The following is a 144,179-nucleotide window of genomic DNA, read 5'->3' on the forward strand; positions in this document are numbered from 1 at the left end:
TTATCTAAGAGGAGAAGAATGAGCCAGGTTTTAAGGCTGTATTAAACATCCATTATATTTTCATTTTTTACAATATTTTTGGTATCTACAAGAGTAAAGTTGGACTTACTCGTACAAACAATTGGCCTTACGAACAAGCCTCAGGAACGTAATTCATTTGTAAGTAGAGGAGCACCTGTACATACACTAAGTGATCAACAAATTTAAAACATTTTATTGATTGTTTCCTCAGACCAGTTAACAATTCAATTGTGTTCGTGATCAGAACTTTCTGACACATGATATCAATAAAGAGAGAATTCTAATATATCAAGGACTTTAAAAGATGAACTACAGTAGAATCCCAAATTTACATACAGTGGACCCACACTCATCCAGACCGCCCAGGGTTCACCATAGTACAGTACCGTTTTGTTGACAATGCTAGTTTAACGGAATGAAAGTGACTTGCTGGAAAAATTTAATTTTGCACCGTGGTTCCAAAATTGCCGCTATGCACAAAATTCAATTAAGCCTATTATTGTAAAGTAAACATATGGACAATTTTACAGTAAACATGATTTTGCTAGGATATTTTTCATTATTGTAGCTAAAAATTTACTGGTAGCAGTGATTAGTGTGAACACAAAAGTTTGTGGATGATAGGATAAGACACCCAAAGACAGAGTTTGCTGCCTGTGATGTCATATTAAGTCCTGTGAATCAACAGTCAACCATCAGTGTGACTACACCTAACTTTAAGCAGTGTAATAGCAAATGTTTGTGCAATGAAGTACTGTACAAGAAAGTTATAATGTTTTATGTACTGTATCGGTACAAAAATTTATCACTCTTATTAAAAAACATACTTCACATTACTTACCTTCAAGTACATTCCTGTAATACCAGATACTTTTGTGCAATGATGTACAGTACAATGTACAGAAATTTTCCATAGTTTCTATGTACTATACATATAAGTTATTGTAATCAAACAATTGTATACGTACATATTTGTGAATTTCACTAAAGTACGTACAGTATATTTCTAAGGGCACACAACCTAATACAGTCATCCCCAGATTTTCTGAAATTCGTCTTATGGAAATTCACTATACAGTACTGTAATGGAAATCACTAATTTATGGAAAAAATTTGATAAATGGAAAGCAATACTCGCTGTAATGGAAATTTTGATAAAAAACTTGACATCACATCATGGGAGGCAGTGGGACTGGGTTGGTGATACAGTTACTGTACAGTCTGCCTCCACACATACACACCCATGCTCTTCATTTTCTGTATTTTATAGTTTTATATTATATATTCTTTATTTTTAAGTTACAAGTATTGAAATGACATTTCCACAACTTTTAAAGTTTCATTACATACAAAAATAACAAAGTGCATAGTCATCTCACAGCTGACTGGTGACATGTCTTACATGAATTTCTACAGTATTATTACTCACGCACACACTCCTCTTTCTTCCATTGTCTTAATTGCTGCATTATTATGTGTTTATGTTGTGGATAGTATAAATAAAGTTTGCTGCTGTGTTATTACGTATAATTGTTACATTGTAGAGTCAAGATTTTGTTGTGAAGGAACTTATCTTCACTTATATAATGGGAGTCTACGGGAAAGTCGGGTTCAATATACGGAATTCCAATTGATGACAAGATTTTATGGAGCCTAACCCTTTCGTATATCAGGGAATAGCTTTAAGGAAAATCCTATTTTACACGATGAATTCACCCATAAACCACTTCTTAAAAATGGAATTTTACTGTAATAAAATTTATACTTGTTTTACATTTTAAGAAGTTTGGAGATTTTATGAAGACATACTGTACAACCAAACTGTTACATAATATACACAAATATTTTTCAAGTTGCTAAAAACAGAAATAATCTGTGAAAGCCAAGCAGAAAAGAAGCCTATCATGAAGATAATTTCTGTACAGTAATAAGATTGTAGAAACTTAAACATTTTCATAATATTACAATAAAATCCAGATTGTCAAATATGTGAACAATACATCCTTACCTAACTGTTCAATTTAAAACACTGTTCTTAATGATGAGTACGGTATGACTACAATGAGATGGTAACAATTATTACAAAAACACACTAGAAATCAAACAAATCCCCAATCATATCAGAGGAATATGCAAACACATGTAAGAACTTTAAAAAATGTCCCAAGAGAGTACATTACAAAAATATATTATTGTTTCATTGAAGTTCTGTGCATAAAAGTATCAAACATCCATGAGGTGATCTACACAGAAAGAAAAGAGGGAATATCAGTCCGAGTTGTTCTAAAAAAGCAACCAGTCCCGTGTCAATATAAACTTGACTTCCAAAACAGTATTTCAATCAAACACTGGGTGGTAAAAAATTTCTCATATATTCTTCTATTATATTTTAAATTCTAGATAGACCGAGTGTGCTATATATACAGTATATCATGTTTGACTTCATCCTCTTAGTAGCATTTATGGACAAAATTCCCTTGGCATTTAGTAATATTTGGCATCTGCTTCTGGCTCATATATGATACTGGTTTACAAATGGTCAATGTTATTTTTAAATAAACTTGGTCGGAAAAATAAGAGTACATAACTGTTAAAATCCCAATCTTTCTTACCTACATGAAACCTCAAGTACAGGTATCCCTCGCATCTTTCATTCCGCCATTCCCAACCCTTTGTGGTGAGCCCTGACTGCCCTCTCTGTTTGAATTTACAGCTGGGGGTGTGCTTATTTAAGTGTTGCACTTAACATCGCTGGTCGCATTGTTGCCAAGTTAGACTTGTCACTGTAATTACATCCCCTAGCCCTCTCACTACCAGGCTAAGCTGTAAACTAAGTGATGTTAATTTTCTGCTCGCATATTGTTTTTACTCAGTTACATGCACACACAATCCTACAAACAAAATCCCCCCCCCCCAAAAAAAAAAAAAAAAAAAATAATAATTTAAGGTAAAAAACATAAAGGTTATAAACATTTCTTCAAGCACCATCTAGAGTTAGCAGGCTGAGCAGGAGAGCTATACTATAAGTTACTTTTCAACTTGCAATACAGGGTAGATAAACTTAACTTTCTTCACTTTTTTTCGCTATATGCACACACAAGTCTGCAAAAAATAAAAAATAAAATAACTATCATAAGGTGAACACATAAAGGGAATAAACATTTCTTTTTATGCAAGAGTTAACATGCTGTGCTGAGCAGGGGAGGAGGGGGAACAGTGTGTGCATCCCATTGCTAAAGCTTGACAGAGGCTGGGTTGCATTGCTATGGTATGCGTTGAGGCCAAGCAGCCAGTGTCTTATGCAAATGTTGAGTGTCTTAAACTTTCATTTAGCTTTTACTTAATGGTTTTAGCTGCATATTTTCGTCTAGATAGTATTTTATTAATGTTTTTAATGAGTTAGATACTATGTTACAGTATTTGGACACTATTTTTCATTAGGTAGATTTTTGTTGTTGTTCATGAACTGATTTCACTTGGGGTATAAATATTAGGGTCTTCTTGTCATTGGGGAACCAAACCCCATTTTTCCTATTTGTTATATTATTCGATACAAAAATTCACCGAAAAGAAATAGTTTTCCTAGAACCTAAAACCCATTCATTATGCGAGGAATACCTGTAAATGATGCTCGATATTCCCAAGTGTCCATGAATTATGCTTGCAATTGTACAATGAAAATCTCAACACCGACATGATTATTTACCCCTTTGAGCTCTTTTATTTATAACAATTCTATCATTAATGCCATAAAACAGAGACTTGATTACATGATTGCAATCTAAATTTTGTATCCTACATTGTAAAAGGTCTTCAAATCTGGCATTTGAAATAAGAAAATATGTTACATAAGAAGATAAGAACATAAGAATGGAGGAAACTGCAGCGGGCCTATTGGCCCATACTGGGCAGTCCCATCAATGTATTCTCACCCCTAACACCTGTTCTCCTTGTCTAATAAGAACCCTCCCAGAACAACAACTGTTATAATTATAACATGGTATCTATAAAACCTGTACTGTACATATTATACAACTGATCTGAAGAAACACATAACACACTCAACTGATTGAAAAGAGAATTCCTTTTTTTTTTTACAGAACTTAATAAGTTATAACAATTACAGCTCCTCCCCGACTTACGACCTACTCGACTTACGACCTACTCGACTTACGACCACCCGCACTTAAGACCTGCCTCAGTCGTACCAAAATTTTGTCAAATTACGTATTTTCGAGTCCTAACGTCAGTACACAGACAAAATTTTCGTTTGCAATTCACTTAAAATGGCTGGCAAGCTTAAAAGTGAGAGTTTTGCGGTGCTGAGAAGAAAAAGAGACACCCACTTCAGATTTTCTATGTATTAAGTATTTTCGACTTACGACCTGGATTTGGGTCCCTAACCCCGTCGTAAGTCGAGGAGCAGCTGTATGCTTATTTAATTTTCCAACACATCCTTGTAGTCGGGAGGCATAACCTCACTATTTTAACCAATTGTGCATTTTGTGATAAAAGCACCAAATTTGGCACACATGTTGATTATTATATAGTGAACAGATCTGGATATGGTGCCACTGCAGATTTAGCTGCTGACAGTCGTTGCAACCATTATCCAAAATGGCCACTAACAATTACTGAATTGCCCCGCTGGGTGTGACTGTGTATGTTGACAGTGGAGTTTAATTCACTGCAAAAGAACTAAAACTACTAAGTGACTTACAGGGTATTTTATTATAATTGTATAGAAATAATAATAGTAATTAAACTAATTAGTCTAATTAAACAGTATGTTAACCGTCTGATTGCTACAATTTATGCACTGGAGTTGTTGTTGTCTGTAGTGGTGGGGGTGATCATTACTAAAATGAATACCATCATGACCAGATTCCCAGTGTGCAAACTTCATTCATCAAAGATGTCCACTCAGATGTCAGTGTGATAGATGAGCTTGGTAACCCTTTTGAGGAGGAAAGCCTGGATCTGGTGGCCCTTCACACCAAGGAGATTGCCAGTTCTTCTGTAGCTGAGACTGTCAGAAATGCAAAGAGCATTGGCCAAGACCAGTTCCAGACCTTCACCAGAGAACGTCTGATGGAAGGAACCAAGTCTGTCGATACTATTCTTCATCGAAACAGGCTGAAGGTGTTCAGTGCTTCTATCTCAAGTGAGGGAAGCAAAGGAAAGGAGCAGCTGGCCTCTCTCAAGCATGACGTGAGCCTTTTCTCGCAACTGTATATTGGCTGTCAGACAAGGGATGGAAACCTTGAAGAATTCTTTCGCCACAAAAATCAAGCATGTCCTCCTGCACTCTCTGCTGGAGGTAGCGTCCGTCTATGTACGAAGAGTGACCTCCTTGTATGCTTAGGGGATCTCTCTGTTGCCCAAACAGAAGCTCCTCCTGCCACCAGTGTAGTTCTCCAGATGCTCAAACCAGCAGCAGCCAAGGACTTTGAGGAATATGCCCAGGAGGTCTCCATCCCATGTATGTCAACAAAGCTTCAAACTGCATCACGGCTTGACCTGGTGTTTGACAGGTATGTTGCTCATTCACTGTAATGTACAACGAGAGCAAAATGTGGACAAGGAGTCCGCAAACGTGTGGTGGGTTCAGTTACCATACCAGAAAACTGGCAGAACTTCCTCAGGGTGGACAGCAACAAGACAGAGCTGTTCAAGTTCCTGTCAGACCCCCTCCTCACGTGGTTTGACAAGGAAGACAAGCAGCTTGTCATCACCGATGGACAGGCAGTCCTTAGCAAGCTAGTGCTCCCTGATCTGGCATCGATCGCCCCATGCAATCACGAAGAAGCAGACAGTCGCATGTTGCTGCAGCCCAGCATGGCCACCATAAGATGCTGATCCGGACTGTGGACACAGTTGTCATGGTTTTGGCTGTCTCAGTGGTCCAAGGGATTCACAAAGAAGATGAACTGTGAGTGGCATTTGGCACTGGCAAGAGTTTCCGCTATCTTGCAGCCCACAAAATGGCAGCATGTCTGAGACCAGAGAAGACGCGAGCACTGCCTATGTTCCATGCCCTGACAGGGTGCGACACTGTGTCCAGTTTTTCTGGTCATGGTAAAAAGACTGCCTGGGCAATATGGGCTGTCTACCCAGATCTGACAGAGGCACTGCTGAAGCTTTCTGCTGCATCAAAAGTCATACCAGAGGATATCATGCACCTCATCAGGAGCTTCGTTATCCTCCTGCATGACAGAACCAGCTCATGCATGGACATGAACAAGGCATGAAGGAACCTATTCGCCCAAAAGAAAAATGTGCAGGTTATCCCACCAATAAAGGCAGCCTTAGAGGAGCATGTCAAAAGGGCAGCCTACCAGGGGGTTCATGTCTGGGGCCAAACCCTGGTACCATCACCACAGCTGCCTCCACCAACCAGCTGGGACTGGATGAAGAATGCAGAAGGCTTGTACATGCCGTTTTGGATGACACTACCTGAAGCTGCCCACACCTGTTGTGAGCTAGTCTCGTGCAGATGCAAGAAGGGATGTGTGAAGGGCTGCAAGTGCAAAAAGGCTGCACTTGAATGCACAGTACTGTGTGTGTGTGTGTGTCTGTGTGTGTGTGAAGAACTGTGCTCCCATCATTGACTTCCCAGATTGGTGAATACTGCTCCACAACTCACTCTACTTGCAAATTCACATACTGTATTCACCAATGACGTAATAAAACCATGTTTAATTTTTATTTATCTTCTTTGTCCTTGTCTTTTAGCACCTGATTATTTCAACTGCGACTATTTTAGTCCAGCAATAAGTCTTGAAGTGACTTTTCTGGATGCCACCATAGTTTTCTGACCACCATTTTGGAAAATGCCTGCCACGGTTGTCGGGGGCAAAATATGCAGTGGCACCATATCCAGATTTCTTCATTATCTAAGTCAATAAGTGTGCCAATTTTGGTACCTTTATCACAAAATGCACAATAGATTTGCTATGTCGCTCCACTATTACACATCTTCTTGTGTAACTTCTCACATTTAAAATAAAGTGGACTGAAGAGAAATTTTCTCTATACACTTTAGTCAGCACACATCTCCACAGATAATTTATTCTAAGACACTAAATTGATATGTAACAGTCAAAAAACAAATCAATTACTCCAAACAAATTCAGGGAAAAGTTTTCCACCACAGAGAATATACCAGTCTCCTAACACATTCCTTCATAATAAAAAGACAGACAACTTTATCATTGCACAAGAACCAACACCAAGATTTTAAGTGCCAGGGAGAAGACAAATATTATATCTACAGATCTTTCCTTATCACATTGTCATCAAAGTTTTACAGCCATTTTCCACCCTCCAGACATCAAAATCTCTCAACAGTCACTTTCCACTATTTCTAACTGGGTTGCCATTCATAAAATGAAGATTCCTTCCAGACAAGTTTAATTCACTGGCTTCAATAAACAATTAAAAATAATAAAAATAAAACTGATATATAACGTAATCAGTGACTCTCATAAATGACAAATCTGAGGTTACACAGGGTTTCAAGTATTAAATATTCAATTTTCAAATATATACAGTATACATCAGATTCATTCCATAAAAAAAAAAATGAATTTTCCCATACAGTAGTATGAAAAAATAAAACAATGAGGAACAGCTTTTCACACAATACATCACTAACATTTCCAAGCTATTCCTGTAAAACCCTAGAATTCTTACTACAAAAAATGCCTTCTTGAAAGCCATGCTGAAAGAATTTAAAACAGAATATTTGACAGATAGCATCTTAAGTGTAACAATCTTGGTATGTACTGTATATTGTAGCCTTAATAAATAAGAAATATATTAAATCGCAACAAATCTTATACAGTATCTCTATATAATCATAATACTTTGAGTCATTTGGAGAAAAAAAAATTATGTGAAATGCTCCAGCAGATATTAAGTAAATTCATAATAAAGTAATACTCATGAGAATAGACATTGAAGATGTGTGCTGACTGTGCTCTTTATGTTAGACTTGAAAAGGACATAGCACATGGCAAACAATTTTCCCATTTCCTACATCCTTTCCCATCACAGTTGAGAAAAGTGGGAATTCCTTAGGCATGGGCACTGTAGCATTACAGCCCAAGATGTCCCATGACCAGCCCTACAAATATAGAGGAGACAATTTGAATTCATCTTTCATTACTTTCTTTGTTAACATACACACATATATTTCCACTCGTAATATTGTAAAAAACGAAAGTGGGTCATATAGATCTGATTCTTCATGCTGTAAAGTTTCAATAATTTTATCATTTAAAATATATACTACACAAATAACAATATACTGAAGACATTTGATTTGTATTGCTATAATAAATCTTGATAGAGTTTGATATTTCTTTGTAAAGAAAAAAGTTTAAACTAAAATACTGATGCACAAGGTCCTCAAATTAATCATGATGAGTAAATATTAAAATATTCAGAGAGCACAACTGTACCTGCATGTAGAACCTAAAATCAAATGTTATTCTACGTTGCCTTTCCAATTTCAATTTTACGTTGGAGCGCACGATGGGAATGATAGATGATGGAATCAATAATCCCCGCCACAGTGAACACACCACCGATGATTGAACAAACTCCAGTCAAGAAATGTCCAAGAGATCTGCCGAAGAGGAAACACAGTCACACTCAGAACCTCATACAGAAATATAAGTACAGTATAAGTTACATGTAAGTGATGCAGGTCTCGGTCGCAAACTTAGTGGTCTCAACTAATAATCTTGAATACATAACTTTGGTAGCCATTTGGTATTCATCATCCAAGTAAGGAACTCTTAAAAATAGCATGCAATAGGGAGAGACTAAAACAAAACATGATAACCAAACACAAGTAAAGGTTTATTCTGAGGGCATTAAAGAGATTGCCAGTCCACTCAACTTATTGTATTATGCTGGATCTTTCAATCTTCTGGCAACATCAGAATAAGACACACAAATTAGATAAAAAACTTCGAGACATAATTCATAATGTGGTTAAAAAGTTATAAGTAAAACTGCTGGGAAGAAAAAAAATATAAAATAACAACTCATTAAAGATAAGACAGAGGTGATTAAAAGGGCCCAGTTACTACCCCTGATTCAGGCAGTGAAAGTCAAGCAGTCATACTAGTGATTAAGTTTCACTTACTTGTGTTTCTCAGTATATTTGACCATCATAGGTGACAATTCATAAGTGAAGAACACTCCTGGAAGTCCTGTTTCACCCATCCCCATCTGAATGTTCTAAAGGAAAAAAAAAGTCATTCACAATTCATCATCATCATTTTATGGCAATTCTCTGCACCTGCATAGGTTAGCCACAATTACCTTATCATACCTCTCTGCTGCATGGTCTCTTGAAGCCTCTCTCATAAGGTTCTTAGCTCTAATAGCATTTCTTACAACCTCTCCCCATGCAATTCTTGGCCTACTCCCTCCACATTTAGATTCATGTCTCTCTCAATTGGTTCTCCTCTATTCTCTCCACATGCCAACACCATCTCAGCTTATCTCTGTAAAAAAACCTTGCCAATATTCTCAATATATAGCTGCCCTCTTAGATCTGTACAGGGTTTCCTATCTACTGATGTTATAGTTCACATCCATCTCATTAAACAGCAAAAAAAAAAATTAGGAAGAAGAGCTTTCAAGTAATCTTACCTTCTGATGCTGGGTCACTGAAAATTGGTTCGTAGAAAGTGTTGACCCATCAACTTTTTCATATGTGGTGGGGACTATCTTAATGTAGTAGTTAATTGTTTTTGGTCCTTTCTCTGTTTTAAGTTCTGTGCCATCAATGGGGTTTGTTTTCCCAGGTATGTTCACACCAAAACTTAGGTGCCGGATACGATGGGAGAGGTCAAAGTCTGCTGTTCTGTACTGTTGTACATCGTGAACTGAAAACAAAAAGTACCTCATTTCTGACACACCTATTCATATACTTTTTCATACCTAGCCGGTGTGGGAGGTTTTCAACATCATTTACACACAGTTTAATTAATAATTGCCTCTAAAACCTAATCCAGCAATAAATATGATTATCTGTATTAAGGTTAATTTCTATCATAGCTGCTGTGGTGTTCATCACCAAAATCATCAACGCTTTACAACCATTTTCCACTCTGGTGTGAGTTAGCTGTGATTACATTATGGCAACTGTTGGGTAAAACCAGATCAGGGTGCCCCCTTCCCCCTCCTATGCCTAAACCCAGGACATCAGCCCAGAAAGTACAGCATAGGCCAGGAGGTGGCCACAACTCTAGTGACCCAGTCAGCTTTTCAACAAAAATAAAACTGGGAAAATACAATGTTTGAGACTGTTATGAGATAAAAGTTGATGAGCTAAACAAAACATCTTGTATGAATTTTAAGACAAGTGCAAAATACTGGGTTTAAATTAGTAACCTTAATAATAATGATCATTATCAATAACCATCTTATAACTTCTCCTTTAAACTGAGTCATTTTTGTTCTACTGCATGATTTCCTTCACTTACATTGTATAAGTGATCAACTATTGTAATTTACCCTGTAATTCAGAAAATAAAAGTTCATAACACATCCGCATTTCCTGGTTTTCCTTTCTTCAAAAATTGCATTAAAACTCACTGCTTTCTATATCATAAATAAAGTGACAGTGATGGTCATACAGTACATTCAGGTAAGTTTGAGGGATTCTCCAAAACCTGAGAAGTTAGTGGTATTACAAAATCAAGTCCTTCTGAAATTAATCTAGCACATAAGAATAAAGTAGTAGTGTGGAGTATATTGAATAAAAAGCCCATTAAAATGTATTGTATATTACCTGAATATTTCTGTGACTTGCAAGATCAAACTTACTGTGTAGATGATTATGTTGGAATGACTTGCCAGGAGCAAGGTGAAAGTTTCCACCTACCTGAAAATAAAGACTGAAATAAGTACTGTACACTCTTCCTTTATCAATAATACAGTGAGACATAAGCAGTGACAAAGTTTCCACCCACCCGAAAACAAAGACTAAATTAAATACAGTGCTTCTTTTACTTAATACAAAGAAGCAGTTGTGGTGACAAAGCACAGCAATGCATGAACCACAGCTTCACATTCACTTTGAAAATTATCACCTGAAAGTAGTGTTGGAGGAGATCGCTGTATCTGCATTGTCTACTAAACAATAAAAAGTCTGGAATGTGTTGAAGAGTGTACAATATAACACAGGAGTATATTTACTTTGGTTTGTGAAGAACTTCTACACTGTAAATAAAAAAGAAGATTACAGTAATTCAATCACAGCTTAAAACAACTCCCTTAAGTCTTAAATTGGATGTGAAAATGTTTTCCCATTTTCAGTGATGATCAGATCCCCTTGTTGTATACGGCTGGTATTCACAGCTTTCTTAAGCAACACTGTAATCTAATATACTATAGGAATAGCCGTGTATCGTTTTTCATCAAACTTGGTGGAAAAATCGCCAAAAAATTTGAAGAGTGGAACAAACCTGGTCCCATGTCAATGGTTTCTTTAGGAAGGCATTAATTAACCATTTTATTTACGCTGGAAAACGATGCAAGTCTATTGACTTGGCGCACCCTCATTCGCTGTACGCTAGCCAAGCATGAGCATTCAAACTTTCATCGGGCACGAAGGGCCCACGATCACTTGTTTTGTCTCTGTAGGAGTGCTATTGCTGATGTGGTGAATGTCCAGCCATTCAGAGAGGAGCTGCAACAAGTCATCCGTGAAAATGACAATCAGATGTATGAAATTTATAATGCAGATGAGACAGGCCCTTATTGGAAGGCCCTACCAATCAACAAATCAACACTGTTGCATCACAGAGGGAGAGTAGCACCCCTGGACTCAAGGCCAGCAAGCAGTGTGTGTTAGTGCGGTTGTGTACCAATGCTGCACACATGCTGGTGGGAAATACCCAGAGGCCTAGAATGCTGCACAATTCCATGGATCATCTTCCTGTGTCCTGGTGCAATAACAAAGAAGCCAGATTCACCCGGGAAACATTTGAAGGTTGGTTCCACTATGTTTTTGTCCAGGCAGTCAGACAATTCTAAATGACAGTCCATGACATTGCCATGCAAGAGGTCTTGCATGGCCTTGCTCATCCTTGACAATACACCTGCCCACCATCAAGGGCTAATGGAGGCATCAAAATGAAATTTTTGCTGCCCTACACCACCTCACTCATACAGTCCATGGACCAAGACATCATCCTGGTCTGCAAACATCACTTGAGACGCCTCCTTTTAAATAATTTTTTGGTGGTGGAACCAATGCCAGAGGGGAAGGAAGACACTCAGGGGACCAGGACAATGAAGAACAACAAGGACAACATCTGGGATGCAGTGTTCAACCTCAAGACAGCCTGGAACAAGATTACAGAGATGGCACTGAGGAATGAGTGGAAGAAGCTCTTGAATGGGGGGGTGGTGGTGCTGCAGAAGCTCTGTTACTGCATGATGATGTGGACTTCGAGGACTTTAAAGTGGAAGAGGCCCACACTCTTTTCCATGACGGTGATGACACTGCTGTTACCGAGGAGGATATGGGCGAGTGGTTGCAGGTGGATGCCGACAATCCTGGCTATGGTGCCCTCACCCAGGAAGAAATAGCAGCTGGTGTCATCAAGTCCTATAAAGGACAGGAGGAGGAAGAGGATGACAGAAAAGAAGTGGAGGAAGTTCCAACCACCAGTTTCAGAGAGGCATGTTCACACCTGGATGTTTTGCTGAATTTTATGGCCACCACTGATATCCTCTGCTTTCTCCCCTTTTACTAGAACCTTCGAGAGAGGACCAAGATGAAAAAGCATAAGATTGGGGACCACTTCCCCAAGGTCCTCGCTCCAGTCCCCAGGTGCCCTCGTGCTGTCTCCTATGGCAGCTTGCCTAGTATCACTGGTGACAGTGTTTCTGGTGCCAACACACAGCCCTCACCGTCAAAGATTGCACACCTACCACCTTTACCATCACCACCACCACATGCCTCATCATCCTGTCCATCATCACAAACCAGCACTTCATCAGTGGTGGAAATCCTTCATGTTACTCATGAGTTGCCTCTCTCCTTCATGGAGGGAGTGGAGAGTTACAGTACAAACTGTCACAGCAGATGACATAGGACAAAGCAGACCATTCTGTATCATCATATCACCAGTTGGCCTGCTTGCATCACAAGCCCAAGCCGACAGCATTTGCTGGTGAGTACAGTAGAGTATATACAGTAGTATATTCTGTTTATTTACAATATATTGTACAGGTATATGTACAGTGGTGTTTGAATAAATAAATACAGCTCTGTGTCTGTCCGACTGCAGTTAAACCGTTCCATGCGCGATGAGTGGTTTAGACTCTTAGAAAACTTTCACCAGTACCTGGAAATATTCCGAGGATGTAAGATTTTTCAGGGGATGAGAAAATTCATCTCAGTACCTGGAAATGTCTCAAACCTGGAACCACTCTGCATAAATTATTTTGGCTAACAGGGAGATTACTGTATTTTCTTATTTCTTATTTCTGATTATAATAAATTGTATTGTGTATGTATGTTGTTTGCTGTCTCGCTCTTCCTTATATACTTATAAATGAACATATGAGGGACAAAAACTCTATATGCTGGAACAAAAAGACTAATATTATTATTACAATAGCGCTAAAAGTAAAAGTCAATACCAGAGGCTTGATGGCCCAGTAAGGACAGTGTGGATACAACACACTATATTCTATGCCTTCACTACACAAGGAGGCAGCATGACTGGCATTGCACTTGACTGTCCTCACTTCCCAAACTATAAATTTAGAAACACTCGCTCCAAAAGGTACAAAAATGAACAACGTAACTCCTGTTATCTCAGTAGGCTTATCAAAATCCTTCATTTGTTGTGTCATATTTTCTCACACAAAATCATAAGGAGCGACTTTTGGAGCGAGTGTACCCACCACCAGTCGGGTGGATTGGAAGTGCCCAAGGACACAAGCACTGTACAGTATCCACTAACCAGCCACACCCCTCTACAAAAAAAAAAAAAAAAAAAAAAGTTTTCCTAATACAAGTTCACCAACTGAAGGTAATAAAATAAAAGTTACAATGGTGTACTTTTTAAAAATACAAAAATATCACAAATTCTTAATTTATTGAACTTACGGTGACTATGTACTAATAAAATACATACTATACAAGAATCTTTTACAATTATAGCATGAAATTTTTTTTTGTTTTCTTACCCTGTTCACTTCCAAGTAGCCATATATCTGACACCCTTCATCAGGCAGTTCAGATGACTCTACTAATTTGCCTTCTTTCACACACTGGTTTATGTTTTTCAGAGGTGGCAAAGCCCACCCTTTAGTGCGATATGCATCCTTAACATCTTCACAAGTGTTACAGCATCTGCAAGTGTGAGTAAGCAACATCAGAAATGCATACAACTTTCTCACTGCAAACATATCAGTATTAATAACTGGAAAAATAATTAGAAAATTATATATAAATAAAATCAGGTAAAATAAGTCAATTTTTTTTTTATCTAAGAATGACAAAAGATAAAAATTTAACTATCATAAGATTTAATAATTTTTACCAAAGAAGCAGCATGCTAAAATTTCAGTCAAGTGCTGAAATATAAAGAAGACCTATGCTTAGCTCTTGGAGTGCACTCTCCAACCAGCTGCCCCTCCCACCCTACCCTAGCTATGACACGGGTTGCTCTATTACAACAACAGCAAATATTAGCTGCACCATTACAATAATATGAACATCTCACTTACTGGTCTTTTTCAGACTCTGCCCCATAACAACTTCCACACTTTGGGGCTGCTGTTGTTTGTACGACATTGTTTTCTTGAGTACCGTTCACATCTTCCTTTACTGCATGACCAATTCCTAAAACACATGCAAGAAATCAATAAACACAAAAGTAAATAATTATATAAATCTAAAACCTAAGGAACACAAGACATATAGAAACCACCAAGAAATGTTATACTGTACAATGCACTGGCCTTTTGTAAAATTAGAGGGAAATTATAAGCAAGAGGGCAGGTTTATGAAGGAAAGACTGAAGACACTGGCAAAATAAATAGTGATATACAAAATAAAGAAGGATACATATACCCTATTACCCTGTATGGGCAAATATGACTGAATTAGTGACAGTGGTTCTCATAAGCCTAATGATTTATTCGGGGCAATATGGATACTTTACACTAAACACCAAGCTTTCAGTACACATGAAGTCAGTGTGGCTAGAACTGCTCTCCACCACTTTCACTTCCCCAACAATAAAGCCGAGTACGTACCTATGTACACCTGGATAAAATAATCACTGACCAGCGACCCTTTGGACACGAGGTGAGCATTGTATCCACTCAGCTGCTACAACCCTGCCTTGCCAGCTGTTCATTTATGCTAATGTATATCTTTAAGACTCATATTTTAGCTCCACAGCGAGAAAAATATTTACTTATGTTTCAATGTAAAAAGGGAGGGCTGGTAACCATCTAAGGGTTAAGTATGGCCTTCTGTCTTCAGTGCCATTTTATTGTGTCGAGGGGGAAGATTTATATATTATTTTTTTGTAGGAATGTATTTTCTATTACAGTGGGGTATGCTATAACGAATCTAATTGGTTCTAGAACCTTGTTCGTTATAGCATTCGTTCGTTATAGGATTAATCCGTTCCAGGCCCCCAAATACAACCACTTAACACTGAAAAATATAATATAAAATTGTAAAAATTGTAAAAAAGTGCATAAATATGCATCTAAACCCCTGAAATAAAGAATATCATTAATACTTGTAATAAAAAAACAATAAATTAGTAAAAAAAAATAAAATAAAATAAAATAAATAAATAAATAATGTTCGTTGTAGGAGTTTCGTTCGTTATAGCATTCTCAATTTTATTGGTAAAACCGTTTGTTATACAGTAGGAATATTCGTAGTAGGATCCGTTCGTTATAGCATACCCCACTGTACCTATATAATGGAATTTACACAGGTTACTTCAAGATTTCCAAGCTATGTAGATATATTTTTTCCCAAATCTAAAAAATTCTGTATTGACAAAATATAAAATTAGTGTACATCCTTCTCAGTACTCCAGTCCAGAACCTCAAGTCATATTCTCTGACTAACTACACAGCTCCACCCACACACCATTAACACACTCGTGTCACGGAATTTCAAGTTATGAATCATATTTCGGGTGTTCATTTTACATATTCAGTTTTGTATTAATGTTTCTTATCAAATAATAGAGTGCTTCAATTTACAAAAAATTAACTAATGCAAATTTTACTTTGTTCCAGTGCTTCGGCATACGAATGAAAACCGTACTTTTATGAAAAAAAAAATAGTATTTTTTCATACCATTGGAAGATGTTGAGTTGCTGACACAGGCATCTGAGAGGTGAGAGCATCCCATGCTGAACATGGGACCATAATTCCCAAGCAGTATTATTTAGGTTTATTTTATGCCGAGTAAAATAATCAATTTCCCCGTGAAAAAATACCACACTTAACCCTAGATTGAGTTATTGCATCATATTAAATTCCCAGCAGCTTTGTTTACATATCTGCAGTGCAAACAGCTGATTGCCCACACCATCCCTCACCATGTCATCATACTTACCACAACATCTGTCTTCAGCACTTATTAAATACAATATTGTAGAGTATTTATCAGCAATTAATAAATAATATTGTAGTGTTTTATTTACCTGCATATACCAAGGTTTATTTATTAATCGGCTGTCTTATTGTATGAGAAGCCAAATCGAACCATCTTGTATCACTCAAAAGGTACCAAATAACGTTGTTAGGAATATACAGTACAGGTTGTACCTTTCTAGTCCGGCATTCTGTGGTCCGGAAACTCCCGTGGTCCGGAACGATTTTAGTTTGCCCATGGAGAAAATTAATTTGAGTCTGGTACTTTTGAAGTTTGGCTAAATTTTGCCTTATTTAACCTATTTTTTTGACGAATTACTGCCTCGAGTAAAGCAACATCCTAATAAACCAACAAAAATAACACAGATAAAGTTAAATAAAAACTAAAAACAACACAGAAAAGTTCTTATGTTCTACAGTTTTAGCTAGAGTTGAACCCGATGGCTTGGCAACTTCGTCATCCGAGTAAAAACACACACAACAACATTGGCTGTCTTTATGTTTTCAACTTTACCACCACTGGTGGGTAGAATTTTTGTTTTAAATTCAGAAACATTAATTGAAATATATATGTGAATAGTAAATAAGTGTTGCTTTCATATTCTTATGTAGAGTAATGATGATATGTTTTCACATGAGCTCACTTACATACACGATCTCACTTTTTTTTTACCAATAATGGTTTGCTACTTCCATTGTTCCATTTATTAACATTAAATAACATTACTGTACTTAAAACAACCATATTAATTTATTACATTAATTTTACTACAGCTACAACCAGGGTCTTATTTTCTTGTTTTATATGAAGAACCACTCAGTCACTGGTTTTGTAAACAACGAAATCAATTCTGTCTCGTCTCCTCAACTTACGGCGGGGTTAGGGACCCAAATCCAGGTCGTAAGTCGAAAATGCGAAGATAATACATAGAAAATCTAATATGGTGTCTCTTTTTCTTCTCAGCACCAGAAAACTCTCACTTTAAAGCATGCCAGCCATTTTAAAGGAAATTACAAACGAAAATTTGGTCAGTACACAGCGCAATCACTAACGTCGGGACTCAAAAATTTGAAAAAATTTTGGTACGACTGGGGCAGCCGTATGTCCGGATGGCTGTATGTCGAGTACGGTAGATCGTAAGTCGAGGAGTGGCTGTATTCATAAAAAAAAAAAAAAAGTAAAAGTTTTGTTTCCAAATTCAGTGCCAGCTTAGCATACTGTATGTTCACTTGACATACCATACAGGTTTTCTGGAACAAATCACATACATTAAGCAGATGTTGACTGTATTGGTTTATTTAACCCTTCCACAAGCAGTTTAGACAGCAAAGAAAGGAAAATATTACAGGGCAATTCAACTTACGTTCTTGTCTCTCTGGATCTTGAATAGGTCGGCCATCTAAGTCAAGTTTGCGCTTATATATGTTGTGGTGAATGTTAACATGTTGCTCCCCACTCAAATCCATGGCATCTAGACTCAACACTGAAAATAATAAAGTAAATTATTAAATAAATACTGTGATATTAACAAAAATCAAATAGCAACTTGCAATTAGCAGCTGAAAATTTATGTGATTCAAGTACTGAGAGGTTAAAACAAAATATAACTAATTTACTACCTGTACAGGTATCTGTACAGTATCAATAATTCATATATAAAAGGGGTGCTCTCTATCATATATTCTCCAAAGTGTATAAATTTACTTTAATAATTTATCATTTACATCAATATAAAATATAGTCTTTATTTTATACCCTCAAGTGCCTGTAATATTGTACAGACAGTGATAGGAAGCTATAAATATTTACAGATGTTGGGAGTTTTACTCAATAAGCATTTTAGAGCAATAATACACACTGTTGCAGGGAATATTGGGAAAAATGACATCTAAGTTGATCCTTAGTTTGCTTCCTCTTGTAGTGTCAACAAACAGGTCTTCTGCTAGTTTTGGTGTGAGGTAGTCGTAAAGCTCCGAAAGGAAGAGCAATGCCATGATTATGCCCGCCACAATGGCCACTGTAAAATAAAAGTAAAGTACATAAAGTGTGTTAGCTATTCATTTCTATGATGATTTGAAAGATACCCAGTAGGGAAAGATATATTGTATATTCAATAAAATCATCAAAGAATTCTACACCTGATTATGCATGTACAGTATCTAGAAAATGCAGATAATGTCCTTTATACAATTCAGTATGCAGGTATACAATATACATAGACCTTACATGCAGATTAGATTATATTTAAATGGGTAAATATATAAAAAATCTGGCTTTTCTTCCATCTTGTTTGTATTAATATTCTACTCTAAACATAACATCAAAAAGGTGTCAAAATTGGTCTGTTCATTAATACTCTCAAGAAACTATGACTGAGAATTCAGAATGTCTTGGTTCCAAGAATATCACATAAGGAAAAGTTTAATGTAGTTATATATACACCACTATTTCATAAGCTATCTGTTATTACCTATAATTTAAAAAAAAAGAACTGACCAGCAGCTCCTGAGAGGGTCTTAATTTGAAAATCTTCCTGAGTCTTGGGGTAGGCATCCAGCTGTCGAAGCTTGTCAGCGACTGACTTGACTGTTGACCCCATTTTCCTGGCTGCTTACTGCTTATCTGAGTACCAAAACAAATAATGATATGCAATAAAAATACAGTATATAGGTAATTTAGGATTAAAGTACAGTCAACAGCAGAAGTTTGTCCCAAGCCAACCTACATGATATGACGCAGGTGATTTGGTACAGGGAAGAATTGACAGATATGCTTTAAATGTCTATTTATTTAAGATTTATGATTGGAGATTGCCTAAAAATACATTTCTTGTTATATTGTAATTAGTAGCAATAGGGAAAATAATGTTATTGAGAAATATATGACATTGCTGAAGCATGATTCATAACTGGGGATCCAGACCTACAGGTGTACCCCAATAATCAATGAACAAAGGGACCGGGAAAAGTTGTTGGTTGGTGAATTAACGGCTATTGAAGCAATTAATCCTATAAGAACATGACAAATTCAGGGGTTTAGGGACCAGCCACCCTCCAAAAACTCCCATCTACCCTTGATATATCTCTGTACTGCACACTGTCAAACAAGAAACTAAAGCAGACTTATAAAGTACACATAATAGCCTTAAATAATCATAAATTGAAACTTATTTACTGTACCTGTGTTGAGGATCGTAGAGACAGTCTAAGGAGACAAATTCAAGTCTCTACTACTCTTTGCTGGCCCATCACTACTCACCACTACTGTTATTTCACTTTATTATGCATCATCACATCACATCAAGTTGCCATAACATAACCTTAAATTAAGCTAACCTAACCCCCCCCCCAAAAAAACAAAAATCATAATATTAGAACTTACTGAGGCAAATATTTAGAAGGTGCCAACACCTGCAGTGCTTATATATAAAGTCTTATACTGCATTGGGAGAAAGAGAAAAAAAACATTGAAAATAATTTATTCTATAGCGGTTCCATCAGAAATTTTTATTTTTTTAGTACAGTATTTTAACCAATAAAATCACCAACAACATTACCCGGTATGTGTTTAAAGTGGGCCAGGCTTGAAGTAGAGGGAAAATGAGTGGTATAATACTTGAAAAAAAAAAAAACACTAAACAAACTTTTTTAAAACCTGACCTAACATTTCCTAACATTTAAAAATTGTAAAATCATATAAAGTTTACCTTATTCATGTTTTTGGTGTATAAAAGGTGATGGCGTTGTTTTCGGGTTTAGTAAGTGATGGTGTTGTTCTTGGTGCTCAGATGAGGAGGGATCCATAAACTCAAAAGTGATTCTTAGCATTTTTACAAGTTAAGAAACGTTAGGCAAGGTTTTCAAAGGTTTGTTTCGTGTTCTTTCTAAGTATTTTAGGATAATATATAGTAAGAATATAAAGATGAAAACAAATAACGCGTCGGCAGCGCAATCATCATTATTCGCCAACAATTAACTAAATCAAACAACTTCTAGTGATAGCGGTGTTCTCATACATTACCAAATTGTCACTCTCTAAACTACTGTACTTACAATCACCAAACAACAAGTAAGCAAAAATACAAAGGAAATCCATAAACGTTTTCTCATGGTAGCGGTTTCCTCATAAATTACCAACTACTGTACCTGTATTTTCAGCGACAAATTTGAAGTTACAAGAAAGCATTTGCAGACTATGTCACTTATACACAAAAGAAAAAGCCACTGGATATTTTGTCTTGGTGGGCTAAATTCCTACTAACACTATTTTACAGTGAAAAACGTAAGAATGATATGTAAACGTGACTCTGGTGGCATTTGACATTTATTTCACCGCGAGTCGATTGTTGTGTAGCTGTAAACATATCGAACCAGGAGCTGTTCGATTTTGGTAATTTTGGTTAATACAGTATTGACGAATGACCCGGGGATGAGTTATTTGTTTCAGTTATTTTCTTACTGTATTTTCATCAGTGAGTTCTGATATGATAATCATTTCTTGTGCAAATACTTCATTTGGGAGATTAGGCACCTAGATGCGCACTACTGTGTCTTCTCGGTGGTAATGCGGCGGTGACGTCTCATCCCAGGATGTAAACAGCCAATCATATCGACATATTTCAAAACACTCTGCCGCCAGGGCTTATGAACCGTTTGGTGCCTGCTCTCACATCCACAAAAAAAAGTAAAATTACACCATATCATAGTACTGGAAGTTCTTTCTGTTTAATATACCAGGGGGGGGGGGTTCCTGGGGTTGAAGCCCCCAGCTAGGAAGTTAGGTAAAGTTATGTAGGTTTGTTTGGTGGGGTGTTCTAACAACACTTTTACTGCTTGTTTTTCATATCAACTTAGGTTAGGTTTGGTTTAATTTAGAAATCACCATTTTTAACACATTTTCCCAAACTACGACAGTGTCCACTATAAAACACTGAAAATACGGCATTTTTATAATCGTTTTCTATGAATAATTGGCTGCGGGACAGTCATCAATAATTAGCATCATTTTTTTTCACAGATGTTCTTATCATTATAAAAGAGGCGACACTCAATTTATTGTAGTGCACTGTTCTTTCTTTGGGCATTAGAAATACAGTCTCTCCTCGACTTAAGACATATTCGACTTACGACGGCCATGGTCGTATAAAATATTTTTCACATTTCGTATTTTCAATTCCAGACGTTGGTGATCGCGTTGTGTACTGACAAAATTTTCATTTGTAATTCCCTTTAAAATGGCTGGCAAGCGTATTTCTCATGGTGCTGAGAAGAAAAAGAGACACCCAATTTAGAATTTCTATGTATAATTTTCGCCTTTTCGACTTACGACCTGGTCGTCTGGGTGGAAACCCGTTGTAAGTCGAGGAGAGATTGTATGTGTAAAAAAACAGAAAATTACCCAAAACTAATCAAACCTAACCTAATCAGGAGGAGAGGGGTGCAGGGGGGCAGAGCCCACCGATTAGGTTATGTTCAATAGAATGGTGCACTAATATAAAAAGACCAAGGCAACGTTTATAGGGTCCGACTAATTACCCAAATGTAGCCGCAATGAAGTTAAATAATGGTCCTACATGAATAAATCGGACTGCCAATCACTTCTCGACTGGTATTTGGTGTCACAAAGTCACAAAAAATTGGTAAACTTAATTTAATCTGAGTTAATAGATCGAGTGCATGTACTGTACCTAACCTAACCTAACCTCGACTAGTATTTGGTGTCACGAAGTCACAAAAATTGGTAAACTTAATTTAATCTGAGTTAATAGATTGAGTGCATGTACCTAACCTAACCTAACCTAACACAACTCAGATTAAATTAAGTTCACCAATTTTTTGTGAATTTATGACACCAAATAATAATCGAGAAGTGATTCACAGCCCGATTTACGCTTGTAGGACCATCATTTGACTTCATTGCGACTACATTTGGGTACAAATGGGTAATTACTCGCTCCCTCGGTACATGCACGCGATCTATTAACTCAGATTAAAGTAAGTTTTCCAATTTTTGGTGACTTTGTGACACCAAATACTAGTCGAGAAGTGATTGGCAGTCCGATTTATTCATGTAGGACCATTATTTGACTTCATTGCAGCTACATTTGGGTACATTTGGGTAATTAGTCGGACCGACGTTTATTAGAACCTAATAGAACTTGACCTAACCAACCAAACAGACCTACTTAACCTCACCTAACTTCCTAGCAGGCAGACCCCCAGAGAGTACTTGGCCAATCAGAGTGTGCTCACAGTAAAATAGCGTTAGTGGGAATTTAGCCGGACAAGGCAAAATATCCACTTCGTTTTGGTTATGACGTTTAAATAGCGTTAGCAGGAACTAAGCCAGTCACGGCAAAATATCCGGGTGCTGGACAACTCATACCCAATTACGAGACAGTTCATACCAATATATATAAATATACCATATAGGAAGAACGGGAATATCAGTTGACACATAATCAAGTCGTTACGTTACTCATACTGGTCTTGTTTTCGTGTGGTAGTGACATTTTAAACAAATCTATCCAGAGTATCATTAACATACAATAACATAACTAATTGCATATGCGTTGGCCAATATTCTCACTCTTCGTTCTTTTATATCCTTGTTACTACTGTATTTCATTCTTGACGTTGACATATCAGAAGAAGAAATTCCTGACGATGTTACGATGTCAGCCACTCCAAATTATATACTGTATACTGTACTAACTGATTTGTTTGCAAAAAGCTGGAGCTGGAAAATCAATCTTTTTTTATGCATGTCTATATTTTGTTGACTTATGACCATTTTCAACGTTTACATCGCCCAGTTTATAAATTGAAACTGCCAAATCTATTAGCCTGAAATCTGTAAATTGCAATGAAGTTATTTTAAACCACAGTGTGAAATATGTACTTGTAGTGCAATGTTTGTGTGACGGAATAGCATACTTATGTAATGAGATGCAACCATTTTAAAGGGCTGCATTACATTTCCCTATTTCACTGCACTTTCCTACAAAATTTACATATTTTTTTTGTAATCATAGATATAGCTAAAATGCATGGTATATATACGAATAGGTATGTATTATCTCTTGAATTGGGTGTAAGTAATTTTGGGTGCGAATTATCTCGTGAGTTGGGTACGAGTTATCTTGGGTACGAGTTGACCCTAACCCAAAATATCCAGTACGTTTTGGTTATGACGTTTATCTCTTTTAACCCCAATTCCTTCCTTCCTATCCTACCTCTAAACTGTGTTATACATACACTTGTGTCCATATCCTAACTTAAACATTCCCACACTGAAACCTTAACTACTCCTCACCTGTTATCCCCACACATAAACAAAACTTGTAAACAAACTCCATTGAAACAAATGCAAATCTTACCGCGTTATTACAACAGTTATCTTATATATTACACTAATCTCTAAGTCTATGTTTACAATAAAGTGAAGTAATTTAAACTCGATGTTCTGATTCGCTATGGTTATTTGGTCTTTCTATTACAGGAAGTAAGTTGTAATTAGTCGGACGTTATACGTGGCAATTGATCACTGGATAAGTAAAGAAACTTGCAATACTGATGATTTTATTCACATTCTTTGGGTTAAAATGCATAAAATACATGCATACATTTATACACATTTACTGGGTATAATACATTAGGTATTAGTATACTTATTACCCATTTTGTTTCCTCGTATAAATCATGGATTAATGTCCTCGCTTTTATGCATGACCATTTAAATTAATTTCAGAAATAAGATTTTAAACTTGGTTGAATCGACTGTTTGTCATTTGCATGTTATACTCTATGTATAGTACAGGTAAACCGATATGAACTTGTATGATAATTTCAATTAATATACAGTATACAGTATCTATCTATTTACAGGTCAACAAAAGCCGTTACTGATATATATCCAAAAATTTGGGTACTGGAAAGAGAGAACACGTGTGAAAATGATGATAAATAGAGATGGGTGGATATGTTGTGGGGTAGAGATGTTTGGTTCACACTCAGGATGGGATGGAGAAAGGAAACTCACAATGTGCTCTCTGTATACATGTTGTATTAGATGTACAGTGCAGCTTGGTGCTGGGAAGGCAGCATGGTTACAAGCGTGATGTAGAGAGAGCTGGTTGGTGAGGATGCTCAGAGGAGGACAAGCTTGCGGGTCGCCATGCTCGCCGGCGGGAGCGAGGGCCGCCAGGTAGCGGCGGAGGAGGAGGTGTTGCTTACTGGTGGCTGAGTAGAAAGAGGTAGGTCACCACGAGGTGAGATCTTATATAGCGGAGGTAGGCGTGGATTAATAGTTGACCTCCGTCATGTAAGGCTGCGCTGGTTGACCTAGACCACGAGGTGCGGCTGGATTCGTGGGTCGGCTCGTCAGCTACAAACAGCGTTTGTAGGGGAGGAATCCACTACAGTGTAGATATTTATTTTTACAAATTAAAGGGATATGATTTATTTATTGTCGGATGTCTCTACAGATCCCCAAACTGTAGCTTACCAAACCAAAGGAACTTCAGAGCAGCCTAGAAAACGAAGCGATGATCAACCCTAGGAACCTCCTTTTTTTTTTTACTTTTATCCTCTTCGCCAGTGATCGGCTCGTTAGCCTCTGGGGCGATCGGTCACGTCTCTGATTACTTTTCCTTTATTATGGGGGACTTTAACAATGGCGACATCGAGTGGAGAAATGAGTTCACGCCAAATGACTTAAATAACCCAGCTACTCGTTTTGTAGAAACTCTTGAGAGATAATTTCTGTTCCAACATGTTAAAGGACCGACGCATTACAGAGGGGAGCAAACACCCAAGCCACTGGACCTCCATAACAAACAAGAAGGGTACGGTGGCCAAACTGGAACATCTAGCCCCAGTTGGCACCAGCCACCATGTAATATTGTCATTCAGATTTAACTGTTACTTAGTTTACGACAAAACCAGGCAAAGGTGCAAACATTACAAGGGAAATTAAGACAGGATGAGGGGTATTAACTGGCTTGACTCACTAAGGCATAAGAACACAAACACTACGCTGAATATCATATCTAGTAAAGTGAACCATACACATGAACCATGCAGCGGTCGACAAAGTTAAGAAGAAAACCCAGAAATTCAAGGCTTGGGTTAGGTCAAACGATGAGCAGGGCAGGAGGATGTATGCAAGACCCAGGAACCAAGCAAAGTCAGAATGTAGAAGGGTTGAAAAGGGGTTCCAGAGACTGGTTGCAAGCGAGTTCAAGTTGTAGCGTACAGTATGTGGCCAGTTGTCAATTCTCTTTAGTTGTCTATTGTCTCTTTGTATGGGCACACAAACGTACGTACATGTAGATATCTCCACTCAGGAATGAGGTAGAATAGAAACTCACAATGCATTTTCTGTATATATATTATTGTACAGTGCAGTGCTAAGGAGTTACTAGGTGAGGAGTAGCTTGCTCAGAGGTCCTGTAGGGCGAGGAGCTGTAGTGGATTCCTCTCCTAGAAACGCCGTTTGTTGCTGAGTAGCCGACCCTTTTCGAATTCCCCAGCTTACGCCTCCAGCGCCGCCTAATGGAGCGAGGGTCAACTATCAACCCACGCCTACCCCCGCCTTATAAGACCTCACCCCGTTGTGACCACCCTCTTTCTACCTACGGCCACCAGCTAGCAACACCTCCTCCTCAGCTCCAACCTGGTTGCTCCCGCTCCCGCCGGCGACCTTGGCGTCCCTCAAGCTGCGTGCCCTCCTCTGGGTACCCTCACCAACCAGCTCTCTCTACTCAATGCTTGTAACCATGCTGCCTACCCAGCACCAAGCTGCATTGTACATCCAATACAATATGTATACAGTGAGCACATTGTGAGTTTCCTTTCTCCATCCCATCCTGAGTGTGAACCAATATCTCATAACCCCACATATTCTTAAGATAAATGACGAGGTTTCCTTGAGGGCGCAAGTATACATTGCTGTTCCACTATCACTCATTTTTTCTTTAACATCAATGGTTACTTTTACTGTACATTAGATAACATTAATTAAAACATACCGGGTACATATTTTTTTACATTATTTTTACTTTAGCAACAACCAGTGTCTTATTTTCTTATTTCAGATGGATAACTGACATTATGGATGTAAACACTGACAACAACAATAGCGTCCCATCTCCTCTTGTGTGATCTTATTATTATTGATTTATATTGTATAAGGTGCATTCACAAACATTAATTGAAGAATATAGTTTGCACTTTTCATTAATTGCATTGTTTTGGGGGGAAGGAGGGTAAAAGCCACACATATCTTTTGTGTGGCTTTTTACCCTCCCTTCCCCCAAAAACAATACAATTAATGAAAAGTGCAAACTATATTCCTTAAATAATGTTTATGAATGCACCTTATACAATATAAATATGATAATGTCACACTTGGGAATGCATCTCTTTATCATTGCTTTATTTTAATGGTAATAATGATTCATGATACGACAATTCACCTTACACTGCAATATTGGAGGACACATTACTGTCGTTATTCGAGGCTTTACTGAATATATATATATATATATATATATATATATATATATATATATATATATATATATATATATATATATATATATATATATATATATATATATATATATATATATATATATATATATATATATAACTATGCTGATAGAAATTCCTGATGATTAATTTTTATTAGAAATTGGTTTCCCTTTTCCTGACCATCTCTAAATTACACTTCACTTGTACTAAAAATATATAGACAGGATTCAATAGTTTCCCATTAGATAACTGCTGTCATTTATTCTCTCACAAATTAATTTCAACAGCTATTACATCCAATATTTGTGCTTAGTTTTCTTGATCTTATATGTTGCTGCTCTCATCTTCTCATCCCTTATTATTTTTTCCTCTTTTATTACAATACTATTCAGTCCATTATGACCTACACAGGATAATTATGCCTCTTTCTCATTTGTCATATTTAGTAGATGTTTAAAAGGAGTACATACATGTATACTGTATAGGGCAAATTATAAGGTAAAATATTAAAAGTGGTTTCCATGTATTTTTTAACATCAAAATTTTATTGTATAGTACAATTGTTAGTAGAACACCTGGAGAAAGTGTCTGTGAGCAACACAATCACTTTATGGCAAATTACAAAAAAGCATTTTCTTAATATGGTGGGGACTGACATTAATTTGGTTTTCAAGAGCATAAAAGAGTTTCTTGTCCCTTGGTCACGCTGAACTGCGGCGTCGGACGAGATATTTACCATGAGCCAGTTGAGCAAGGGTGATCTTTAGACGTATGTTATCAGGTACTTTTCTTACCATAATCTGCAAAATATCCTTGTATGAATGCATAATCATATACATAAACTATAAAAGTGTAAAATGTGTACAAATAATGAACTGTACGTAACTACTTCCATTGGGACATCTTACTTCTAAGTGGTAAACAACAAATTTGATACATAAAAGAAGCTGATATATGGAGAACCAACAATTTGAAGAGAGCACAAGTTATGAAATTAAGTGTTCATATTCAAACAAAAATTTTTGGCAAGCAGTCTTCTACTTTAACAAAGGTGCCTGAAACACACAATTTTCACCCTTTTTCTGTCATTTGTTCGTGTTTCTGATGCATTCGTCTTAGTTAACTGAATTGTAAAGGGAAATGGAAATTATTTAGCAAAAAATATGATTCTTACTCACTCTCTTTTGCATTTAAAGTACTGTAGTTATGTGTGAAGAATCTTACTTATATATTGTACTGGTAAATTCAGGTCATTAACCATATATACACCTTGAGGTATGTAAGAGCAAAAATAAATGTCCAAAATGTAAGATAATGCATATAATTAATGAAGGAGTTATTCAATATAATAAATATAACTTTTTTGTTATTATTTTTCAAGACATGTACAGTCCCCTTTACGAGTGCATTTACAGGGGCTCATCAAATAAACATCCCACAAATCATAAATATTGTTTTACTTTGATTCCATAGTATGTTTGCTATTGTGAGTTTCCTTCTGTCTAATGTAAGCAAACACAGCGCTGTCACACTGCACAAAACCTGACGAGCCACTGTAAACACACTAGTGAAGGGACTGTACAACTTGAAGAACATACAACACATCTATTGTATTGGAAAAACCTTAAATGTGCCTCCATCAATTTAGTTTGAGAAATAGATTTCTGGCTGGAAAATATGAACTGATGAATCTGTTCAAAGTATATAAATTCAGAAGAGTGCTAAGTGTGTACTGTAGATCTAAATTAATGAGTGAACTTAGAATGTGTTTAGAGAAAAATGACTTTCCCAACAAAATAAGTTTCAAGACTCTAGGAATATTATACAAAGCACTAGGAAAATTACCTCGACTGCTGTAAACAGTACAGCCAGACAGATACAGTGATATCCCCATTAGCCGGAACAATTGGTACAAAATTCTTCCGGGGATGAGAGATTTCTGGGTAAAAAGATGGCTCTCTCAAACCCGGAAAATTCCCACATTCCTGAATTTTTCCGGGTATTGGGAGATGGTGTCTGCACGACTAAACTACACATCTTGCATAGACAAACATCAACCCACATCCCCAGAATGTTTCTGGGTGCTGGGGAAAATTTTCTGACAGTCTGAGAGATTCTAAACTGCGCATCTCACCTCGACTCTAAACTACGCTCATCATGTTACCGTATCTCTCATGGATAGAAACTCTCCCTTTACAGTACATTTTTGCAGGCACAAGCAAAAATATTTACCGGTACAGCTAGCCAAAAAGTGTATAAGCTTTTATTCACAGCGTGTTTTAATCGTGCTCCTGAATAAATTCTCTACAAGACTGTCAAAAAAAAAAAATCATTATGGTAAAAGAAAAACAACAACAATAAATGTTAATATCAGAGTCCATAAAATCAGTATCTAATTAAGTTAGAAACACCATTTTTACCCAACTAATCCTGAATAGTTTATTAAAAATAAAAATTCTATTTGAAATGGGCTGTCAAATGAAGGTAATTTTGATGACACCTCTTTTATAAAATAAAGAAACAGAAGAAATGTTAACATGGGAGTCAATAAAATCAGTTCTAAGTTAGAAACATCATTTTCTAATTATGTTTAAGAAAGACCTCAGTGTCTCCATAGGAATCACAGTACTCCTACCCAGTCCCCAAAACTCACACCTCATAACCTTTCCTTATGGCTGAGCAAAACGCCAATTAAAATCCAAGAGTCTAGAGCCTCCAACGCTAACAAACTGAGATCAGTCTAACCTGCACCAAGTACTGTACATGATTCACCTGCAATGAAGCACTTAAAATAGAGAAGTACTTGTAAGTCTTATCTTACATTAATCAATAGCAAGTGTGATAAATCACATATACAATACATCGTCCATATTTAAAATTCTTAATACAGAAGCAATTTTTTCTCTAAAATTCTAACTTGAAAACATCCAATACCTGAAAAATCATTGACTAACTTTTCATAAATTATAATCTAATAATTCATCCATCATCCAAAACTGCTGCTCTAATTTTGGAAGCATTTACCCCAAACAACAGCACTGCTGTCAATAGTAGCTCATGTTTGGCCTTGTTTACATACCACTTGTTCACTAAACAGGTTTGTGTGGTCCCACATATCAATACTGTACACTAGCTCATCTCAAACTGTATTGTTACACACTTGTAAACAGGAATACCACTGCTGGCTCTGCACAACTAGTTGAAGACAGTTTATCATCACACAAAGTGAATGTCACGGAGTGCATGGCTAGTAAGAAAGCAAGACCCTTCACCACTTAGTCTTAAATGGCAGTAGATGCCTCTATGACCCCTTTCTTTAAAGAGCTATGGTTGTTACGTAAGAAGTTTTGAACTAATTACCTTGTGCAGTACCGGTACTCCATTAGTACTAACCACCAAGGTAAAGGGGCATGGTTTTTCAATCCATAAACTTCAGCAAGTAATATAAGATTTGCATGAGCCTGGCATTTTTTAAACTGTAAAATTCTAGAATTAAATGTAGCACAATTGACAAACAATACATTGTTTGAGACACTGGATTTATTCTCTGAAATATGAACACTACTAAAAGCAGCATATCACACTGCATGGTACTAAGAAATCTATACTGTATGTCAAACCTGAGGCAAACCCACTCAAGTGTTGTCAGTATATTTTCTTATTATGAAGATCCCTAATGAAAGACTTTTTCCAAAACAGATATCAGCAAACTAACTTATACCGACCCCCTGACGGAGACACGATGATCCTCCCCATACTGGCCAGATATTTTGTAAATAATATTGATTATGTGTTAAAGGAATATCCTTCCTTCCTTAGGCTTTAGTAAGCCCCATTATAATATTTATACTGTATATACTTGTCACACTTGCCAGATGCTTCTGGTGTCATTGTACAGGGGTACCTAGTGACAGCACTAGGATCCCGCTTCCTCGATCAAGGAATAAACAATTGAAATTGAATTGAATTGAACTAACTTATCCCAAAACACTGAGTTAGTTGCATCACAACAGTACATTTGCATTTTAAGTTGGGGAGAGAGGGAGGAAAGGTAATATGAAGAAGTAAACATGATGGTATAGAGCCCAAAATAATGCAAATGCTAGCTTACCACGTCAGCTCCTGCGACAGTGAGGACAGCATTAAACCGTGTACCATCCTTACATTCAATCATTACTGCCTGCCCTTTATGAAACCTGTAATAGAAATAAAATAAATTATGCTTCACTTTAAAATGACTGGCAAGCTTAAAAGTGAGAGTTTTGTGGTGCTGAGAAGAAAAAGAGACACCCATTTTAGATTTTCTATGTATTATTCAAGCATTTTCGACTTACGACCTGGATTTGGGTCCCTAACCCCGTCCTAAGCTGGGGAGCAGCTGTATATATATCAATCCTGGTTAAGCGATGAGGTAATTTAATGCTAAAATTAGAGCCTCGTTACAGCATGCCATATTTAATTTTTAATTAGGCAAAAAAAATTGTCTGCCAACTCATTGGTGCCTCGAGCCTCTATGCACAAGACTCCTGCATGGCCAGTGTGTATAAATAAAGTTATTTTACATGTAATTTGACTAAAATTTAATTTAATGTACAATACAGGTATAATATTGCTTAGTAAAGTCATCTCCATTTGTAGGTTTTCTGTATACAAGTACTGTACTGTAGTACAGTCCTGAAAATTTAGCAGCCTGGCCTTCTCTCATGCTCAATGCATTTAGAGAATGTATTTTTCCATGCTCTTTCTCCCCTACCATAAATTGTTCCTGTTCATTCACATAATGTCACACAAAAGGGTTTCCATAGTAAAGGTACTGTGCTGTAGAGACAAGCCAACACAGTGGTGAGTCTGTAGCGTACTGTATGTGGCCAGTTGTCAAATTCTCTTTGCTTGTCTATTATCTCTTTGTATGGGCTCACATACGTACGTACATGTAAGATATCTCACACTCAGGATGGAAGTAGAATAGAAACTCACAATGCATTTTCTGTATATATATTGTATGTACAGTGCAGTGCTACGGAGTTGCTGTGTGGTAAGAAGCATGCTCAGAGGTCCTGTTGGGTGAGGAGCTTGCTGAGGGAGCTAGTTGGTGAGGCGCTTGCTGAGGGAGCTGGTTGGTGAGGAGCTTGTTGAGGGAGCTGGTTGGTGAGGCGCTTGTTGAGAGGTCTTGCTGGTTCAGGAGAGTAGAGTAGAATGAACTCCGTAGCCAGGCCTACGCGTATTTATACAGCTGCTTAGGATCAGAGACGCGAGGTGTGAACTGTGCGGGGCCAATCACTGTGCAGTACCCGTGAGACTGCTGGTGTGCTGATCCTGGGCGTAAGGTGGAAGGTCCAAGCTAGGTCGACGATCGTACCCCTACGTCCGTACCTGAGACTTAGTCTGTCGACGTCGCTGGCTGTAAGCTGATTGGCTGGTAAGCGAACGGCAGGTGATCAGTCGGCAGTTGTAGGGGAGAGTATCCACTACAAGCCCATGGAACCAGACCTCTGCTGTCTGTATTCTTCATCGTCAAATCACCGAACTTTACACATAATGAATCCAATTACATGTAGTTTCTATTAAATTTATATAAATCGTTATCCTCATGATTTTCTATTGCTTGCCTGACCCACATCAAGGCGGGGAATATAATATAAAATAATAATAATACTGTAATAATTACGATGATGATAATGGTAATAATAATAATAATAATAATAATAATAATAATAATAATAATAATATTAATAATAAAAATAAAATTAATATAAATATATTAAATAAATAACAATTATAATTAAAGAAAATAATAATAATAAGAATAAGAATAATAAAATTAATAACAATACATGTACAGGTATTTAAAAATAAATAACAATTATAATAAAAGAAAATACTAATAATAAAAAAAAATATAAAAAATATAAATAATAATAATAATACCCCGTAATGATAAAGAGCCGTGAATAAAAGAAAAAGAAAAATACAAATATCAATACCCCCTGTAATGAGAAATGATATACTGTATGTATGTTGTGTTGTCAAAGTAAGAGAAACAATGAGACCCTGCAATTGTGTGTAAATGAGGCAGAAAGTCAGATCAGCAACCTGGGACTTGGTCACAATTTTTGTGATGCCATATGGCAGCAGGGTCTACCATTAGACAACACATTATGCTTCTAATATCTTCCCAGGCGGTAGTACCTCCCAGTTTGATAGCTGCCTTTCTATTAAATCACAAGGGTTCTTTAAAGGAGCACTGCTCACTGACCTAAGTGTGACCAAGAGGGGTTTGGCTAGTCTGTGTGGTGCTCTACTTATCTCAGTTGTTATGGACCTCATCAGCATCCTAAGTTTATGAACCTTGAGGGTTCTGATCCTTAGTGGGTAGGGGGGGGGTGTCTTCCTCTAATTACTGGTACTAAACCAGGGTTTCCAGTTTTAACTATCTGCTGTTTCAAGAAAATTTTAGGCAAGTGCAGTGAGAATGTTTGTGGGAATAGATTTATCATGTGGTTCATCTTATTTACTTCTTTATCTACATATTTCAAATGATAATTTATCATCAACTCCCACACCCAGGTCCTCTTTCTTCATAGCTCAATTTGATTACTTTTAGCCTTCATATTAAACACTAAATGGCTTTCTACTGTCCTGGCAACGGTTATCACTGAATTAATATTCTGAGGGTTGGAGTGGCAGCTACACCCCTTGTGGTCCAAGTATACCTAGCCACCCTGCTCACCAAGTCATTATCACTCAAAAGTGTTTATATATTTAGTGATAAAATATGCTCTAAATAATATGGACCACTATTTTTTTTAAAATTTAAGGAAATTAATTCAATTACAAGGACTTTTATTTTTTGATCAAATAAACATTTCTTTGAATAACTTGGATGAATAACATACAGTACCTTATGCTTTGAAGATTTAAATTTTCTCTACAGCTTTAAAATTGTAATCAAAATATATGCATAAATAGAAGAACGATAATAAATTAGCAGAGAGAAAAAGTGTTCTCTTATGCACATTACCTCATGTACAAGATGCTCCATCATATGAGGCACTCCTCATTAGAAGGGGGTGAAGCGCCAAATTAAAAAAAGCTGAGAAAAATGCATTTAAAGTTTTTTGAAGTTCAAACAACCATAACTTTTTAAATTTTTAAGCCAGAGGGTTATTTTTCTTTAGCATGCAGCTCAATCCCTCTCTTAGTGAACTGTGAAAACATGAAGTTAGTACTGTGAATAGTTATTATTTTATAATGAGTTGAATGAGAATAACTACCCGTCATGTATTGGTGTTTGATCTTCAAACCAACAATAATTGCGTTTTTCTGCAAAATTTTCTTATTATTGTGGGCTAAAACTGTAAAACAAGTTAATGATCACCAAACACAGCACTCGTCTTACACCCCGTCCCCCCACCCCAAAATAATAATAAAAAAATAAAATAAATAATAAAAAACTCATTTGCCTATCAGTATTTATCTTTCCTTCCATATTATTAGCCAAAGATTTATAATATTGTTAAGTATAATAGTGTGTAATAATAAGGAAACACCACTACACTCATCCCCAAAGTAATTAACATACGAATACAAAGGCGGAGAAAGTTTGCATAATCTTTGGTATTACAATCTTACTTTGTTTGGTTCCTTCATTTTATTATACCTAAAGGTCGTAGTAACTTGAAGGTACGTTAATCCTGAGGAGTGCGCATAACTTTAATGGCCTCGTCATAATCAATCACGTACTGATCAAAGTCTTTCTCTGCACTCTCTAACAATCGCCACAGATTCTTCATCAACTAAATCATTGATTATTATTGATGCCGGCAACAGTTCAGTTTCATTAAAAGACTGAGTTATGGGCTCACTTTCACTAGCATTCGTTGGGTCAGTCTCACTTTCATCACTATTAAGGTCAATGCATGTCTCATCACTGTCCACTTCTACCTCCTCACAGTCTGTATGTTCTTCTTGTGATACATTAGTGTCACTGTTTGTGTTACAATTAGACTCACTTTCATCGTTGCCGTTAGTGCATGTCACATAACTCTGTACTGGAACACAGTCTGCAAAAAGGTCTTGTGATGCACAGCAGTCACTTTTTGTATTATGAGTCGACCAAACTCATCATCACTATCACCAATCATTCCTGGGGTGCCCACGTGAGCACTGTCGTCACTGAATAAACGTTCGGTAATAATAGGCTCCTGAGCCCACACCAGAAGGCCTGGCCTCACTCGAGTCTTGCTCTAATATTGGGTAGATATTGCACAGCACTTCTCACACCCGTGGAACACGAATAACGTCAATGTTATGCTGAAAAGCTATAAAAAATAGCAGTAGAAAGTACACTGAACCTCCTTATGCTATACAACGTGCCAAAACTACCAAGGAGACAGCATCAGGGAGCGCGGATTGACCGAGGAGCTGTGACGTACCAAAGGGAAATTCATTGTGATTGGCTGCTCAGGGAGTATGGTCCGAGGGAGGCGTGCTGTCATTGGCCCGCGCTCCTCTCGCTCTGAACGGGATGTTGCCATATTCTTTGACTGAGCGCACAGCCAGATACATAGCTCCAGGCCTGAGGCAAAATCACGCCTTATTTTTGAAGGATTTTCTACTATATTTCTATTCTAGCTAGAGGGTTACATACAACGCCAACATGCAGATGAAGGGTGAAAATAGCGATATCCATCAAAAAACGCATTTTGGCCGGGGTGTCGCTTCACCCCCTTCTAATGCTGAGCACCTAATATTACATGGAAATAATTGGGGAAAACTTTTAAATAATTTCTATTATTTTGTACTGTACAGTAAATCCTCTCAATAAAGGATGTCTTTTTGCCAGCCTCTCCATTTTTCATGCTTACCACAACATGTCATCAACACTTAGTAAATAATATTGCAGTGTATTATACATTGGCATACAGGAGGTCCCAGACTTACGAACGCCTGCTGATATGAACGGGGTTAAACTTGAAATTGACAGGACAGTATTTTATTTACCTGATGACTTATTTTTTACTTTAATTTACTGTATTTTGTCATTCTATTTTTCTTTTGTCTTAAATTAAGTGATTTTAGATGTATGTAAGGACTTAGGCTATGATATAGTGGGATTTTAAACATTGTTTTGCAATGTGTTCCAACTTACGAATGTCCTCAGGACGGAACACGTTTGTAACCCGGGGACCACCTGTACTGTATTCCCTGGTTTATTTACTAATCAAATGTCTAAGAGTACAAGTATTCAAATTGAGACATCATATATCACTCAAAGGCTTGAAATAATGTTGTTAGGAAAGTATCTCCATATCAAATAATATACTGTTCAGTAGTATGTATGTCATAATGACCTCATTGCAAGCTATATGTTGAAAGCATTCTCCAGGAACGCATCCTGAATGAATAACTTCCGATGCATGTTTTCCTTTTATTTTCAAGTCAAGTTACAAATTATATACTGTACTGTGTTTTTTTCTATTATTGAAGATGTTATATTAATTATGATGATTCATATACCATAAGAAGTTGAACATATGAGAATATAAATACTGAATCAATAAATAAACCTGGCAAATGCGGCAATGCCATGTCCCACCCTCAGCCAGTTTAAATACAGTGTCTTAGCTCTCATACTTAGTAGCTCTCTTTAGGCCTACAGCAAATCTGATTAGACCACTGTAGAGTATTAATTTCATAAGAATGCTTTTTTAATTTTGCCCATTTCTTAAAATAGGCATTCTACATAATTTTGCCTATTAGTTAAAAATATGCACTTTACATAAATTTGCCCATTTCTTAGAACACTCAAGTATCCCTAATGAAGAAAATACGTATTCAACATAAAAAGTTCACGTAAATGAATGTAGGTGGTGAGGTGTTGGGCACTCATGCGATATATATGAATGCGGGACTCAGATTGAGACCCGTGCAGCACAACACCCCCCCACACAGACATTCAACCACATATGAGGCACTCCGCATTAGAAGGGGGTGAAGCGCCAAATTCAAAAGGCTGTGAAAAACGTGTTTAAAGTTTTTTGAAGTTCAAACAACCATAATTTTTTTTTAAGCTAGAGGGTTAATTTTTTTTTTATCGTGGGGCTCAATCCCTCTCCCAGCGAACAGTGAAACCTGGAAGTTAGTACTGTGAATAGTTATTATTTTATCATGAGTTAAATGAGAATAACTTCTGCACCTTACAGAGTACGATAAAAGTAAATTCTGGTGTATAGAAGTTCTACTGTACCCCGGAATAATTTCAAGTTGAAGCATCTAGAAGCACCGAGACAATTGCTGTGAGAAATGTTTGCGTATGTAGCCAATTATTTCTTTAGAAATTGCCTAAATCGTGTTACAGTATGAATAAAAAAAGACCTGCCAGTGCTTCACTGTCATTTTTAAAAGTGAAATTAGACATTAATAAACAACATGTGGGTGTGGTGAAGGAACAACTTGCCGATTGGCCGAGGGAGTGGGAGAATATGACATACACACTTCTCAATAAATCCCTCATTACTACAACTTATATTATTCTTTTATGCATTTTTACATATCTTATATTTCCTGATCTAATGTCACAAGAATGACAAAAATGGGTGGTGGTGGTGGCTAGCTGGTCCTTGGAGGTGGGTGGCACAGCCAGCCTAATGGCCATATGACAGAGATTATGCATATAATTTTCAATTGTATTTTGTATTTAATTTCATATACAGTACTTGTGCAGTACTGTACTGTACTTGTATGCATTTTATGGTAATTTAACCAAAATTAGTGTCTGTATGGATTTTGGGGGGGGGGGGAGGCATGGAAGCAATAATAACACAATTGTTTAAGGATAACTAAGAATGTGCATCAGCTTAGGGTGCACAGTACAGTATTATTTTGTATGTACATGAGGGAAAAAGGAAGGCCTCCCATGAACAAAAAGGACTGGCATGAATTAATCCAGTACAGTACTATTGTATTGGCAGGGTTTACTGTACACACTACTGGGTACTCCTATTATATTAAGTGAATATTTTTGCTTTCAAGTTTGTTAAAAAAAATACATTACTGTACATAAGACTCCACTATACAGTATGTATAAGAAATGTGACTCTCTTTATGTATCTATTAATTTATACTAATACAGTACTGTAATGCACTAATAATACAGGCAGACCTCTTATAACAGACAAGATTGTTCTTGAGGAGTGTCCATAAAGTGGTTATTCTGTTCAAAGAGGTACGGTAATTATAACATGGTTCCTATATAGATGTTCCTAACAGTTTCACATCTTACTTTATAAATGACAGCTTTCTTGGGTAACAGTAATGGCTCTGTAATGTTCTTATGGTTTTTAATAGGTAAGATGAAGACGTTATTAACATAAATAACAAATGAAACCAAATTTTATAAACAATCAACTGTTAATTTTGTCTGAGTACAGTATTGTTTCAATGGTAGAGGATGTCATGCCAAGAGACTGACCAACATCTACTTGACAATCGCCTGCCTTAGCCTTCCATATCACTTTTATTTTAAATACCCATATTAATGACTTCCTGGTTACCTTGGCTGCTTGACCAACAAACTCACTTGTAGGCAATTTTCCTGACTAGATGGGCCAGAAATTTTCTCTTAACTCTTTGAGTGCGACAGTCAACTCTGGTCGACAACTATTTACAGAATTTACCCTCGAGTACGACAATCGCCTTAAGTTTATTGTCATTAAAAAGAAAAGTTTCCCCTTCTTCCAGCCAGCTTCAATTTTATTTTATTTTTTAACATTATAATTTTAAATTCAATCAAATTAAATACACTGTACTGTACTTGAATGCTACCAGCTGTGGCCTTCATCCCAAAAGATGAAGTGGTCGACGCATTTGAGACACTACACAAGAATATGCCACCTGAAGCCGATCCTGTTATAGACTACTTCGAAGATACATAAAGTGGCAGACAACGTCGACATAACAGGTGAGCTCCATGTTTCCCTGTCAGCATGTGGAATACATATGATCGTGTAGCCGAAGATTTTACCTCGCACCAACAACTCCATAGAAGGATGGCATATCATGTGCAAATAAACATTTCTTCATCCATCCAAATATCTGGAAGTTTCTTGAAATGTTGAAGAGGGAAAAGGCACTGATCAACATCACCAACAATCAGATGATTGCAGGAAAGCCAACACCACCTACATGGAAACATTATCAAGATTCAACAGCCAGAATAACAATCCACGTATAAGGCTTTGAGAACGACCATGTGTTGAACTTTTTGAAGGAAATAGCCCACAACTTGCAATTTTAGTGTGATATATGTCAGTGAATTCTTAAATATTGATGATGACTGATCCATATATATATTTTTTTAAATTTATCCAAAAAAATTTTATCAGTCTTTAACTAATTTTAATTTTCTAGCAGGTTTGTAGTGTTGAATTTTTTATATATACATTTTTTTGTGATTTGTGCATTTTGTGTATATAATTACTACTCCTTATTATGCAAAGAAAATAAAAAATTAATTCTTAGGTGTTATATTTTCCATGTTCTATGCCAGTCATTGATTTACTCCTTCTTTTCCCTATGATAAACAGTAAAAGTCAGTACAGATTTGCTGGCAGAGGGCAATTGTCCTATGAGGTCAGTTGTTGGGGTCCACTTGTCCAGGGAACAGTTGTCCTAGAATCATGCTGCTACCTCCGGGTGCCCACCATACACTAAAGTGGATACATACATTCCACATCAGCTGGTACGCACATGATGATATAAATAAAGAACACCAAGATTTCTGACTTTCTCTCTCCATTTTCACCATAAATTACAGACAATTTATCATTATTATAGTCTCTGTGGATGTATAGTGTATATGTATAATACTGCTACATATAACCAGATACAGTACAGTAATCTCTCCGTTAGCTGGAATCTCCAGTCCTCAGAATTATCCAATAACTGGAATGAATTTTGAGCCTTCCAGGAAATCTCTCTCCTTTCTGTGAATGGGAACGAGTTTCTTTAGATGAAATCATGCGCATTTTCCGGAAAACTTCTTAAAAATGTATCTCGGTTCCTGGTGCGTGAGTGGGCTAGCTGCTCGGGTAACTTAGGTCATAGGCTCGTGCACTTAGTTGATATTCTGCTGTCATTGTACAAGGGTGCTCCCTCGCTCACTGCTGTTTTTATGTGGTGCAGTACTGTACATAATTATACCAGGACACAATCAATCAAGAATACAGTGTTAAGACATAAAAAGTTATTACAGTTATGTATATGGTACTGTACATTCAGTAAGTGTGAAAGTAATATGTACAGTATAGTACTGTACATAGTAGAGTAGACATAATAGCCTACTGTAGGCTAGTGTGCCGAGGTGCATGTACACTATAGCATATAGCGCATGACGTTAGTAACACCTTCTACAGTAGATGGTAAAGGAAAAAAGCAGCCCATCCTGTATTATCATATCATTTGACCTGCCTGCATCACAAGCCCAAGATGACAGCATCTGCTGATGAGTAGAGTATAGTGTATACAGCAATACAATTTGTTTATTTGTGTAAATAAATACAGCTCTGTATGTCAGTGTGAAATGTGCAATTTAAACTCTCGGAAAACTTTCTCCAGCACTTGGAAAAAATCCGGGGATGTGTGTCGTCAGTGTCTATCCATGCGAGATGCATAGTTTAGAATCTCGGAAATCTTCAGTACAGTAAGTCCTCGCTTAACGTTGTTTCGGTACTACGTCGCTAAACTTTAAGAGACCAAAAATTCGTTTAACGTCCCGATGATCCGATACTACATCGTTTTGTGTCGTCAGGGACTACTTTCTACGGCGCATCACCCGCTCTTGGCTGGCTGCGCTATTCTCTCTTGGCTATCGCAGAGTCTCAGTGACTCACCACTACCCTCCTCTGCTCCCACCCTCCCGCCAACCACCTCCTCAGCTTTACTATCCACCACACGCTCGCTCTACCACCTCCACCCATAAGTGAGTACCAATACAAACTAGTATAGCCACTCCTTGACTTATGACGGGGTTAGGGACCCAAATCCAGGTTGTAAGTCGAAAATGCGTGTCTCTCTTTCTTCACAGCACCACAAAACTCACTTTTAAGCATGCCAGCCATTTTAAAGGGGATTACAAACGAAAATTTTGTCAGTACACAGCGCAATCACTAACGTCGGGACTCGAAAATACGTATTTTGACAAATTTTTGGTACTTCAGTACTGGGGTGGTCGTAAGTCGAGGAGTAGCTGTACTATAGTTGTATATGTATGCACTATTTTCTATAGAAATTGCAATGATTTTCTGTATATGTAATGTATTCCATGAGGCAAAGAGAGGCTCAGGAACCTAACACTTGTATTTTACCTATTTCTTAGGGGGAAAATTGATCCACTTAATATTGTTTCGTATAACGTCGCATTTTTAGGAAGGTAACCCCGATGTTAAGCGAGGACTTACTGTACCCGTAAAAATTCTGGGTATGTGAGAAATTTGTCTCAATACCTGGAAATCTCTCATTATTGGAAGACCTCTACATCAATTATTCTGGCTAACCGAGACACCACTTGTACAGTGACAATTAGAAGGGTTTTCGATGACAAATACTGGGGGTACTTTAATTTTTTCATGACAAAACTACATCACTAGAGCATGATCATGAAATTACCATGTGCACCCAAAGGACTAACACTCACAAGAGATTGAAAAAGAAAGAGCGTACCAAAATGGAACTAACGTGAGTGTTGGTGGGTTACACATGTTGATTAGAAGACTGCTGAGGATGTAAACAAAGATGGTTTCAGACATATTCGTTGGATCTTTAACGTTTGATACAGTTCTTTTCTTTTTCTTTTTTAATGGTACAGTACCACTATACATTAATATCTCCGAAAATCGTTCCCAAAGCCAGTATTTTTCGGAAAATTACGGCTTTGGGGGTTAATTTTCTGGAAAATTCCAAGAAAATTTGCCCGGTACCTGGAAAATTCCATGGATGGAGGATATTTTACCAGATTTGAGGGATGATGTAAGGGACAATTTCTGGAACTAACAAGAAAAGTTTTTCGTGAACCGGAAAATCCGAGGATGAGGGATTTTTTTCCAGCTTTGTTAGTCGTTTTGTTACCGGGAAACCTCTCATCCCGGAAGTGCTCTGCATCAATTGTTCCGGCTAATGGAGGTATCACTGTATTAGTTTAGGCAAACATCTTATAATTGAGCCTCATCTAATGTTTTTTCTCCTTAACGGTCATGAAAAATCTTCAGATAATAAATACAGTACAATGTGATATTTCCGTTAGCCGGAACAATTGATGCAGAGCACTTCCGGGATGAGAGGTTTCCCGGTAACAAAACGACTCACAAAGCTGGAAAAAAATCCCTCATCCTCGGATTTTCCGGAACGAAAAACTTTCCTCGTTAGTTCCATAAATTGTCCATTACATCATCTCTCAAATCCGGAAAAATATTCTCCATCCACACAATTTTAGGGCTACTGGAAAATTTTCTCGGAATTTCCAGAAAATGCGCCTGATTTTCATCACTCAAATCCAAAAAAAAAAAAAAATCCCCTATCCCTGGAGTTTTCTGGGTATCGTTAAAATTTTCTCGGATTTATCCTGAAAATCTTTCCGAAAGTTGGAATTTTCCGGAAAATTCTAGCTTTGGGAACGGTTTTCCAAGAAAATTTCAATTCCGGCTATTGGAGAGTTCCGGGTTTGAGGGATTCTGGCTCACAGAGATATTACAGTACTACTAGAAGCATTCCTTACTGTTCTATGAACCTAAAAAATTCAGATAGACTTACCACTTTTTGTCAAAATACAATTTTCCATTTTCAATTTTTGGTTCATTGCCAATGGGATCTGCTGGTGTTACCGAAGTTGTATCTGTAACATATACATAAAATGAAAAAAAATGTAAATGTTGTCTTGTCAATGACATTACTTTGGTGAATGCCATACTGTACTGCTAAGATGTAAAAAAGTAACATATACATGTACCTATCAGTAACCCACAACAGTAGTTATATTCATAAGCTCACAAAGTATAAGTTTTTAATATTCAGTACAGGTACAAGGGTATGTCCATTATAAAAAACAATAACTCTTTCTACACCTATAAATCTTTGCTATAAAAATCCATTGCCAAGTTCTAGCTTATAACTTCTACTCTTTCTTTCATATTCCTTCACCCAAACTTCCTTAAACATTTCATCCATTAAAGCCTCTAATCTCTCTTTATGATCTAAACTTTAACAAAGTCCTCCCAATCCTTCTGAAAACCAGAGCTTAGGTATGTCCATGTCAAGGCAGTTACAACTGGGATTTTTCTCCATGGACTGAGTATACATCAATGAGACAGCTGTGAGCATTCAAAGAAAAAAAAGATTCTAATGCTTTATGATGTAATATGTGATACTGTACCTTTTTTTTAAGTAAAAAACCATGTCTTCCTTTCTCGAAACATTTATACAGCATTACCGTAGGTTATGAACAGCTCACCTACTGGACATAAAAAAAAAGAAGAAAAAAAAAAAAGAGGGAAAATTCCTCCTTATACCCTTTAATTTTTTCATTTCTATCTGACTGAAGAATGCAAGTACAGTAGTTCTTGATGATATATAAAAAAAAATACTGTACATATTATAACAAATCAAGAGTTCCTCACTAACACCAACTCTTTAATTGTCAAACATTAATGATTTTCTTTCAGTGACAAGTCTATTTACTCTTACGTAGATGAGTCAACACTTCTTGAATGACTGGCCCAGTCTCAAGAGGTGAAATTGTTTGCTGGTGTCCCAGGCAATTCAGGATCTGTAACAGAAGACCTCAGAGCATAGTAGAATTGGGTTTACCCATGACATCATCATCTCACAGCTGGGATTTTAGGTATAACCATTAGCTACTTTTATCTTTAGTCTTACTTTGAAAATTTTGTCAGAAATTTAGCCAAAACCACTTCAGTTAAGCTTGAACTCATCTTCAGAGCCAGGCTCTACTTCATTGATGAAAATTTATTGACCAATTTAGGTAAGTTATGTGTGCTAACTTGACATTTGGCAGGTAAAACTGACCCAACTTATCAATTTTCCCATGGTCAAACAACCAACATATTTTCATACCTGTGGATATCATTTTGAGGTCCTAAGTCAGCCTGGAAAATCCATGGCCAAGTGAGACGGGGACTCTGTCCACATTAGATCCCAAATCCCTGAGACCCAACCATCCACCTGAAGGGGTCAACCTTGTCAATAAATCCCTAAACCATTTTGACTGTACACACTAACAGTTGACAGAAGACAAGAGGAGAACTCTGACAGAGCTTTCTGAATTATCAAGACAGCTGAAGCAACCGGTTCAGTAATGCACCCACCAACCAAACTACAGACTGGGACATACCTACAAAGGCCAGACTACTATGGCAGTTTAGTGAAAGCCAACTGGTCTTATACTCAGGTGGCACCACAAACACCTGCATAAAAGGTCTCCCTCCCAAAATGAGAAACAGAGGTTCCTAGCCATATCATACAACAGAAAGTATTCCAGCCAAGATGGCAAGTTAAATACAGTATATGATGGAACATAAACAAGCCATCCCTTTAAAGTCCAACTTGCATATATAAAGTCCATTTAACTATTCCCTTAACATACAGACATTACTTAAAACAAAAATTAAAAAGGGAGTTTTAGAATGAAATGCTGACTCTCATAAACTAGCAAATATGAAGCAACATAAAAGTTGCTTTCCACATTCCAATACTGTACTATGAACGACTTTTTTCCACAGCCTTGTACTGTGTACCAAAATCTTGCCGTGAATGATACCATTGCAGTTCACTTGTCACAGTGTAACTCTACAGTAAGGGATTGTTTAAAAAAAAATATATTTACTAAACCTAATGAGAGAATACAGTATATCCTTAGTCTCATTGAGGAGTGAGTGAGGGGAAGGAGCATATAATGAAGAGATTCAGAGTTAATAGGTGGTTTCCTTCACCCAAATGTAAAGGTAAGAAAGAAGAACTTCCCAAGGTGGGAGGCTGAAATATGAATGGGGAAGAGAGAGGAGTAAAAATAATCGATAACAGAAACACCACAACTTTAAAAAGAATTCCTAAAATGATCAATGAAACACCAGTCACATGTCATACAAAATGGATGTTAGTAGTCTGCGAGATGGCAGAAAAACCACATTGCCTTTGACCTAATTTATGAAGAAGAATCTTGTTAACCTATTCTTTCCAAGGCATAAGAATCTCGGCTGTACTAATTCACTAGGAACAAATTCCCTTAGTGTTAACTGGAACTAGATACATGTATCTGAACTCCCATGTCCACCAAATGGATAACCAGCCACATCCACATACAGTATACAAATACACCATGTCCACTGTCCCCCACAGATTCTACTCCAAGACAATTTTTTTTAGTTTTGCTCTGGCCTTTGTTCATTATTTCAGCCAATCAGAGGACACACAAGACACAATCCATTACATTACATCTTGAGATGAGGGGCAGTTCATGCATCTTCCTTGTTCTCTGTGTGTTTCAAACCACTTGACAAGAAAACTAATGGTTGATTGTTTGGCATAGAATATATTGCTATTGTTCCAGGCAGCCATTCGCATAACACTGCCAAGTAACACCCTAGTCAGAATGCCTGGCTGCTCACAGTAGTCTGGACATATGGTGGACAGTAGATGAGTGGTGAGTGAGTGGTAGAACAACTTAAGAGATAAGAGTCCCACAAATCTCATCCTGATATTACATCCAACTGAAGCAATATTCACTACAGTCAGATACCAGACAATAGGGATATTCCTAACACAGGTCATGTTGCAAAAAGAAGCACAAATAAATCAATGTGATGCACAGAGAACAATCATATGAATGGAATTGTGTCCCTGTAAATCCTTCATCGTGTGTTACCTTGAGGCTACCCAACATTATAAATAATACAGTAAAACCTCCATATTTGTAATTCCATTAATCAAAATTTGTCATAATTTGGCTATTTTAAAAAATTCATAACCTCAAAATTTGCATAAGCAGAAATCCAATAAAATTAACCACGACTGTATTTACTATTTATGTGAAAAATAGGGATGCATTCTTTAACTTATACTATACTGCCCCAGGCCCATTTCAACAAATGTTTCATGACATTCAAACCATAACAACATAATAAAACAAAATACTAATAAAAAAAAAATGTAAAACAAGATTTCAAACATTACACTAAGTTCAGTCAAGGCTCATCTGAAAGTTGTCCCAACTCAAATCTACAAATCACTTATTATTTTTTATATTTCTCTCCTAACAAAATGATTATACACTATACCCTCATTAATTCAACAAGACAGAGGCTCTGGGTCACTCAAATTACAGAAAAACCTGAATTAACCAAGTTCGGAATATTTTGATATGTGACAAATTCTGAATTTTTGTGTTCAATTATTCGTTCGTTTTCTGTTCAGTTTTTGTGCCTTGCCTTGGCTACCACATAAAAGAATCTATTTATAATTACTGTGCAAACAAATATTTTTTAAAATGTACATACTGTAATAATAAAGTAAATAATACAGTAACAAATAAAAGTAACACTGCAAGGTGAGGGGTGAGGCGATGAGGCAAGAGGTGAGGCGATGAGGCAGGAGGAGAGGGGATGTGACAAGGCACTTACACAGCACACACATTAATAGCACTACTAAACCAGTTTGATAACATTTTAATTTCTAATATAAAATTAAATGATACATGATGGCTCGATCAGGCTACCTTTGCACTTAAAAAAAACTAATCAGTGAATAAACCCAGGCACATGGAGACGTATATATGCTATAATACTATTTACTAAGTGTTCAAGACATCATGTGGTAAGCACCAACTCCCTTGAGCAGCACCAACAAATGCTTGAGAGATGGTGAGTGCTGGCAACATTGTTAGGGAGAGCAGGAATGATCAGCAGTTACTGAACTCTGTAAACAAGTGACTGTGAATATACTATGGCACAATAGCTCATCTGGGATTGAGTGTGGGATTTTTTGGGGGAAAATTAATTATCTTTCGATAATGTTTTATTTACCGGGCACCAAATGAACCAAATAATATGGCAATTATTGTGAAATTGCATACTGTCATTATAAAGGGATTGCAGGCTGACAAGCGTGGGAGGTGAGTTGTCCTCTTCTCCCCGGCTATGCACCCAAATGTAGTTTTGTACAGTGTCTTAACACTCTTGGGACTATATATGCATAAGGTGCATTTTAATTTATTGTAAATAAAACTTAAGGCTAGGTGGCAATCCATCTCTGTGCGGTGGACCATGCCGTAACAGACAACATATAACAGTAATGCTTCTGCCTCAGTAAGCAGCGAGTGTCTCGGTTCCAGGCACAATTTAAAAATGGCCACTATGGTGTTTGCGCCGCTATCTCAATATATATTTTTATGAAGTGATGCGTATTGAAATATTTCTAGTGAAATAGTGAAATATTTTTTAACTTACGAGACGGTGAAATGGCTACTCACAATACAGTCACATATACCACACAAAAGCATGTTGTAATATATAGGCCTAGTTTGGAGGGAAAAAAGTGATAAGTAAACTGCAGTGCAGTAAAGGCATGCATGTGGGGAATTACAATGAATATATTGTGCTTATTTGATACATATTCCTAATGCCAATCGCCATTGTCGTGCATATGCCAAAGCCTACCTCGTCTGAGTGATAAGTGGAAATACAGGTATTAATTGCCCAAATTTCAGTTTTTGTCACAGAAACTTCTAACTGGTCTATTTCTCTTCCTTAGTAGGTGTACAGTAATAATCTAAAAAGGAAAACAAATGAGTGTAAAAATTTCGGCGACTGTGCACCTAACCACCACTTATTTTTACCTTTTATTACACCATCGCCTTCCTCATGATTTACTCTTTCTTGCCATGAGCATTTTTACTGACTGATGCAATAATGTGGGTACAGCACAAAGCGGAATCATCAGTAAACTCTCACTTTTCATTCATACTCGCCAGCATACAAGCTCTTTGGGTAATTGGTCTCTTATTTTTTATAACCTTTGCTGTCGAATTTTAAAGCAGGAGGAAACTGAAGAAAACCTCCCATGTTTAGTAGGGTCACACTGGATAAACGCCCTTCTCATATCCAATTTGGTGACTGAACCCATGACACAGTAGTGAGAGACAAGTACATTATTGTTATACTCCTTCCAGGACATCTTTTTAAAAAATTATTAACAACAGTATTTTCTAAATTACTATTTCAAATACAAACCAAGTAGATGGCTAGATATATATAAAATTTTTGCACTATTGGTAACTAGAATACTTTTTGTCTATGAAATTTAGTGTACAGCCACAATGAAGATTATGTAAGGAGAACATACACTAATATTCCCCCAAGTACATTTTATTAAAAAATAATAAATACATTTTTCAAATTACTACAGTATTTTCAATACAAACCCACTAAATAATTATATATCTAAATATAAATCAATCTAAATCAGTGCACAGTACAGACAAATTACCTGTGAATGATCAGAATCACAAAAGATATCATCTCGACATTTAAGTGTATCCTGTAGAACGATTTTCAAGTATCTATACAGTGTACTGTACCGTACTAGTATGTACTGTACTTTTTGTTCGCCTTTGGCTCCTTTGATAATTGTATTATAACTCAGTAATTTGTCTTAAAATGTTTAGATTCCTGGTTAACAGTTACAAGGGATTAAAAAATTGCAAAGAAAACATCATAAGAATTAAATTAGGTGGCACCTCTGCCAACAGGCAAAGCCAGACTCACCTGGTAGTCATAATGAAACAGTTGAGTGAGATGCATGCCCTTGCTCCTGTACACAGTACAGTATTACAGCAAGGCTGTCATGCAACTAACTCTAACTTAAATAACAAATATTTAATTTACTTTGTTATTTAATATGAAATAAGAGATTAAAAAATAGTTATATCTCCAATAGTAGGAATATTTGATTCCTGGAACTTTCCAATACCTGGAAAATAAAAAATCAAATTCCGAGACATTCCCAAAACATCTCTCCCTTCTGGGTATTCATATGAATTTCCAAACAAATGAATCATATGCCAAGTGCATGGGTGGGCTAGCTGCAAAGAGAACTTAAGTGGTAGGCTCTGAGTGCTTGTCAGCTATAACTGGCTACTTCTGTTATGTGACTGAATGGGATGCCTAAGATTGGTTGATTATATCTAGCAGCCTATCTCCCCAAACTCTAGCATCATGATGTGCTCTTATTTCATTGTTTGTTGCCATTGTACAAGCGCTTGCTCGCTCGCTGCTATTTTCACATACAATCTGCATTGTGCAGTACTGTACAAAGATACAACCAGCCAAGAATACTGTTCAAGCAGTGTTAAGACATGAAAGGCGATTACAGTAAGTGTGAAAGTACCACATGTACAGTACATAGCAGAATGAACAGTGTATGCTTACTGTATGCTAGTGTGTAGAGGAGGTATGTACAATATACAGCACGTGTGCAATCCCTCCTTCATGGAGGGAGAAGAAAGTGACAATTTGCAGCACCTCCAGTACTGTGGATGGTACAGAACAAAGGCTAGCCATCCTGTATCATCATATCACCATTTAGCCTGTCTACATCACAAGTTCAAGATGACAACATCTGCTGGTGAGTACAGTACAGTACTGTATGGTGCATACTATAGTATATTTTGTTTATATACAACTGTATACCAGGGCTGGAGTAAATACAAGAGTTCAGTATTTGAATGCAAATACAAATACTACTGTACTTCTAATATATAAGAATATGACTATACTGTACAAAGTAACAGTGACACTCTGGATACGAATACTTTATGAAAGTATTAATGAATGCATTCATGAATACTATTGTTTAAAATAATGACTTTTTATCTCTAAAGTATAGTAATAAGTGGTAGATGATTTGATGATTGGTGTTCAATATGTCAAAACTGTCCTGTGTAGATATATTTATTCATACTATCATAGTAATTATAATAAAAACAACATATCATAAGTTATTATACTAAACCTATTCCACACTTCTAGACAGGCTGCAGGCAGGCATTGTTGCCACCATTTAGCAATTAAAAAATCATTAAGAAGTGTACATACATAATACAGTACTGTACATGTTTGGCACACAATATAATTGTTTTGTTTTTTCAATTGCTTATAATAATGAATATATATATATATATATATATATATATATATATATATATATATATATATATATATATATATATATATATATATATATATATATATATATATATATATATATATAAATCCATATGGATATATCTTGATAAAGCTATATTGTTTCCATTTTCGTGTGATATCAAGATATATATATATATATATATATATATATATATATATATATATATATATATATATATATATATATATATATATATATATATATATATATATATATATATATATATATATATATATATATATACACCGGTACAGTAATCCAATTTCAAATAGGAATCAAATATGATTGTTCAAACAATAATTTTAAGCTAAAATTTGGCATCATATGGGCATACATCTCACACGAAACTAACGGGTCACCAGTAGCCTACTCACCACAGAGGCTGATGAGGGTTGCATGCTATTTACTAACAGTCAGTTTAAATATTTAATTTCATTGCATGATATATAGCTTCTCGGGTGACTTGGGTCACAGATTCAATAAGCCGATTGTACATCCAAAAAACTTCCCCTCTCTCTGTATGGTTATTTCTATCAATAAAACAATTATTATTCGTCAGATTATCCTTCGAATATGAATATTTTGCCCAAGGATTCAAACAGGTGTGCAAATACCTGTACAGTATTTGGATTTCTATTAGTAATGTATTTGAATACGAATATCCTGAAATGCTATATTCGAATGAATTCGAATACAAACACAGTATTCCATCACTGCTGTATACTACACCTGTACAGTGGTGTTTGCACAAATGCATACAGCTTCGTGGCTGTCCGACTGCAGTTAAGCCTCTAGGCTAGTAGAAGATGCATAGCTGCTTATCCTTAACAATGTTACTCCTTGTCAGGTGCATAATTTAGACTTGGAAACTTAAACCAATGCTTGGGAAAATTCAAATGTGCAATTTTTTCTCGGGATGAGGCTTCGTCTCAATACCCAGAAATATCTTGAGCATCAAAACATTCTCCACCAATTGTTCCGGCTATCAGGGATATTACTGTACTTGATCATAGCTGCATCTATGATAGCTTATTGTGATCAGTTAATTTGTTAATAAACACTTGCCAGTCCACTAAGCACCTGTATATGGAGCATTGATGTTTTGTGTTATATTGGTAAGAGTAATACAGTAGTTACTGGTATTTCCCATTACTGGTACATGTACTAAAAAATCATATATTGAGGTATTTCTCACATAAATTGCAAAACAGTGTTAATTGGTGAGGTGGCAGTGTCAGCTGCCATGTCACAGACTTGTCTGCTTAGCATATTTATGATAAGGGAGAAGATAAAAAAAAATATCACAATGCCAATATAATATTCTAAAAGACTACCCTGTACATTATACAACATAAGCACCAGGTTGTTAAAAAAAAAAAAAAAAAAAAAAAAAAACGCGATGCTTAACGGAAGTTCCTTTACTTCATTTGAAAATCATGGCAACTGTATTTTGAAATATTCATTTGTCACTCTACAATCCTCTCAAAATACTGAGATACCAAATAATGTAGCTTTTTTGTATTTCAGAAAACATTAAAGACTGTGATTGAGAATTACAAGGAAGGGAAATTATTACCTCACCTAACCTGCACTAATTGCTGAACTACATTACATTAATGTTGTTAAAACACTAATACTGTATACTGTACAAAACAATGAATAAAAAAATGGAAACCTCATCTAATTTACTTTATTGGATGAACTAAATTACAACTGTTAAACACTAACACTATACAATAACAATTGAAAAAATATAACTATATACAATAAATCGTCTATTGACTTCGTTGGTGGCGCCATACATAATTGATCATAACTTGTAAATTGCCTTATCTTGGACAGGGTAGAGCCTCTATTACTGTATTCCAAATTATGGAGGTTTTACTGTATACATTTTGATAGTGGGGTAGCTCAGACTTATCAGGAGGGATTGAAACAGCAAAGTTGCCACCATTAATCAACCAGTTTCTAGATAACCCCGAGAAACAGACGACTACATACAGATCCAACTTACCTTATGCTGGACCCTGCATCTGGTAAAACAAAGCTGAGTTACATACTATGGAGTGATGACACAGCACCTGGTGGTACTGTGTGCAAATCACCAGCCCACCAGCTAACTACCAACCAGGCCATTAAGCAAATCTACATATTCTTGCAACATAATAAATATTGTATTGTATACACAATATAAATTCTAAACCCTAGAACTGCATGTCAACCATTTTATCTCAATTCAAGTTTTCCAAAATTTAGTACAGGAAGCATCTAACAACGTGTGTTCGGGGTCCCCTCCGTGCTGAATAAAATCGTCTGGTGTTCACCAAATAAAATATTAAGAGTGGCGTTCCTGTAGTGAAAGAGTTAGGGGAGATAGTCTACTAACCACTTGTAAACGGGGTCCCTTCCCTGCTGAATAAAATCATCTGACATTAGCTGAGTGTATACAATTTAACTTCCAATAAAAACTGGAAGACAAAGTGAACTGGAAATAGAACATAAGACCACAGCTGTGGGGATAAAGGTCAAACCCATGCACAGTACTAACAATCATCAGAAAATCACGAAGATACAAAGAATAACTTCCTCTCCAAACTTACTAAACAGGCATGGCAACCTAGTAGGTAGTAGGCAGCTATTAAACAGGCACCACAAAAATTGTGACCAAGTCCCAGGTTGCTGATCTGACTTTCTGCTTCATTTACACACAATTGCAGGGTTTCAATTGTTTTTCTTACCTTGACAACACAACATACATACAGTATATCATTTCTCACTAGGTATTAATCTTTTTTAATTTTGTTTTTTTATGGGCCTTTTTTATTCTTATTCTTCTTACTACTGTATTATATTATATTTTTATTTAATATATTTTTTTTTTATTTATAAATTTTTATTATTATTATAATTTCGCCCCCAGGCCCTGTTGTGGGTCATTGACTTGTGCCCTCGTGGGTTAATCCTCAAAAAAAAACTCACGACAATATAGTACTTTGAATTTTGAGGTTCATGTGATGGATTTGAGGTTAAAGTGATGCACACTATATGACCTACTGTAATACCGTACAATAAAACAATTAGTATTAATATCTCTTATTCTTCAGTAATAATTCAAGTGTATCCAGGAGTCATAGATGAAGAAGTAAGTGTGTACAGCTTAAAGAATGGCAGGTTACAATGGAAGCACGGATATGAATTCCAATGAAGGGTTAGATACATGTGAGCAGATGAATCCAAGTCACAGTAGTTACCTTGGTAAATCTGAATTCACCAATGGACATTAAGTCAACCTATGGTTCAAATAGGAACTAACAAACCACCCTGAATCAACTGCAGGAGTGGAAGAAACTACTTCCCATATCATAACATTATCTACACACTTTGTCACTAGGACAGTGTATCTACCACTAAAATATGGACCACTCTCTTAAGGCACAGCGGTGTTGTTTAGTGGTTGAGTTCTCTTGCATGTCACTTCCCATAATCCTCTGATAACAAAACAAAATAAAGCAAGCTCAAATAAGAGAATTTATAATAAATTCTTACTGACCATATGCTTCATCTTTGATTAAAGTGTGTTCTTTGAGCTGTTCACAAGTGAGAGGACTACATCTCAATTGAGATTGCTATACTGTATTTACACTGTATATAAATAACTTTTATTCATTACATGCAGTTTCCTGTCACATCCAAGACCTCAACAACTAAGTTATCAAGTGATTCCATTTTAAATACAGGGGGCCCCGCTATACATTATTGACTGATTGAGGAATATAACTTAAAAATTCCCCGTGCTAACGTAATTTTTGATTCGGTTGACTTAGTATAAACAACTTCGGAAATTGAATCTCAGCCCCATTGTTTTCTATTGTGCTGTGAGTAGTGGCTGAGCTTCACATGCAGTATCAACTGTATCTGGATTTATCCTTGCAAAAATTTAATAATAAGTGACAAGCAGAGTGCAAGTGGTGAGGGGAAAAGGTGTATGAGTAGTATTACACTGAATATCAGGTTGAATGTTGTAAAGCATAGTAAACAAGGTGAACTCATCCACTCCTCAATAAATAAATTTGAAGGTTAAAGGTTATAGGCTAAGATTATTTTGAAAATATTTACAGTTATGAGCTTGTTTTTACATTAAAACTACTTGTATTTACAACAGAAATGATCTATTTAAGTCATTACTTAATAATATAACAAATACTTTTTCTCTTCTCTTAGTAGAAAATGACTAAAGAACCCAACCCCTATTCATACGTTATTACATTACAGTAATTCTTTTGGGAGAAATTGTTCCGCTTTGTTTTGCATCGGCAACGAAAATACCTTTACAGTCTCTATCCCCCTTTACTGTATTTATATGTACAGTATTCGCATGGAGAAAATTCTCCACTTAACATAGCTTTGCTTTAAGTAGTGGGACTTTGGTACCTAACCCCAACGTATTTCAGGGCCCCCCTGTACTCCTACTTTGCATTGTATTATTGTAAATCAACTTGCCATCTATTATTCACCATATACACCACATACTCAAAACTTTTAAAATTATATACAGTACAGTACTTTTATCTACTTACTTTTTTTCATATTCATCAGCTTGCTCTTGTTGATGAGTTTTAAATCATCATCCATCTCCCTTTCATCAAGCAAGAGCTGCAGAGTTGTTGACACTGGCTTGCGGCGTTTCTCTATAATTGGTGCAGGTTCATTTCCTCGTCGACGTAACTTTCGAGTTGAGACTGGTTTATACTGTTATGGAGAGTAATAAAACAATCTATGGAAGATTTACCACTATACCAAATATCTTGGTCCCACTGTTTTACCTCTCCATTATTTTCACTCCTTGGCTACTTTTGCATAAGGAGGATCATGAGGTACAAAAACATGGCAAGTGGAAGTGGTGCATTACATGTGTAAAGTAAACAGAAAAGACTTAGACTAGCAAAAATACCCACACCAATACAAATTTCTTAAGTCAATGTTTAATTATTAATTCAACTTATTATTCTGTTGTATATATGTTTATAAATATTTAATAGCTACCTTCTTCATAACAGCTGTGCTTCTTCTATCTCATTCTTATGGTGAATTGAGTATTTTTATTTATAATGAATAAGTTGTTCTATAGCAATATAACAAGAACACTAAATCTCATAAAATTCTTAAAATTCAATAAATTAATAGTCTACATCGGTAGACTCTTACCATAGTACTGCAGATCCTTATGTTACTGATCAAGCTTGTATAGTATTGCAGTCAAAATTCATTTACATCCAACAAACAAATCCTTAATTATCAAAACCAACCTCCATTGAATCCCCGGTAAGCTCAAGTGTGTATCTTTCCTGCTCTATGATCTTCTTTTTCTCTTCAAGTTCTATCAACAAATTTTCTTTAAGTTCTCTCTTCTTTTCTTCGAATTCTCGAGCGGCCAATCTCTTCTCAGCCAAATAGTCACGTTCCACCCATTCCGTCTCGATTTCACGCCATAAATCATTGAGTCTTAGTCTATTAAAAGACAAAAATTTTCAGTGAACACACAGTAACAACTTGCATCATCCTTATTAATTTAACATGGTTTGGCACATGTAGCACCTTCGCCAAATACCATACTTCAATTACCAGTGTTTAAGATGCAACAAACCAGAATTTACCTAAGGATGTACAGGGGGAAGAGAACCATACGATCTAATTTCAAGGACCAGGCTGCCCCCATAATTTTTTTTCTCGTCCCCTACCATAAATAAACCAAATTCTTTTATGAATTTGAAACTACTGTACTACTGTACAGTCAATTAAATAAAAATAGAGGCACACTATAAAATCCTATGTTCTCTATTTGAGGTGCATTCAAGTTAATACCCCACACTTTTCTTTCTCCTGGAATGTTTTACCAGCTTCTTTCTAATGTTCAAGAGAACCACCTGGCACGACAATTACAGGTGAATGGTTTTCATAACACACAGTGGAACAAATGACATAAAACATTCTCTAAGTTTAGTTCTAGTTAACAAACTGTAAAATTAGTGCTACCATGTAGAGAGCTGTTTCATTATAGCGCTCTTGTTTGCATCTTGGAGCTCTAGGGGAAAAAAATAATAATAATAAAAATCCATAATTGCCAAAAGTCATGAGTCTGAACACTCGGCCAATCAGTGCTGAGTGCTTTCTGTTTACAGTACAGTACAAATTTTGTCAAGCTTACACTGTAGACACATTCTTGTTGACTCGCCGAATTTTTTGTATTATTGTGACTTTTTTATTAGCCATGTCTCCCACCACTGTTGTGATGTGTTGCTGGTTTAGTGCTTTGTTGCTAAGTACCCACAACTACAGTGGATTGTATGGCATAAATTTGTGTGTGGTTAACTGAAGCACAAGTGTTTAGTGGAGGGATGAACGTCAGTTGTTGAGGAGCACTTGGCAACACACCCAGTGTGTGTTACCACTCCCTTCCACTCCACCTCTCTTATCACTCAAACCTTTCTGCTTTCTCACTCCATATTTTAAAATGTTATGTAAAGTAATGTTGAAGGGATACAACATGGCTCATTTATACTTACACTAAATTTTTGGGGTAAATATCAGCTGTTCAATAGTGTCACGCAGTACTGAGGGTGCAATGTTACTAAAGAAATCGACAGATGCATCACCTCATCACTACTTACCAAATCTCTCTCACCACCACTACCTATATTGTCACCACCTAAATCATAATTTTAGTGATGCAGAGATGGATTAGCTTCAGCCAGAGCAGAGTTGCACGATATCCACTGTCTCACACCTTCCTTCCTCCCTCCCTCCCTCCCACCCACTGCATCTTACTGACACACTACCCATCTCTCTCATTCTACTACAACCGTCACTATTCACCAAGTGACTGTCACTTATGATATAATATTGCTTATTTGTTATTCATTAATTATTAATGATAGGTTACTGTAATAATCCGTGTTTATTAATACCTGTACTCTTTACATTCCTGTACAATACTGTATGTATATATCCCATCGGTAAAAAATAACGTCATCTGCAATGCATCTCCATATATTCAATGGCATAATGAGCCCTTACAGTGCTATTTCAGATAGTGCTCCATTTTCCAGGAATGTATCCTGAGCACTAACCGGGTTATTACTGTAGGTAGTAGTAATGTACTACATATCTGGCTGTTAAGTAGTACAGTTGTACCCCGCTTTACGCGGTTTCACTTAACGCGATTTCTCACATACGCGGTGCCTCGCCAGAACCGAACTTTCACTTAACGCGGTTCATCTACCCATGTACGCGCAGAGTGTCCGGCTCGAGACGCTATTTTTAGATTCGCCCCACCCGCCACCCTCCCTCCCCCCTCCGCTTGGGCAAGCCGCGCTGTAAGGTTGTGCAGTGTGTCTCTTTGTTGCGTTATCACTGACGTCATATGACATATCAGACTGTGATTGGCCATGCATCCCTACCCCCCTCTGCTGCTAACTGTAATTGGTTTAAAGTAATATGACGTGTCCACCCAGGGAGGGAGAGAGGGAGGAAAGAGGACGCTGCCGCGCTAGTTTCATCCCTCCAGGTCACCCCGTGTATACGTGCATCCACTGTTCTGTGAAATGGCTTCCGCCGGACCACCACCGCCACCAGAGAAACCTTTCCTTACCTGGACCCAGCCGCCCTAAGCCCAAGAAGACACGCCGTGCCCTAAGCTACGAAGTGAAATACCAGATCATTCAAGATTTGGAGAAAGGAACACGTCAAGCTGATCTCGCGCGCCAGCATGGCGTCAACGAATCTACGATTCGTACTATTAAGAAGGATGCAGCCAAGATTAAAGAACACATGAAAATCACAAAGTCTGCAGGTGCTTCAATGATCAAGTGTTGCCAGAACAGGGTGCTGGTAAAGGTGGAAAATTTGCTGGTGAGTTACTTGATTCGTCAGGCAAGACGGAACATGGCGGTCGACACGAGCTCAGTGCAGGAGTACGCACGTGAACTTTACACAGCAGTGTCACGCAAGCTGGGAATTGCAGAGCTCAAACCCTTCAATGCTTCCTCTGGTTGGCTGCATAGGTTTAAGAAGAGGAACAAGATCACCAACATCAACATTGGTGGTGAGGAAGCGAGTGCTGACCGTGTGGCGGCTAGAGATTTTCCTCCGTTCTTACGTGAGGTTATGGATGAAGGACAGTACACTGACGACCAGGTGTTTAACATGGACGAATCTGGTCTTTTCTGGAAAAAGCTACCTTCCAAGACCTTCGTTGTCCAGTCTGCCAGCAAGGTAAGGGGTCGGAATTTGCAGAAGGAACGCATCACCGTCCTCTTTACCACCAATGCCTCCGGTACCTGTAAACCAAAGTTATCGGTGATTCACACAGCCCGCAAGCTGCACGCCTACAAGAATATGGACATGAACAAGCTTAATGTCCACTGGCTAACCGCACGTAAGGCGTGGATGTTCTCTTCTCTGTCCCTCTTCTGGTTTGACGACTGTTTTGTTCCCGACGTGAAGAAATTCTGCGAGCAACAGAATGTTCCATTCAACATTTTGTTGCTCATTGACAACACACCTGGACACTCGCCCCTACTTATGGATCGTCACCCTAACGTAAAAGTGGTCTTCCTTCCTCCCAACACTACGTCATTAATCCAGCCCATGGACCAGGAGTTGATCTGCAATGTGAAAGCTGCATACTCTGCAAAGAAGTTCAAGCTCCTGAACGACTCTACCAACACCAAGGATGAGTTGCGTAAGCTGGGTGACACCGACAGCGAGAGTAAAAGCGACGAGGACAAGGAACAAGAGGTGGCGACTCAAGAAGTTCTCGTCAAACAGTTTTGGAAGAAGTTTAACGTCAAACAAGCTGTAGACTTCTTGGTGGAGGCATGGGATCAGCTGTCTATTGCTACGATTCGTCACGCATGGAGACGTGTGTTGCATGGCATACCAGCTGAGAGGAGGAGTCAACCTGTGACTGGTAAGGTTCAGACTGTTGCAGTAGCAGTGGACCTTGCCAGAGAAGCTGCGCACAATATTACAGCTGAAGGCTTCTCCGAGACCACCAACGAAGACATCCTGGATGTGATCAGAGATCCTGAAGTGACTGCCGACGAGATGTTGGAAGATGATCACGTCAGTGAAGAGGAAGAAGGTGCGTCATTCTCCGAAGAACACTAGTTAAGTCAGTGATAATAAGGGTGCCATGGAGTGTGCAGAAAAAATGAAGTCCTTCCTTTCCCGCGACAATGACGATGACCGCTATGAAGTCTTCCATACCCGGCTGGTGCAGGCTATGGAGCCGTACATCAAGGTGTATCAAGACAACATTAACACTAGCCGTCAAAAAAGCATTACCGAGTTCTTCGCCCGCAACCCACCACTGCCAGCCAGAACCAGTGATAGTGACAGTGAAGGTGACTTTGAGGGATTTGTCAGGGAAGCCCTGACAACTGTAACTGATAGTGATGGTGATGCACCTAGTAATGGTGATTCACTTGAGGGCCAGTAATCTGCCCTCTGCCTCGGAACCAGCCTCCATCCCCGTATGCCGACCCATCTCTTCTACTAACGTAAGTGTTACACCTAACTTTTAGTTTTCCTAACCTAACCTTTATTTTCCCCAACTTAACCTTTATTTTTCCTAACCTAACCTCTTCTATATTACTTGCTTGTTCATACCATCATAAAGTTAAGATAAAATTTTTACTACAACATAGTTGTGTGTCGTCAAAAAGTGGAGTTTGGGGGTCGGGCCAGTCTCTATTGGAATTAATCCCATATGTTCTGTTGTTCACTTAACGCGGTTTTCACTTAACGCGGTACCCTGTGGGTTCAATTGACCACGTAAAGCGGGGTACAACTGTATATCAAATTAACACACTCTTACACGTCCATATCATGAGGCCAGAATGGGATTTCCCTGTCCATACATTCAAAAACATGGTAATATAATACCAACAGTACAAACACATGTTAGCCCAATGGTGAGGATGTACACTTTCATTATGTGTTTAGGACAACCATAATCAGATTTCAAAACACTGTATAGCTTTATATCTATCTTAATATCTTTTCTAGTAGGTTTATATAGAACAAAAATATTAATTTGCAGTAATCTCCCCATTAGCTGGAATCCCCAGAACTCTCCATTAACTGTAATTGAAATCGGCTCGGAATTTTTCCAGAAACTTTTCTCAATTCTGGGTCTGCGAACGAGTTTCCGAGGTTGAAAATCAGTCACATTTTCCGGAAAGATTCCAAGAAAATTCTGGAAAACCTCTCCAAATATTTTTTCTGGGTCTGGGAACAAATTCCAAGGATGCAACATGGCACAATTTCTGAAATTTTTTTGAGATAATCTCTCCAAACCTTTCTGCTTCGGGCCTGGGGATAAAGGTTCCAGGAGTGACACAAGATTGCATTATGCTCAGCAGCATTCTCACATGTTGGGTGTGTGGATGGGAAGACCATTTGGGTAACTTGGGCCTAGGCTCATGCACTGCGAATGGCTAATGCTGTCATGTGACTGCATGGGATACTTGTGATAGGATGATGCATCTCCTAGCTTATCCCCTCGAAGCCTTCAGTATCACTATCATGTTAAGTTCATGATAATAAAATAATGGGGCTTTCGTAGAAAATACGTACAGTAGTAGTAAACAATAATTAATGGAAAATGTGCCCTTTTCCTACATTTAACCAAATGCCAAAATATTTTGACATGAAAATGAATTGCCATATAGTTGTAAGTAACAAACATACCTTTCTTTGTAAGCTGCATCAATCTTCTTTAGTTTCTTGTTGTATTCTGGATGACTGCTGTCACGCAACTGCTGCAGTTGTTTTTTTAGTTGAGCGAGCTTGTCCTGGTACATCCTGAATAATCATAAAAAATTACAGAGGTTGTTTTACAGTAAACAATAGATGAAGGTACAGTATTCATAATTTAAATCTCAAGAACTTCAGCCTATATACAGTAAAGTATAGAGTAGGCAGGTAAGTCAGTTATATTACCCCTTATACTGTACAGTACAGGGTATATCCTTTTTTTAGCTCAAATTCACATTATACAGTAATTCCTTCCTTCCTTCCTTCCTTTAATCGATCATGCACAATATTCTCAAACACAGTGCTTTCTTTATAATAATTCCTTTCTTGCCTTAATCAATCACTAACACAGTATTTTCATTGTATCATTTCTTTCCTGCTCTAATATTTTCTAAATGTTGGATTAACAAGAAAAGGAGATACCAAAGCCACAGTGAGGTTCACGTAATGAATGTTAAGAGGCAATCCAAGACATGTAGTTTCATACATCACAGGCAAATTCAACCTAGATATATGTTGTATACAGTACAGTACTGTATTATCCCCTATTGGTCAGTCTGGATATTTCTGGACAAGCTGTATTTTTAAAACAAGCCAATGGGAATATGGTATACAGGTACAGTATGTAGTTATGTTTTAGCTCATACCAGATACTGTGCTATATAAGCCAAACACAGCCTCCTTTGTAGAAAGTCTAACCAGGTTATAGATCACCAGCTGAATATGATAACTAGTTCACACTATACAGTACAGTACTGTACTAACATTCCCAATATAATTTTCCCTTCTTAAAATATATATGCCAAATTAAATTTGTAAGCTACTGTACTTGTTAAAATAATATTTTAGTGCCATGAATTATTTAAAAAGATGAAAATGAAATGAACTTTAACCCTTAGGCCCAGGGTGACATTCCAGAACGCGCGACTATTCCCGCCACTGTTTAAATGCCCAGTGCGGGTTATCAGGTTCCAGTGTGACTATTTGCCTCTCACACCACATGCTCAGCCACAGGGAAGCTTCCTGAACATAATTACCTCCTTTTGTTTGTTTCATTTTCATTGTTTGTCTATTTTATTATGTTGTATCAAAGTAATATTGCTAAAAGGAGTGTAGTTGTATCGTAGGGTAGTATTACTGTAAAACAATGCTATGATTATGTTATAAATGTATTTATTTGTGGAATTATTATTATTTTATGAATTACTTGCTCTACCAAACACAAAGACAGCCAGGTAGACTGGCAACTGACTGGTGAGTATTGCGAAGCTCTTTTTTATGAAAAATTATGCAAATAAAATATTTTAAATTAATTATTTATAGAAATTAAGTATTAAGATCAGCAAATATTTTCATTATTGGCCACCTCGGACACAAAGGTGAGCTAAAAATAGCTGCTAAGTGCGGAGGAACCACGAGCATCAGCTGTCAAACCAACACTGTCTCCTTATCTCCCCTCCCTCCTCCCTCCGCACAGCCAGGGAAGTCTCTAGAGGGTCAATATATAGTTTTTCTTTCTTGTTTTATCATTTTAAAAGGTTAAAAATTATTTTTGGAAAGTAGATTTTTCTCGATTTACCCCTGGGTGAAGGGCATTGCCACCAGCACCCTAACCCGGGGATTGAGGGTTAATTGGTTTTCTAAATGTTGTAAAGTGAGTGGTGAATGATTATTACTATAAAATAAACTTCCTGAAGGAAGAAAGCAGAATTAGCTCTTATTCTTTGTGTCCCATATCTTAAGAAACTACAGTGTAATGTATTACACTTCCTGATATCTAAATTACAATATAGAGCACAGCAAGGTGTAAAATACTTACTGTTCCTTAATACCAGCATATTCTTCTTTCCCTCTTGTTTCTCCTTCACTTCCCAAGTCAGTATCTGTAATGAATATAAGTCACAGTACTGTACCTTAGCTACAATTTACTTTTAATGACCTGGTTAAATCTGTTTCAATCTTCAATATGATTCTAACAAATCTAGTATGGACAGTGCCCACCTCAGGTAAATCATACATTCCTGAAAACCTGTAAGTTAACTGTATGTATAGTCTCGTTCAAGATTCTTTGAACACTGCTGGAGACAGCTGGCAACTCAAGACTGTTTGTTTACGATAGTACGTAGTATAATATAATACGAAAAAACAAAGTCCAACCAGTAAATTAAGCAACGGGGAACTAAGTAACCAATCACCGATCACTTTTACATTTATTCATAATTTTTACGACGTACTATAGTAAACAAACGGTCTTGAGTTGCCAGCTGTCTCCAGCAGTGTTCGAAGAATCTTGAACGAGACTGTACATTATCCCTTTAACTGCTATCATCATCTTCAGATGATTTAGTGTAAAATCACTATTGTCATCTTAAGATGATTAGCATATGGAGCCACGAATTTAAAGCTGTGCCAAAAATCATACTAAGAATAGAAAGTCGATGACTGATACACTCTAGAGTGAGACACAAGGATGGTAGAGCCTCAGAATCAGCTTGCTATCATCATCTTGGAATGATTTGTTATTTTTTATTCCTCATCACCATCCTTCTACCCTCAGTGGGCCCCTCACCCACACCACCACAGCCTGGCTCACCACCTACACAAGCAGCACTCGGCAGTTGTCCATTACACTCTGCCTCACTTCACTGACTTATAACTTGCCACCCATGATGTGTCCACATTTTTTTTTGTTTTTTTAAGGCTTCTCAATTGTACACTCTCCAATTTCATTTTTTTTAAACCTTCATGTATCAAGTTTTCACAACATATACCGCAGATTTCACAAATACTGTACTGCAATTATTGTGTTATGCGACATTAATTTTTTACCCAAAATTACCTCTAATAATGACAAAATAGTGAAATATAACCAGATAAACTTAGAACAGTTACAATAACACTTACAGTATACAGAACTGTACCTATATAATAGAAATACCATCCTGTACAAAAGTATTTTACAGACGAGGAAAGAAATTTATTCTTGGAGATAAAAGGGCCACTCACAAGGGATTTAGAAAGGCATTATTTTAATTGTCAATGTTCGGTAGTGCCCAGGTATGGAAGTATATATTGAGTTATAGGGAGATAAAGCAGAAAATAAACCAAAAATATAATACTGTATATACTTTACTCTATAGCATTTTAGTTGGAAATTTATATATACAATTATACAGGGTACAGTATATATATATATATATATATATATATATATATATATATATATATATATATATATATATATATATATATATATATATATATATATATATATATATATATATATATATATATATATATTTATTTATTTATTTATTTTTTTTTTTTCTTACTTCAATTTCAGGTTTGGTTCTCTAGGATCCTTATTTTTTTATTTATCTTATTGAGTTTGGTTAAATTTACACACCAGGGAGTGTCAGGTTTGGTTAGGTTAGGTTAGGCATGTATTGTATACAGTACCAATATGTGAGTCATTACGTTTAGTTGTTGTTGATCTTTTTGTTGTCAAAAATTTATTTCTTCCACCATTTTTGGGACGTTCTTGATAAACTGAAGAATATTTTTTTACTGAAAAGTTTGCTATCTCGGCTCCTTAACACAGTGACCTATTCTTAGATATTATATACAGTACTACACTTTTTTAAGTTTTCTGTAATACAGTACAGGTATGGCATCATTTATCCAGCATGCTTGGGACCTGGGAATTGACTGATTGCTTTTTTCTCCGGAATTTGGAGCGCCAGGCCTAAAACGTACAATAAACCTTCTGTAACTAGCTGTGAAGCCTTTACTCATATCACTAGATTCAGCCCTTAAATGGTAGGCATATAAAAAACAATAATGAAAGTATAGAAATACAGTAAAATAATAATGAAAGCATAAAATAAGCAAAGATGATAACAAGTTAACGTACACGCCATATTGCAGTCGCCCCTGATCTCGCCTTAGCAACAGTGCTCTACCACAGACCCTCTGACTTCCACACACTCCCAATACGGCTTGACGGTGGAAACCCGTAGAGACGTAAACCTTTATACCTTATTATAATTACTTATTTTTGCACTTTCTGTATGTAGAATTGTGTGTGTGTGTGTATGTAACTGAGTAAAGAAAAACAAGAAAATTACATATATCTACCCAAAATTATGAATTGAAAAATAAGCATAGTATAACATACAGCTCGCAGGTGGGGAACGGTTGGAAATATCCCTGCTTGGCCCGGGAATATGTTCCAGAATATAGCTGGTTTTTGGACCGTTCCGGATACCGAGATGCCGGATAAACGGTCCCATACCTGCAATTAGGTTAGGTTAGGATTCGTTAAGTTTGTTTTCATCAGTGTATCTGCATGTTTCTAACCCACAATATCCCTCTACTTCAAAGCCCTGCACACTTTGTATGATCAAAATTGAAATTTTTAAGTGAAATCGAAAAGTAAAAGATTAAAAAAAATATAGATATACTGTATACAGTATTAATTTCCAATGAAAATGCTATACTAGTTATTTCTGTGTTTGCTCTATCGTTCTTAAAATAAATCACTATAAAGTTCCTCGCTTGGTCACTACTGAATACAGGGTATTTACCATTATAATTTTCTCATCAAGAGTAATATCAAGCCTATTCTTCTTAATATCAGATGCAACAGCACCCAGCTTTCCCTTCTCTTTAAGTTCTTAGTACTATACAATATTGTAAGGATTTCAGATATTTGATCACAATACAAAATACAGCAAGCTGTGACCATGGCTCCAGCATGGGTGCAATGTACAGTTGCCTCCCTTTAAAACAGGTACAGCGGCTGGCGTGTTTTGTGTGATGTGGCATCACTGTTTGTTTACATTGCAGTAAAACTAGTAGAATGTGCAGAACTAGCCTCTACATGCTACGACGACTCAGGTCACTTGGGGCACCCACGCCAGAGCTGAGGACTATCTACAACGCCTTTATTCTCCCCAAATTAACGTATGCGTCACCAGCCTGGTCGTCTTCTCTCAACTCTACCCAACAACGTCAGCTAGAGAAGGTACAGAAAAGGGCCTGCAGAATCATGCTCGGTGCAGACTACTCCGGTTACAACAATGCTCTCTCCACCCTGGAAATACCATCCCTCAGTGACCTCCACCACCAAGCACTAGCAAGGTTTGACAGTGGACTACTGCACCATCCTCATCATCGCCACCTCCTGCCACCGGCAGTCCCCCGTCCACCTTGCGCAGTCCGCCACTACAAAAAAATTCAGCCCATAAGAGCCCGCACTGATAGATAAAAGAATAGCACCATCCCATCTATTGTTAAATAAACAACTGATTTATGTACTGTACAGCCCTGTAAATTTATTGAATGCATATCATTATTTCTAAGTCACATGTAAGTTTGTATATTTTCAGCCACCGGCTGCAACTCTATTAATAAACCGTTTACTTATTATTATTATTATAGTAACCAGATCAAGGATACTAAATAAGCAGTCCCCTTCTATCTGTGAATGTGCCCATTTCCTGTATGGTTTACTCTATCCTCTTCCCCACTGATCAGTTTGTTAGCTGCTTGGGTTATCTATCTGTTGTCTGGTGGCCATACGATTGTACATATGGTATCCTTAAAAAGAATACTGGGTAAATATCTGCAAGCATACATATACACATCAAAGTTAGGCAGATGCTGACTGTAATGAATGCATGGTGCTTTCTGTCATTTCCACAATTATCAAACCATAATTTTCATCAGTTTCTCAGTTATAATTCCAATTAACCTCAATCCAGTGCTTGTGAAGTCTTGAGAACTTCATATTTTTATGTTAAAATTTTACAGAAATCAATTGTCATCATATCATCCTTGCCGTGGAAATGCAACAACAATTTCTTATTGTACCAGTTTAATTTTTCTTAAATGATATCCTGGTCCATCAGATGGCAAAATGAAGAGACATTAGATTTTTTTTTTTACTTTATCATTTTGCAACTCATCAGTTTGCTCTTCATTTAGCCAGTTGGTCAGTATTTTTGTAATGACCATTACTGTCCAGTGTTAGCACAGGAGGAAACCTGAATGCCCAAAGAAATTCTGCAATGTTTGGTACTTACTGGTACAGATAAGTGAGACTAGTGTGCACCTATTGGTGCTTTGTTGCTCACCCCAAAAACTTCTCATTCAAAGTTATAGTTTTAATGTTGGATTCTGCGAATTCACCACTTGAATAGCAAAATACAATGTGGGTATGAACAACAATTACAGGAATAACAAAAAGAAAAAAAAATATTTTCACTTTTGAAAAAACAAAACAAAAACAACAGGAATCTTAGGTATTTTATCTTTGCGATCAACAGTTTAAACATTTCTAAAATACCTTTCTTCTATGACGTTTTCCTTGCAAATGACCTAACCTAACCTCCTTACTGGGGGCCTGTGTCCCATCTGGACCCCCTCTGGCATATACTGTATAGGTCATTTGTGAGAGAAACATCATAGAAGAAATGTCTTAGAATTGTCTAAACTATTGATTGCAAAGATAAAATTCCTAAGATTCCCGTGTTGTGTGAAACTTGCAGAAGAAAAACTATAAAAAAAAAATTAGGTAAAGGTGGAGACCATTGGCAACAAAAGGACTTTATGGAATTGCACCAAGTTTTCAGATGATGTGTGGATGACACGGAGTAATAAAATTGAGGCAACAACATTGTAATATCTATTTTGGTCAATATTTAGAAAATGACACCAGGCAACTCAATATTGAGTCATACATGGGGAGATAGAGAAAAAATAAATACAAATAATTTATTATATAACGTTTGTCGGAAATTTATAATTTTTGAGTAAAAGTAAAGTATAATATTTGGCCAATCAGTGTGAGTGTTAATGTGACGTTATAGTCATGCGCACCAATCAGCATGAGTGCTGTGACATAATACTCGTGCACTAATCAGTGTTGGCGGCCAGTTGGAAGAAGGCGCCAGTGTAAGATGGATGTACCTTGGCTGGCTGCCGTATTATTCAGTACATTTTGAACAATGAAGCAGCAACCGTTGTCATTTTTAGGCTTCACAGTGTTTTTATTTCATCTGTAAGGTGTCCGAGATGTAATTCCGAGTGTCAATACTGTGTAGATCACATGCATGGTACTGTGATAAGAGACAGACACTGACGACCACTTACTCATTGATAGTCGCATCACCCTATCCTCCTATATTTCTTGCTTAAGGTAAATTTCTTATGCACTAGGGGTTAGGTTAGGTTAGGTTTTAATTTTTTTTTTTTAGGTTTTTACATTGTTGAACTTCCACTTTTTTTTTCCAATATTTCAACTACTGCTCATTTTTTTACATCAATGAAGGTCATATTTGTATTTAACACGATGATTTACACTAGAAAAACCTATTTTTAATATTCATTTGCCTGGTGTCATTTTCACAATATTGACCTTTATTTTCTTTTTAGCACATCTTTCAGAAATAAATTACTTGTTAGTAGGCAGGGCATGAAAGAAAAGGGGAATAATGCTTATCATCTGGCAGTAATTTCACATCTCTGTCTTTTCTAGATGAATAAATAATTTTTTTTTTTTGTAAATATGGCGCCATGTTTTGGTTCACATCATCTGCTATGTGAGATCATCCACGGTGTTTGCTTACATGTAAAAAAAAAAACCAATGACAATCTCATCAGGCGCATTTCTTACGATTTGTATTGGACTGAAATCGTTAATTTTTCAAGAGACGTTGTTTGGATGATAGTAAGAAAATCGAAACTATAACACACAGGTTAATCAGTTAGTTGAGGTTAGGTATGGTAAGTGAGGTTAGGTACAGTTAGGTCAGGTTTTAATAGGTTTTGTGCACTCACTTCCATTTTCGTGTTCAGTATCATACAAAAAGGATCTCCAGAAACTTTGCTTCAATTCCATAAGTTATTTCTGATGCTAACGGTGTCCTCCACCTTTACCAATACATATCCATTCTTATATAAATTTTTCATTAGGTAGCTGTTTAACCCCACAATCTCTCCTAGACTACCAAATACGCATCCAATATATATATATTAGTTTAAGTCTCAATGTCAAATCATTCACCTCTTCACTACAGAGAAGTCACTGTCAACAATTTATTTGGCTAATGCCATGCGATTTTATTCAGCACACAGGGGATCACGTACACAAGTGGTTAACTAATAATAAAAGTAGTTTGTGGACAAGAAAGCTCACCGTCGTCACTCTCTCTGTCGTCATAATCTCGGGAGTCTTCAAAATCTGCATCGTTGTCGTCATCGTAGTCAAATTCGTCATGGGGAAAGTCGCCAGATCCAGGCGACCTTGGGGACGCCAAATCTGACATCTTGAGTATTTATTTGCCAGTCTTCGTATATCCGTCACCCTCAGACCAGTCAGCCGTGTTCACTGGCCACAACACAACAAGGTTCAACTTCAAATGATTGAGTCGGCTCGGCTGTCGCGTGCTGGCCGACGTCATGTACACCTCATAAATCCGGATTAACACAACAAAACATTGTAAAATTGCGGCGTTTGTAAATTTTTTAAATTGTTTTCTTTGAGAAATCAGCGGCGGGTCAGTCATCAATAATTACCAATACCAAGTAGATGCAATTATAAAAGCAACGAAGATTTGGCGACGAGGACCAATCAAATGACCATCAACTCACTTCTAGATGTCTTCCTCTAGGCCCTAGACTCTAGACCAGTGGTTCTTAACCTTGTTGCCCCATGCACCCCTTTCACCATATGTCAATGTCATTCCCCCTCCTTTCCAAGATTGTCTGCCTCAAAAAGTGCATTCCAAATAATATGCATATAATACTGAAAATCCTTTATTTTTTCCATATTAGTACATATACATTTACAATTTTACATGGATTATTTTTATAGTGGAGTTTTACAAATTAAATGCCAATTGAAAATGTTGATGGATTTATAAAACTTGAATAAAAGTAAAATAGTTTTTTTATATTTATAATGAATTACTTAACAGACCAAACTGAAGCATAATGCAATAAACAAAAAGTTCAATAGAATACCAGGATATTGTAAATTTGTAATTAATTTTATTCAGATGAAGATTACAGTCAATGAGAAACCTGTGATTGTTTTTTCTTCGCCAATTCTGGGATACGCGGAGGAGTGCTTAAAGGGCACAACGCAGGTCATTTTCTACCTCTAATCTACTACGTTGCTTCGTTTAAATTTGCAACAGAGTTGAAAAGCCTGACTCACAAAGATATGTCGACACAAACGGAAGCAATGCACTGATAGCTCTTTCTGCCACTTTTGGGTAGGAATCGCACATCAAGGGCCAAAATTCTGTGATTGATTTCTCATCGAACATATCTCTTGCTCCCGAATCAGTTACCCCCCCCCCTTGAAAACCTGAATTCCCCCCCTGGGGGGAATTCCCCCCTGGTTGAGAACCCCTGCTCTAGAGTCTAGGCCCTACCCTAGGGTAGGGTAGGGACTCTTGGATAGGGCAGGAGTCTAGCAATATAAAACTAAACCATATGTATTCAGATAAAAAAAAGGAACAACAATTTAAATAACCAAATGGGTGGTAATAAATATACAGAAAATTATGTTTCACATTCAACAACTTAAAGGGAATAGATAATATTGACTCATAAAATTTGAAACTGAATTTAGGCCGATCCTCCGTAATTTTTTTTTAAATCTTGTTCAAATTTAGTAAAAGATGCTTCAACAAATTTCAGTTTGTGAGTATTAGTGAGAATTGTGCAGAACAATAATAATTGGTCTTATACTAAAATGTGCTGGCAACAGTAGGTTGCTCCAAACATTGAAAACACTATGAAATCTACTTGTTTCAGTGTTATTTGTTGCACTGTTTTTTCTTCAAAATTTCATCAATGACTGTGGTTTTGTGAGTGTGTTTTCGGATATTAATCTGCAGCAGGTCTGTGGGGTTATGAGATATTGGTTCACACTCAGGATGGGATGGAGAAAGGAAACTCACAATGTGCTCACTGTATACATATTGTATTGGATGTACAATGCAGCTTGTTGCTGGGTAGGTAGAATGGTAATAAGAGTTGAGTAGAGAGAGCTGGGTGGTGAGGGTGCCCAGAGTGAGGGCAAGCAGCTTGAGGGACACCAAGGTCGCTGGCGGGAGCGGCAGCCACAAGGCTGGCGCGGAGGAGGTGTTGCTTGCTGGTGGCACTGTGTAGAAAGAGACTGGTCACAGCGGTGTCAGGCCTTATAAGGCGGAGGTAGACGTGGGTAGATAGTTGACCACCTCTCCGTGGGCGGCGCTGGAGGCGTAGGCTGGGGAATTCGAGAAGGTTCGGTGCTTGTAGGGGAGGAATCCACTACAGTACAATGCAGCTTGTTGCTGGGTAGGCAGCATGGTAACAAGCGTTGAGTAGGAGAGAGCTGGTTGGTGAGGGTGCCCAGAGGAGCACGCGGCTTGAGGGATGCCAAGGTGGCGAGGGTGCGGGAGCCGCCAGGCTGGCGCGGAGGAGGAGGTATTGTTTGCTGGTGGCACTGGGTAGAAAGAGGCTGGTCACAGCGGTGTCAGGTCTTATAAGGTGGGGGTAGGCGTGGGTAGATAGTTGATCCCTGCTCCGTGGGCGGCGCTGGAGGCGTAGGTTGGGGAATTCGAGAAGGTTCGGTGCTTGTAGGGGAGGAATCCACTTCAATGCTCCCCTTCCCCTCCGGGCGAGTCGGGAGGCTGGAGGTTGGCAGTGTTGCGTGCCACATGTGAGGCAGACGGGCGGTGCATGCCACATGTGAGACAAAACGGCGAGGGCGTGGATGAGCCGACCGCTAGGGGGGGGGGGCAACTCTGTCTAGATACACGAGATCTGTGGGAGAAAAGAGGGAGGAGGGTTGTGGAGGCGATGAATGTTGTGCTTCACTCGTGACAGGTAAAGAGTCCTCAGATGCGCCTGCTGGGGTGTGTGGGCCTGGGTCAGGAGCAGGGTCTGCATCAGCAGGAAGAGGGTCCATGACAGCAGCAGGGTGCATGACAACAGCAGGGTCCACGACAGCAGCAGGGTGCAGGACAGTAGCAGGAGGTACCTGAGGGAGAAAAGAGGGGTGTGTGGGTCCGCGTCAGGAGCAGGGGCCGCGTCAGTAGGAGCGGCAGGGGGTACTGCTGGGCCAGAGGCGGCGTCTGAGGCAGGACAGGTGTGTTGGGGTCGGTAGGACGTGTTGCTTGGGGCAGGAAGAGGAGCGGCTGTCTGCTTAGAGTAGCAGAACTGCTCTAGGGTGTCTAACCTGCGGTGTAGAGACAGTAGTTGTAGAGCCAATGAGAGTTACCTCTGTGTGGGTAAGCCAGTCTTCCTTGTTGCTTGAAGACTGGGAGAGTGATTAGTTTCTCCTCCATCCTGTGTGAGTGCGAATCTCCGGGGGGTCACCATTTGTGGTGTTATGAGATATTGGTTCACAATCAGGATGGGATGGAGAAAGGAAACTCACAATGTGCTCACTGTATACATATTGTATTGGATGTACAATGCAGCTTGTTGCTGGGTAGACAGCATGGTAACAAACGTTGAGTAGGAGAGAGCTGGTTGGTGAGGGTGCCCAGAGGAGCACGCGGCTTGAGGGATGCCAAGGTGGCGAGGGTGCGGGAGCCGCCAGGCTGGCGCGGAGGAGGAGGTATTGTTTGCTGGTGGCACAGGGTAGAAAGAGGCTGGTCACAGCCAAGGTAGGTAGATACCTACCTTGGGTCACAGCGGTGTCAGGTCTTATAAGGGAGGGGTAGGCGTGGGTAGATAGTTGACCCCTGCTCCGTGGGCGGCGCTGGAGGCGTAGGCTGGGGAATTCGAGAAGGTTCGTTGCTTGTAGGGGAGGAATCCACTACAGGTCCAGGAGCTACAGCTGTGCATCAACAAGATTTTTTCACTTCAACATATGGCTGACAATGACTAACCGCGTCTGTTTAAAAAGAAAACGATCTGAAACAAATGAGATTTTTCTTAATCTGAATCTCAGAAAAACTATCTGTAAATTCCGAATGTAATCGTTGTAACCATTTTATGTCCCTGTGTTTGTGTGTGTATGTCCGGGGCGGATCCAGGAATATCAAAAGGGGGTATGCAAGAAGTTGTGAGTGGAGGTACAGGGCGAGCATAGTGAGCCCATCCAGCTTGTGGAGGGGGGTGGGGGGGAGATATAAGCTCCCCCTAGAATTTTTTGGGAAATCTGGTCAATATCATAGGCATTTTGAGGTCATTTTGAAACCATACCCAGTTGATATTCTGAGATATTCTGAGGTCAATAGTAATTACTTTTTACTATACAAAAACACATGAGTACAATACAGTACTGCATTAAAGGAAAAGTATTGAAATTTTCTGATGAAAAAGAGAGGATCCGGACCCCCCCCCCCACACTGGATGTGTGTGTGTGTGTGTGTGTGTGCTGTCAACTGTCAGGTATAATGTTTCCCAGTCTTACAGAGATTATCAGATTTGGTGTTTGCAGCATCAAGTGTTCTTTTTCTTTTCTTTCTTTTATCCTCTTCACCACTGATCGGCTCGTTAGCCGCTTGGGCGATCGGTCACGTCCCTGTTACGCACTGTTGGCACGTACTGGGAAATGCCTTAACTTACTTTATCAAATTAGTAGTCGGTCACTTAACATATTTTGGATGCCGATATGCTGGCCGCAAGTATAAATTTTGTTGTCACATGCGGCCGGAAATATACGAGTTGTGGACCCCTGCCCTAGGGTCACCTAAAATCTGATATTTTCATTGATGGGCGCTGGTGATAGAAGCGGTACCGTTCTTGCCTCGCAAGCCAATTGTCACGGGTTCGATTCCCGGGCCGGTGGAAGTTGTTTGGACTTGCTTCCTAGCCCCCATTAATCCCTGTTCACCGAGCAGTAAAGTAGGTACCTGTCGAAAGTTGCTAATTCGTATTCAGGGAGATGTTGGAGCTTCCAGGAACTTGATGACATACACCATTGACTCTCCAGGCTTCTACTCCCTTGAGACTTCATGCTTCTACGCCCTTAAGTCATGAAGCATGAACTTAGCATGCTTCCCTGTTGGGCGCTGTAAACGCTTCTGCGCTTCACCTTACACAAGGATGTAGGGGAGTGACCAATAAATACCAAAATAAATAAAAATCATCCAAGTTAAGGAAGAAATCGATATATATATATAAGGTTTGGAGACCTCAGTGGCCATTCGGTATTTCCTCATTGCATAATCTTTGTTGAATTGTGATGATGCGCTCACCTAAAAAAAATAAAAAATAAAAAAACCCCCAAAAAATAATAATAATTATTTTGGTGCTCTCTTTATGATACACCCTGTATATATCATTAACTGGGGATAATTGCCAACTAATCCTTCAAACGCAACTGCCGTTTTGGCAAACTAGGATATCAATTTGTTTTTATTGCAATAATTTAACATAAATTAGTTCATATATATTACAATAATATGTTTTATGTTAGATGTTATTCTTGTATACATTCAACTAGCTACACCTTAGAGATCTTGTGTAGTAGAAAATGTATCGATATTTTTCGGGTTATTCAAACACAATTGCATTTCGTATACATTTACTAATTACACATTAGTATACTGAGAGTGCAATCCAAAACATGTTTCTCATCGTTATAATATATATATATATATATATATATATATATATATATATATATATATATATATATATATATATATATATATATATATATATATATGCTGTGTGCACGATCTTGAGACTATTGCATCCAACCGAAGTCTACGGCGCTCCACTTTTACCCAAGGCAATCAAACATCTCGAGATTGCTCTCACCCAACCCGGAGCTATCCTGCTGCCCAATGTGCGATAGAGTCTGCAGGTCAAGGATCGGACTCCACAGCCGACAAAATCCCTAGTTCACCACTCATCATCATCGATTTCATAGTGAAGCAGAGTCGTCGTCGGCTATGACGGACAGCCCTAAGCAAGTAAAAGCACATAAACCTAGTTATCGCCATTGGTGTTGGTAATCAGTTGGACTTCTTCCCGTAAAATCATTAGTTGCGGTGGTAAACATAAGGAGGAAGCTTTTATATCCTTATCATTAGTGGTGAAGATCAGAAGGAAAGCTTCCTAATGCCTCGTCAGTGTGCCGATGGTCATTAGGAAAACTTGCCATAGAATCGTCTGTGATGTTAATCAGCACGAAAACTTCCCTGTCAGATATTGCACAACCCCATTAGGGGTGATGAGTAATGAGCTGGGACAGAAATGCAGTGTATCGATCGTGTTGCTAAGATATCGCAATTGTGCCGTGTGATGAGGTGTGACGGTGTGTATACAGGTAGGTTTACAAGGCTCCGTCACCACCAAGTTTGTCGATGTAAATTTCCAGACATAAGGTGACCAGAGCCAGCAGAAGTCCTGCGCCCAGCACCACCAACATCCCCTAAATATAAACTGTGTTAAGTCATATGAAAATAGACATGATAGCATGTAGAGTTCTAATAATGTTATAATCCTACCTGTCAATGGGTTCATAATATTGTGCAATTTAATTTGCATGTTCTGTTGATTATTTCACTATTAGTGAAGGCTATATCCTACATTTATGCGACAGACATAATATATCGTATCTCATTTTTGAAGCAGGAAATACAGTACAGTATAACACTTTCTTATAATACTGTAATTGGGAAGTCACTAGTCATTGATAATTTTTCAAATCTAGGGACAATGTATTTACAGTAATATGAAGTGCTTTCAGAGTGAAGACGCCGTTTCAGGCCTCAGGGGTTTTAGAAATAACTTGTAAGTTTAGTAAAAGGCATTTACCCAGATGTTGCTCAATGCAAGTGGTTTCCTGACGGTAATTTTGGAGGGCGTGAGGTGACAGTAAGAAAGGAAAGGCATCCCGCGAAGCACCCAATGCTCATACAGGCCGGACTCCACGAGGCCCCGCAACCTGCAACACCAAGAATCGCCTGTATATTATAACAGACTTAAAGCAAAAAAACATGTCACACCAAAATTGTAAACTATGGTTGATACAACGAAAACCTGCATTAATTTGATGTCATTATGCAATGTGACAGATTTTTTTTTACAATATCTGAAACTATATTGTGACCAAGTCCCAAGTTGCCGATCTGATTTTCTGCCTCATTAACACACAATTGCAGGGTCTTGTAGTGGACTTCTCCCCTACAACTGCGTAGCCGCAGCCACCAGCTGCTACCATCTTCCCTAGCAACCAAACTAGCGGCAAGCGAGCGGCGTCACCAGATGCCACCGTATCTTAGCAACGGAACCAAAGACCGGCGACTTTCTCGGGTTTTCCCAACATGACTCATAGATGACTCACGGCTGCTGGGTATATAAGCTCTGTCTCTCCATTGAGATTCATTCTGGCCCATCTTCCTGAACACGCAACACCTCCTCCAGCAAGCTCCACGCTGTCCAGCTTTCATTCAACCAGGAGGCCAGCAACAGGCAACATCTCTAACGAAGCTCCTGCACATCTACCTCCTTCAACACGCTACTCACCGAATGTCTCTACTGAGCAGCTCCTCACCTCACGGCACCTCCAGCACCAGACTGTCTATCATATAACTTATATTATACAAGAAAACCACCTTAGAGTTTCCATCCATCCTGAGTGCTAGACAACATTATACCACGAATACCCTACAGTCTCAATTTTCTCTCTTACTATTGACAACACAATATACAGTACATACTGTACATAGTTTCTCACTCTTGACTTATTTTATAATTTTTGTATTTATTTATTTATTATTACTGTATTAATATTATTATTATTTTTATTATTATTATTATTATTATTATTATTATTATTATTATTATTATTATTATTGTTATTATTATTATTTTTATTCATTTTTATTAATTATTGCTATTATTATTATTATTATTATTATCATTGTTATTATTATTATTATTATTATTATTATTAATATTATTTTCGCCCCCAGGCCCTGATGGCCAGGTGGGCTAATCCCCATAAAAAAAAATGATAATATATATATATATGTTTCATTAGCCCAATAGCACGCGGATTTCTACATACAATCAACACCTCAACCCGCCAGGATTCGAACACACGGCCCACTAGCCCATGACTGACCGGGGAAAGCTAACCGCTGGACCACCAGGATACTAAAAACCATCCTAAACTTCGTTACATTTCACACAAAGCCTGTTCGAAGAGCTTATGGCGCCATAAGTTCGTCGAACAGGCTTTGTGTGAAATATAACAACGTCTAAAACTGCTTTTAATATCCTGGTGGTACAGCGGCTAGAGTTCCCCGGTCACAGTCATGGGTTAGTGGGCCGTGGGTTCGAATCCTGGCGGGTTGAGGTGTTGATTACGTGGAAAGCGTAGTTTCATAACTAAAGAGGAGAACCAGGGAAAACACAAACATCTTGACTAAGTTGGGTTTCTTTAATCACTAATAACGTTTCGGAAAAATAATTTTCCATCATCAGAGCCTAGAAACCCAACTTAGTCAAGATGTTTGTGTTTTTCCTGGTTCTCCTCTTCGTTATATATATATATATATATATATATATATATATATATATATATATATATATATATATATATATATATATATATAAGCAACAATTGTGAAACTGCCACCTGTCTTACTTGGAGCTGATGACAGGGATGAGTGGGCTGCCCTTCTGGCCAATCATACAGTGGGTCAGACTAAACAAGGCCTCACCAACCTTGTAGAAGTCGCATCTCCCTGTCACCCAACATACGAGAAATTAACACTATTAGTATTAGGATATTGAACATGTCATTTGTTTATCCACATCAGAACGAATAGCATATAAAGAAATTATCACAATCAGAAATTGACCGTATCAAAAGTTATTAACAACTTTTTGTGTATCTGACAAGGTTACAATATTTCCTCATGTAACTGAATGGAGGCCAAACGCAAAATTTCTCGAAGTATGAATAATTACCATTTTTTTTATGAAGGGTGTTTATAAAGCTGTCTAAAGTTAGTCTAGTGCTGATGATGACATGATCTCCGCGACGCACCAGGGTATCCATGGTCCTCTCGAAGGTGCGGGACTGGTACTTAACACGACCCACGTGCCTCAGTTGGTCCAGGGCTTTTAGGGGTCCAGATTTAGATTTCTGGTGATACCGAAGATGAAATGCGAGGACATTCAGATCTTATGAACAAGAGGGATTACTACACTGAAGGAGGATAAATAAATTATATGTTATCACACACACACACACATATATATATATATATATATATATATATATATATATATATATATATATATATATATATATATATATATATATATATATATATATATATATATATATATATATAGGGAGAGAGAGAGAGAGAGTTTTATAAAGTTAAAACTGATTTTATTGACATCGTTGCAAAATCGGATACTTTATGCAATATTGTAATATTATCAGAGTTGCATTTATTAATGCAAGTATAGCATTTAATTCTACATGACCACCGTCAGTATCTTTGCAGATCTCAAATTTGTTAGCTGTATTGCCAAACACATTTTGAAGCATCTGAGGAGTGGTTTTTGTAACTGTTTCTCTATACGTTCTAATAAATTCTGTAGATACTATAACTCTTGTGTGATACACGTACAAAAGAATCCAAAAAAGTTAAATCAGGAGATCGAGCTGCCTAGGATCGGTTGCCGCCGCGTCTAATCCAGAGTTTTGAGATTACAGAGATGCTGACAGTGGTCATGTGAAATTAAATGCTTAAGTTGTTTATAGTATATGAGAAGTTTATCTCATAATTTTAATTTGTGGCTGCCGAAAGATGTGGTGCTCACGGGAGGAATTACATCATTCTAAACACAGAGAGGCACCGTGAGGAGATACAAAGCCTTATGGGCATCCCAATGACCTAGTATCTCTTTCATTATTTTCAAGTACAGTTTACGTTAGACCTTAGAGGACAACAGGGATTGCGTTGGCGCCAAAGGATGACCCGAACAGGACGCTGTCGTCAAGATGTTCTTTACTCATCTAGCAGTGCGGTAATCATCTGAGATATTTTCATATGTACAGTATTAGTGCTGAGGGTGAGGCACAGTGCCTCCCCGAGTCAACACTTTTCTGATGTTCTCTGAAACCAAATCCGCCGAACCCGCCAGTGCCGGTATCCAAGAACCAAAAGTTGAATTCACTGGACAGACTGTCTATGAGCTCCTTTATCGTCAGGCAAAAAGCAGTGAGGAGAGCGGCTCCAAGTGCAAGAAGTGTTAAAAGGTCGGAAATGATGTAATAAGAGCAAAACATAGTGTGAAGAGGATGCATAGAATACGGTTAACGGAAATGAGATGCGAAAGTGAATCAGATAAAGGGTATATCAAGGTTAACTTGGGTAGTAGCGCATATTTCGAGAGGAAACGAAGTGTTGGGGAAATGAACAATTAATCCAGAAGTGAAAGGTAGGAGGGAGAGGGAAAGACCAAGACGAAGGTGGATAAACGGGATAATGAATATACTGGATAGGAATGGAGGGGTATCCAGGAAACAGTGGAATTCTTGATGAATCCCGGCTACCGCGCACCATACAGGAAAAGGCTTTCAAGGGTGAAAATAATATTGACATTAACATCATGATTACTAACGGCAAGAACAGCGGTGACTAGGGTCCGTGGAGGCATGATGACCTTGATATTCGAGGCATTGGTGACATGGCGTATAGTATGAAGGGGCTGAGGGATGTGTCGCACTGCCAGTAAGGAGACCAGGTTACCACCGTAGCTCCACATCACCATCATCGTCACCACCATCCATCCCATCACCAACACCATCTCACTACTACGGTATAACACCATCATGTCTGTGGAACCAAGAAAAGGTGAATGCAGTATAGTGAATAAAAATAAACTGATGTACAGTTGCCCACGGGTAGCCTTTAGTATTCCACCCCTCGGCGGCCTTTCCGAACATGTGGCATCGTCGAAATTATAGTCGAACCTTCTTTACAGATATTACACCTATCATATCTTTTCTTATTGGTTTATCTGGTTTAAACTCAGTCATAAACAGTATAAGCTCACCTTGGCGTAAAAGAATTCGTAGATGTTGAAAGAATGTATCAGAAGCCCATTTGAGGAATCCGGAACTTTTATTGTTGTTGTTGCCAAGCAGCACCATTGCTAACCAAGCCACCACGAGAGCTGCTATCAGTACCGCCCAAACAACGGGCTCCAGGGGGAACAGAAAGCCCCATGGGTCAACTTCTGGCTGTCCTTTTCCAGCCAAAATACAGACATCGCTAGTGAAGAAGGATCGAGTGAACTCGAAAGCTTTCATCCTATTCGAATCGAATCCAAATGGTCCTAACGTAATGTCCGCCTTCTGCAGAGATAGAAAATATAGTACAAATAGACGATAAATAAATAAGATTACAAGATGTGCTCACTTTTACTCATTATATGTCACCTATGACCTCAGCTACATGTTACTAAAAATAGATTCAAGACGACATGGCAAGAGGTACAACGCAGCGACGTGGGAACAGAGGACAAACTTCTCACGAGAAATACATAGTTCATAGGTTGACAGCTGTTATATTTTAGTGTATTTTGTTCTACGTCTTTTAACATGCAAGATAATAATTGTAGCAGTAGTTATTTGAATTTATTGCCGAGGGTAACAGGTAAACAGCACTTTGCCCTCTGCACCTCTACCACGTGGTCGCCCAGAAGCTCCGCCCACAACTGTGGCATCAATGACGAACAGTGCTTATACAGTGTACTACGAGGCCACACATGGAAAAATTTGAGAGTTTTAGTAAGATTAATTTATATAATGTCCTCTTGTACCAATACATAAACAGATAATACGTAAATTCCAAGTTTCTCCTCCCTAGCCCGACGTTTAAAGACCTTAGTTGTTGAAGCTCAGTAATAACATTATAACGCCAAGCGTCTGGCCCTAATAACCCTAGTAGTCGAAGGACAGATACTGCAAATACAAATTTAGGGGGTTATACGGCACCTAACAACAATGAATTTCCAGATTCCTACTTTAGATTTGTCTCGTGTATGGAGAACCGAGAACGTACAGAGCCGTGATAAGTTAAGGAATAACGAAAGACGACAAAATAAGGTCGAAACTACACGAGGTTCCTCTAATTTATTGTATTCTCTTAATTCCTGCTAGGGGAAAACAGTTAACGCCTGAACTATTAAGTGAATTTTGTACTAAAGGCCAAATTGTTTGATCTGTTTGACAAACTCAAAAATTCTCAAACGAAATGACTGTACCTAGCAAACGTGTTCATTGCCACATAGCATGTTATATTGTTATACTTCCAACAGCAAAATCTACATACTGGCAAATTTAAAACAAATTGATGTACTGTCTTGACTTATTAAATGTTTGCTGTATATGATATACAAAAATATTTTTTAGCATATTATGACTGAATTATATTAACAAGAAATTCTAATTACGGCGTGAATAAACCAAAGTACTACAACAAAGCTTTCAATTTGTTTTCGTCGATGGCAGCATTTCACTGAATCGTCCTTAGTAAGGCCCACAAATTTATAGCCAAGAAATTTTGATTGAAAATACATTGAAATATGAGATTTGATTCATGAAGTTTATATAAAATAATGGTATTACAGTATTGTCTTTTCGCACCCCACATTCCTACCCCTAATATTCGAATAAGACGTCTAATTATAAGATAATTTTCTTCTATTACATTACCGGCGCAAATGTATAATAACGGAGAAAGCGTATCCAAAATTTTCTCTATTTTCTTCCAATAACCTTCCGCTATTATCGCCTACCTCACCTCCCACACTGCGTTTCTCCTTCATAAATCATCACGTGCATGTGTTCCCGTACACGTCACCCGACCAATCAAAAGCGTTTTTTTTTTGGCAATCAATTAAAATGAATTGTGCTTTAATTCGCTGTATTTTTGGCCCAATCAAATTCGATTTTTATTTTGGGTTTCTCATATTTCCAAATTCAAATTCATTTCCGACCATGGAAGTCTGCGATGGGTGTCACTTCAATTATATAGAGCTGATTGCGAGTTTTTGGGAAAAAACGAAGAAACTAAATCATTTTTTCGATCTCATGGTGTTCTCCCGACCTCAGTAAAGTGTCCTAAGTGAAAGAACGAATGTAAATATCATCAAGACCAACATATGTGGCATTGTGGTAACTCGTCCCTTATCCCAAAGACAAAGAAGAGATGGCCAATAAGGTAAGAATTGTGACTCCATCATATGGTGAGAGTCAGTTAGGTTAGGTTAGGTCTGGTTTATGTTTTTCTAGTGTTTTTTTTTTATTTTGTATTCTCTTAGCCATTATTTTTTTTTGAAAACGCCCCACAGGGAAAAAAAATCGAAAAAAAACCCGGCCAATTTCCGACGGAAATGAAGGTCATAATCGGTCTAAACACACATAAATACATTAAAAATATATATATTTTCTACTTTCTAGCAGAGTTGGGTGCGCTTATACAAATTTATCAAAATAATCGTTTCTTCTCAACGACTGACATAACTTTATGTTAGGTATATAATTTGTTGTACTGTACGTACTGTTCACCATGTTTATTTAATGCAAACGCATGGTGGTCGCAACATGTCCTGTGTGGCCACCTATGGAAGATAAAAGGAATTATTGTAAAATATGAACTTGAATAACATTTATGGTGCATTGATTAACTATCTCCTTACAATGAAATGAGTATTTAGATATCACGCTAGTTAAATAATATGTTGGTATATCCGACGTAATTTGTGGGCTACATACGGCTTTTTCTCAACACTTGTTTCGTTACTTCCATGTAGATACATCCTGAGGGATTACTGTATACAAGAGACACTGGGGTGACATTTGCGACTACAATAGACTGTCTAATGCACTCTTGTATGCCTGGTTCGGGGAAAAAATTTAGCTTAAGAATCTTTGAAAATCTGCCCAGCAAGATTTACGTACGTGGTTGACGACCAGCTCCAGCATGCCAGACCAATTTCCATTTGGCAGCAGAGTTCCGAAGGTCCCGTCCTCAGGCAAGACTAGTCGATAACTGTCAACGGAAAGTATTGTTGATGCTTACGTGGATTTCTGTGCCTGAAAAACTGTAGTAAGATATGTAAGAAGTGATATTGAATATTAAGAAGAGAGATCTACCAAATTAACAATGATTGACTCACTTAGTAAGGGTTCATGACCACTGACAGCTCTTACCACCTTGAAATAGATGATATGGGAATTCATGTGAACAAGAACGTTAAAGAAATACCAAGTACAGATCTTGTTTGCATTATTTCAACAGGTTGCCAGTTTCACAGGCCGCCAAGAACGGTAACAGCAGATGTACAGTAGGTAATTATGTGCCTGTTAATATCTTGTAATGTTTCCAAACTCTTAGAAAGAGCTGTATATTTTCAAGTGACAAAATATCTTTTATATATATATATATATATATATATATATATATATATATATATATATATATATATATATATATATATATATATATATATATATATACAAGGATTAGCCTACTCTGGCACAGGTCACTGACCCACATCTGGGCCTGGGGGAGGGGATATAATAATAATAATAATAATAATAATAATAATAATAATAATTATAATAAGCCCCTTTATAATATTTATACTGTATATACTTGTCACACTTGCCAGATGATTCTGGTGTCATTGTACAGGGGTACCTAGTGACAGCACTAGGATCCCGCTTCCTCTATCAAGGAATAAACAATTGAAGTTGAATAATAATTAATAAAATTAATATATATAAATTAAATTATAATAAAACATAAAACTTAAATAATAATAATAATAATAATAATAATAATAATAATAATAATAATAATAATAATAATAATGAAAAAAATAAATAAAGAGTGAGAAACGATATATACATGTATGTTGTGTTGCCAATAGTAAGATAAATAATTGAGGCCCTGCAATTGTGTGCAAATGAGGAAGAAAGTCCAGATGAGCAACCTGAGACTTGGTCACTAGTGAGTATAATATTCTAAATAAATACCAATCTGGTTTTGAGGGCTCTCATTCAATTGACATCTGTTTAACTATCTCATTGACGATATCAGGCCCTAAATATCTGAGGCAGACAACAAAAGGATGGTGTATGTATATTATGTATGCTGTATGTATATTATGTATGTATATTATGTATGTGCTCCATTTATATACACTATTTATTCAGCCCAGCTAGCACCGTGTGGCAATGTATTTACCATGTCCCACACGCTTAATTAATGTGCCTGGCGACATATGGGAGCTGTTAATGTATCACTTGCCACATGTCGCCTAGAGGCTAGTTGACCCCCATCATACAGAGTAAGGAGCGCCACCTCGCTTGTGTATCTCTGTTTATCCAGGAAATAGAACCTACGAAAACTCTACAGGTGTTTGTGTTTGCTCCTGTAGATAGAACTTGATACCTAGAACACATGCAGATGGTAACACAAGTTTTATAAAAAACTTCGTCGTATCTGTTGACTGACTTAAGTTCTATTTTAACAACCGGAAACAAATCGTCAATGCTAATATTATCAAGTTAGCACTCCCTTGTCGAGAACCTGTAGCGCTTACAATAGAGAATCTTTGACCCTACCCTTCTATGTTCTGTAAATTATTTGCTCATAAGTTATATAAAAAAATCTCCATATTCGAAAGACAAGGAATATTACTTAGATTAAAAATAAAATTAAGGAAAGTAAATGAATTGCATAATTAATGTAATGAAGAAAAGTTTCTTATTGGCAGGTGCTGCCCAATGCTTGTCTATTGAGTCTCGAAGAATCATACGCTTACCTCTCATACAATGTCACCTGTTTATCCAAAATTTGTTAGCCCTCACTGATTAGTCTTCAATTAGAATATGACGTCCAATGTATATGAACCAATGTCCTGCATGGCAGTGAACAGTGACATCACCCACATGATTCTGACCTATATATACTGCTAATGAATGTATTTCTTTGTGTACGAACCTCTGTCCTGCATGGCACTGAGCAGCGACATCAACCCACATGAATCTGACCTATATATACTGTTAATGAATAAGATCTATTTCTTTGTGTATGAACATCTGTCCTGCGTGGCAGTGAGAAGTGATACCACCCTCAGTGTCAAGATCTGACTGAATTACTCAGAGTAGGCAAACTGTACTTCAAGCTTTGTCAATAAATTTGTTAAACTAAACTTAAACCTGATCATGATGGCGCATCATTTTATTACAAGATCGAAAGTCTAAACGGCAAATTATAAATGTTTTAAACAAAATTGTGAGGTCTATCTTGGAATGGATGCAGCCAATTCCAGCAAAATATTAAATATGTTTAATATGACAGATAGAAAAAAACCGATTATAGTTAACTCAATCATTAGTTTTCAAAATTGCTAACGTAATTTAATAGGTCTTGAATATCTTGTCCTACACTAAAATGGTTACAAATCTACGTCAGTAAGGCACTTAAGCCAGTGAATATAATTTTGTATTACCTGTTGTAGGCCTACACAGTGAAGCAAAAAACACTCTTTACAGCTATAAAAACTGGAAAAAATTCCCAATCACATTAAATCAAATGATATTTTAAACAATGAAAAATTACAATTCACCGCTACATGCCTGATGAAGCTACAGCAAAAGATGACATGTGAATTATTGTAGTATTGATCTATGAAAGTTGTACTATGAAGAACACTTAAAAGTCTCAATCAGTCCTAAGCACAGTGTAGTGCTTCTACTATTTGTAGCTACAAATTTATGTGTCTATTATATGGACATTGTTATTTGATTAGTCACTGCTCATAAACACGGAAAGGAAAAGAGCTTTTACTAGCTTTCTTGAGTTATCTTATAGGGTGAATCGATTTATAGTTTGCCACCGTTTGTACACTTGTAGTCTATGTAGATGTTGAACCAATGTGAGCTTGTATGACGATGTTACTGAATAAATATATATCTACCATTCTAAGTGACGAGACAATTTTTTTGCCTGCCGTGACATCACATGTGTGGCATGTTTGCAAGGGTGCGCCACAAAATCGGTAAATTTACAGCCCTTCTTGTTTTGCCGAGTTTAATGTTATATATATTTTTGTAGGTGAAAACTTGTTTTTGCCAGAAAAATATCTTTGTTGGTGATATGAAAATAACTTACGTAAAGTTGATTGAGTCTGCCAGAATGTTGAGTACATTAGCCATGGGTCCGGAGATGACAATGCTGCCGTCCTCCGCTTCCCTGACGAACACATGAGGCGGCCGCTGCATCACCGCCACCATCAGATCCACCTCTTCCGAAAACCTGCACAACCAACACCATCATGTATATTGCCTTAAGTTATGGGAACCAGTTACATATCCTCTAACAAAACCCTAACGCTTGGGAGTCCCTGGGCTTAGAGCTCCGTCGACATTGCCTATAGCACATGGCTCCGTCAATAGTTTACTATTCTGCTTGTAGAGCAATAAGCCTATGGAAGTTTGATACTATTTCTGAATTATACATTATATGCGTAAGTCAAAATATAATTTATTACTTGCCACAGTCTGGACAGTAGTGTATGGGAGAGGATTTAAAATTGGTAACGCGCGGTGGCGTTTTTGATGCCGGAATATGACTTAGCTATATTCGCGTATAGTACGTTTTCGTATGGCTGTCTGGAAGTACTATTTACCTCTTCCTCAAAAATATTTTTTTCAATGAAGAACAATTATACTGTTATTCTCTAATTATTGTTTTATGTATTTCACCTTGATATGTGATTTGCTGGTGTTTTGATATGCTTTGGGTGGTCTCTTGTGCCTTTTTCAAGGATATACCCATATGGACAGGATGGAACTTAAGTGCCAGTAGACCTACTAGCGCAGCAGACCGTTGGATACATAGAAAAGTCTCAATCTACCGCCTACAAGACTAGACTTGGTGGCTGAAACCCTGAGATCTCAGGAAGTAGCTAGTGAATATGGAGAAACATTTTTGGTGACAACGATCTTGCTACTGCCAATCTTGCTCTGCAAATTCAAGCTTCAGAAACTCCACGTTTTGACAATGTTTTTATATGTTTTGGTGCATTTTATATGTAGATGGCATAGTTTTGGAGCCTTGCGATATATACTAGATGAATCTGAAGGACCCCAAGTTTTAGCACACATAAAAGATATTGCAGCAGGCTCACTTCATGGGTTTCTTTCAGGCAAGCATTTTAATAGGTGTAAGAGGCCGCATAATTTTCTAGCAACAGTGTTTCATGTACTGCATCTTCATACCTTCATTGCAAAGACTGGGATTATTTCTACCACACTACTGAATCATTGAAAGGTTACCAGAATTCAAGAAGTTCATGGAGCGGTATGAAGAATTCACTGATGACATAAAGTCAGGAAACCATGGCAGCACTGCATAGCATTGGATGGTGTATATAGAGTTGGTAGAATTTTTTCGACTGTTCAACAGAGCCTGTTTTGGGAAATTGTCCCCTGTATTTTTTTGCCGCAGGGCGTCCGAATTACTCAAGATGATGATTAAGTTTCATATGAATCTGCTGAACGTTGACGTAACTCACCCTGGTGTTCTTCAAATATTGAAAAATGGAGGATTGTTAGTTACACGCACAGGAAGATCATTTGCAAAGACACCAGTGGATCAAATATTGGAGAAAACAGTCAATGCAGAAACAGCTCGTTTGACAGGGGCTTCTGCATTCAGGCAGTCAATTGCGGCGCACCAAAGATGGATAATTATCCATCCTCGGGTTATTTATTATAATAAATAACCCGAGGAATGCGTAGCGCAATTGTTGGCAATCTGTTTGCTATGCGAGGTATGAAATTACAAGAGGACAAAGCTGAAACCCTATAGAAGTAAGCGAGATAATGATGACCTATAGAAGCTGATCAATGGTATTAATACAAGGCTTAATCCCTTTGCAGAAGGTGTAAATGATCCAAGTTTGTACAGTACTGCATATCAAATGGTTGTGCAGTCTCAGAGAAGGTGAAAGAAGAGTTGATGCAATGTTTTGTTATCGGCTGCTCTGGTGATGCTAGAATGTTTGATAAATCATTCCACGACGTAGAGTGAAGAACTTTGGAGCAATCAGAGTAAAAGTAACTGGGAAAGATATGAAGATACAGGAGATACCTATATGGAAGATCACTGTGTACCTTGCCACAGGGAACAATCTTGATCTCTCAAATGTTTTAAGTTACCCCATCATCCCTATATCAACATCGCTGGCTCATCTTAATGGGTCAAACAACAAAACTGGAAAGGCTGCACTTCTAAAAAAAAAAAAAAACTGTTATGAGAATAGATATTCAGCCACCTTCCAAAACAAATGCTTGTGTCTTCGATGCCTTGTTTCTCATCAGATCTTTCTGTTACCTTTGGTGGGGTGGCCCGAGTCCCATTGTCAAAGGTGTTTGCGCATGCTAAACGTGTGGATTTTGTCTGTGATATTAATAAAAGTCCACCAATCTAAGTTATGAACGGTAGATGCGTGGGTTAACTGAGGTTCACATTTTTATTACTGGTCCTGAACACAAACTATCAAAAAAATTTAGTAAAGCACTGTCATCTGGCACAATTAAGACAACATTCTTTAGATCCCTTGCAGTTGAATGGCAAAAGGATACCTATATGGAAGTACTACAAGTTCATGAGGTCTATCTAGCTCTAGAAGAGAAGTGCTACAGATTTCAAGTGGAAAGAGGACCAGCATCTCGACATATTGTACTTGAGGTAAGCTGTCAGCCCTAGGGAGCAGACACGAGTTGTTGTTCTTCTTGTGAATCAAGTCAACCAGATTATGAAAGACACCCAGGTTATTGTCTGAGCAAATTAGACTGACATACTAGTGATTCTCTTGTATCATGCTTCGAAGAGTACTGCCAAGGTTTGATTGGACCTTGGCTCCAGCAGTAACAATACTCGCAGATCAATAAATATAACTGTCTTTGCTACAAAACTTGGAAAAACCATCTGCGCTGCCTTACCAGTGCTGCATGCCTTTACAGGGCGCAATTACACATCATTCATGCGAGAAGGAAAGGTATGTCCGTATTAGGTCACGGAGAAGTCACATATTCAATCTGCCTTTTCCAAACTTGGGGATTTTCCTGAAGTTTCTTCACAGGTGGCATTACCCATCGAATTATTTGTGTGTTATATCGATGGAAGAGTAAATTTGAAGAGTGTGGATGAAACAAGAGTTACTTTGTTTAGGCAATACAATGCACTAAACTGCTCATGGGCGCCCCCTAGAAATCATCAAACACAGCGATCAAGGTCTTTTTCCTCAATGCAAATCGGTCTTGGTTGCACCTAAATGTGTGGTTCATTTGGTTAACTATTGTCTATTCTGTATTAGACTTTAGCAAGGGGGCCCTGGCAACACTCCTCGATCATTTCCAAATCACCCAATACAGCAGCAGCAGGTGGACACACCCAAAGTATCTGGGGAATGGGTAAAGCTGAAGACTGATGTTTACATGGCCAGCAACTGGGAAAAGAGACTAAAGACTGTGACTTGGCCACACCTAGAACAGGGAGTATGGTCAGGACTGTCCTAACCTACTTGCACTGACTGACCTCGCTCTTACTCTCCCATCCTCATCTGCCGAATGTGAGTGAGGCTTCAGTGCCATGAAATTTACACTCTGATTGGCGTAGCAGTCTTTCAAGTGACCTTACTAGCTGTCAAGTTGCATTCGCTTGAAATCGAGGACCCAACCCAAGACAGGCATCAAGCAGTGGATTTGAAAATATTCTTGCCCGATGGGCTAGTGGAAAATTTATAGAATCAGCAGGCCTGCTTATACATATAATGTGTATAATATACAATTAAAAAATACCAACAGACCTTTTGGTCTCAGACGGTTGATTAAAACCTCCATAGCTCTTGGCCTTTTGGTCTGTTTCCCCTTACAATATTGTGTAGCCGATGCATCTTTGATTTATATTTTCAATTATTTTTTTGGACTGCATTTCTTATAAACGTACCTCAGTTAACACTACAGTAGACCTAATGGTAAGGGAAACTGATAATGCTAATCAGTATATAGTTCATCAAAAATTATAAGTAATAAAACAGGTTGGCTTCAACGTCCATCAAATAAATAGGCCCCTTTCTGTTATTACATTTAAACTTTCTTTTTATTCAATTGTTAACACCGTCTTGTTGAACTTGTGTCTCCCCTTTTCCAGTAATCCCCCTCACTTTTGTATGGGATAAAAAAGGGGCTCAGAAACCACAAGGAACAGGAGAAACACTTGGGAATGACTCAAGGCAAGTAAATATATAGAGTAAAAATAAACAGTGATACATGCAGAAGTTGACTATATTTGTGATACATAGTAAATTACCTGAAGGTGTTGGGGTGCTCCTGCATGTTACGGATTACCTCTGGATTCTGTAGCACTTCCTGCAGCGACAGAACCATCGTTCATCAAACAGTCAAATAGCACTTACTCAGTCTAGGAACAGTACGATTGCTGTCACAGCCTGGTAAAAATTATTATACAGTATTAAAAAATATATATATACATGTATTAAAAATAATAGTCTAATTAGCTTTTATTTCTCCTTACATTTAATGAAGCGCGGGGATATGGAGGAGCCTTTAAGTCTGACTACAATGAGAATGTTTTCAGGTAAAATTTCTTCAGAAATATATTTATTTAATTGGTTGTAAATATAATAATTACTTCTTCATTCAATTTTGTTTAATGATTGTGTCTGTTTGTGTTATAAGATCACATGATTCACATCAGGTTATACATAGCCGAGATTGTCGGAGAAATCGCTGATTCTGGGGGGTTGTGTGAAGGACTGAAGGTGCCTTAAAGTAGGTTACAATTGGTTTCATGGTCCTTCCCAATTGTGAGCAATAATAGCCGATGTAAAACAGAGATTTTCTAACAATAACGGATAAGAAAGTCTATTGGGTACCATCATTTGCTTTCAACTGTTCCATAAGCTAGAGCCAAGGACAATAACCTCGCTAACATCCTCAAAAGGTTTATTGTTGTAAGATACAAAAACATATTATAGATCCAAACAAGTAATCGTGGGCCCTTCGTGCCCGGTTCGCCATCCGGCTGACAGCGTACAGCAACATCATTTCCAGCATAAATACAATAGCTAATTAATACCTTCCTAAAGAAACCATCGACATGGGACCAGGTTTGTTCCACTCTACGATTTTTCCACCAAGTTTGATGAAAAACGATTGTGCCGTTTCGGCTGCCCAGAACAGACAGACAGACAGACACACGGCTATTCCTATAGTATATTAGATAATGATGAACTAACAGCTAATGACGTGCTCACTGCAAACTTTGGCTTTATTGACACACTGTTCCGTTACAGTGACTAATAAAAACCGATATCTGTTAAAACCTTTTAGTTTTCCCCTTCCTTTGTATTTGAGTGCGTTTGTTTCTGTAACAGTTTGTCTAATTCTGTCAGTGTATTTGTTTGTCCGTGTGTTTGTACTTCAATGTGTATGAGCTCTGTAATATCTGTTTATAATGTGTTCTTACTTCTATGTGCATAAGGTTGTCTCTGTAAGTTTTGTTTCTACTTGTTAGTGTGTCTGTGTGTCTCTAATTTTAAGTTTGTAAAATCATCTCTTCTAACAATTTTCATCGATACTTTTGACACTTATTAACAATTAGAAATGTTGTGTATGAGTTGGTTGGTGTTATATGTGGTGTGTATGAGTTGGTTGGTGTTATATGTGGTGTGTATGAGTTGGTTGGTGTTATATGTGGTGTGTATGAGTTGGTTGGTGTTATATGTGGTGTGTATGAGTTGGTTGGTGTTATATGTGGTGTGTATGAGTTGGTTGGTGTTATATGCGGTGTGTATGAGTTGGTTGGTGTTACCTGTATATGCGGTGTGTATGAGTTGGTTTTGTGTGGTGTGTGTGGGCTCAGCGACTTGCATATACCAAAATGAAGCACAACATTCATCGCCTCCACACACCCTTTTTCTCCCTTCTCCCACAGATAGTGTGTATCTAGACAGTTGTATTTCAGCGATCGGCTCATTCACGCCATCGCCGTTGTCTCACATGAGGCATGCACCGCCCGGTCTGCCTCACATGTGCTAAGCAACTCTACAGACAACAAGTCTCCTACACCGCCTGGAGGGAAGGGGGAGTATTGTAGTGGACGTCTCCCCTACAACTTAGCAACGAAACTAGTGACCGGCGACTTTCTGGGTTTTCCCAACATGACTCATAGCGGCTGCTGGGTATATAAGCTCTGTCTCTCCATTGAGATTCATTCTGACCATTCTTCTTGAACAAGCAACACCTCCTCCGCCGCTGCCTGGCTGCCTTCGCTTCTCCTCGCCTGCCTGGCGGTCCTCGCTCCCGCCAGCGAGCATGGCGACCCACCAGCTGTCCTTCTCTGAGCTTCCTCACCAACCAGCTTATTCATTCTGCCCATCTTCCTGAACAAGCAACACCTCCTCCAGCAAGCTCCACGCTGTCAGCATTCATTTCACCAGGAGGCCAGCAACAGGCAACATCTTCTCTAACGAAGCTCCTGCACATCTACCTCCTTCAACACGCTACTCACCGAACGTCTCTACTGACCAGCTCCTCACCACACGGCACCTCCAGCACCAGACTGTCTATCATATAACTTATATTATACAAGAAAACCACATTAGAGTTTCCTTCCATCCTGAGTGCTAGACAACATTATATCTCGATACCCCTACACCCTCGTCCATTTCCATGAGGTTGCGTTTCAATCGCTACAGTGACCGAGGGACCGATTTAAATGTACTGCAAATGTACAACGCTATCGCTCCCGCGTGAATGGAATCCTAGTTTAAGAATGGAGGAAACTACAGCAGGTCTATCGGCCCATACTAGGCGGCCCCGTTTACACCCAACCTCTATCGCTCATATATCCGTCCAATAAATCTTTAAAGCTACCCAGCGTGTTAGAGTTAATGATAAAGTTCGGTAATTTCTTCCACTCATAAACTACTCTATGTTCAAACCAAAGTTTACCTATCTCGCGCCAAAATCTAAATTTGTCCAATTTTAAACAATTGTTAGGGGGTTCGCTTCTGGTTAAATAGTTTGAGTACCTTTGTTATACCAGCTTTGTTTAACCCAGACTTCCATTTATACAACATCCCTACCATAACTATACAAGCACTACTACAACATCACCATTACAATTATACAACCACCACTACAACATCAGTGCTATAATTATACAACCACCTCAACAACATCACTACCATAATTATATAACCACCACTACAACATCACTACCATAATTATAACATTATGACATCATTACCCTAATTATACAACCACCTCAACAACATCACTACCATAACTAGACAACCACCACTACAACATCACTACCACACTTATATAACCACCGTTACAACATCACTACCACACTTATATAACCACCGCTACAACATCACTACAACAATTAAGCAACCACCGGTACAACATCACTACTACATTTACCTGTATATAACCACCGTTATAACATCACTACCACACTTATATAACCACCGGTACAACATCACTACCACACTTATATAACCACCGGTACAACATCACTACCACACTTATATAACCACCGCTACAACATCACTACCAATATATTTATATACCACCAAACATCACTACCACACTTATATAACCACCGCCACAAATATCACACCACACTTATATAACCACCACTACAACATCACTACCACACTTATATAACCACCGCTACAACATCACTACCACACTTATATAACCACCGCTACAACATCACTACCACACTTATATAACCACCGGTACAACATCACTACCATAAATAGACAACCACCACTACAACATCACTACCACACTTATATAACCACCACTACAACATCACTACCACACTTATATAACCACCGCTACAACATCACTACCACACTTATATAACCACCGGTACAACATCACTACCATAATTAGACAACCACCACTACAACATCACTACCAAACTTATATAACCACCGGTACAACATCACTACCATAATTAGACAACCACCACTACAACATCACTACCACACTTATATAACCACCGGTACAACATCACTACCACACTTATATAACCAACGGTACAACATCACTATTACAATTATACAACCACCACTACAACATCAGTGCTATAATTATACAACCACCTCAACAACATCACTACCATAATTATATAACCACCACTACAACATCACTACCATAATTAAAACATTATGACATCATTACCCTAATTATACAACCACCTCAACAACATCACTACCATAACTAGACAACCACCACTACAACATTACTACCACACTTATATAACCACCGTTACAACATCACTACGACAATTAAGCAACCACCTGTACAACATCACTACTATATTTACCTGTATATAACCACCGTTATAACATCACTACCACACTTATATAACCACCGGTACAACATCACTACCACACTTATATAACCACCGCTACAACATCACTACCACACTTATATAACCACCGCTACAACATCACTACCACACTTATATAACCACCGTTACAACATCACTACCACACTTATATAACCACCGGTACAACATCACTACCACACTTATATAACCACCAGTACAACATCACTACCACACTTATATAACCACCGGTACAACATCACTACCACACTTATATAACCACCGGTACAACATCACTACATAATTAGACAAACTACCACTACAACCACCACTACAACATCACTACCACACTTATATAACCACCATACAACATCACTACCATAATTAGACAACCACCACTACAACATCACTACCACACTTATATAACCACCACTACAACATCACTACCACTCTTATATAACCACCACTACAACATCACTACCACACTTATATAACCACCACTACAACATCACTACCACACTTATATAACCACCGGTACAACATCACTACCACACTTATATAACCACCACTACAACATCACTACCACTCTTATATAACCACCACTACAACATCACCACCACACTTATATAACCACCACTACAACATCACTACCACACTTATATAACCACCGGTACAACATCACTACCACACTTATATAACCACCACTACAACATCACTACCACACTTATATAACCATCACTACAACAAGTAAACAACGACCAGCACAACATCACTACTAAAATTATAAAATATATCATTACTATCAGAGTTGTGAGTAGTCACTATTACAGCATTAGGTAAGACGACTATCATCAGGACCTCTTACTACATTTTTCTCAGCCTTATGAATGAAAGTTGTGAAGGTACCGGCCAAGACTTGACAAAATAATATGAGAAAATGACTTGCGAGAGTTTCGAAGCCGACGTCAGTCTGTGGGAAGACTTCGAAGACAGGGGTCCAGGAAATATATCCTGCAGCGAAATAAAGGATATAATAAAAAATAACCTGCCCTCAGCATCCTCCAAGTCATACTACTGTGCCGAAGACGATCTTCCCCTCGACAAGTTTTTCACTGGATTACAGATAAAGAAAGTACTTGGTTCTGGAGCCTGTGGAACAGTTTTCCTCGCTAACCTCAACAACCAACCGGTTTGTCTTAAGCTTGGTGCTGAGTCGTCCCTGCAGTGGACTTTTATTAAAGAAACTTGTCTCATGGAGCGTCTCGATGGCGCTGGTGGAGCTCCAGTCGTGATGGCATCTTGCGCAGATTTCCCAGCCATAATTATGTCTTTTTGTAAGGGAAAAACTTTAGACACGCTGCTTGACAACGAACAGTACACAGTCGCTACCTGGTTAAAAATTTTCATAGCAATAGCCTCCAGTCTGGGAGAGGTCCACGACAGAGGAGTGGTCCACAACGACTTTAAATAAGATAATGTTCTGATCGAAATGTTGGATGACGGATTCATTAAAGCCAATTTAATCGATTTTGGTCTAGCAAAATATAATGGAGACTGCATAAACTTTGAGTGTAAGGACCACACCTTATTCCCTCACTACGCCCCCGAGGTCCTAGCCGGCAAGCCCTGTTCTCCAGGGGGTGACATCTATTCCTTAGGTTATGCAATTTTTCAAGTTTTTGAACAATTGAAAGATGATCACCTTATAATAGACTGGCCGTCAGATGTAAAGACGCTATGTACGGAAATGATGGATAAGGATGAACCATGGCGGCCGGAAATCGAGGTTATAATAGAAACGTTGGTCACATCTCTGGAGGACTTGTCATCCTCCATTGACGACCGGAAAGTGGAAAACGCAGAGCTGGGTTCTACCTCACTAGGATTCGAGGTTGAGAAATCAAGCCCTCCCGACTGTCCACAGGCTTTGCCTTCCTCAGATAATCTTGAGAAAACGGAAACCCCAGAGCTGGGTTCTACCTCACAGGACCTAACCTTATATGCGACACCTGCAACGACTGAACTCTTATATATTTATATATTTTTATATATACTTCAGTATAAATAAATATAATTTTTAGTTATGTCTATTTTATATACCCTACTACTTTTAACCCTGCATTTGATGACGCACCAATTTTGACCATTCATTTCTCCTCGCTCTCTTCATTTTCATTTCTTCTTTCGCTACCTTCCTCCCTTACAGTCATACACCATACACCTGGTGTAGGTAGATAGCCTGGGTGGCCACAGCTGCAACAGAGACCCTGTTGAAGGTGACAACTGTGGCCTGGTGAAATATCTCCTCTCTATCTTCTACCAACGAAGTGTAGATATGTGTTCATTTAAATTATTTTCACATGCAATAAAAAAATTAATAATAATTAACGGTTTATTGGAAGAACGCGGCAGCCGGAAGGCTGAAAATATTCAGTTGCAAAATTGGGGAATGGGTCCCTTGATTGACAAATAATATACAAGTAACACGTGATACAAATATGAAATACAATCAATATGTGGGGAGAAGGGCATAATACAGGGCATTTCAACATAGTGACAGTGCAAAAAATGTAATATTGACTGGGAGTGAACACATTGGTCGATTACAGGTTACTGATAGGTTTTACAATGATTGAGACTGGGCTGTTCTTACAGCGATCAGTACGTGCTCATATGGGCTGTGTGCAGTTGTGGTGTCGAACAGCAATTCGCGGTCGAGGGACCTAGGATGGTAGTAGGAGCCGGTGTCGAGGATGGTGCAGAAGCTTCTCACCAAATTTGCAGATGAGGTCGTGTTGATGGTCAGAGAGAGCCTAGAGGGTCAGTGTGTTGATCGCTTCTTTATATGTAGAGTAGGAAGGGGAGGAAATAATCCTGCATGCTCTCTTATTGCACTTTCTTTAGGAGTTTACGTTGCGTGTCATTTAGGGAGTAAGACTAGGCATGGGAGGCATAGGTGAGTTTGGGAAGCATGAATGTTGAGTAACCACTGAGGAGCTCGAGCGCCAACTGTCATAGACTGTAAGATTCGTGTACTTATAAAGCCATAAAAAAAACACTCAACATGGGATCAATACTGAATACATATAAATTGATTCAATATACAAGTGCACCAATGTCATAGATTACAGGATTTATACGTCCCTATAAGTTACGAAAACAAACATTCCTCACGCCTCGTCATAGCAGGTGAGTAGCAGGCCTAGCTGGAACCCACACTGAGGGCCAGAGGCTTCTTCACTCTCGACAGGGAAGATAAGAGCGTATGAACACAGTCACTCGAGGCACCAGTAAGTGGCAAAGAATGGCTGGGGTTGGGCGCGTGCCACAGCATGGCGTGGTACCCTGGAGGCCCTCTGTGTTTACCCAGGTGATGAGTTCCGCCTTTCGTATTGACTCTGCTAATCATTCAATAAACTCATTATCTGGGCTGATACTTGAGCACTCACCGTGCCTAAGTCAAAGTGTGTGTGTGTGTGTGTGTGTGTGTGTGTGTGTCGCCAGGTCAGATAAAAATAACATGACTCTGCAGTCTTGTATTTCTTACTGATTAAGACTTAAAAACGGACGCTCCAACCAGAAAAGAATGTCAGTGTTGGCAGAAAGAGGGCGAACGTTCGTCTGGCGTTACTTGTATAATCATTTCACTTCGGAATAAGAACTACCAGGCGCTGTTGATCGTTTGCGCTGGCACTGCTTATACTACAGGGTATACAGTATTTTATTAAAATGTTGAAATTCAACTATACACATAGAGCATAAGATTCCAAGAAAAATAATTTTACGAAACCCCCTTTGATTGGCATTAGCCCCTGATACACCAATAAGAACCATTGAATTACATGACGTGACCGATTTGAAGCCTATTTGATTGGTCAGTATATGATTCACTTATATACCCGACTTTACGAACACACATACCTCGACAGTCTGTTAGGCAGGGTGCTCAGTGCATGTTTTACTTCCCTGAGTTAACCTTCAGTCAGTCGCGCCGTGTATATAATTCATTAAATAACTTCTATGGAAATGTCTTTTACTTTTTACAGCTTTAATTGTTAATGAGTGAAATTATGTACAATCACTAAAGTTTGTCGAGTTGTAAACTTGGACAGATAAAGTGTTACCCATCATTTACCGTGACAGAAAGAAAGTTACCACTACACAACACACACACACACACATTATGTCTAAATTAAATGTAAGTCTGTATATTTTCAGCCACCGGCTGCAACTCTATTAATAAACCGTTTATTATTATTATTATTATTATTATTATTATTATTATTATTATTATTATTATTATTATTATTATTATTATTCACACACACACACACACACACACACACACACACAGTACGCAGTTGTAGGGGAGACGTCCACTACAATATGCATAATATTTAATAAAATTAGACATTTTTATCTGCACATCCTGATTATATTAATAAAATTTGCTTTTTAAATCGAATAAGAGTTTACGAATTCGCTAAAAATATGCGAAAGACCAAAGTAATTTAGGACTGAAAAAAAGCTAACCTGACGCGCACAAAAAACTCGCTGAATTTACTCTGATGAAAATAGTGGGATAAATTTTCATCGTTTTCGTAATATAAAATAAATTGTTTACAGATTTATTAAAAAAGGGGATTTCGTGTTATCGCTATAATGAACGATGATAAATGTCCTAAATTTCCTACCTTTACTGTGTATTTGCAGGACGCGGATCGTGTTTGTGCCGTCTCCGAAGTTGAGAACTCCACCACGACCTTCTGCAGAATGGATGGTCTCAACTGATCCTCCCAACATTTATATCCTCCGGCCGACCAGGAAATACCAAAGAAGGTGACGGAAGGTCCTGACATGCGCATCTTATGTCATTCGCAGTAATAACTAATACTGATAATATTTGACTAATTATGTACTAGGAGATTAATCACAGTTATAGCCTTTGTGTAATCACGGAGCTATTTCTCTTTCAAAACTGATGAAACAGAAAATTAAAATAGTGTCACAGCCACATGGATCAATAACGTCTCCACAATACGCAGAATGAAAGAAGAGTTTTTATATAAATTACAAATACTATAGAAGTGGTACGTCTGTGCGTATGTGCATTTTTTTTTATCAAATGAAGAGACTATATAAATATTACCCTCTTGTTACTGAATAAGAATTATTCTCCTTGTTGGTGTTAAGAATATGAACAAAACGTTGATGACGCCTGATATCAACAGTAGTTCCGGAGTAAGGTGCCTTAATATTTTTGCTTACTGTATTTTAATTTCTTTATTTTCAGGCTGCGCCAGACGTACAGTAAAAGAAAAAAAAAAATTTTAGTTGAAGGACAAAATCTCCCGGGGTATTAAGATTGAAAGAATCTTTCAGCGCTGGGATTTTTATCATTTTGCTCACTTTATTATTTTGTGGTGAGATTTTATCCAGAAGGAAATTTTATGATAGAATTTTCTCTGTTGGGATTTTGTGTATGTAGTACTGCCTTCAAGTTGTGTGTTAAGGTAGGACCTAATTTAAATTGGCCTCATTTAATTTAACTTGAACTACCCTACCCTACCCAAACCATTAAGACTGGAGGAGATTAGGGGACCATTTCTCTTGCGCCTCAATCGTAATACAGGATTTATTTTAGATTAGGTTATATTGGGGTTTCTAAAGACTTGACAGACAACTCGATCAGTAACCCACAGGAAGAGTGTATCACTAAAATGATATATAATTTTTGGTGAATTGGTTTGTAGTTCTGATGTTATTTAAGAAAGTCTTTTTTTTTTTACTTTGTGTGTACAGGACGTGATATAATACATTGGTATTGGTTGATGTTTTTGTATTGCTATTTTTTACACCTGTTTTTCGCTGTTGATGTTGAGTTTATAATTATAATGAGGATTACTGAATAATTCCTGTAGGAAATTCATAGATCATATAATAACACCCGGCCTTGTGTACTGATAATTCCTGCCACTCGAGAACACATGTATGATTGATTATGTATGAATGTGAGCATATACTGTTACCATACTTATGAGACTGCATCTTTATGACTACGACTGTGCGAATGTGATTTTGTACTAGTGTGGATGTGACTGTACCAGCAGTTATTTCTGTGTAATAGTATCCTCAAGCAATGTCTTGCATATCATTATGACACGAGTCTAACAAGATGCGCAAAGTTCCTGAAGAAGAAACAAACCATAAAGTTCCTGGTATAGTCCATCAGTTCATAACAATGGTCATTATATAAGATATAATTTTTTATTCATAAACTTATTTGCAAACATTTATTATGAGTTCAAGAGATATCGGTCTTGTAGTTTCCAACGATGACGTTGAACAGAATTATGTGAGGTAAAGTGTACTCTCTCTCAGCGGTTTATTTATTTATTCAAAGAGTCCTGATGAGGTAGTTAAAACGGCTTCAGGCGCCTAATTACCAGGATTAATTAAAACATGCATACATTTATTGTTCCCAATCAGTGAGACTAATTAATCTTAAATTTTCCAATTGTATAGTCAGTTGAAATGACATTTCCAGTGAATATCAACAACTTGAGGCACTGACTGGCCCAGGTGCTGGTGACACTTTAATTAATCGGAACTGGGCTTTATAATAATGAGTTGTCGGCGCTCCCAGCAGGTAACTGTCCACTAGAAGCCCGTAGTTTACAACTGGTTACAGTGCCGGTTACCATGGCCAAGTAACTGTTAACAATTGATAAGAATTTTTTTGACAATTAATTTTGCTGTGTAACTGTTAATTTTTTTAGTAGTTACCAGCAACTGTGGTTATGTAAATGTCAACATGTCATGACGTTATTTACCAGTTACTGTGTGACTGTCAGCAATGGTGGCCGTGCAATTATCAGTATTTGGCATGGACTTATTTTACTGTTTCGTGTTTGTGTTATTATCAACAACTGTCATGATTCAGGAGGAACATGATCACAATGAAGAAACTTAATGATATATGAAAGTGGTGAAACGTCGCTCTAAAGATATCTAGTCCTAAGACTTACCAAAGACCAGGATAAGCCACCCGAACCAGCGGCCAACATAGAATTATATCAAGAACCCAAATAAACAAATCGCAACCCTTATCAGTCCAGGGTAACTACCACTACTAAGAGGTCCCTTCTATATATACCCTCTGCTCACCACCCGAGACCAACAGGACACAAAGACTGATTAGAGGTTTAGTTAACAAAGTGTGACTGACCAGAGATTCTCTTGTCAGTCGCTGTCAGCCTGATGATGGAGATGTATTTTTGATTATTCAGAGAATATTACAAGAAAAAGTTCTCAACCAAAGGATAATTTAAGGCCAGGCAGGGTCAGCAAATAGAATCAATAGAAAGGTTTGGTTACTTTTAGGTTAGAGCGAAAAGTTACCTAACAGAGCTCAGTAGACAGATGTGCACTCAGTAGACACAAACATAAGCATCCATACAAAGCTGTCAGTATCCTTACTCCAGTACCTTTGTGACGTTTGGTAATTACTAAATCGAAATTTAAATTTTCAATGAAAGTGAGAAAAAAATGTTAGGTCAATTAGAAATGATAGATAATTTTAAAGAAAAAATGTCGAGAGTTGTATTATACACATTCAGGGGATTTCAAACCTTTTGTAGCCACGGAATCTTAATATCTAAAAGAAAGATTCTTGATGTAGATGTAAAGTTTTAATTATTAACGCAAATGGTAATAACACAAAATTTATGTTAATTGCTGTTAGTTATGTAATTTATGAAATTTACATGTACAGTACAGTTATTTGAATTAAAAAACAATATTACAGAATCTCAGTTTATAAATTTGTAAACCAAAAAGACAGTCTACTTTTATTTACCTATTTATTTAACATTTCCAAAATTACTGTCAGCATAGAAGGAAATTCCTCTGGTTATTGTAAGTATAAATAAAATAATCATTATTGTGAAATTAAAATTGTCAATGCAAAATAATTAAAGGTGAGGGATTTTTACAGTTATTGATGGGGGTAATTTTAATATTTAACCAAACTAATAAATGTTATATGAATTGGAATGGGATTGCTTTTTCTTGGATATATATATATATACATATATATATATATATATATATATATATATATATATATATATATATATATATATATATATATATATATATATATATATATATTTATTTATTTATTTATTTATTTATTTATTTATTTTATGTTGATCCACAATGAAAACGTGGATAAGATAAATCTTGATAAAATCACACGGGAAAAGGGAAACAACTGAGCACCTTAGCTTTCGTCTTTATTCAAGACATCTGATTAGATGATGGTGTATTCAGTGATGAAGAAGTATTGTTCAGAGTGTTCTGCTTAAGAGTCACAGATACCATTAATATTATTAATATTGTGAGGCTATAATTTTCATTAACACATTAAAAATGTGTCAAACTTTGACTCGATTTTTTTTTACGTTCTAGTGCTTGACTGACAGATCTAGCCTGAATCTTCAGTTCTTTCAGTATAAAATAAAAATGGCTAGCCAGCTTGCTTTAGTAACTATTACTATTATACTGTCTGAAGAGATGCCTGTCATCATCCAAAATGACATGTTGCGGGAAGCCGTTGAAGTTGAATCACGTTTGTGATATTGTCAGAGTTTTATGTCCTGTTTTACTGAATAAACATCTATCTGTTTATCTATCTAATGTATTTACAATTATGGTAAAAATACCTGAACACTTAGAAATAAGTTGAATGTTTGTGGGCCACGTTTTATGGGTTTATAGCTGGTGAATGTTGCTTTTATTATAAATCATATAAGGGTTAACATTAAAACACTAGAATACTAAACCAATTCTAATAAATGTAATGTAGACTACAAACAGAATGAGCGTCTCTTCCATTCTGAATGTACACGGTTCATGACTACTCGTTCGCGACTGTCTTTAAAGCCCCGTCCACACGATCGAACAGTGCCCGTTTACCGGGCAAAGCCTGTGTCGTCGTACACACGGAGGTGCTGGTTGGCAGTAGTCACACTCTGCTGCTGGTAGCTAGTAGGTGGTCGGCAGTAGCTGCTGCGGTACGATCACCATGGTGTGTCGCAGGACAGTTAAATCGAATACTATAGCGCTGTGTATAATAATTGCTACAGTGTGCAAAAAGAAGAAAAAACAGAAAAGGGAATGGTGCAAGGAATGGTTATCTCAACGAAAAGTTAAGGGAAGTCATGCCACGATTTTACATGAACTGCAAGGTGAACATGAGAAAGACTTCACTAACTACATGAGAATGGACCCCAACACCTTCTATAGACTTCTCGCTAAATTGGAACCATACATAAAAAAACAAGATACCATTATGAGGCAGAGCATATCTCCAGAGGCTCGTCTAGAGGCTACGCTCATATTTCTTTCAACTGGGTGCTTCTACACGTCGCTTCAGTATACAACAAGGATATCAAAACAAAGTTTGTCTACCATAATACCTGCAATTTGTCAAGCCATATATGAAGTGCTCAAGGAGGATTACTTGCTGGTGAGATTTGTAGTATACATAGTTATTCAATTTTGACGGTCACAAGAGGTTCCCATGGTAACTCATGTCTTATTATGTGATATAGTAGGCTAAGTAGGGTTTCCGGTTTTTATCGATTATTAATGAAAATAACATTATGTATACAACCTTTAGTTATGGAAATATCTTCATTTGTAACATCTGACGACTTATTCTTTTCCAGGTTACATAAGAAATTTGTTTCAAACATTCCAAAAAGATTTGAAACAGCCTTGATAAACTTGAAAAGAAATAAGAATATCCATATTACCAAGGCTGATAAGTCTAATGCTATTGTAATATTGGATAAAAGTGACTACAATGATAAGATGAATTCATTACTTAGTGATGAAAGCACGTATTGTGAGCTTACGAAAGATCCCCTGGAAAATATTAATAAGTTATCTAATTCCAAAATGAAGATGTTATTGAAAAAGAACCCCGATCTCATCAAACAGCTCTCTCAAATCAATCCCACTTTACCTTATATGTATGGATTGATAAAAACACACAAGCTTAACAATCCATTACGTCCTATCGTGAGTTGTTACTTACAAATTATCCAAGTGGCTGGTAAAGATGCTATCCCCTCTTACAGGCCAAATATCTAATTCATACACAATAGCAGTGATTTAATTGATAACTCAAGAAACACAATGAACCTTGCGAATTAATAAGTTTTGATGTAAATTCACTGTTCACTAGAGTACCTGTGAAAGACCTACTTTCATTTCTTAAAGATAAATTACAACTGTTAGATTTAACTATTGAACATGATACTTTCCTCAAATTGATAGAGTTATGCGTAACTGACAATGTGTTTAGAGCAAATGGGAAGTTCTACAAGCAAATATTTGGCATGAGCATGGGTAATTGTCTTTCTGCTCCTCTAGCCTGTATTTATATGGAGTTTTTTGAGTCTAGATTACTACCCAATATAGTGGACTTTATTCCTCCATGGTATAGATATGTAGATGATGTTCTTTGTCTTTGGCCTAGAAACAGTGACCCATTGGAATTTTTAGGCAAGCTTAATGATATTGTCCCAAGTATCACATTCAAAATTGAAAGAGAAATAAATGGATCCCTTCCATTCCTTGATATGCTTATCATGAGAAATGGCCCAAACTACAAATTTAAGAACATAAGAAAATAAGGAGTCTGCAATAGGCCGGTTGGCCTGTGTGCATGGCAGCTCCTGTCGAGAGTTACTACCACTCTCTATCATCCATGAATCTATCTAGCCTCCTTTTGAAACTTTCCAGAGTTCCCGCACTTACTACAAAGTTGCTAAGCTTGTTCCACTCGTCCACCACCCTATTTGTGAACCAGTTTCTTCCTATCTCCCTCCTAAACCTAAACTTATCCAACTTGAATCCGTTGCTCCGAGTCCTATCCTGCTCGGATATTATAAGAACTTTATCTATATCCCTTTATTGATTCCTTTCACCCACTTAAATACTTCTATCATATCTCCCCGCACTCTTCGTCTTTCTAGGGAATGCAAGTTAAGTTTCTTTAACCTATCCTGATATGGAAGGTTTCTAAGTCCCGGAATCATTTTTGTCATTCTTCGCTGCACCGACTCTAGTGAATTTATATCCATTCTATAATAGGGGCACCAGAACTGAACCGCATAATCGAGGTGCGGCCTAACTAGCGCAAGATATAGTTGCAATAAGACCTCTGCACTCTTGTTACTTACACTTCTAGATATAAAACCCAATATTCTGTTTGCCTTATTTCGAACATTAACGCACTGTTTTCTAGGCCGTAGGTCCGGACTTACAAGTACCCCTAGGTATACAGAAAGCCCACACAGGTAGACAGTTTCATACACTTTTTATCGAATCACCTGGAGTACCAAAATGTCAGTTTTTTCTTCTATGTTCTTAAGATGTCTGCGTATTTGTGACTCTGAATTTACTGACGATGAATTGAAACACATTCGTTCCATTGCACAAAAACTCGGGTACCCTTCTGTGCTTGTTGATCGTTGTTTTAAAAGGGCTAAAAATCCTTTCATTCTTCTCAAACCAGGCAAATTCCTACACTTAAGAATATTTTGACTCTGCCCTATCGTTATGAATTTGTCCCGTTAGTTCGGTCCCTCAAGCTACTAAATATTAATGTTGTTTTCAAGTATGACTCAACCATTACCAATATGTTAATAAGAAATAGCCCAAGTTTGAATGTAAATGAAAGTGTTTATTGTATTCCATGTAGCAAATGTAATTGTAATTATGTAGGACAGACAGGAAAAACACTGCAGCTCAGATTCAAACAACATAAGTACACTATCAGAACAGCATCTGAAAGCAGTGCCTTGTTCGTTCATGTTAGGAATAATAATCATCCCATTGCTTGGGAAAAAAGCTTAGAAGTATTTAAATCATCTTGTGTCACAGAAAGACTTCTGGTTGAAGCTAGTTTGATTAAGGAATTAAAATCAATAAACCTAGTGATGGTCAGTTCAAAACTGATAATATGTTACATAAATTTATTTGTCAGTGGCCCAAGGTTAAAAATGCTTTGAAAACCTTTGATCTAGATGCATGATAGTTATTTAGTGGGTCCCTTATTTTTTACCTGACCTGACTAGTCACGTCACCCCCCTTCTCTTAAGCTCCTCTACGTGTGTGTTGGTTTGGGGATTAGTGGATGACATCATTATGATCTGACCTCATGTTTTATATGGTCACCCTGTATATTTATGCCTCTCTCTGTCCATGTAATCCATTTGCCTCTGAAGATGTCTTGAATAAAGGCGAAAGCTAAGGTGCTCCGTTGTTTCCCTTTTCCCGTGTGATTTTATCAAGATTTATCTTATCCACGTTTTCATTGTGGATCTACATATTTATATATATATATATATATATATATATATATATATATATATATATATATATATATATATATATATATATATATATATATATATATATATATATATATATATATATATATATATATATAGATATATATATATATACAAGTACTTTGTGTTCCAGATGTTACCTAATCATCCCCAAGTAAGGTTAGGTAGCTGCATCTGAATTGACAGGATGTGCTAGCACGGGAGAGCCGAACCAAGGATAATGGGGTTAAAGTTATCCGGATAGTGTACAGATCGCACGGGACTTAAATACTACTGGATGAACGACCGGGCAAACAATAGCTTGAACCTAGTTGTATCCCATAGAAGAAAGTACATATGATACAGAGTGGTAAAGGGATAAACCCTCGGTTCTATACCACAATGGCGATGAATATTGGCGACTAAAAGTAATCCTGAAAAGAAAACAAACTGGGTCAATTGCTGTCTATGTTAAGATAATAAGAAGGAAGAACTTAAATCTCCAAAGACTAACCCTACTAGAAGAGAGGAAGATGGCTACAGCAAATTAGCCAAGAATATTCCTCTTTTCAACTCATTCAATGCCCTTCCAATAAGGATTGATATGGAAAGACTAGATGATGGAGATGGTATTACAGAGACATTGAGGAAAAATAATGCAAAATATCATGAGATCTGTAGACTTAGGTTTAACAATACAATGTTACAGAGCCCCAAAAAGAGCAACTACCTCTGTAGTTGACAGTGATGAAGGTTGTAGAAGTTAAGTACCACGAAAGCCAAGAGACACAAAAACCACAGCAGAATGCTTTTTGTGCGACAAGCCAGCACCAGAGAGTGCTCTCAGACAAGCAATGACAATCAAACTCAATGACTGTGATATCCCTCCGTGCTACTCACAATATTGAGGACAGGCAAAGTTGACAAGTAAGAATAATGAGCGAATAATCTAGGGGTTGAAATACGTGGATGCAGGAAGTAAGGAGCACACACAAAAGAATCACTGTTATCGTGACAGACAAATTTAAGTTATGAAAGGGGTCAGAAGATTATTAAGTAAACTGAGTAATTTAAGAGCATTTATGTTATTAATTATTGATTAATATAGTTAATTTAGATACATTACATAACAAAAGTAAAACACTACTATGCAGTTATCAAAACAGATCGAAATATTAACTGATTGTTCTTACTTTAAACATTAAATACACATACTATGTACAACAACACAATAACCTGATGGAATTGGCAGCTAAGGTAGCAAGTCTATGTTGCGATGGCCAACCACAAGAAACCAGGGATTAACGCTGTAATCCACTACCATCAAACCATCACAACACCACCAGCAGTAGCCCTTAATACAATTCTTCGTCCACACCCCGGGTGAAGAGGAACACCGTAAGCCGCAGAGAAGAGACTCAGCTTACCAGGCAGACACACTTGCCTCGATACCTCAGTCTCATAGCGGATGGGAAACTGGATCTGTATCGGTGCTCACTGCGGTCGAGTAGCTTCGTGAAGCAGTTTCTTCCCATGGTGTCAAGTTGGAGCAAGTGATGGTTATGGTGGTAGAGTGAGGAGGGGACAGAGTCGTCACAACAGAATCAATGAATGTGCAAAGAGCCTCGGTGACAAAAAACTCCTTGCTAAAGTTAGTGCAGGAGATGTAGTGGCACAAGAGATGAAATATCACCCTGCCTGCTTAGCTGCACTGTACAACAGAGAAAGAGCTTATCTTAGTGTAAAGGAATATGAGAAAAACACAAAGAACCTTGACAAAAAAGATGCATATACACTGGCTTTCTCTGAATTGGTGACATACACCAAGGAGATAAAAACTGCATGTGAAGGTTCTAATCAAACAATTTTTAGACTAGCAGATTTAGATTGTGCTCCTTCCTTGTACTTATCAAAACAGCTGTACTGCAACAGCTGTGCCATAGCAAGACCTGACTTGGATGATTCATGCTGAATTTGTGATTTAATGTCTGTGCCATGTAAAATCATACATTTGAATGGGAGAAGTGATGAAGGAACTGCTTTTTCAATACTTCCATCATCAAGTATGGTTAGGAATTTTTAGCACAATCTGCCGTATTATTGTTACAGCCTTGGCCAAATGAACACCTTCACTGTATTTGCCAACCTCAGCCAAGATGGGCGCTACATCCTCTTGGGATGCTAGCAAAACATATCTTCCTTGACTGTGAGCTTTCTGTTGAGGAATATGTGAAACCAATTGGGCCTGTAATTTAGCAGAATGAACTTCAGGTAATTCGACACCAAATTGTTCGAGTCTTTGCTTGTACAGTAAAACTAGGATCGCGAGACCCCATTTGCTGTGTATATTGCCATGTCTGTGTTCGCTAAAACTAGGAAAAGATAGCTTAGTGAGATGCCCCATGAGCATGGTATTTGCATTTCCTATGATAAGGTTTTAGAAATATCTGCCCAACTTGGTGATGCTGTTGTTTCCCAATATGTAGAAGATGGAGTTGTGTGCCCACTTGTTTTGAGAAATCATCTTTTATAAAAAATTTGCAGTAGACAACATTGATTATAACCCTACTGCAACTACAGCACACACATCTTTCCATGGTACCATTATTTGCTTTCCAGCACTCAAGCTTTGACAATCTTGGTGAGGAACGTGAGCCACTTCATATAGGAACAGTTCCAGTGAAGAAAGTTTCTGAACTTCCGGGCTCTTTCACCAGTGTTCCTCCAGCACAGATCATAAAAATCCTTCACAGCCACCAAAGCCAAACATAGCTATTACCAGCTCCTTACTCTATAAGACAATGGATGATGGATGAGTATACTTGGCTTGAGGAGGTTTCCCTGACTGAAGAATTGGATAATGTTGTTTCCATAACATGGGCAGTCCATCATGTAACACATAAGAGAGGATCCCCCTTTGAAGTAAGCATCACATCACTTTTAGCCTCAATTAGAGACCAAGCTCATTCTGTCGCAACAATCAAATATGTTATGGACAAAATTAGAGACATTATGGCCTTTTGAATCCTGGGCAGACCTTCCACCAACAGCTGCGAGCTGCTAAGAACTGACCAAGTGTTCTTGAAAGAAAGATTGTGGACAACAGTATAAATGTATCCGCTCTGGTCTCACTTGCACAGCTCTGTGTGGATGCACATGCCAGCAGCTGTAAATATGAAAGCAATTCTTATGACATTATCTCCCAAGGATATGAGCAAGATATAAACATATTTTCATTGTTTAACTAAGAATCGCTTTCACTACGAAAATAAGTAAAAGTATGTGCAGAATCGTTACTTTATGCATAAAAGACATATCTGATGGCTCCAAAACAATCATAATCTGTTCCAGCATGCTGTAAAACATAGGAATAGACACCTTATATGCACAGATTGCCCAATAATAAATTCATTATATGTAAAAATATGTTTTCGGTTTGGCAAATTTGGCGGCCATCTTGGAATTTTTAATGTCCAATCTGATAGATTTGATAAGTAACCCTTATGAATGTTCAACCCAGTTTCATTCTTGAATGATCATTTGCATGATTGTACTGTACCTGTTATCCGTTCAGTGGTTTGGTATTTTTTCCACAAGTGGTACTGTCTTCTCATGTTTTTATCTGGACTTTCTTCCTCTTTTCCTTGTCTTCCGGGGTAAACATTTTTCTCGGGGATTTCTTTAAATTTGTCACGATTTTTCTGTATTTTATTCTTCCCTTATGATATCAACCAAGTTTATTTATATTAATTTTTCCAATATGCATTGCTAGTCACCATGGTTGAAGTGAAAATATTTTTCTGATACTTAGCTCCGACTTTCAAAGATAGTTATCTGTCTTAATATGTAGTGTAGTGGTCGCTGGTATAAATTGATTTCCCACCGACTTGAACTTCATTCAGTCGTCAAAATTAAATCCAGAATGTTGCCTTCCATGGTGTTGTTCTAGGAATGAATCTTGTGTGAGGTCAAGGAATTTCTCTCCTTCAGCCTATGCGGTAAGAAGAAAGATTCACCCAGTCTATCGTCTCATGACTAAAATCTCCTATGATGGGAGCTTGGGACCTGGATGTTGTCTGGATGACTGTGAAAGTCAGCTACTTCCCTCTCTGAAACAAAGTCAGCCCTGTAGTACAGAACATGCCTGCTGTCAGCTTACAGTTATTTGTCTGTATAATATCAACCGAATTCATTCAGAAAATCCTATTTCATTTTCTTCGTCATTGGTGGTTACTGTCAGGTGTTCCTTAATTAACAGACATCAGCACACCACCTTTCTGAATGGTGTGCGATATCCCGGTAAATAAAAGTCCCCTGGTTACACACCTGCCTGGCCCATGACACTAATCCCATTAATATCTTGATGTTCTTTCTCCGCATACGCATAGTTTTGGCATTTATATACCAGATATAGAAGTACTGTAATATTATTTGATGATTATTTATTTCTGTTCAAATTTCAAATTCAGTCAGCAATGATTTATGTAACTCCAGAATACTAATATTTGGTACAAGTGGAACATAATAGTAACAGTTCAAACGACTTGGTGTTGGTTTAATAGTTTATTTATACATAAACATTAACTACGATCAGATTTTCAGTAGACTTCATAACACATACAGAGGCACTGTACTGAGTAGCTATAACACGGAAATTTCGGATGTGTAGAACAATAACAAAAACGTGTTTCTAGATATTGAAACAACCCTTCTTGTTCTAAAGTACATAAGAGATAAAGTATAATAAAAAAAAAATTCTTGTCAAGATCAACTGCATACATTTGCAGTCAGCTTGAAGACTCCCCACAGCGGTGATGAGTTAGACAACTTACCACAATCTTGTCAGTGGCGGTAAGTAAGAACTGGGACAAAAATGCAGTGTATCGTGTTGCTAAGACGTCACAGTTGTGCTGGGTGATGAGTTGTGACGGTGTATAGGTTTACGAAGCTCTGTCACCATTACGTTTGTCGACGCAAAGTTCCAGACAGAAGGTGACCAGAGCCAGCAGAAGTCCTGCGCCCAGCACCACCAACATCCCCTGTATAGGAATATACGAGTATAAAATCTAGGCAATTGAGCTATACAGTATATATATATATATACTCTAAATCTGCATGCTGTTTTAAGAAAACAAGACCAGTTGTCTCTCCGTTCACAGCCTTAAGAGTTTATTTTGATAATGATGATAAAAAAATACTGCATTTACCCAGAGATTGTTGATGGCGAGAGGTTCCCTGACTGTGATGATGGAGGGCGCATGGCGACACACAGTGGAGAAGGGGATACTGCTCATCAACCAGTGGTCGTACAGCCCAGACTCCAGTATGGCCCTCACCCTGACACGGTAAACACTCGTTACCTCTTATTCTTACAGACAAATTGTGACCTACAGTATATTAAATATTTATTGTTGAGGAGACCGTAATTAAAAGAGACGGCCCTACACGCAGAACCATCATAGAAAATCTCCAGACAGACGGAACATACAGAGTGAGGGTCATATACCTGTCTTTGTCCTACTACGGAGACAGGCCAGGACCAGACAATGTGTAGAGTGAGTGCAAGTTATTTTATTCCTTTAAGGTTTACCTCCCCTATTATCAAAGATCCCATGTCCCACTAAAATATATATATATATATATATCTTAGAATATTGTGACTACTACAGTTATTATACAGGGACTGTAGGAAATGACCCTTTTTATTAGTCCTGGAAACAGTTTCTTATCAGCTTTCTACTGAAGTCACTAACTTTCTTGTATCCTTCATAAAAGCTAATAATACCATAGAACTGTAGATATAACAGTAAGGTTAATGTTTGAAAACTGGTGAAAGAATGACGACTTATATTAGAAATGTGAAAACTCTCATCTCACTTAGTTTCCGACTACTGCCTCTGTTTAGTTATGAAGGTCCTCACCTATAACTCATGGCACGAACGAGCAGATTTCCTTTGAGTCCGATGATGCAGTGGGTGATGGGAAACAGCGCCATTCGCATCTTATAGAAGTCACATCGTCCTGCAACAAGTGGAAGAAATGAAGAACCTCTGTTAGCTAACACCATCCATGACTTCGAATGTGTTCTTTTTCTATTTCTTAAACGGACAACAGGATAGGACAATTTTAGTTTCTATCTTATGTGCAGATGGCACTTTTTACTGGTCTGTTATCGGAGAACATATATCAAACAAAATGTTCACCTGCTTTTGCGAAGTAGTTGGCAGCGAGTCGGTCAAGAGCGAGGCCAGGGCTGAAGAGGACGTGGTGACCCTTGGTGACCAGCTTCTCCATCACGTCCGGGAAGGTTTTTGATAACTGGTATTTGACCCGACCCACCTTGTATAGATTCCCCAACTCCTGCAACTCACCACTCTTCACTGTCTGTGACCAACACACTATTATTATAATTAACAACACTGTACACGATTCTGGAGAAGCAAAGAATAAGAAGTTAAAGTAAAAGCAGTAGGGAGAGTAAAGGAATTTTATAGGAGAGTATTTAGCCCATCCTATACTCATATGATGTGTAAAGACAACTTTAATGTTATAACGACTTCAAGTCAGGAATGTTTGGAGGACAGAACTCACTACTGGATCATTCTGTACTATGTCATGTTTTGTCGTGATGATGAATGTTAAGAAAGGACTTTTCATATGGCCGAAGAAGACCTATAATGTGGTTGGCACAGCCGACAAAGGTGTCCTAGGGTATGGTCACAATAATTATGTTGATTAACTTCAGGAACTCACGAGAAGGAAATCAGTAAAAACGTCGTTGCGCGTCATGATCAGAGTGACGGAGGAGTCGAGCAGGTTCCTGAGGGTCTGCAACGGCTTGGAAATGTATCGCACCGCCAGTAGGGAGACCAAGTTGCCACTGTAGCTCCACATCACCATCATCGTCACCACCATCCACCCCAACACCAACAACATTTCACTACCACGTCGCTGCCCCAAGCGCAAGTCTGCATAGATGCGAAACAAATGATATGACATTGAACGATAAACGATTTTTTTTTATTTGTGATAATTTATAATTAGACATTATTTATATTACACAATATGTATAGTTTTTATCGTATTTAATATCTCATAATTGGATTCCTGTCCAATGTAGTCATAAAACAAGCACATAAAAGTTTTTAAAAATTATGTAACAGATTATATAAACCGTCTTTGCAAAGAAAAAATAAATCGACAGTATTAAAAAAAAGGAAAAAAATTTAAAGCATCCTTAAAAGCTTAAACCACCGAACTTTTGCAAATAGAAGATTCTCCAAAACATTATGTCAAGTATCAAAGTTTAGCCCATATAGGAACACTGTAACTCACCTTGACGAAGGGCTACTCTTAGATGTTCTAGAAATAAGTCAGTGATCCATGTGAAGCGTCCAACACCCTTTTTATTATTGTTGCTGCCAAGCACCACCATTGCCAACCAAGCTATCACCAGGGATGCCAACAGTGCCGCCCACACTACGGAATCCAGCGGGAACAGGAATCCCCACGGGTCGATTTCTGGTTGGCCTTTTCCCGCAACAAATTGAAGATCATCAGAGTATAATGAATGAGTAAACTCGAGGTATTTATTCCTATCCTCGGTGCGGGTATATGGTGCTAGAGCAATGTCCGCTTCCTGTGGTGATATATAAATATATATATATATATATATATATATATATATATATATATATATATATATATATATATATATATATATATATATATATATATATATATATATATATATATATATACACGAAGTACAATATGTCATGTCAGGTATTATTGATTTAACTTTTGGGTCTTTTTTTCTCATTTTTCATTTAATATTTTTTATTTATTATTATTATTATTATCATTATCATATTATTACTATTATTACATTTTCGCCCCCCGGGCCCCATTATGGGTCAGTGACCTGTGCCCGGGTGGGCTAATCCCGGTAAAAAAAAAATATATGAGCCAAGGAGGTGCAGGAGTGACGTGTCATACTGCACCATCCCTCGCCCCTTCCATCTCCAGCCTCCTGGTGTGAGGCTGCCAGCACTACTATTATTCCCTTCACTACTGAACGACAATTTTAATATTGGCTAACGCCAGACGATTTTATCCGGGCTGCCTGTGGTGACGAATTATATCCCCAATTTCCTCCTGACCTCTGCCCCTCCCATTCTTAGGATTAGAGCTAAAATTAAGAAACCAGGAAATATTTTAGGTGTGCCAAGAACAGAAGGCAATTGTTAGACAGAGAAATAGGTTAGATATGACTGTTCCTAATTTGTTAACAGAAAACATTTTCCTCCAAATCTGAAAAAAATATATGTGGGAAGATAGGATAATATACCCATGCAAGGGAGAGTTGCCGGCAGCTAGAGAGAAAGGTGGATAATTACCTCCCATTATAAAGGGACACGGAAGATCATTCTCAACAAGAATAGCTGGACACTAGGTTGACTAATGCTCCCAAAACATCATTCCGCAATAGTTTAACCCTCTGTGTACGGGCTCCCCTCTGAGATGAATAAAATCGTCTAACGTTAGCCAAATAAAGTATTAAAAAATGCCGCCCCGTTGTGAAGAGTTAGTGTAAATGGTCTACTAATGTTGGCCAATACTTACCTTCCTTCGGGTGTGACCTGTCATGCCAGACCAGGTCCCATTGTCCATCTTGTATCCGTATGTTTTGTCAACAGGTCTGATCAGATGGTACCTGTGAACCACACAAACACTTACTATCAACTTAATTATGTGCAAGTAACATTATAGCTAAAAACAAGAGACATTAATATTCTTATAATCTGTATATGCATCTCTATATCTATATGATTTTTTATGGAAGCCATTAAATTGTGTGTTGGCATCTTTATTCTTACTTTTTGTTACTTGAGTAAGCTAGTTAGATACTTCCTTCAATCTTTATATCGAGAAAAATTATCCACTAAATAAGATATAAAGAGTAACTATTTCAGAAGTTGACTCACGTAAAGTTGAGTGAGCTCGCCATAACATGGAGGACATTAGCCATGGGTCCCGATACACTGAGGCTGCCATCATCCTGTTCCTTTACGTAAAGGTGAGGCGGCCGCTCCACCACCGTCAGCACCACCCTCACCTCCTCCGTGAACCTGCACCATCACACCACACATTAGTTTTTATTTAGGTTGTTTATCCTAAACAAAAGGTATACTTTTTGTATTACCTTTATTGTGCGGAACTTCTTTGATAACATTTTAGGTGAAATTTTCATATGCTTCCGTCATACCCATCATAATATAAATCTTTAACTCTCCTACAACCGTGTCATCCAACGACTCTTCCAAAACCTGTGTTGTATTTTTCATTCTTTTCAGCGTTCCTTGCCACCAAATTAATTTTAAATTAATCAACTTGGGCCATTAAACATGATAGCTTTTATTTCTCTAATGTGAAACACTTCTGTTCCATATGGAGATAATGATATTTATAGTACATCTATTGATTAACATGTTATCATGACATATATCTTGCTGGCTTTTCCCAGTGTCCAAAAGCTAAATACTCCCTTAATATTAGTTACTGTCAGTCTTCAGAAAAACGTTGTTTCATGTACAGTATAGCGTCTACCTCTATAGTGCTTTACACAATGGTGTGTTGGGATGCCCCGGGTAAATGGGACTTGAAAGGTGTGGCAGACATTATAAGAGGATGACTGTGACATCAGTACCCACCACTGTCAAGTGAATGGATGGCCATAAGAGGGAAACACTAAAGCTGGGAAACTCGTAAGACAGCCTCACTACACAGGTCAGCAGGACAGCGATATGTAGGAGCATTAAACCACCTCACAATATGTCATGTCACACGTACACAGCAGTTTGTGATGTAGACTCTCTCCTTGAGGGATACAACGGGGAGAAGATTTTTGTGTGAACATAACACTAGACAACCATAGAAACATTGTACCCTCCAACAGTGCACTTGGTAAAAAATTTTTTTTGGACTTCTGGGTGGCAAGGCCGAACCCTTCTGAGGCCCACCATCTGTAATTGGATGAATGTGTATTCGATGACGTCTGAAGAGGCCATTTACTTGAAAAATTTACCTGAAGGCCATCCCACCTTGAGGTGGCCTAAATGTTCTTGATATTTCTGGCCAGGGCTGATTTGCTCTTATTTACACAGCTTGAACTGGTAGACTGTACTGTAGGTCTACTGCCCTCTATGTGAAATTTTTTTCCTAATATTCCTCTTGTACAACACCTTGGCGAGCTTGAATTTGTGCCCTGTTGTGTTGGTAGACCGAACGTAACGAAAACTTTATCTGGATTTACTTCTTCCACCTCGTTCACGAATTTGAATGTCTATGAGATTCGTCCAATTGTGTCTTGTCTGAAGTTGTCAGTCCTAAGGCCTAAAAGCTACATGGAAAATCGAGATGATTTAGTTCAGGAATTGACCTTATCGCTCTGTGTTGAACATCTTCTAGAGATGTCCTGAATTTATGAAGGAATATGGTATCCATTCCTGTATACAGTAGTCCAGAGAGGGAGGTACGAAAGATGAAATTTAAGGAATTTTTCTTTCCTTTGTATTTGTTTGTACGGCTTATAATTCCTAAAGTTTTGTTAGATGAAAAGACAATTACTCTTTACTTACAGCTTAGGTATTAAGGAGATGATGTTAGATAGGTATTGTTACCTGAAGGTCCTGGGGTGGTGTTGTAGGCCGCGGATTATCTCTGGGTCCTCCAGGGCCTCCTGAAGCGTTTGAACCATCACTCCAGCTGCCTCTTAACACACTACTTCTTCGCAACAGTCTGGTAAGAGTCTCAGTCTTCTCCACCCTGACACCACAGCTCTGTCATGATGATAATGACAACATGGCAATGCAAATTCTAATGATTTATTACTGAGATTATAAATACCTGATAATATGTTTGTTAAGCTATTGCATTGTTTTGAAATTTCAGATATCCCATAATTTTTCACTTACATTGTAAAATTTTCAAAATAATGATGAATGAGCGAGAAAAATAAGGATTAAACATTTTGCGTCAGACGAGGCTCACAGAAATGTTTATTGTTCAGTTATGTTAAGGTCGGCAACTATTAATTATGACACTGATCTACATCATTTTATAACGTAAGTGTAACTCATAACCGAACAATTTATTAAATTATCACTGGCTAACTGCTACTGCTTGCTGGTCATACGAGGTCAGCATGAATTAGCTAGTGTTAATACCCTCCCAGTACCCCATTTTTCCGGCCGTATGCTGCCGGAAAATTGGGGTATGTGTGCGGCCGGCTGAGTGACGTCTAAATTTCGGGCAATGTGGCCGGTAAGACTGTTATTATTCCTTATATTTTGGGTGTAAATAAAAAGCAGGGAAATTAAGGAAATAAACGAGAAACCAGATATGTTTCCCAATTTCTTCACACAATACTTAACTAGGCTAGTGACTAGTGCTAATATTTCAATGCAGAATATGTCTATGCTGAAAATGAAAGGTTTGTTTAGTTTTAAATACTGGTATTGTTTGTAAAAAAATTCTGACAATAAAATATATTATTAGTATTACTGATTTTACATTTCAGTCTGTGGAACGCAGTGCTGTTTTATGTTGGCTTAGTACACCTGCGGCCGATCGCTGATTACTTGCATCTGTAAGTGGCCGACTAGTGTACAAAGGTTGCTGACCCCTGATCTATGAACCATTCCCGGATAAAGAGATAAAACATGGCCACGGAATTCTCCAAAAATTTAGGCTATTGAATGTCCTTAATAAAAACGAAACTACTTTCTAACTTCTCTTACAATAAAATCCAATTTCATGGGCGTTATTCAGATTGAGTATTACAGCAGTCATAATGATGATAATACTCTGGTGCTACTACTATTGCTACTAATAATAGGCACCAATAATAAATAATAGTTTATTCGTTTAATAAAGTACAGTACCATTACTATTCTTACATATTCTTTAAATTGGAATATCAGGAATATGAATAAAAATCTTGTTTTTTAAGTACTACAATACTTCTGCTACAGCTAAAAACAGGTTTTGGTGATTATAAAGAATATTACTAATACCACTAGTTGTAATAGCATTAATAATATTAGTAAATACTAAGGGACTGTTATGGCTACTTGTGTTAGGTTCTCATAATAATAATAATAATAATAATAATAATAATAATAATAATAATAATAATAATAATAATAATAATAATAATAATAATTAATAATAGTAAAAATTAATAATAGTAAAAATTATAATAATGGTAAATAGTTAGGTACTGCTACTAGTCATAGGCTTTAATAATGATATTGATAATAAATTTTAATACTAAAGTTTATTAACAATATCATTACTAAAGCCAATGACTAGTAGCAGTAGCAGTACCTAACTATACTACTACTACTACTACTAATAATATAGTTTTCACCTAATAAACGAGGTTTATTTCGCAAACTCTTCACCAATTGCAAATCAATACCAGTATAGTTACTGTTACTTTAAATACAGATTAATGTATATAAAATATTCAAGGTACATTAATTTTACGAAGCGCGAAAATAGTCATCTCAACATAAACCTATTTTGCCTAAACCTAGAGTGTTTCCATTGTCTGGATGCTAGTAATATATTTTGTTTTATTGCAACGTAAATTTTATGCAAATTGTACTTTAGAATTACATTACATTTCTACCGTTAAGAGCAGTGCATTCATCCCTCAGGAGTATATGGAGCTCTTCCTAGCATAATCTATGACTAAATTCATGCTAACATGATGGGAAAAATCACGGGTCGTTACTGTTTCTTCACTTTTACAGAATTCATATTGAAGAGAACTAAGCTAATATTTTCCTTATTATATTCTTACCGTAGTTACCAGTGTGACTTTTGATTATAACTAATTTTCCTCCATCATCACTTACCTCTGGCGTGTTGGCAGCTCCGCTTACCACCGCGACCAAATAAGAGTGACAATTCCTCGATGCAACACCGAGTATTTGTAGCCTCAGTTGCTGAGCCCGAAATGTCAAAGGAAGGCGATGGAACGGCATGACATGCGCCTCTTGTATGTCTACCTTTACAAGAAAAATTGACTTAATTTTTGCATAATTTTCTTGTTTGATAATGATCACAATGGTACACATTTGTCACCACGTTTACGGTGTCCGTTTTGCGCATCATCTAGGAGGATCAATGTTTTAGTGCTAAAACAAGAGAAAACGTAAGTGTGTAGGTAATTACAATATAGTAATATATTAATAACATTACATTAATTATCCAAGTACCTGACTCAACCAGCTATTTATTATATTATAATTTACAATTAATAACATTAGTATGTTGCACGAGAAGAAGAGTAATTGTTGTACAATTGGAAATAGAAACCGTCCGATAATGATATCAAAGAGTTTTGTTTGCTGCTGTTGAATAACTAACGTCGACAGAGTTGATATATACTACATGTTGGACTAGATGCACTAAAAGTGTAAGAAATGTCTATTAATGTGAAGGACATTAAAAAGTATGTTTTATATATACTGTATAATATACAGTATATACAGTGTATATTCTACAATACTACAGTTCGCCACTTGTCGCCTCACTAGTCACAGGGTGGTCAGAATAAATAAAGATATCATTAAGATATATTCTAAATTCATGAAACTGTGAAAAAATTATAATGAATCCACACATAACTTATAGTATTAGAATTTACAAGTTATAAAAAGTAAATAGGGAATCTTAGCTTATTCAGGCATTAGATTAAGTTTTGATAGTTTATGAGTAATATGAAAACAAACATTCCTCCTTTACTTGAATAGTTAACTAGATATTAATGTGTGTGGACATTACTGTAAATGTATACATATCCTTTCATTTGTCTCAACCTGTTCTATATGTTTCTATTGTTCCACTTAATTCTTAAGTGCGTCTGTATTTATGTGAATGATGACCGTGTCCGTATCAGTGTGTATGTTTAAGACCGTGTGTATGTGTGAATAACTATGACATTTGTATATATTAATATCTATGACCGGTTTTGTATCAGTAAGACTGTATATGACCATGTTTGTATCGCTGAGAAAGTGGATATCAGGGTGTGTATGTGTGTCTGTCGAGCTGTGTACGTCACTTAATATCAGTGAGTTACTATGTAACACTAACTGTGTAAGAAAGTATATGTATCAGTATGTACTTTATGTTTGTTAACATTCAGTGCCTATATTAATGCAACTGCAATTGTGTACAATTATTATGGTGTTTCTATTTGATTATATTCATGTGTGATTGTGTTCATATGATTGTACTTGTATACGTAAAAAATTCATACATGTGTGATTGTGTGTTTATTGATTTATACAAATGGTGTCGTGTACATTTGCGATTGATTATATGTATAAGATGCATCTGCATCTGTATCCTTGTGTTATTCTGTATCTGTGTGAGTGTATACATTTGGTGTTTCATTCCTGTGTAATTAGTGTACCTATGGAATCATGTTATTTCTTGATTTTGCATGTGTCATTATACTTTGCTGTACACGTATAACTTTGTAATTGTGTGTGTAAGTATTTGTGTGCATGTGTGATTGCGGGCCTCTTAAATCACACAAACACAATAATGGTTACACATGTGTCTTTGTCTATATCTGTTTATATTTGTGTCTGTACTTGTGTGACTGTGCCTATATAACTGTACCTGGGTGATTATACCTATATAACTGTACTTGTATGACTATACTTGTATGACTGTACTTGTGTAACTGTACCTGAATAATTGTACCTGTGTACCTGTAGCATTGTGATTTTCTGTGTGGAACTGTCCCTTTGTGACTTTACAGTACTTTTGTAAATGTACCTGTGTAGCTATACCTGTGTGATTGCTTGTGTGGCGAGGATCTCTTGCAGCAGTAAGGTTAAGAGGCGACTAACTGTACATAATGCATAAGCTTTAAGTAGTACTACTAACCTCCCGGGGCCACAACTCCCTAGGACTCCCTCAACGCCCACAGCCACCAGGACGACAACATTACACACCGGGACTTTTAAGGTGATGTTACACAAATCCCAGAAGTTTTGTTAATAGGACTAAAATGTTGTGTGCTAATGATGACACAAAAAGCCAGACATTATAGACATTAGTAAGCTGTCGCCTGTTGAGTTTGATTAACCAGGGTATCATCACCCACCCTTCACAAGGACGAGGCTGCAGAAAAGAAGGTGTTAAAGTATATCAAGAGACACCCTGTAGTCATTCATTAATTTCCATAGTTTATACCACAAAATAATTATAAACTAGTAGAAGGTGTGAACTACAGTGCAATGATATTCCTTCAGGGACGCCATCATCCAATATTTGACACAGCAGCAGTCTCATCGACGTACCACAAAATGATTTCATGAAGTAAAATTCTTGTTGAAGAATTTGCTAACATTCACAGAAACGGTAACGGACTATGTAGACCAAAGTTTAACAGTGGATTTCTCCAAGCCTTTCGATGAAGTTACACGTGCATGTGCAAAACATTAAAATGGATTCATCTGGTAAAGAATCTTGCCGGGAAAGGTTCTTAGTGGAGTAACCGAAGGGTCCATTGACCTCAGACCCACCCCAGTTGTTTGCGGGAAAGTGCAAAGCCAGAAAGACATTACATCCATGGTAAATCACTTGCATGAGACTTACAGATGATTACAAAATTCACAATTGTTTTTCAGTAGATTACTGTGTAAGACCCTCCATGTGGGGCTTGGTGACACACAGCAGAAATAGTCTCATATTAATTAATTGGCACATGTAGTTAAAATGTGGCTCGTTTTGCTGGCCGTTGGCCAAAACGCACAGCAAGCAGCAGGATTTCGGCTGTTGCTAGAAATGGACAACGGTTTGGAGGGGATCTTTGCTAGCCGTGTGAGTGCTCAAATGAGCCTCACATAAGTTCAAGTAAAATTGAAATAAATCATGTAATGATTTAAAATATAACGCATAAACTGTGACATAATTCTATTTATTTGTCACTTTAAAACTTCTTTAGTATTATTAAATCATTATTCAGGGTCTTTGACCAGCCAGCCGCCGACACTTTTAAAGAAACTTCACGATACACCCATTGCCTTTTCTTTAGCTTTTGCAGACGTCTCACTTGCTTCACCAATTAAAGAACTATAGCACAATCCTGCAAGGCCTCAACTGTAGTAACGGGATCCATGGCGAACCTAGTCTACTGTAGACGCTTTGTTGTTGTTTTCGTTGCGTTGGGCAGACGCGCCAACATAGCAGCCCGGTGTGACGCAAAACATCTCTTTGTTTTGCTGGCCGGATTGTGTTTGCCGAACAAGTTTGGAGGAAAGTTCCCAGTGTGCCGCCACCTTAGGAACAGGACCAGTAAATGGAGACAGAATTGTAAAGCGTGACCAAACTCTGGGAACATAAATTGCATCTTTGAGAGCGAATGCAGGAGAGCTCAGTCACCTTCACAAAGCAGTCATATGTGTCAACCTGGACCACTACCCTGTATATATACAGTACAAGTATGGAGACCGCACCGACAAAATCACATCACCACAAAAAGTACAATGCCTTACGATAAGGATTATTCCTGACATACCGCATCGATGCATCGTAGTTATCTAAATAGGCTGACGGCTGATGGGGTTAATTACATGCGTAATTCTGAATAAATGTGAATGTGCTTCTGTGTGATTGTCTATTTGCGTGTCTTTGAACATATGTGATTGTCTGACTTTGAACACGTGTGTTTGAGGTGACTTTGAACATTTGTGAGTGTGACTTTTAGCAAAAGTGATTGACTTTCAATTGTATATCTCTGTGAATGAACATTTGCGATTGTGTGTATCTGTGACTCAACATGTTTAATAATGTCTCTGTGTGACTTTGAACCTGTGTGATTGTGTACCCGTGTAGTTCTATATAACTTTATGTTTATGTATGCGTCGGTAGCTCTGTGTTTCTGTAGCTCTACAGACTTAACTGTACCTGTGTGATTATGTACCTTGATAACTTTGTACCAATGTAACTTATCATCGACGTAGTGTACCTCTGTGTTATTTTACATATACTGTACCACTGTACCTGTATGACTGTACCTTTATAAACATTTCTCTGTATAATTGTGTATACATTTGTGTGTTCCTGTATAACTATGTACCTGTATGACTGTGTACGCATATGACATTATGACAGTGAGTCTAGGTATATTGTCTGTGTAAATAGGAACTGTACATGTGTTAACATGTCTCCCAACAAGTATATATTTTCTGTATGATAAACCCAGTGTTTGATTCATCATTGTCATAGCTTGAGGTATTGTAAAATGAATGTTTATGTGATTTACCTTAACGTTTTATCAAAAAAGAAACAATTATTTTGTAAAATTTTAATAATCAATTGAGCACTTGAACTCTTAGCTCTTACTGTAGCTCCATAAAACGCGGTAAATATATTTTTAAATGTATAGAAGGAAGGATAGAAAATAATGGTTGTTAAATATGTATTAAGTCGCCTCGAGTGAAGACCCAGAACAACGTCAAGCTCCTAATTAACGGGTTTAATTACACCATGAATATGTACACAGCGCTGTAATCAGCAAGGTCACTAAATCTTGAATTTCCAATCTTAACTTATATAAAATAATTAATTAGGTGGAAATTAAACGACTTTTCAGGCTGGTGAGTGGACGCAGGTGAGGCTGACAGTCCACTTAATCGGCCCTGGACTTGTTATAATTGATGAGCAGAGGGACCGGGCTGCTGAGAGGTGACGAGGTAGCTACACTACTGACGACTCACACACAGGAACTCTCACAGGTACTGAGGTTATGAAGTTGATCAATAGATTTATATAGATTTAATCATGGGAAATACATCAATTATTTTATAATTGAAGTCTCGCTGAATACAGATAATTGTGGGACAGTGATAATTTTCATCTACAATACTTCTATTTTTCTTAATGAAACTGGTCTGTATATTACGATCATGGGATCTTCACGGTTTCATGTACCACACCCAAAAAAATGGAAATATTTTTAATATTGCATATTTTTATGCTGATTCCAAAAATGTGATTTTTTTAAATAAATGAATGGCAAAAAATTTATAACCCTTTAAACATTCAATGTTTTACATTTATAAATTATAATGTCGGTAAAAATACCGAGAGCACGAAACAAACTTTTGAAAAACTTACCTAGCTTTTCCTAACATATAAGAAGGTTAAAAATCGCTTTTAGGTTCATGGATCCTCTTCTCACTCGAACACTGAAAATTATACCAACACATACTGAAAACATGAATAAGGTAAGCGTTTTATAGTTTTAGGATTTTTGTAGGTTACGTATGGTTAGATAAGGTTTTCAAAGGTTTGTTTGGTGTTCTTTAATTCATCACTCATATTGTTATTCAACGAAAAACATTGGCCTTCAAATTTAGATTGAAAATGGTAATATTTCAATGTAAAATATTGCAAGTTTAATGGGCTATAATTTTTGGTCTAATCATTAACCCCCTCAAAAAAATCGCCCTTTTGGAATCCGCATAAGGATATACATTAAAAAAAATGAGTTCGGTACACGAAATCTAAAAAATCCCGATTATGTAAATAATTATACTATACAGTATATGTATCTTATCATTACTAATCTAGCAAACCTAACCGAACCTGATCTATAATTCGATTATATTTTAAAATACCTCTTAAATAAGATTAAAAAAAATACTACATATGAACGTATTTCCATTTATTTATAGTAATGAAAATAGCAAGTTACTCTTATTTGGAAAAAAATATTAAGAGATGATTTCTCTGCATTTATATTTTCTAGCATCTTCTGACTATCCATAAACGATCATGTAGCTCATAAACATACATACCCAGTACTGTATAAAGGAAACGTTTAATACAAATCATAACCAAACCAAATCTAACATAGCCTCATCTTAACAAAATAATTTACTTCAGGTAAAATTTTTGTATCATATGATGGTAAGTTACCCATAAATGAAACAGCACATCAAAATTAATTTCCATTAAGTTTAGCAATATGAACAAAAGTTATTTAGTGCAATATATATATATATATATATATATATATATATATATATATATATATATATATATATATATATATATATATATATATATATATATATATATATATATATATATATATATATATATATATATATATATATATATATATATATATATCATTAGCCCAATAGCATGCGGACTTCTACATACAATCAACACCTCAACCAGCGTGCTATTGGGCTAATGAAATATATATGGATCCTCGTGTTTCGAAGCCGGATTTGGTAAAACGTTACTCTGACCATCTACGTGATACGGGTAGTCCCCATTAGAGGTTCACGGCGCCATAAGCTCGTTGAACAGGCTTTGTGTGAAATATAACAAGGTCTAGGATTGCTTTTAGTATCCTGGTGGTCCAGCGGTTAGCTTTCTCCTGTCACCGTCATGGGCTAGTGGGCCGTGGGTTCGAATCCTGGCGGGTTGAGGTGTTGATTGTATATATATATATATATATATATATATATATATATATATAAGATAAATAACAGCAACAACGCATGGATAAACAAACATTTATTTGGTAGCGTTTCGACAAATCTCTTGTCATCATGAGATATAATACATAAAACGAAATACAATAGCATCGAAAAAATTAATTTGACGAGTAGAATAAAATAAATATATCACTAAGTACATTGAAAGAAAATAATATATTGAACAACAAGCCATTGAGTTATCAATTATTAACCTTTACTTCAATTTAACTATGCAGAGCAAAAACACTAAAATTGACAACAGTAACCTTGATGTTTGACAATTCTATCCCTCAGATGTCGTTGAGTTTGACCAACTCAAGTCGCATTACAGCGACTACACCTAAATATATAAACTAGGGATTGCAGTTCATCATAGACTCGATCTTAATATCTAAACCACATCTGCAGTGTGTTCTCTAATCTGAACACAAGAGCAGATGAACTCTACAAATATCTAATGACCACCTTAGTCACCAGGGCTTACAATATTTGCTCAAATTACTGAAAATTACGTCTTTCATTACAGTCGCTTTGGAAAACATAATCTTATTAGCTCGACATTATTCAAGACATCTTCAGAGGCATCTGAAGGTGTACAGAAAGCCTACACAGGTAGACAGTTTCATACATTTTTTATCGAGTCACCATGAGTCTATCAAAATGTCAGTGTTTTCGGTTATGTTTTTGAGATGTTTACGTATTTGTGACCCTGAATTTATTGAAGAACTGCAACACATTCAGTCCATTGCACAAAAACTTGGGTACCCTTCATTGTTTGTTGATCGTTGTCTTAAAAGGGCTAAACAATCCTTTTATTCTACTCAAACTAGGCAAGTCCCTACATTTAAGAATATTTTGAGTCTACCTTATCGCAATGAATTTGTCCCGTTAGTTCAGTCCCTTAAATTATTTAAAATTAATGCTGATTTTAAGTATGACTCAACTATTACTAATATATTCATTAAGAATAGCCCAACCTTGAATGTAAATGGAAGTGTTTACTGTATTCCATGCATCAATTGTAATGGAAACTATGTAGGTTAGACTGGGAAAACATTGCAACTCAGAATTAAACAGCACAAGTACAGTACAGTATTAGAACGGCATCTGAAAGCAGTGCCCTTTTCGTTCATATAAGGAACAATAATCATCCCATAGATTTGGAAACAGTTAAAAAGTGTATAAATTATCATGTGTCACAGAAAGACTTCTGGTTGAAGCTAGTTTGATAGGAGAAATGTATTCCTTAAACCTTAGTGATGGTCAGTACAAAACTGATAATATGTTACACAAATTTATTTGTCAGTGGCCCAAGGTTAAAAATGCTTTGAAAGCATGTAAGGTAGATGTATGATAGATGATTAGTGGGTCTCATATTTTTTTCCTGACGTGACATGACTAGTTATGTCGCCCGTTCTTATAATCTCTTCTGATGTTTTCTGTGTGATTGGTGTGTGATTAGTGGATGTCATGTTTGCTTTTTTACCTGACCTCATGTTTTGTAAGGTCACCCTGTGTACATAAGCTCTCTCCCAGTCTTTGTAATTCAGTTGCCTCTGAAGATGTCTTGAATAAAGACGATTGTTTCCCTTTTCCCTGTGTGATTTTATCAAGATTTATCTTATCCACGTTTCCATTGTGGATCTACATGAAAAAAAAAGAAAAAAATATACATATATATATATATATATATATATATATATATATATATATATATATATATATATATATATATATATATATACACACACTGTATATTAGCACTTTTTTGCATTGTGTATTTGCCTGCATTGTCTATCGTACTTAAACAATGTGAACTTGTATGGCAATTTTACTGAATGAAGGTCTCTATCTATCTATCTATCTATCTATCTATCTGCGTCGGTCTATCAATCTGTATCCATTTATCTATATGTGTTTCTTTATATAACTATTTGTGTTATCTGTATGTCAATGTATACACCGGTTTACAGTTGTTTCGCCCCGTTGCCTGTTCGCTTCGTGGCATTTTTACAACAACGATAATTAATTAATCAACCTAATCAACGGTGGCAGTTATAATTATAACTAACCCGTACGTTTATAACTAAACGCCAGTACTACCGAGGAGCCTATATCATGCGAACTTTAACCTAACGTCTCATAATATAATCCAACATAACGTCTTCACATGGATTAAGAGATACTGTAAACACCTCTATGTAGCATGTTATCTATCTATTTGTATTTCATTTTGAATTTTGATACTGTGTAATTTAATAGTAACAGTTCAAAAGATAACCAGCCACCTCACACAAAACGTGTATAGAAAAAATATGTTTCTTACCTTGTGAATAAATCAATTTGGGTGGAGGAATTAAATTTTTTTATATATATTTTTTCCACTAGAGTTTTCTGTAACTTAAGAACAGACGACTCCATTGTTTATGATTGAACGACAATATTGGCAAATATTTGTACTTACTTATTTATCTTTATTCATTTTGTAATTTTTACTTGTTTTGTCTCATTTTGTCCTTTTTTTTGCTGATTTTGGAAAGAGCTTATACAGTGTGAAGCAAATAAAACTGGCGTTTATTTTGAATGCTTGAGCAGGGAAATGGAAAATAAATGGTACATTATTCGACTATTACAGATTCTTTGTTACAATGCACATATTTCCTTAAGGGTGCATTATTGCAATACACATTAACAAAAAGAATATAGCGTATTTCATCCTGTCTGAGGTAAATGTAGCTTAGTCAGGTTAACTTACCATGCTTACTTACATTACGTGAGTCCCATAGGATAAGAAAATGGACTGTCATCCCCCGGTTGAAAAACTGCTGTGCTTGACTGACAGATCATGCCTTTCGTGGTAAAAATAAAAATAGGATGAGGGTGTGTTTGCTAGGAGCTGGGGTGGGGGATATAGTTGACAGGATGGACAATATCTTGTCTGATAATGGGAACAAACCCATTATCTGCCTCAGTGCAAGAGGCAATGATATTGGCCGGTGTAGGAGTGAGGAACTTCTTGATATGTTCAAGACAGCCATAGAATGTATTAGGTCGAAGGGAGGGATCCCTATTATATGTGGTGTCCTGCCTAGAAGGAGAGTTGGCAATGAATGGTTGTCAAGGGCAGTTAGTGTCAACGGCCGTCTTAAAACCTAAATGAGACAAAGAGAGGACTCAGAAAACGACTAACTTAAATGTCTAGTATGCAAACAGTAGAAGTATGAGAAACAAAATGGATAAAATCAGGGCGTTGGTATGGACAGAAAAAATTGATTTAATAGCAATCACCAAACATGGATAAACCTAGACTCACGTGAGTTACCTTTCGAATACCAAATTGCAGGTTACAGATTATTCCACACAGATAGGCAGATTAGGAAAGGAGGCGCCGGTAGCAATCTATGTCAGGGATAATCTGATGTGTGAAAAAATAGGGAAATAAAAACTGAGCGAAATTCAGAAACAATTTCGATAAGATTAATCGATGGCAGGGAAAAATTAATCACAAGAGTAGTATATAGACCTCCTAATCTTGATAGAGTTAATGAGAGACTTATTTGGGATGAAATGCGCAGGGCTTCCATACATAGCAAAGTCTGTATGGTAGTCGACTATAACTTTAGCCAAATAGATTGGATTGATTTTACGGGTAGCTCAGAATCAGAGGATTTTCTTGAAACAATCCACGACCGAACCCACCCTGGGTAATAATATACTCGATTTAGTTCTGTCAGACAGAGAAAAACCTCATTAGTATTGTCGAGGTAGGGAACGAACTTGCCAACAGTGATCACAAGGAAATAAGATTACAATTAGAATTTCAGGGCAGCCTCAAGGAAAATTCCACTAAAGTCCCAGATTTCAGAAGGGCAAACTTTGACAATTTGAAGAGGCAGCTGAGAGAAGGGGGTATCACGTTTGGGGTGAATTTCATTACCTCACATGAGGTGACCCCACACAATGTACCCACAGAGGGCGACCTCACCTTACCTGGAGACCTGACAGTTGAGGATGACCTGATCACGAGATCTGAGGTTGACGAGTTCCACAACAATTTAAATAATGAGTTACTTAATGCACAAAGGCAGAACATACCATACAGAAAACTCAGATCAAACAACGATGACCCTAAATGGATAAATGATTATTTAAAGAATATCATTGGACAAAGGAAGGCTATAGGTAGGAGAATATATCGTGGTGAAGTTTACCTCCGAGATTATTATAAGGTATTGGCCGGTAGGGTTAAGACCGAGATAAGAAGCAAAGGGAATAATGAACTGAAGGTAGCGATTGGACCATTACAGTCAGATACCAGCGAGCTAACTGATAACGATGAAGAAATGAGCAATAATCTGAAAAAATATTTTTCAACAGTTTTCACCAGCGAAAATTTAAACGTGATACCCGAGGCATCGACTCTATACAGAGATAGTGAAGAAAATAAATTAAGCGAGATAGTAGTGACTAGTAACGATGTTAGTAAGCAAATAGACAAACTAAAGCCTAATAAGTCACCAGGTCCCGATGAGATATTTGCCAGATTATTAAAGGAATGTAAGGAAGAGCTTAGTATGCCCTTAGCAAAGTTGTTAAACATGTCCTTAAAAACGGGTGTAGTACCAGAATCCTGGAGGATAGCGAATGTAATACCGATTTTCAAGAAGGGAGATAGATCACTATCCTCTTACTACTGTCCAATTAGTCTAACATCAATTGTAGGCAAATTACTGGAAGCAATCATTTCAAACTCTATTCGAAATCACCTGGTGAAGCACAAGTTGATCAATGATTCCCAATATGGCTTCACAAGCGGGCGTTCTTGTCTAACTAATCTTTTAACATTCATTCCATCTGTTTTCTAATCAGTGGACGACGAGCACAATTATGATGTGGTATATCTCGACTTTAGCAAAGCCTTCGACAGAATACCCCACGAAAGACTAATAAGATTAAAGGAGATATTCTAAAATGGATTAGGGCGTGGTTACACGGCAGGAAACAGCGAGTGAGCATTAACGGCACTAAATCCGATTGGAGCAACGTCACTAGTGGATTTCCCAAGGCTCAGTACTTGGACCATTATTTTTTATTATATACATAAACGACATAGATATCGGCGTAGACAGCAACATAAGTAAATTTGCTGATGACACTAAAATAGGGCGTGTAATTAAATCTGACGAGGACTCCGCAAAACTACAGGAAGATCTAAAAAAAAAAATTCGAAAGGTCTGAAAAATGGCAAATGAAATTCAATGTGAACAAATGTAAAGTACTCAGCGGAGGAGATGTAAACAGGGAAACCAGATACCATATGAACAAATCCGACTGCGAGAAAGATTTAGGAGTAATGATAAGTAGGAATCTTAAGCCAAGTAAACAATGTGTATTTGCTCGAAACAAGGCTAATAAAGTACTTTGGTTCATACAAAGGAGTATTAGTTACAAGACTAGCGAGATCATCCTAAATCTATATCTTGCGCTTGTGAGACCTCACTTGGATTGCGCAGTTCAATTCTGGTCACTGTATTACAGAATGGATATAGAATCCTTGGAAAGAATTCAGAGGAAAATGACAAGACTAATCCCGGGCATTAGGAACCTTGAGTACAGAGACAGGTTAAAGCATCTTAATTTGCACTCCCTCGAGAGACGGAGAGTGAGGGGCGATATGATAGAGGTGTATAAATGGAAGTCAGGGCTAAACAAAGGGGACATTACAAAGGTACTCAAACTATCCAAAAAGGAGAGAACTCGTAATAATAGTTTAAATTAGACAAATTTAGATTTAGGCTCGAAATAGGTAAACATTGGTTTAGAAATAGAGTAGTGGACGAGTAGAACAAGTTACCAAACATCATCATTAACTCCATTACGATGGATAGCTTCAAACATAGGCTAGATGGATATATGAGCAATAGGGGTTGGGTGTAAATTGGACTGCCCAGTATGGGCCAATAGGCCTGCTGCAGTTTCCTCCATTCTTATGTTCTTATGAATCTTCAGTTCTTTAAGTATTAAATAAAAATAACAGACATCTTGCTTTAGTAACCGTTACTATTATACTGCACAAAGAGATGTCGGTCTGGTTATACAATATATGGACCTTAAGTCATCATCCAAAATGACATGTTAAGCAAAGCAGTTGAAGTAGAATCATATTTTGAGATAGGGGTGTTTGTCCTGGAACCATCAAGTTAATAGGGACAGTGAATATACTTTTCTAGTATACAGGTATAACTTGGTGTACGTGGTCAGGAAACACTTTCTTCGTCACATTTATGTAAAAATTGAGGGGACCTAATCATTTAAGCTGTCTTTTGTGTGCTTATTGTCATTCCATGGCCAGGTCTTTCCTTTCTGAATGGTGTGCGATATCCCGGTAAATAAGAGTCCCCTGGTTACACACCTGCCTGGCCCATGACACTAATCCCATTAATATCTTGATGTTCTTTCTCCGCATACGCATAGTTTTGGCATTTATATACCAGATATAGAAGTACTGTAAAATTATTTGATGATTATTTATTTCTGTTCAAATTTCAAATTCAGTCAGCAATGATTTATGTAACTCCAGAATACTAATATTTGGTACAAGTGGAACATAATAGGAATAGTTCAACGAATTAATGTTGGTTTAATAGTATATTTATACATACACCTTAACTACGTTTAGATTTTACAGTAGGCTTCATAAAACATACAGAGGCACTGTACTGAGTAGCTATAACATGGAAATTTCGGGTGTGCAGAACAATAAAAAAAAATATTTCTAGATATTAAAATAACCTTGCTTGTTCTAAAGTACATAAGAAATAAGGTGTAATACAATTATATTTTTATTGTCTTGATCAACTGCATACGTTGGTAGTCAGCTCGACGATACCCGACAGTGGTGAATATCAGTTAGTCAACTCCCCACAACCTCGTCAGTGACGGTGAGTAAGAGCTGGGACACAAACGCAGTACATCATGTGGCTACAGTTGTGCTGGGTGATGGGGTTCTAACGGTGTGGAGGTTTACAAGGCCCCATCACTGCAACGTTTGTCGACGTAAAGTTCCAGACAGAAGGTGACCAGAGCCAGCAGTAGTCCTGCGCCCAGTAACACCAACATCCCCTGAATATAATAATAAAAACTAAGCAATTGTAACTATAATATATATATATATATATATATATATATATATACTGTACTATACAGTATATATATTCCAAGACTGCATGCATTTTTTTAAGAAAACAAGACCACTTGTCTCTCCGTTCACAGCCTTGAGAGTTTGTTTTGATAATGAAGATAAAAGATTCTGCATTTACCCAGAGATTGTTGATGGCGAGAGGTTCCCTGACTGTGATGATGGAGGGCGCATGGCGACACACGGTGGAGAAGGGGATACTGCTCATCAACCAGTGGTCGTACAGCCCAGACTCCAGTATGGCCCTCACCCTGACACGGTAAACACTCGTTACCTCTTATTCTTACAGACAAATTGTGACCTACAGTATATTAAATATTTATTGTTGAGGAGACCGTAATTAAAAGAGACGGCCCTACACGCAGAACCATCATAGAAAATCTCCAGACAGACGGAACATACAGAGTGAGGGTCATATACCTGTCTTTGTCCTACTACGGAGACAGGCCAGGACCAGACAATGTGTAGAGTGAGTGCAAGTTATTTTATTCCTTTAAGGTTTACCTCCCCTATTATCAAAGATCCCATGTCCCACTAAAAAAAATATATATATATCTTAGAATATTTTGACTACTACAGTTATTATACAGGGACTGTAGGAAATGACCCTTTTTATTAGTCCTGGAAACAGTTTCTTATCAGCTTTCTACTGAAGTCACTAACTTTCTTGTATCCTTCATAAAAGCTAATAATACCATAGAACTGTAGATATAACAGTAAGGTTAATGTTTGAAAACTGGTGAAAGAATGACGACTTATATTAGAAATGTGAAAACTCTCATCTCACTTAGTTTCCGACTATTGCCTCTGTTTAGTTATGGAGGTCCTCACCTATAACTCATGGCACGAACGAGCAGATTTCCTTTGAGTCCGATGATGCAGTGGGTGATGGGAAACAGCGCCATTCGCATCTTATAGAAGTCACATCGTCCTGCAACAAGTGGAAGAAATGAAGAACCTCTGTTAGCTAACACCATCCATGACTTCGAATGTGTTCTTTTTCTATTTCTTAAACGGAGAACAGGATAGGACAATTTGAGTTTCTATCTTATGTGCAGATGGCACTTTTTACTGGTCTGTTATCGGAGAACATATATCAAACAAAATGATCACCTGTGTTTGCGAAGTAGTTGGCAGCGAGTCGGTCAAGACCGAGGCCAGGGCTGAAGAGGACGTGGTGACCCTTGGTGACCAGATTCTCCATCACGTCCGGGAAGGTTTTCGATAACTGGTATTTGACCCGACCCACCTTGTATAGATTCCCCAAACCTTTCAGGTCACCACTCTTCACTGTCTGTGACCAACACACTATTATTATAATTAACAAACGAATTGACAAACACTGTACACGATTCTGGAGAAACAAAGAATAAGAAATAAAATTAAAAATAGTAGGAAGAGTAAAGGAATTTTATAGGAGGGTATTTAGCCCATCCTACACTCATATGATACGTAAAGACAACTTAAATGCTATAATGTCTTCAAGTCAGGAATGTTTAGAGGACAGAACTCACTACTGGATCATTATGTACTATGTCATGTTTCGTCGTGACGATGACTGTTAAGAAAGGAATTTTCATATTAAAATTTGGCTGCAGGAGAGGACGTGTGAGAAACCCCTCCAGAATATCATTATATTAAGAACATAATACTGACAACCGGTGTCAGGATACTCAACAGATCTTGTAGTCCTTGAACGTATCTACCGAACTCACTTAAGCCATGGCGCACAATTAATTTCTTAAATGACTTCTCAACCCCACTGAGAATAGAATTCCAAGAAATATTCTCTTACACTTAGTTAGAAAATTGAATTATTAGCAGACAAATCTTTTAGGAACTAAAGCAGGGAAGTGTAAATTAGGCAGACTTTTAAGAAAATATCTTGTTAATGACCAACATTGCCATTATATAAAATAAATTATTAACCACCATTTTAATACACAGTATTTTGGTAGCTATATTTGTATAATAAGAGACTCTAAAATAATTTGTGTATCGTTGGAATTGTTGACAAAAGTGTCCTAAAGTATGATCACTATATTTATATTGATTAATTTTAGGACCTACGAGAAGGAAATTTCTGAAGATATCGTTGCGAGTCATGATCAGAGTGACGGAGGAGTCGAGCAGGTCCCTGAGGGTCTGTAACGGCTTGGGGATGTATCGCACCGCCAGTAGAGAGACCAAGTTGCCACTGTAGCTCCACGTCACCATCATCGTCACAACCATCCACCCTAATACCAACATCCTCTCACTACCATGTCGCTGCTCCAAGCAAAAGTCTGGATAGTTGCGAAACAAATGATATAAGCTCGAAGGATAAACGATTTTTTGTTTTGAAAAATATTTATGATAAATCTGTAATTAAAAATTATTTACTTTGCAAAATATTTAATCTTTTCGTGTTTAATTTCTAATTTTTATGAAGTTTTCCTATCTTATAATTATTAATCTGCTCAAAGTAATCAATAAACAAACACATACTATTTAGTACAAGTTGTGTAACAAAATATATAAACCAACTTTGCAAGGAAATTAAAAAAAAGACGGTTTTAAGAAAAACGGAAAACTTTTAAAGGATCCATAAAATCTTAAACCACCGAACCTTTGCAAATAGAATAGGACTCTACAAAACAGTATGTCAAGTATCAAAGTTTAGCACATATAGGAACACTGTAACTCACCTTGACGAAGGGCTACTCTTAGATGTTCTAGAAATAAGTCAGTGATCCATGTGAAGCATCCAACACCCTTTTCATTATTGTTGCTGCCAATCACCACCATTGCCAACCAAGTTATCACCAGGGATGCCAACAGTGCCGCCCACACTACGGAATCCAGCGGGAACAGAAATCCCCACGGGTCGATTTCTGGTTGACCTTTTCCCGCAACAAATTGTAGAAAATCATAGTATATTGAATGAGTATACTCGAGGAATTTATTCTTTTCCACACTACGACTATATGGTGATAAAGCAATGTCTGCTTCCTGTAGGGATAAATAAATAAATAAATAAATAAATAAATAAATAAATAAATATATATATATATATATATATATATATATATATATATATATATATATATATATATATATATATATATATATATATATATATATATCTATATTCTACACGAAATGTTTGAAATGTCAGGTATTGGCATATTGAAGTAAACACTATTAAATTACCGGATACTGTCAGTCACTTCTCTATTACACGCTGTTGACAAGTACTGGATATGCACGAGCTCTTGAATGTACAGTACTTTACCTAAACATGTGCTCATATTCCGAAGAAATTAGATCTATAAGTTTCTGTGCTGATAGTTTCTTTGACTTTATGTCATTTAAGGTACTTATAAACTTCTATTAAATCGCCCTTTGCCCTTCTGATTAATATCTGGGTACACAGGGCTGCAGTCTTCTCCCAGTACAGGTATACGCAGTTAAATGAGCCAAGAAGGTGCAGGAGTGACGTGTCATACTGTACCATCCCTCGCTCCCTTCCATCTCCAGCCTCCTAGTGTGAGGCTGCCAGCGCTACCATTATTCCCTTCATTACTGGACGCCACTTTGAACATCTTATTGGCTAACGCCAGACGATTTAATCCGGGCTGACTGTGATGACTAATTATCTCCCCACTTTCCTCGTGACCTCTGCCCGCCCATTCTTAGGATTAAAGCTAAAATTAATAGAACAGGAAATATTTTAACTACACCATGTAAAGGAGGCTCCTCTCTGAGTTGAATAAAATCGTCTAGTGTTAGCCAAATATAATACTAAAAATGGTGTCCCCGTTGAGAAAGGGTTAGTGAAAATAGTCTAATAAAATTTGGCCAATACTTACCTTCCTTACGATGTGACCTGTCATACCAGACCAGGTCCCATTGTCCAACTCACTGCCATATATTTTGTCAACGGGTCTGATCAGATGGTACCTGTGAACCACACACACAATTACTATCACTATTAATCATACGCTGGTAATATTACAGTTGAAAATAAGAGACATTAACATTCTGATAGTCTGTATATGCACCTCTATGGCTATATGAATTGTCATGACAGCCTTAAATTGCATGTTGGTATCTTGATTCTTTCTTTAGTGACGCACTCATCAAAACGCTATCATTGCAAGAAGCAGAAAACACATATCTGTGACACTTGAGGGTGCTATCCCGCATGACTCTAACCAAACATCCCAGGATTCCCGGGCCTCGGTTTTTTTCCTGTACTAACACTGGATAATCTAACCGCTCGAGTGGCTAGAAAGCTGAGAAGTGACGAATATATACTGTATATATATATATACCCTTGGCAACTTTGGAGAGTCTTATTCTGCTGTCATGAATATTTATTAAACTGATGACAAGCCTTGTCACAAGGTATATCCTTGTATTTTCTCTCCCTGGGACCTACTTTTCCGTCTTGTTGATTCCTTGATTTCCTGCGTCTCTTCATTTATTGTTAATCGCTGCATCTATGCAGTTGTGGACGCTCATACCATCAGTGCTGGAGTGTCATATTACTGACATTCGACAACACTCCTTTGCTGATGATAAGATCCTGCACAAAAGTCTTCCCAGCCACAAGTTTGCCCACGCTCACTCACGTCTCCCAGTAGATCTTCTCTTCCCTAATACATTAATGAACACAGACCTTGAGTCCACAAATCAGTGGGATACAAATAATCTAGGAGCTTCAATAGCACCAAAACACACATTCTCTCTTCCTCTTGAATAAGATCATCTTCAGCCGTGAATTTTAGTTAGCAAAATATATATCAGAGCACCCTCTAGTATCAATATCCGTCCGTATTATTACCGATACTTTAGCACAATCCATTATTTCCCTCTTTTCACTCCCACTCACTACACGCAAACACACTTTTCCATATCATTACATCTTTACTCTGTCCAAGTTCCCTTAGCCTAACTTTATCATCGTTCACCTCCTTCATTTCTCCCACTTCTTATTCCGGATCACCGTTCTATTCCATATAATTTCAACCTTCATCAATCCATGGAGTGTAGGTCACTCGCTCGGAAATTGTTTACAAATTACATATTTTCATTTCATCTATTGTGTGTTATGCAAACCAAAATTAATTAAGTCACTTGTTTGCCCTTCAGTCAGCTCGCTTGTTCTACCACCGACTAGAAAAAAAGGAAGCACTATAAAATTATAATTAACATAAATTTCTAATTAATCTCAACTTATATCCATTAATAACTATACAGCGTAAGGATAATAAGAACAGACATTATGAAATCATTTCTGTTAAGTTGAGTGAGTTTGTTGCATCACTGTACACAAGACACTTTAAACTGTAAACCTTTAAAATTCCACATCTATAGTGTGCTGAAGTGTGACAGTGACCTATGCCCTCTCATCTCTAACTCTGCAAATATCTTAAAGAATTCAATTTTTTACACTAATATATGTAGTAACTTAAGAACGTTATTTGATACTCTCTTCAATCTCCATTTCGAGAACAAAATTATCCACTAAACCTCTGAAGAGAATAGATAACTAATACAGAAGTTGACTCACGTAAAGTTGAGTGAGCTCGCCATAACATGGAGGACATTAGCCATGGGTCCCGATACACTGAGGCTGCCATCATCCTGTTCCTTTACGTAAAGGTGAGGCGGCCGGTCCACCACCGTCAGCACCACCCTCACCTCCTCCGTGAACCTGCACCATCACACCACACATTAGTTTTTGTTTAGGTTGTTTATTAACAACCCTTCGATTTCTTAAAAGATTTTGAATGTCAATGAGATTCGTCCTATTATGCCTGCCTGAAGAGTTATCAGTACTAATACCCGCAGTCTTCTTGGATAATCGAGAGAATTTATTTCAGGATTAGTAATCCTAGTCTCTCTGTGTTACACCTTTTCTAGTGGTGTTGTCCTTCTGGAGGTATGGTCTCAACTCCTCTATACGATAGTCCAGATGGGGACGTACGAGAAGCATATTTTATAAAGTTGAAGGAGAATTTTTACACCGTTCTATTTTAATGTATGACTTATAATTCTAAATGTTGGTTGAATGGAAAATATGAAAATATACTTCTTTTGCAGCTTAGGTATTGTTACCTGAAGGTCCTGGGGTGGTGTTGTAGGCCTCGGAATATCTCCGAGTCCTCCAGGGCCTCCTGAAGCGTTTGAACCATCACTCCAGCTGCTTCTTAACACACTACTTCTTCACAACAGTCTGGTAAGAGTCTCAGTCTTCTCCAATCTGACACCACAGCTCTGTGATAATGATAATGACAACATAAATCAAATTCGATTGATTTATTACTGAGATTATAAACAATTGATAATAAGGAAAACGCTTGCATTATTGAAATTTTTTAGATATCCCATAATTTTCACTCACATTGTACTGTACATTATTCAAAATAATGATCAGTAAGCGTGACAAATACTGTAAGGGTTAAACATTAAGCATTAGGTGAGGCTCACATAAATATTGTTATGTTCTGAAGTCGGTAATCCAAGCATCATGTTAAGTGTGGAACTAATTATGACACTGATCTAGACCATTTTATCACAGAACTTACAACCTAACAAATTAATCCATGATTACTGGTAACTGTAATTGCCTGCTGGTCAAATGAGGTCAATATGAATTAGATACAATGTTAGCACCCAGTAAACTAGCCCCAATGTTGGGTGGTGGCAGATCGAATATGAACACAGCTTTATGCAATGGCTCCAGACGGGAGCGGTAACATCGCCATTATTCCTGTGTTGGATGAACTTATAATTGTTGATTTTGAAATGGTAAGACTACTGTGATATTTGTTTTCTTTATAAAGGACAATTACTCACACATCTCTCATATAAAAACATTTTTTTTAGTAAATTACTTGTATTATTATGTTAAGTAACAATATTACTCGGTACTATTTAATTGAAAACTTGACGGACCCATGACTTTTTCAACTGGATCGTCGCGACTTTTGAATATTTTGTGAAATTCTTTGAAATTTAAACTAGAGGTCACCTTAAGCGACATATTTAATAAAAATAGTATACTGGTAACAAACGAAAGACTGTAACCAAACCTTAATCAAACTCAGCCTAACTCAGATTTAACTTAATTTAACCAAACTAATGTTAGGGCAACGTCAAGTTGTGCTGCTGAGCAGCAGTAATAATGATGATGATGATGATGATAAGATTATGGTGCTACTAGTACTGCTACTAGTACTGCTACAATTGCTACTAATAATAGGCACCAATAATAAATAATACCATCTCCTTCTAATGCAATACCATACAATTACTATTCATAAATATACTGTAAACTCTAATATCAGGAATATGAATATTAAACTTTTGGTAAATAGTACAGTACTTCTACTACAGCTAATAACAGGTTATTATGATAATAAAGAATACTACTGCTGCTACTACTACCACCACTACTAATGATAATAAATACCAGGGTACTATTATTGGTACCTGTAATAGGTTGTAATAATGGTAATAACAACAAAAATAATAATAAAAAGTATAAAAATAATACCTCTACTAATAAATAACACTACTACTACAACAACTACTACTACTACTACTACTACCACTACTACTACTTATTATCATAATAACAATTATAAAAAAAATGTTAGGTACTGTTAGTGCTACTACTACTACTACTACTACTACTATTACTACTACTACTACTACTACTACTAATAATAATAATAATAATTATAATACAGTAATTGGTCAATATAGGAGGTAGGCTTAATAATATTTTTTACATGACAAATGGTCATACTATATTCCACTTAACAAACTCATCGCCAATTACAACTCAGCTCCAGTCTAGTTTCTGGGAATTTAAATACGGACAAAAGTAGATCAAGAAATCCCGAGTATATATATATATATATATATATATATATATATATATATATATATATATATATATATATATATATATATATATATATATATATATATATATATATATATATATATATATATATATATATTTTTTTTTTTTTTTTTTACTGGAATTAGCCCGCCGGGCACAGGTCAAACGACCCACAACGGAGCCTGGGGACGGTAAAAAAAAGAACGGAAAGAAATTGTAGATATAGAAAAAAAAGGTTATACTGTATTAATCTACACCTTATATAATCGCCATTTTTATACAGTTTATGCAAAACCCAACTTGCCTAAACCTAGAGTGTTACCAATTCCACTGTTAATGAGGAAGATTTCACTATAACTAGCATAGTTCCTTGTGCACTAGTGTAATATATTATTTTAGGGATATATTTCTGTCTTCCACCCCCCTCCCCTAAGAAAAGTTTTTAGATCCGTACCTGACATTGATGTTTACTTTAGTTATTACAGAAATGAAGCATATCCCGTTATATAGACATTTCCATTGTCTCGATAAAATTAATATATAGCTTCTTTTTTGTCGAGAAACAATTTTTGGTAAACTTTACTTAAAGATTACATTGCATATCCACTGTAAAGAGCACTACATACATACATCAGGAAAATACGGAGTTCCTCTGATATAGTATCGCTTTACACATGATAAAGTGAAGGGAAAAAATCCCGTCTTCTTGTTACTGTTTCTTCACTTTTTCAGAATTCATAATATTAAAAAATACTAGGCTAATATTTACCCTAGTGTACCTTTACCGTAGTGGTCAGTGTGACTTGTGGTTCTTATTATTTTTTCATCTACAGTCACTTACCTTTGGCGTGTTTCCTAGTTCCATTCACTACCACAACCACCTATGGAGTGAAGATGCCTTGATGCTCCACACAGTATTTGTAGCCTCAGTCGCTGGGAGGGAAATGCCAAAGGAAGGCGATGGAACTGTCTGACATGCGCCTCTTGCATATTAACTTTTACATATCAAGAAAAACTTAGACTTAATTTTTGGATAATGTTCTTATGTGATTATGTTCATAATGGTTCATTTGTCGCCAAGTTTACGGAATCCGTTTTGCGCGTCATCGAGGTGGATCACTGTCTTAGGACGAAGAACAATAGAAAACGTGATTGTTTAGGTAATTACAGTACAATAAAGTAATATATTAATAACATTACATTAATTATCAAAGTACCTAACTCCACCAGCTATTTATTCGATTATAATTTATAATTTGTTGCATACATAAGTACAGTGTATGTTGCACGAGAAGAAGAGTAATTGTTGCATAAAAGGAGATAGAATCTGTCCGATTATAATCAAAGTAGACTTTTATTTGCTGCTGTTGGATAACTAACATCGACAGCGTTGATATATAAATTGGACTATAAGCACTAAAAGTGTAAGAGCTGTCTAGTATTGTGAAGAACATTGTAAAGTGTGTTTTATATATACTCCACAATACTAATTCTATCATTAAGATACATTCTAAATAATTAATGAAGCTGTGAAATTATTATAAATTCACACATAACTTATTATGGATTTATAAGTTATAAAAAGTAAATTGGAAATCTAAACTCATTCAGGCATTAAAGATAAAGTTTAGATATTGTTTATACGGAATATGAAAACAAACATTCCTCTTTATTTGAATATATAACTAGATATTAATGTGTGTCGACATTAATGTATGTTCGTGTGTGCGTTGTCCCGTGCCCAGCGACCTGTCGTCCAGAAAGGGGTGGGATGGGATTTAGCCACACACACGTCTCGTAGTGTGTATCAAATAATGTTCCGTTGCCAGCACGAATCATGAGATGATACGTTATATTCATAATTGTTATCTTATCAAATGAGGTAGAAATAATATCGAAATGCAGCAAATCCTGTCATTGTAATTGGATATGGCATCATAATACACCTGTGATTACTATATTTGCAAATTAATGTAATATCGGATCATAGTGTTTCATATTTCGTTCGAAATGATTCCATTGTAACCTCGGTTTATGAAAACATAGTAACGTTATATTCCTATTTAGTGACCTATTCCCTGGGGCTGAAATAGTATCTAAGGTCCACAAATCAGCGATGTTACTCATGACGTTATTGGTTTTGCATATTGTATCACAATTCATTATATTTCATTACATTATGTAGAGTATAAATGGTATACTGCAGGTATCATGGTAATTATCAGGTGAAAGAAGAAAGAACGAAAGGTGCAAGTCACAAACAGAAATACCAACCGAACTGAGACTGTTGTGCACGTGTTACTGTGTTCATTTCC

The 144,179-nt window shown here is 37.3% G+C and overlaps 5 protein-coding genes across 16 annotated transcripts; all 5 read right to left on the minus strand.

The window, feature by feature from the left end:
* Positions 1 to 4,333: 4,333 nt before the first annotated feature.
* LOC121876066 (endoplasmic reticulum-Golgi intermediate compartment protein 3-like) lies at positions 4,334 to 24,217 on the minus strand. Of its 4 annotated transcripts, XM_042380970.1 has the most exons (11): positions 24,012 to 24,216; positions 19,194 to 19,319; positions 18,556 to 18,714; positions 18,061 to 18,180; positions 14,794 to 14,908; positions 14,251 to 14,416; positions 10,870 to 10,927; positions 9,691 to 9,926; positions 9,179 to 9,273; positions 8,487 to 8,653; positions 4,334 to 8,149 (listed from the first exon to the last, which is right to left on the minus strand). In XM_042380970.1, the coding sequence occupies exons 2-10, from the start codon at positions 19,294 to 19,296 to the stop codon at positions 8,518 to 8,520; spliced, it is 1,188 nt and encodes a 395-aa protein (XP_042236904.1). In that variant the 5' UTR covers positions 19,297 to 19,319; positions 24,012 to 24,216; the 3' UTR covers positions 4,334 to 8,149; positions 8,487 to 8,517. The 4 variants fall into 4 exon arrangements, with proteins under 4 accessions (XP_042236904.1, XP_042236903.1, XP_042236905.1 ...); XM_042380969.1 differs by having other exon boundaries at positions 4,334 to 8,653; positions 24,012 to 24,217; XM_042380971.1 differs by lacking the exon at positions 24,012 to 24,216 and adding an exon at positions 20,404 to 21,379 and having other exon boundaries at positions 4,334 to 8,653.
* Positions 24,218 to 27,756: 3,539 nt separating this feature from the next.
* Positions 27,757 to 69,794, minus strand: LOC121876064 (sin3 histone deacetylase corepressor complex component SDS3-like). 8 transcript variants are annotated; one of them, XR_006090711.1, is made up of 10 exons: positions 69,522 to 69,792; positions 65,499 to 65,615; positions 63,141 to 63,204; positions 61,256 to 61,369; positions 55,810 to 56,011; positions 55,081 to 55,252; positions 52,518 to 52,536; positions 43,040 to 43,121; positions 31,344 to 31,428; positions 28,014 to 28,032 (listed from the first exon to the last, which is right to left on the minus strand). XR_006090711.1 is itself a non-coding variant. In XM_042380961.1 (9 exons), the coding sequence occupies exons 1-9, from the start codon at positions 69,649 to 69,651 to the stop codon at positions 27,934 to 27,936; spliced, it is 1,065 nt and encodes a 354-aa protein (XP_042236895.1). In that variant the 5' UTR covers positions 69,652 to 69,792; the 3' UTR covers positions 27,757 to 27,933. The 8 variants fall into 8 exon arrangements, 5 of the variants coding, with proteins under 5 accessions (XP_042236895.1, XP_042236896.1, XP_042236898.1 ...); XM_042380961.1 differs by lacking the exon at positions 52,518 to 52,536 and having other exon boundaries at positions 27,757 to 28,032; XM_042380962.1 differs by lacking the exon at positions 43,040 to 43,121 and having other exon boundaries at positions 27,757 to 28,032.
* A 5,212-nt stretch (positions 69,795 to 75,006) lies between these two features.
* Positions 75,007 to 99,581, minus strand: LOC121876322 (glutamate receptor ionotropic, kainate 5-like). Of its 2 annotated transcripts, XM_042381379.1 has the most exons (10): positions 99,465 to 99,581; positions 90,709 to 90,847; positions 86,503 to 86,646; positions 83,280 to 83,370; positions 80,369 to 80,669; positions 79,934 to 80,148; positions 78,263 to 78,440; positions 77,937 to 78,036; positions 76,100 to 76,229; positions 75,491 to 75,713 (listed from the first exon to the last, which is right to left on the minus strand). In XM_042381379.1, the coding sequence occupies exons 2-10, from the start codon at positions 90,783 to 90,785 to the stop codon at positions 75,615 to 75,617; spliced, it is 1,335 nt and encodes a 444-aa protein (XP_042237313.1). In that variant the 5' UTR covers positions 90,786 to 90,847; positions 99,465 to 99,581; the 3' UTR covers positions 75,491 to 75,614. The 2 variants fall into 2 exon arrangements, with proteins under 2 accessions (XP_042237312.1, XP_042237313.1); XM_042381378.1 differs by lacking the exon at positions 76,100 to 76,229 and having other exon boundaries at positions 75,007 to 75,713.
* A 12,144-nt stretch (positions 99,582 to 111,725) lies between these two features.
* LOC121876249 (probable glutamate receptor) lies at positions 111,726 to 120,150 on the minus strand. Its single transcript, XM_042381265.1, has 10 exons — positions 120,104 to 120,150; positions 117,860 to 118,018; positions 116,165 to 116,308; positions 115,803 to 115,893; positions 114,513 to 114,816; positions 113,931 to 114,145; positions 113,381 to 113,561; positions 113,099 to 113,198; positions 112,385 to 112,514; positions 111,726 to 112,216 (listed from the first exon to the last, which is right to left on the minus strand). Exons 2-10 carry the CDS (start codon positions 117,934 to 117,936, stop codon positions 112,118 to 112,120), a joined length of 1,341 nt encoding a protein of 446 aa, XP_042237199.1. The 5' UTR covers positions 117,937 to 118,018; positions 120,104 to 120,150; the 3' UTR covers positions 111,726 to 112,117.
* A 13,249-nt stretch (positions 120,151 to 133,399) lies between these two features.
* LOC121876251 (probable glutamate receptor) lies at positions 133,400 to 142,768 on the minus strand. The gene is made up of 10 exons (XM_042381267.1): positions 142,706 to 142,768; positions 140,070 to 140,228; positions 139,522 to 139,665; positions 137,816 to 137,906; positions 136,652 to 136,955; positions 136,035 to 136,249; positions 135,078 to 135,258; positions 134,796 to 134,895; positions 134,086 to 134,215; positions 133,400 to 133,888 (listed from the first exon to the last, which is right to left on the minus strand). Exons 2-10 carry the CDS (start codon positions 140,144 to 140,146, stop codon positions 133,790 to 133,792), a joined length of 1,341 nt encoding a protein of 446 aa, XP_042237201.1. The 5' UTR covers positions 140,147 to 140,228; positions 142,706 to 142,768; the 3' UTR covers positions 133,400 to 133,789.
* Positions 142,769 to 144,179: the final 1,411 nt, after the last annotated feature.

The sequence above is a fragment of the Homarus americanus genome, unplaced genomic scaffold (assembly GCF_018991925.1).
Source record: "Homarus americanus isolate GMGI-L3 unplaced genomic scaffold, GMGI_Hamer_2.0 scaffold34921, whole genome shotgun sequence".
Classification (NCBI taxonomy): Eukaryota; Metazoa; Arthropoda; class Malacostraca; order Decapoda; family Nephropidae; genus Homarus; species Homarus americanus.

Coding starts and splice junctions, on each gene's coding strand:
- LOC121876066 (XM_042380969.1), bottom strand. CDS start 19,296: ATGGGGTCAACAGTCAAGTCAGTCGCTGACAAGCTTCGACAGCTGGAT. Junction 9,927..10,869: donor CCAACATAATCATCTACACA/GTAAGTTTGATC, acceptor TTTTGTTTTCAG/TTCACGATGTACAACAGTAC. Junction 9,274..9,690: donor CAGTGACCCAGCATCAGAAG/GTAAGATTACTT, acceptor TTTTTCCTTTAG/AACATTCAGATGGGGATGGG.
- LOC121876249 (XM_042381265.1), bottom strand. CDS start 117,936: ATGGTTCAAACGCTTCAGGAGGCCCTGGAGGACCCAGAGATAATCCGC. Junction 114,817..115,802: donor CAGGTCACACCCGAAGGAAG/GTAAGTATTGGC, acceptor ATATCACCACAG/GAAGCGGACATTGCTCTAGC. Junction 114,146..114,512: donor AAGAGTAGCCCTTCGTCAAG/GTGAGTTACAGT, acceptor GCATCTATGCAG/ACTTGCGCTTGGGGCAGCGA.
- LOC121876064 (XM_042380961.1), bottom strand. CDS start 69,651: ATGTCAGATTTGGCGTCCCCAAGGTCGCCTGGATCTGGCGACTTTCCC. Junction 56,012..61,255: donor GATGCAGCTTACAAAGAAAG/GTATGTTTGTTA, acceptor GTCTTTTAATAG/ACTAAGACTCAATGATTTAT. Junction 31,429..43,039: donor TTGTATTTTGACAAAAAGTG/GTAAGTCTATCT, acceptor TTTCTATTACAG/GTTTCATAAAGGGCAGGCAG.
- LOC121876251 (XM_042381267.1), bottom strand. CDS start 140,146: ATGGTTCAAACGCTTCAGGAGGCCCTGGAGGACTCGGAGATATTCCGA. Junction 136,956..137,815: donor CAGGTCACATCGTAAGGAAG/GTAAGTATTGGC, acceptor TTATCCCTACAG/GAAGCAGACATTGCTTTATC. Junction 134,216..134,795: donor GTTCGTGCCATGAGTTATAG/GTGAGGACCTCC, acceptor TTACCGTGTCAG/GGTGAGGGCCATACTGGAGT.
- LOC121876322 (XM_042381378.1), bottom strand. CDS start 90,785: ATGGTTCTGTCGCTGCAGGAAGTGCTACAGAATCCAGAGGTAATCCGT. Junction 86,647..90,708: donor GAGCACCCCAACACCTTCAG/GTAATTTACTAT, acceptor TTGGTTGTGCAG/GTTTTCGGAAGAGGTGGATC. Junction 78,441..79,933: donor TAGTCACCGCTGTTCTTGCC/GTTAGTAATCAT, acceptor CGGTATCACCAG/AAATCTAAATCTGGACCCCT.